Source organism: Xenopus laevis, chromosome 5S (genome assembly GCF_017654675.1).
Source record: "Xenopus laevis strain J_2021 chromosome 5S, Xenopus_laevis_v10.1, whole genome shotgun sequence".
Classification (NCBI taxonomy): domain Eukaryota; kingdom Metazoa; phylum Chordata; class Amphibia; order Anura; family Pipidae; genus Xenopus; species Xenopus laevis.
Window position 1 is genome coordinate 131,074,124 of NC_054380.1, and position 144,179 is coordinate 131,218,302.

General features: G+C 40.4%; 1 pseudogene; it reads right to left on the reverse strand.

The window, feature by feature from the left end:
* Positions 1-23,712: 23,712 nt before the first annotated feature.
* LOC121394131 lies at positions 23,713-112,417 on the reverse strand (annotated as a pseudogene).
* Positions 112,418-144,179: the final 31,762 nt, after the last annotated feature.

The following is a 144,179-nucleotide window of genomic DNA, read 5'->3' on the forward strand; positions in this document are numbered from 1 at the left end:
TAAGAGGAAGTAATAAATTGCTCCATAAAATTTTGATTAACCTTAAAGTTGAAACATCTGATAATCATAAGAAGGTATTCAGCAGAAAGCAGGGAGATTTACTGGTCTCTTATTTAAAATACCACCAGTAAGAGATGTTGCAATGGAACACGAGGGCAGGGAGCGAGTAAATTATCCTCATGTCTCCTGCTGCAGGGCCCGCGGAAAGGCAGCTCCAGCCTTCCATTACACTTTCAAGAGAAAGACATATTGAAATGGCCTTGACAACCTCAACTATGAGCCAGATTCAATTTCATAAGGTAATACATATCTCCTGATACAATTTAGAATTTCCCCACAGACTTTTAGTGGGTTTTCATTTGATAAACCATTGACGTACTTGAAGCCCCTTATTTGTTATATGATAAAACCCAAAACAAATCTGGACTAATGTGCAGAACTTAATGGTGTAATCGGAGGAGGGTCAAGTAGTATTAGCTCCAAAGTCAATACTACTTGGCCCAGTGCACCCCAGGATGCTCCATTCCCTGCTCGCTACCTCCAGCTTTTACCACCACCACTCACACCACCCTAACCTCTCCTCCCTGACAGTTAGTCACTTGCTCGCACCCACCTTCTTCACTTCTCCCAGCTTGTTTACAACTGACCTCCCTCCCCCAGCTGGACCTTAGGATCTTGTTTCTTCTTACCCTGAGTGCAAGGGAGATCTATACAAAATGGCTAACTTTTTTTTACAGCAATTTAGTGTAGAGGTCTCTGGAGGAGCTATCACTCCAAATTCACTGCCAGTCTTTTGTGATTTAAAACTCCCACATAAATCCTCAACACACATATGCCATATAGTATTGGTAATTGTTAAACATAATTATTTGTTTTACAGATGAGTTGTTGCATCATTGCTTAAAATCTTTTTTACAGCTATTTAGTGTACAGGTCTCTGGAGGAGTCATCAGTGTGAGCCACACTTAAAGGAGAACCAAACCCTTGCTAATGAAAACCCCTATCCCCCTCACTTACATAAACCCCCCTCCCTGCTCCCCCAGCCTAGGTGGTACCTTTGGTAAATGCCCCTAACTCTTTCCTTACCCCTCGGTGCAGATTTGGGGTATCGGAGTTCACCGGTGCCATCTTCTTCTCTTCTGTAATCTGTTATATGATAAAACCCAAAACAAATCTGGAGTAATGTGCAGAACTTAATGGTGTAATCGGAGGAGGGTCAAGTAGTATTAGCTCCAAAGTCAATACTACTTGGCCCAGTGCACCCCAGGATTCTCCCTTCCCGGCTCGCTACCTCCAGCTTTTACCACCACCACTCACACCACCCTAACCTCACCTCCCTCACAGTCAGTCGCTTGCTTGCACCTACCTTCTTCACTTCTCCCAGCTCGTTGACAACTGATCTCCCTCCCCCAGCTGGACCCTAGTAACTTGTTTCTTCCTACCCTGAGTGCAAGGGAGATCTATACTTAAAACTTTTTTACAGCAATTTAGTGTAGAGGTCTCTGGAGGAGCTATCACTCCAAATTCACTGCCAGTCTTTTGTGATTTAAAACCCCCACATAAATCCTCAACACACATATGCCATATAGTATTGGTAATTGTTAAACAGAATTATTTGTTTTACAGATAAGGAGTTGTTCCATCATTGCTTAAAATCTACTAAAACACATTCAGGGCAGAGACACCCGTGGAGATTCAGGGAGATTAGTCGCCCGGCAACAAATCGCCTCTTCTTCGGGCGACTAAACTCTCCAAATTTCCTTCCCGCCGGCTCAAATCTAAATCTCTAGCAGGATGGTATTCAGAGAGCTTGGTTTTCCGAAGTTGACCAAAGTCTCCTCGTGAGACAACTTCTGAAAACAAAGTGCTCCGTGTGCCATCCTGCCCGTGGGAATGCAGTTCGGGGAAATTAGTCGCCTGAAGAAGACACGATTTGTCGCCAGGCAACTAAATCTCCCTGAATACCCACGTGCGTCTCTGCCCTCATGGTCACTTAATATAGTAGAACCTCAATATTATGTACCCTGAATTTACATTTTCCCAGATTATTTCTTGTTTATTTGTGGTCCTGTGCTCGTAGACTCCGCTCATTTTTTTTCGCAGATTTAACAGTTTCACCCATTATATAATACTTTCCCTCATCCCATGAGAAATGTAAAACCAGGGGTTCCACTGTAGAGAAAAACCTGAAAAACCTGAAACTAAGCAAGAGTTTGGGGCAAACTCTTATTTGCTGATCTTGGAAGTACAGGTATTGGATCCGTTATACGGAAACCCATTATCCAGAAAGCTCTGAATTATGGAATGACCATCTCTTATAGACTCCATTATAATGAAATAATCCAAATTTTTAAAAATGATTTCCTTTTTCACTGTAATAATAAAACAGTAGCTTGTACTCGATCCAAACTAAGATATAAATAATCCTTATTGGAGGCAAAACAAAACTATTGGGTTTATTTAATGTTTACATGATTTTTTAGTAGACTGAAGGTATGAAGATCCAAATTATGGAAACATTTACTATTCAGAAAATTCCAGGTCCCAAGCATTCTGGATAATAGGTCCAATACATAAGCATAATAACTGGTATAGTTCATTAATATAACATTGCTATTGGTTAATTGGGGTTCCTGAGCACATGTTGGACTGCAAAGGATGGAGGTCTTGGATCCAACAACACAGTGAGGAATGGGTCTGACATTGTTAGAGGGTTCTATAAAAAGGCATTTAACACAGTGGCTCAGTGGTTAGCCCTTCTGTCTTGTAGGGGTCTTGAGTTCAATTGGGCCTGGGTGTTTTCTGCAAGGAGTACTCTAAATGCTTCAGAACTATATAGACAGGACAATAATATAGCTGACCAAACTTGTATTTTCTCTTGCAATCAGACGGATACCCAAGTGTTCATGAGAAGCAGCAAAATGCATGGCAGGTTCAGGAAAAGAATGCCAATGTTCCTAAACCCTTAAAGGTGCTCTTGTTTCAGTTTTAAGAAAAGTCTCTTAGAAAAAAGAAAACAAAAACCTATCTGATTCCAAGTTGGACGTCAGAAAAAATGTTATTACGCTTTGTTAAACAGAAATACCGTAGAGCCTTTCCCTAAAGTCTTGAAGTTTGGAGTACATTAGTGACCCACTGTGTGTGAGAATCAACAGCTGGAACTATTGGCAGAAATTTATGAAATAAAAAAAGTATTTGGTGATTGGATCTTGCTGCGTGTGATAAAACAGTCCAATAACCTTAGTCTGGCCTCCCCACTTACAGTAAATACGCCAGCGAAACCAACCTGTGCAATCTTTAATTATAAATGGAAATACTACACTCTTTGCAAATAACATCAGCCACACAGATCATATCCCTCCATATGACAATGGTGTTCTCTCTCTAATATTGATGTTCAACATCCTTCCCACCCTGAGTGATAGAGATAAGTCCAAGGAACCATCTTTATTACCTTAAAATAAGGCCTACCATGCTCTGCAGCGTTCTCTCTCTCTCTCTCTGCATTTTCTGTTTCCTTTAGAACTCATTCTAACTTCCATGTTCCAAGTTAATAAAAGTAAAATTGATTGGTTGCAATTGGTTTGTTAAAAAAGTTACAAATCTGTTTTAAACCCCACCCCCACCCCTTTTAATGCAATAAAGAAATGATCATGTGTTCTTCCTGAATTCCATTCTGCTCTGTCCTCAACCTAGGAGGTTAACACGTATACAGGGGGAGGGGGCAGTGTCAGACTGGGGCCCCAGGGGCCCACCGAAAAACCTTGGACCAAGGGCCCACTCTAAGTATTATTTTTTCCTTTCCTCACTCAACCTCTTTTCTCCTAGTCTCTTTTCTTTACATACTATAATCTATAATTCTATTTAGCCTCTTTTTTCTCATAGAAATAGGGAATGGCCTTGAAATAGGCAGCATGAGGGCCCACTGACACCTGGGCCCACCGGAAGTTTTCCTGGTATCCAGGTGGGCCAGTCCGACACTGGGAGGGGGTCAGATATGTAATAAAAGTCCAACCATCTCCAACCTTCTGCTAAACCACAGAGTTAGTTATTAAAGAGTTACTTCATTCTATGTGAATAAACAAGGACTAGTTAAAGCCATACAGCTTTGAAGAGGGAAAGGATATTCTCATAAGAATGTACCAAATCCAGGATTTGGCTGAACCCCAACAGTCAGAGCCGGGCCAACCCAGCCAGGCGCTCTAGGCAACCTGGCTAGCACGGCGCTGGCTCAGTGTGCGCGAAACTGCGCATGCGCGGAATTACGCTCCAGCGCGCATGTGCAAAATGGTGTTTGCGCATGCGCAGAGGCGCATTTTCGTTAAAGTTACACTAGGCAGTCTGGGAGAGACGGGACCGGACACAGGGTAGGCGACAGAGCAAGTACGTGCCTGGGGCCCTAGGCACATGCCTACTCTGCCTACCCCTAGTTCCGGCCCTGCCAACAGTCGTGACTTTAAACTGAGCTTTTTAGTTTTCTTAAATTCAAAAATGCTAATTTAGGGGTTTCACTTGGTTTTGGATTCAGTAGAATTCTGTATTTGGTTAATTCAAAAAGTTACGGACTTGGTACATTTTTAAATTGCCCTTTCATAATTTTAGCTATGAGTTACTGCCGTGGAGATACATTCAAAAAAGAAAAAAAGTTTAAGCTCAACCTCTGATTTTTATGAGGTATTTAGCATATTTAAAGTTTTTTGGGGGTAACACAGTCTCACTCTTCTGATAATAATTCTATATGTTATTTAATATGTTTTAGAAGCAACTAAATGCCTTCAACTGCCGTGCTCACCCTTTTCAGCCGATGACCTGGGTGTATATACCCCAGGTCCCACGCTCCTGGGTTTGCATCGTCATACAATTTGTAAACATTTAGAAAAAGCCGCACTCACCAAGGTAGACGATTGGCCTGGGTGCATTGCCCCGAACCCGTAGCTTTGGGTGGTGTGCAATCGAAATCATAAATGTTGGCAAGCACTCCACAGTCCACTCGGTTAAAACTTCAAGTTTATTTCAGTAGATTAAAAACATCTTAATCCTGATGCATTTCAAAATGCGTCAGGATTAAGATGTTTTTAATCTACTGAAATAAACTTGAAGTTTTTACTCAACGAGTGGACTGCGGAGTGCTTGCCAACATTTATGATTTCGACTGCAGTGGAGATACAATTAACTGATTTCAATAAGACCAAATCCTTGTCCAACTTGAGAATAAGTGCTTCTGATTGGAAATATCTGCCTTCTGTAGCAATATACCAGTATCTATAGTTGTCAGTGTAGAGGAGAAAGAATGGTCAGAACCTAAGGTGAATTATTAGACACAGGCCCTCTAACCACTCAACTCCATGGTCTTCCCCCCTTTTATACCTTTCCTCTCCTCCTCATGCTATCATTGCTAATATTCTTCTGTATCTTTCTCTCTGATTCTCCTCTCCTCCACTTTTCTGCTTCCACTCTCCCTATCTTTGCCAACTTGTGTTATACTATCTATCCCATGTTTCCCCCTTTCCTGTACAGCCCCCTCAAGAGCAAAGAAGTTAAAAGGGAGGTTATATTGAGTTTTACTATAATCTACGGTCAAGCATTCCTAGTGTCCTTAAAACTAGTGATGGGCCTATAAATTTGAAAGGCGCAAATTGGCGGCGAATAAATTCACGAAAATTCTCTGGCGGCAAACATTTTTGAACACGTGCCAGAAAAGTCACTCTTATCAAAACCGTTGTGTGTGGACATTATTTAGACGCCTATTGACTTTAAATCCAGCGTCAAAATTGACGCAAAATTTTTCAGGGTAACAAATTTGCCCATCATCACTACTTAAAACGTATGATTTTAAACCATCTGACTTGTCATGTCCTAACTGTACAGGAAACAAGAGAGTTTTTGTCTGGAACACACCACATTGTCATGACATAGGAGGCCAAGCAATAAAGCTTCAGCAGTGGATGTGGTATGAAGAAGACTTGGGACCAAAAGGCACGCTGAAGCTTTGGATCAGGGAGAAGCCATTTAGTTCAGTCCACACTTTCATCTCCTTTGGGAGAAATTTAATCAGACTGTCCTGCTGCCCTGTGTCCAATTACTCTGTGGATGATCTTGTGTGGGAAAACAAGAAACGACTCTCTCGTAATTACTCTCTTTGAGGAGAAAAGCTGCCTTATTAGGTATCACTGTGCAACATTCAGAACAAGATGATCGAACAAAGTCAGATACATGTAGACCTGCTGTTTCAACACACACCATCCATCATGTGATAAGCATTCAATTTGAAGATATAAGAAACAGACCAGGAACAGGCAGTACTTTAGTCTGCAAACACCCTTTATTGGTGTATTTTCACTCACAACATGTTTCGGGAGCCAGTCCCTTTTTCACTGTGCAACCTCACATACGGAAGGTGAATTAGTGGGCTCATTATTCAACTTTCCCATATTCTTCCTGCCTATTACTGCTACTCTCTGGTACCCAGGGCAGAAAGTCTTACTTGGACCCCCACCTCTGAATGCTACATGTTCCTTATACTGTACAATAAAGTCTTCTGCTCAAAATTAAAATAGCTGTCTACTTTCTGTTTGCAACATTAATCTCCATTTTCCTGGTTTTGTCATTTTTTTTTTCAAGCTAGATTCACCTTCCCAAAACTCCCCACCCAATGTAGATTTGCACATTTCCCGAGTGACACTTTTGGTCCTCATGCACAGCCAACATTTCAATGGCAGGAAATCAAGTGCGTTCAAGTTTAGAGCCGTAGGCTGTAATTCATCCTCAACTATATCTAAACTACATAAAAACCCTGTCATTGTATGATCTACAGGACTGGAGACACATAAAATTGAGTTACAGCTTGAAAAATCATTGTAGAAGTCTAAAAAAAAAAAAAAAAATTCACAGCCACATTCAACAAAGTGATTGGTTTTTTAACCAGTCAATGATCATAGAGGCGACTTCTTTACTGGAGTCGAGGACGAACACGTGTCTGATGCCTTTCTCACAAAGCAAGATGCTGCCTTCAGGAAACTCCTCTTCATCTCTTCATAATACTGAACAGGACACCAGTTGGCTCTGGCTCCATAGTAGAAAATGAGCTAAGAAAAGAAGAAAGCCATAAATCCCATGATCTTTAAGAAAAGGTTTAGTTCAATTAAATATTTAATTTGGAAGAGTAGTGAAATAAAGGGCCACAGAAACCAAAACTGTCTGGCTCTAGTCTTCCTAGCCATTTCTAACGATCCTTCTCTCTTGACTACATGTGGGCATCCACAATGTCTGACTTCCAGGAGTTGGCTCACCATCCAGTGGGTAACCCCAGCAGATCTCAGCAGAACTGAGAAATGAGTCAAATCATGATCACATGGAAAGTTCATTGTTGAACTCCTTCTGCCCAATGAGGGCAAGGGAGCATGCCAATATTTTCATATTATATATATATATATATATATATATATATATATATATATATATATATATATATATATATATATATATATATATATATATATAAAATATGGTTGTGTGTATCATAATGGTATGGAACACAGTTGGAAAAGTAACGACAAAATTCAATAAGGCAAAAGGGTGTCAATATTACATGGAGGTGACCTTCCTCTATACCAGGAGTCCCCAACATTTTTTACCCATGAGTCACTTTCAATTGTAAAAACAGTTTGGGAGCAACACTAGCATGAAAAAAGTTCCTGGGTTGCCAAATAAGGACTGTGATTAGCTATTTGGTAGCCTCTGTATTGACTAGCAGTCTGCAGGAGACTTTGTTTGGCAGTAGATCTGGTTTTATACAACCAAAACTTGCCTCCAAGCCTGGAATTCAAAAATAAGAACCTGCTTTGAGGCCACTGCGGCAAAAGCCATAGGGTTGGGGAGTAACAAGCCACCGGTTGGGGATCACTGATCGCTGCATTTAATGAATATAAACACTGTAATAAATGTTGTAAATCAGCAATCCGGAAGGCTAAGAAAAGAAATGAAGAGTTAATTGCGGTGGAGGTGAAAACTAACCCTAAAAAGTTTTTTAAATATATTAATAGTAAAAAGATGCAGGTTGAGAGTGTTGCTCCATTAAATAATGGTACCAGTATGGTTGTAACAGATACAGATAAGGCAAATGTGTTAAATCAGTTCTTTTCTTCAGTGTATACAATAGAGGAGTCTGGGTTCCCAGGCTCACTTAATAACTGCACGAATGGTTCAGCTCAGTCTAGTCAGTGGCTGACTCAGGATATGATTCAAAAAGCTTTAATACAAATTAATGTAAACAAGGCTACAGGTCCTGATGGCATACACCTCCGGGTTCTAAGAGAGCTTAGTTCAGTTTTAGACCAGCCCTTATTTCTGATTTTCTCAGATTCACTGTCATCTGGTATGGTGCCTTTGGATTGGAGAAAAGCTGATGTTATTCCAATATTTAAAAAGGGATTACGATCTCAGCCTGGCAATTATAGGCCAGTAAGCTTGACATCTGTGGTGGGCAAATTATTTGAAGGCTTGTTAAGGGATCACATTCAAAATTTTGTCCTAATGAATGGCATTATGAGCAGCAATCAGCATGGCTTTATGAAGGATAGGTCATGTCAGACGAATTTGATTGCATTTTATGATGTGGTAAGTAAGATTCTGGATAGTGGGGGGGGCAGTAGATGTGATCTATTTGGATTTTGCCAAAGCGTTTGATACTGTGCCCCACAAACGACTGCTTTCTAAACTAAGGTCTGTTGGGCTTAATGAAGTCGTTTGCAAGTGGATAGGAAACTGGCTACAGGATCGGGTACAGAGGGTGGTTGTTAATGGGACATTCTCTACTTGGAGTAAGGTTCTTAGTGGGGTCCCCCAGGGCTCAGTATTGGGTCCACTTTTATTTAACTTGTTCATTAATGACTTAGGGGAGGGTGTTGAAAGTAATGTATCAGTGTTTGCAGATGACACAAAATTATCCAGCCCAATTAATACCATCCAGGATGTGACATCCTTGCAACATGATCTTGACAAACTGGCAATCTGGGCAGCTAAGTGGCAAATGAGATTCAATGTTGATAAATGTAAAGTCATGCACCTGGGATGTAAAAATATCCAAGCCACTTATACCCTTAATGGGACTGCACTAGGCAAATCCATTATGGAAAAGGACCTTGGAGTCCTTGTAGATGATAAACTTGGCTGTAGCAAGCAATGCCAGTCAGCAGCATCAAGGGCGAATAAGGTCTTGAGCTGTATTAAAAGGGGCATAGAGTCAAGGGAGGAGGGGGTCATTCTTCCACTGTATAGAGCACTTGTAAGGCCCCATCTAGAATATGCCGTACAGTTTTGGTCTCCATCACTCAAACAGGACATTATTGTATTAGAGAGGGTACAGAGAAGGGCAACGAAGCTGGTAAAAGGTATTGAAAATCTTAGCTATAAGGAAAGACTGGCCAAATTGGGGATGTTCACACTGGAGAAGAGGCGCTTAAGGGGTGATATGATAACTATGTATAAATATATAAGGGGATCATATAACAATCTCTCTAATGCTTTATTTACCAGTAGGTCTTTCCAGCTGACACGAGGTCACCCATTCCGATTAGAAGAAAAGAGGTTCCGCCTAAATATTCGGAAGGGGTTTTTTACAGTGAGAGCTGTGAAGATGTGGAATTCTCTCCCTGAATCAGTTGTACAGGCTGATACATTAGATAGGTATAAGAAGGGGTTGGATGGTGTTTAGCAAGTGAGGGAATACAGGGTTATGGGAAATAGCTCATAGTCCAAGTTGATCCAGGGACTAGTCCGATTGCCATTTTGGAGTCAGGAAGGAATTTTTCCCCCTCTAAGGCAAATTGGAGAGGCTTCAGATGGGTTTTTTGCCTTCCTCTGGATCAACTGGCAGATAGGTAGTTAATAAAAAAAAAAAAAAAAAAAAAAGGTTGAACTCGATGGACATGTGTCTTTTTTCAACTTTACTTACTATGTTACTATGTTACTATGTTACACAGGTGTGGCATCTGGACCTAAAAGTGGACCCTCTATCATTTATGCTTAAGGTCAAGGAATAGCTGAATTGACTGTGATGGCACATATGAAACGCCTCATCTCATTATTTCCACTTTGGCATTTCATTTCATTGCCTTGGTCACTGTCTGTACCAACTGTATAGAAGATGGGGTATTCAACCAACATATTTTAACTCTCTATATAAAATAACAATTGTTTTTCTAAATAATTGGAAAAAAAAGAACCACAGCAACATGCATCTGGTCCCTGAGCAATTTCAGTCTCCTTTTCAATGCAAACTACTTCCAGGTTATCAAATAAGCAACTCCAACAAACTGCCAAAATATCTGCCCCAGGCATAACTTGGTGAATGAGCCCCATTAGTTCCCATTAAAAAAGAATCCATGTATTTCTTTTGTGACCCTCTCGACTCCCGCACTAGTTACCACAGACCACAGACATCAATCTGTAGAAATGTTCAGGCTAAGGTTTCACATTGTGATTATTTAATAGAGTGTTTATTGCAGAACCACATCATCAATATATAATTAGTGTTTTAGTAAATGTTCTCTTAAAAATATGGGTTTGTAGACATACTAAACCTTCATATGCCAAGTGCTGGACTTTTTTTTTACTACTGAAGAGCATTTTAAAGGGCCTCCATATCCTAACATTGAACTGGAGAATGGTGCTTAAAGGGACCTCATGCACAGGTCCCCCTCCTCAACCTTATCAAGCACTCCCTTGCCCACTCCCCTGTTGTGGTCTGCCATGAATGTTTGCCTGTACAGAGATACATAAGACTACAGACTATCTACACTACAATCCAGGTACCACAGAAGGAGGAACCTCTAGGGGAGTACCTGATGCAGTTGGCTGGGGACCTTGTCCTTTAATAAAAGTAAATACTTGCATAGTTTTACCGGATCTCTCTGAGCAAACAATGATGGCAAAACCCCAGCAGTATATAGATATTACACAATAGGAGAGCTACTGGATAAATAGAACTATGGCCAAGCCATTGGGAAATAATGTTTTTAGGTCAAATCAGAAAAGTTATAGCTGCACCTAAAAAAATTGTATTGCAGCTATAAGAGGTGTCCGATGTTCCCTGACAGGAATTGGGTTAATAAACACAAACCATTTAAAAAAATAATTTAGAGCATACACGAAATTGTAGCAGATGTTGGGAGAGATGGTGCCCATTGTTTTTATGATACATAAGTCAGATATTAGCAGTTGTTTACATGTATAATATGTTTGAATGCAACAGTTTCAGTACAATGTTTAATTTAGCCTGGCCTTCAATTCAGAATACAGGAATATTTAAAAAAAAATCACAAAACAGATCGGTTTTCGATTATTTATTAGTATTAAATAGTGATGGGCGAATAAATTCGGCAGGGAGGATTTGCAACTAATTTCCACACTTTGCCACCAGTGACTAAATATGCGAAACTGCAGTGAAAATTCTCCAAAAAATGTATCAGAATTGCCGCACGCATAAAATTGTTGCGCATTAAAATTATTCGGATTGACTTCAATGCATTTCGCAAATTTTTTGCCGTTTCTCTAATTTTGTGGTCATTTCGCAAATTTTTTGGTGTAGCGAAATGCCACAGGTTCACCCATCACTGGTATTAAACAATACATTTTTAATAAAAATATAAAAAAAAGTTTTTGTTTATTGCAGGGGCGCAAATGCAATTTAATGGGCCAAACTGTACTGAAGGTTTGGCACGAGCAGCTGTATAAGTAAGATAAGGAAATGTGAGCATGTTGTACTCATATTCATAGGAGTCACTGGAAAACAGGACGACTTCCTTGTCTTGATAAAATACCGGCCTTCTACAAGTGTAATGTTTCTTGCCTATTTTTACTGGTCAGGTTCAACCCTACTTGTCAGCCCAATACATACAGTGTGTGGGAAAATATACATCAACCCCATATATTTAATCCAATCTATAACTTATGACACTATGTTTTGTACTCTTCCACTAGGTGGCGCACATAATAGAAACTAATGGCAAAAAAAAAAACGTTCGGCTAAAATCCTTGTATAACGGCCTTGCTGCAAAACTTTAAAACATCACTGAAAGCACTTCCTTAGCTTTCTTATTACTCTCTTCTAGAAAATCAAAACTACCTCGACTCCACAGACTTCTAACAGGGATGCTGATAGGAATTCAAACCCATTTTAATTTTTCTGCAGTGCCAAACCCCAGGACCTGATATCCCAGTACTGGCACATTTCATTCATATTTTCTTACTGTTCTTATTGAATGTGGCTCTGCTAATCTTTCCACTTGGACCAATATAAAGCTCTGACTAGCTACAGATTGTTCTAGCCATATGAACATTGTATTCCCTTGTTCTCCACAAGCTGCCCTAGCCAGATTTGAATGCTGTTATTGGCTATAAATTGGTCTAACTATATGACCCATCTAATGCTTTGCTTGGCTAAATGTTTTTCTAGCCATATCAAAAAATTCTATTCTATTCTGTCATTGACTACAGGTTGTGCTAGCTACATGAACATTCTGTTAGGCTAAATATTATTCTAGCCATATAAAAAAGGGTAACACTCTTACTTGCTACAGACAAACATTCCAATAGTCTGACTGGCTACAGGTTATTCAGTTGAATATTCTAATACTTCAATTTTCTGCAGGTTGTTTGGGCCGTATGAAGATCTCAATGCTCTTGGCTACAGGTTGTAGCCCATCACTACTGAAAATGCTTTAATTAGTAGAAGGAGGCACTTTTTGTACTGGTTCTTTGCAACCTGGAAATGCTCCTGGGAGTAAAGATAGAACTTTTGATACTGGTTCTTTTTAACCTGAAAATGCATTAATGACTAGAAGGTAGCACTTTTGGTACTGGCTCATTTGAACACGAACATGCTTTAATGAGTAGAGGGTGGCACCTTTGGTACTGGTTCCTTTCAGCCTGAAAATGATCTAATGAATAGAAGGTGGCACTTTTGGTACCAGTTCTTTTAAACTTTAAAATGCTCTAATGCAGGGGTGTCCAAAAGGTACATTGGGATCTACCAGTAGACCTTTAGCTGGTGATCTCAAGACACTTTCAACAAACATCGTGTCTAAATCATCCTCCTGAAGCACATGCTTTTCATTCAGATATTTATTCTGTTACATAAGAAATAGTTGTTTGTTAAATATAGTAATATACATTTTCTCATAAATCAATATTTAATTAATATTTTCCATCCTAACAATGTTTTTATAGATGTAGACCATAATGGGACAACATCACTAAAAGCAGACTTCTCATCAGTAAAGTATGGGCCCTCCTGCTCTAATGTGTAGAAAGTGGCACTTTTGGTTCCAGTTTTTATCAACCCAAAAATGCTCTAATGCTCTAATGCTCTAATGCAGGGGTCCCCAACCTTTTGTACCCGTGAGCCACATTCAAATCTAAAAACGAATGGGCAGCAATACAAGCATGAAAAAGTTCCTGGGGTGCCAAATAAGGGCTCTGATTGGATCTGGCTGCCCATATGTGGACTAGCAGAACACCTGGTTTTTATGAAACCAAAACTTACCTCCAAGCCAGAAATTCAAAAATAAGCACCTGCTTTGAGGTCACCGGGCAGCAACATCAAAGGGGTTGGTGAGGAAAATGTTGCTCACGAGCCATTGGTTGGGGATCACTGCTCTAATGAGTAGAAGGTGGCACTTTGGTACCTGAAAATGCTGTAGTGAGTACAGGTGGCACCTTTGGCACCTTTTTGACTTGAAATTGTTCTATTGAGTACAAGGTACAGCACTTTGGCACTGGTTCTTTTAAACCTGAAAATGCTCTGATGAGTATAAGGTGGCACTTTGGTTATTCTTCTTCTCAGCCTGAAAATTCTCTAATGAGTAAAGAATGCTCTGATGAGTAAAAGGCTTTTTTGGGTAATGATTTGTTTCATCCTGAAAATGCTCTAATGAGTAGAAGGTGACATTTTCGTCTCTGGTTCCTGAAAATGCTTTTTGGGACTAGCACTGTCACTTTTCCCATTCAACGGCTGTGCCAAGAATATGTCCCATGTGGCATCAAGTTTAAGGGTGTGGCCACAATCCCTAATCTTAATATAAAAATGGTGAACCCCATTAACCCCCACATAACCAGTCAAAGGGACACCTTTTGTGCTTAATTTCAATACAACTGGGATGAAATATTAAACTCTGGTGATGAAGTTAACTAAGTAGAGCCTTAATGCAAAAAAATGTGCAACAACTAAAACAGGACATTAATTAGGACTAAAACTCAATGGAAAATAAAGTCACTCCCTGGCCAGCAAGAAGATTCCTTAAACCACACTCAGTATGAGGCTGGAATAATTCAGTGCCTCATCTTCCATCAGCTGTAGAAAACAAGATGCAAACAAGATCCAGCAAAAACTTTTCTCTTTCACAGGCGTTGGCACGGCCAGGTGTTAAGATTGGCTTTTAGCTTATGATCACTATAACGACTAAACACTATAAATTTCTCAGAGTGGTAACTTGCCAACTGTAAAGAAACTTGGGTTTTACTGTGTGTTTTTATAAACTTCCAACCCCTATAATTTCAGTCCACTTGCCCTGTCTTTAAGCTGCAAATTAAACACTACGCCAAAAGCAGTTTTTAAAAAAACGTTCTGGTTAGTAAAAAAAAGTTATATTTTTATATTAACCACCCTCGACCTCTACTCCAGTTTAGCATTGTTTATAGGAATACAATACATAGCATTTTTATTTATTTGTTACATGGCAATTACTAATAACTGGAAATATATTGTGCGTGGTTTAGTAAATGTTGGGAAAAACGAATGTTCTTTATGAGCTTTATGAGCATGTTCTTAATGTTCTTTTATGCTTGCTCAATTTCTTGTATCACCGTGTGATTCTAACTCTGTAGGACAAATATTGGCTGCTTGCAGCTTATTGGTATGAAGCCGAAGTCCACTGATATCTGATTGGGTCAATTGGGAAGGCTTGAAAATCCTGTTGGGTGCTGCATTGGGATGGGATAGGCCCACTATCAAGTTGGGATTGAAAGAATCCTGGTCCTGTTGGGGAGCACCAGTAAGAAACAGAGTTCCTTTGTAATTACCTGAATTACATTCCTGCTGCAAGTGTCATCCTTTAAAGGGATCCTGTCATTGGAAAACATGTTTTTTTCAAAACACATCAGTTAATAGTGCTACTCCAGCAGAATTCTGCACTGAATCCATTTCTCAAAAGAATATACAGATTTTTTTATATTCAATTGAAATCTGACATGGGGCTAGACATTTTGTCAATTTCCCAGCTGCCCCCAGTCATGTGACTTGTGCCTGCACTTGTGCCTGCACTTTAGGAGAGAAATGCTTTCTGGCAGGCTGCTGTTTTTCCTTCTCAATGTAACTGAATGTGTCTCAGTGGGACATGGGTTTTTACTATTGAGTATATCTAGTATAGGTCAATCTAAAAACAACTGGACTTGTTTTTACATTGACCTATACTAGATATACCATGACCTGGATGAATGAAAATCTTCATAGTCATTTCACTATTGAGTGTTATTCTTAGATCTACCAGGCAGCTGTTATCTTGTGTTAGGGAGCTGCTATCTGGTTACCTTCCCATTGTTCTTTTGTTTGGCTGCTGGGGGGGAAAAGGGAGGGGGTGATATCACTCCAACTTGCAGTACAGCAGTAAAGAGTGATTGAAGTTTATCAGAGCACAAGTCACATGACCAGGGGCAGCTGGGAAATTTACAATATGTCTAGCCCCATGTCAGATTACAAAATTAAATATAAAAAAATCTGTTTGCTCTTTTGAGAAATGGATTTCAGCGCAGAATTCTTCTGGAGCAGCACTATTAAAGCTGGCCATAGACGCAAAGATCCTCAATCAAGGATTCATACGATTTTCGGAACGTGTGTGGAGAGTCCCGACATTTTTCATCCGGCGGAGATCGGTCGTTTGGTTGATTGGACAGGTTAGAAAATTTCTTTAGGCTGCCGATAATATCTCTGCGTGTATTGCCGATCATATGATTTTCAGAGGGTGACTGTCACTAGCTTTGTCAGACATAACTTTCGTACGAGTGCTGTCAGGGGCAGAACATCGGCTGATCTGTTCTTTTACTACTTTATTTGGTCGGAATGGTAAGACTTTGATCTCAATGGTTAGTGGCAGGTCGGGAGATGGTAAAATCCAATTGTACATTGATTCGTACGATCGGATCTCTGCGTCTGTGGCCAGCTTTACTGATGTGTTTTGGAAAAAACATGTTTTTCCAAGACAGTATCCCTTTAATGTTAGAGGCCTTTCACTATAAGTCACCCAGGGTCCTCCATTGAAAACAGTGGCTCAAAGATCCCAATCAGTTGGCACATGTATTCACAGACAGTGCTGATCTGTTTGGTATTTGGCCGAATCCCCAAATGCTTTGTGAAAGATTTGGCCAAATACCGAACCGAAACCGAATCTTAATTTCCATATGCAAATTAGGGGCAATAAAGGAAAAAGTGGAAAAAACATTTTTCACTTCCTTGTTTTGTGACGAAAAGTCAAGTGATTTCCCTTCCCACCCCTAATTTGCATATGCAAAATAAGGATTCAGATTTGGTTCGGCCAGGCACAAGGATTTCGCCGAATCCTGCTGAAAAAGGCAGAATCCTGGCCAAATCCCGAACTGAATCCCAGATTCGGGGCATCCCTATTAATCAGTTCCTAAGAATTTGAAACACGATTTTTGTACATATTCTCTATTTCCAATATTTGCAGCAAATGCCATGTATTTAGGGAGTCAAGATATGATAAAGGTATTGGAGAGAGACAATGACACAATTTACAGAGGGTACATACATTTTTTGCATTATTGTTGTTTTTCCTTCCTTTTATAGCATTGAATTCATAAAAAATATTTAATTTTTAACTGATTACTTAATTTCATAATTACTATATCTTTATGCAATGTTTCCAGCATGCTTTTCAGTCATTCTTACTTTACTACAAGGTCTGATTTTACAGGGAAATGTAAAATGATCTATTTAATTGGCTAATTTAGTAGTTATAAAATGTGAGATTTTGGGATAACTTCGGTCCCTGCTTCCATGTATTTTTAGTATTAGTAGTATTAGATTCTGCCACTAGGTGGAGCTGAGAGTAAAAACTACAGCAGAGCAAATATTCTGAGAAAATCCTTGGAGAGTGGCATTGCTGCAAAGACTCAAGATATCATTGAACCCATCCCTCTCATTATTATCTCATTATTATTATCAGTTTCAATTTCAAACCTCAGATCTGCAGAAAATGCCATCAATTATTGAAAAAAAGCAAAAAATATAAAAATGAATAAGAATAATTGCAAATTGTCTTATACTATTACTAATAATATTTTCTGTATTATACTACAGGTAAAGCTGGACCATTTAGGTTGGGCACAGCAATGTCATAAAGTTGTTTCTGGCAGTACAGCAGTAAAGAGTGATTGAAGTTTATCAGAGCACAAGTCACATGACTGGGGGCAGCTAGGAAATTGACAAAATGTCTAGCCCCATGTCAGATTTCAAAATTGAATATAAAAAAATCTGTTTGCTCTTTTGAGAAATGGATTTCAGTGCAGAATTCTGCTGGAGCAGCACTATTAACTGATGTGTTTTGAAAAAAACATGTTTTCCGATGACAGGATCCCTTTAACTTAGTTTGCACTTTTGAAAATCTGCACCACATGTAGAAAGCAAGATAACCTGCCTTCCAAATATTTCAGGATCTTTGTGTTAAATTCCACTGGGCACAGAAGGGCTTTGTTTGGAGAACAGATAAAGGATGGATGAATGTGACAGAACTGAGAGCAATCTCTGCATTAAAACAGGACTTCTAATCATTTGCATTGTTGCTGTTATTGGTCACCTGGTTAGTACAAGAGGTCTCTGCAACAAGAGCATTTCATATAAATACCAAGTTAGGAAGAAGGAAACCAAGTCTCATGGGAGGAGAAGAATCAACTCCTCTAGACAGATACTGGGCTATTTTGGTCTCATGTGTTTGGCCTTCTGAAAGTGCAAAGGACTGTCCTGTATGCCATTGTTCTAACATATAATTAGCCAGTGATCCCTATATAAAGCATTAAAGCTATTAACAGACATAAGCAATGGAAAGACATGGGGGCAAATTTACTCAAGGGCGAAGTGACTAACGCTGGCGAAAATTTGCCAGCGTGACGTCATTTCGGTACTTCGAGGGTGCAGTCGTAACTTTGCTAGCGAAGGAGATGGACTCTAGCGGTACTTCGCACTCTAACGCCAGACATAGTTGCTCTCTGGTGAAGGGACGTAACTGCGGAAATTCACCTAGATGCGGTGTTTACTGAACGTTACCTCTTGCGCCAGACTTGCCTTTGCCACCTCAGACCAGGCGAGGTGCAATAGAGTAGATAGGACTTCATCCCAAAAAAACACTGGCGTCTCTTCCTTTTTTCAGGGTGATAGGCTGCAAAAGAGTGTAAATTTTTTTCGGGATAACCAGCTTCTCCCCTACATTTCCTAACATATGGCGCATAAACTATACACTGGGCTCATGTGTAGGGCATTTTCTTTTATTAAGGTTCCCTGGACTTGTGTAATGTAATGTATTGGCTACAACATATACGTCCATTCAACCCGCCGTATGCAAATTAGCCAACGCTAGCGCAACTTCGCTCTGCTTGCCAAATTAACACTAGCACAACTTCGTCAGCCTTTGGCGCCCTGGAGGCAAATTCGCACGTTAGTGAATTAGCGTTGTCTGAGCGAATTTTCACCTGGCCAAGTGTTGCGCTGCCTGTGAAGCCGTCGCTGGTGAATTTCTACCGCTTAGTAAATTTGCCCCATGGGCTCATGCGCTGGTAAAGGAGCTTTTCCAAAGGTTACAGAACACGCCATGGGTGAGATAAACCTTATCTAACATGGGATAGTGTATGAAATCACCCATGTCACCTCCTATACACCTAAAAGCAGAACTTGTGGCTAAAAAGACCCAATACCAGTGACATCACACTTTTTTCAGGCAGCAGCAATATTTGTTTCAGGCACTTCTGACCCACAACTTTTTCCATTAAAATGATTTGATTGTTGCCACAAGCAGAAGCTATCAAAACGGCATGGGCACCATAGTTGGCTATATCCAGCTGGTATTAACGTCTCTCTTGGCAACTGCTGAGTGAGTCCGCAGACTGCTGGTTTTTTCATAGGGCCATAATGATGGCTCATTTAATTGATATCGGTGCTCTGTATTGCTGAGGAAAGTTGGAAAATCCTTTTGGGAAAGGACCATAGTTGGCCATGGATAAGTGGTGCGTCTTCAGAGCCCTCCATGAAATCTGATTATTGGACCAGAGCAAAGCAAGTTAATCAATCCAATGTGACCCAGCTCATCTGAGGCCCTTGTCATGGAAACAAATTTACCTTTATGCTTTTTTCATGCAAAGCCAGAATGAAAGGGCTGGGCGACCAGCTCCAAATCAAATGGTCGAAATTCAATATTTTTTTCTCGTGTTATCCTCGTTGATTAAACCACGTACATATTTCTACAAACAAAAACATATTATTTCAATGATTGCATGGCTTACTCAGAGGCATGGACCTTTCATACCAACCTTTCATTCTGTTCTTTTTTAGAATTCTAATTGTTAAATTGTGGTGACATCATGGTTGGCACAAACGAGAAGCACTGGGAATCGAGAAATGGTCGGAAAGAGAGCTGCCTGGCCGTGCCACATATCCTTCTAAATTGAGTCTCGCTCCGAAACTGATAAATAACGATGAAATTGTCACTTCGACTAAACAGGGACTTTGTATCTGAAAACAATATTGCAAAAGTTGGGGGTTATTTTCTCCAAACGACAGCTCTGATGTGAGCGAATCTGGAGAGGCTTTGCTGGTGCACAATAAATATGAAACAGATGCAATATGACTGTTTCTACCCTGCATGTTTCGGGGAGTTCACAGCGAGAGAACTACATCCCATTTGCCTTGGAACATTGTGGTTCTTCAAACAGCTGATTTTTGTTTCTTAATAAAAAAAAAATGGAAATAGTTTGCTTGGGTTTTATAGCACCTTTGAGCACACATTGAAGTAGCAGTTAATCCTGGACTCTTTAATTACAGAGAAGTGTTTATTCTTCCGTTGACTCGCTTTATAAATGCAGAAGATTGCTGCACCCACTGGGGATAAATATGGTTTCTGAAGTTTTAACGCTTCATTATTCTGCACCATATCTGTCAGGATTTGGGTACAGATTGGAGAGACTGGACATAAGTGGGCCAGCTAGTTTAGTTTTATCTGAATCCAAATTTGAAATAAAAATAGCCCACGAGAGGAAACAGAAGTGGTTGACACATAAACAATAGATTTTCCAATAATTTTCCTATAAATTCAGTACAGGTATGGGATCTATTATCCAGAATGCTCGGAACTTGAGGTTTTCCGGATAATGGATCTTTCCGTAATTTGGATCTTTATACCTTAAGTCTACCAGAAAACCATTGAAACGTTAAATAAACCCAATAGGCTGGTTTTGCCTCCAATAAAAAAATAATTAGATCTTAGTTGGGATCAAGTACAAGCCACTGTTTTATTATTACACAGAAAAAGGAAATAATTTGTACAAATTTTCATTATTTGGATAAAATGCAGTCTATGGGAGATGGCCTTTCCGTAATTAGGAGCTTTCTGGATAATGTGTTTTCGGATGACGAATACAATACCTGTATCTGTTTTATTTATTGTTTACAAGGAATAAAAATAAGTAGCAACACGTTTATCAAGTAAGAAAGAAGCAATTGTGGGTCATAATGTTATGTTAAGGGAACATTTCACTGGTTTCCATGTGAAAAATAATGATGGGCGAATTTGCGCCTTTTCGCTTCGCCGAAAAATTCGTGAATTTCCAGCGAGATTCGTGAAAGGGCAAAAAATTCACGAAACAGCGCCAGCGTCTCGTTTTTGACCCCCGTGTCCGTTTTTGGATGCAGGCGTCTGTTTTGTTTCCATTTTTTTTTTTACGCCAACGAATTTTCGCTTCTGTTTTGCGAATTTATTCACTGGCGGCGCAAATTCGCCGCGAAATAAGTAGCAACACAATTATCAAGTAAGAAAGAAGCAATTGTGGGTCATAATGTTACCTAAACAGGGAACATTTCATTGGTTTCCATGTGAAAAATAGTGATGGGCGAATTTGCGCCGTTTCGCTGAAACTTTCATGAATTTGTGCCCGTTTCATGAATTTAATCGTGCAAATTCACCACAAATTTGCGCCTGGCGAATAAATCCGCCCATCACTAGTGAAAAATATTGCGCAATCTGGTGTTTGCCACGATGACTACGACCCATAGAAGACTGTTTACTAAAGAAGCCGCACAAGAAATAAGGACCTTGTTTATAAACCTTTGAGAACTTTCCCTGCCTCGTCGCATTTTTACAGTTTTTGGCTTATTCATGAAAATGTCAGAACCTTTCGCATTTAAAGTGAAATACACAGAAAAGATTTCTGCTTAAAGGTGTTGTTCACCTTTAAATTATATTAACTTGTAGAATGATGTATCCTGCGAGAGTTTGGGTTTCATTTTTTGCAATTTGTGGTTTTTAGAGTTATTTAGCTTTTTATTCAGCAGCTCTCCAGTTTGCAATTTCAGCAATCTGGTTGCCAGGGTTCAAATTCCCCTAGCAACCATGCATTGATTTGAATAAGAGACTGGAATATGAATAGGAGAGACCCGAATAGAAAGATTAATAATTACAAGTAGCAAGAACAATACATTTGTAGCCTTACAGAGCATTTGGTTTTAGATGGGGTCAGTGACCCCCATTTGAAAGCTGGAAAGTGTCAGAAGAAAAAGGCAAATAATTGAAAAAACGATACAAAAGAATAGAATTAGCCATTCTATAACATACTAAAAATTAGCTCAAAGGTGAACCACCCTTTTAAGTTGAAAGAACAGACTCATAGAGGGTACAGGTATGGGATCTGTTATCTGGAATGCTTGGGACCTGAAGTTTTCTGGATAGCAAATATTTCTGTTAATTGGATCACCAATCTTTAAGTCGGCTAAGTCATTTAAATATTAATTAAACCCGATAACATTGTTATGCTTCCGATTGCAGCATAGTTGGGATCAACCATTGTTACAGGGAAAAAGGAAATCGATTTTTAATTATTTGCTTAAAATGAAGTCTTTAGAACATTTTGTATAACGGGTTTCTGGATAACAGATCCTGTGCCTGTATAAAGACATATTATTTTCAAGTTGACGGTTACAGAGCAGCGACACTTGAATTAACTGTGTACCTCGTACTTCAATGGAACAGCATCTTGTACATGTTTGCCCAGGTCTGTGTCACTTTTATTGAGATGTTCTTTGGCTCGGGGCCTGTAGCAGTATTTACCCAATGGAATTTAGGAGGTTGTCTGAGAAAAGCGTTTGGCTTGGGTCCCTATCCCTCAGCTTGTCACTAGAAACGGATAATAAACAAGCCGCAGGAAGGGAAGAAAAGTCGCCTACAAACAGTCAGAGACCTCTTGCCGAGACCAAAAGCACTTTAATAGTCAGGGCTATGTACCTAGTAAAAATGACCACGGACTAAACTTGAACTGGAAAATGGTGCCGCCCCTTGGAAACAGTTTTAGCTCAGGGCAGAGCAAAGATTTGCCAAATGATAGCCATGAAAAGCAGATCTTGGATGAAAACAGACCCTACAAGTAACAGGACCAATGTGGACTGGAGGCTTCTCTCTCTCTCTTTTTTTTTTTTCTGGAAGCCCAAGGACAACATTCCGCAGGTGCCTGTGACTCACTCGGAATTACAGGCTAGGAGCCAGGGCTTTTCCAGCAACAGGTTAGAAACGCCTCGTTCTGTCACATAATGCAATAAAGGCGCACGTTTGATAAAACCTTGTGCCCTTACACGACCCTAACACCATCTCGCACAGTATTTGTAGTGTCCAGGCTTCTATAGCTCAACAAACCCTGGTGAACTGGGCCCTCCGATCCTATTTTATTCTATAACCCTTTTTTTATAGAATAAAAAAAAAACATGGACCTATTTCGGTCCAGACCCAGGGACTGTACTGCCAACTGATCCCCTGTCCTTTGCTGATCGGCACAGGCAGGGATCATGGAAGAAGCAGGTATCCCACCACTGGCCAAAGATGAGTCAGAAAATTTTGCTCAAAACCAGTGTTTACTGCAGAATCATAAGGTGCAGGTAGAATTCTATTGTTTCTACCTGTATATCAGATGATTCAGCTCTAAGGAGCATATTTATCAAAGGTCGATAGAATTTTTTTTTACCTCTAATGAACTCGAATGACCTCGAAACTTGAAAGGTATCTTATTTAAGAAAAAACTTGAATGTCTAAAATTTAATAGAATGTTACTGACCCGAAAACATGAATCGAATTGGAACGCAATTTGAATCAAGCGCCAGGAAGGCTATTAACTTCTTCGAATAGGTCAGCCGACCTCTGCTTTTGACTTTTACATGAACTTGCCAGGTTTTAGGTGGCGACCTATCGAATTCGATTCACTTCCATTGTAGGGGAATGATAAATCTCGTATTCGTATTCGAGTTGGTGGTTTTAAACGCGAAATTGGGGGTTTTGACCAAAAAAACAACTTTGGAGCTTTATCTTTTATAGTCATTAGTGAGTCTTTGGCCAGGCCAAATATCCAGCCTACCAGCCCCTCACTCAGTTCCCCCTATTAAGTCAACCTTCCAAGCTATAACATCAAAGACTCACTTGCACAATCAATCCAAAATAAGTTGAGACAAGCTTCTAAGGAGGCTTCATCCACAGATTTAATTTCATGCAGGTGAATCTCACCAGCGACATCTTGATGTTCTCTGGAAGGATGGAGAGCAGATAGAGAGTCATGTAGAACATACCGCGCAAGCTGCACAGAAGGGTTGTCATTAGGGATGTAGCGAACCACCGATAATGTGTTCGCGAACGCCGTTCGCGAACACCGGCAAAAAATGCGAACAGTTCGCGAACTTCGAACATCCGAAAATCGTTCGATTCGAACGATCGAAGGATTTTAATCGTTCGAACGAACGATTTTCGTTCGAATCGAACGAACGAAGCCATTCGATCGAATGATTTCATTCAATCCAATGGCTTCGATCGTTCGATTCGAACGAAAATCCTTCGATTTTAGAGATCGAATGGTCGAATGGTCGAACGATTTTGACGCGAACGCCTATTGGCGAACGTCGCGCGACGTTCGCGAACTTGCGGCGGACGCGAACAGCCGATGTTCGCGCGAACAAGTTCGCCGGCGAACAGTCCGCGACATCCCTAGTTGTCATTATTTTCGCCTTGTCGGTACTGGGCCATCCACTTGAAATGTGTCAGGGAAAATATTATTCAATTGGTACATTCTATATTTATGCCACATGATGGTAACATGAGAAAGGCCACTGGAATTCATTATGACTATCATCTAATAGAGCACAGCTTTATGTATATCAAACGGCTTCCCTCTACAGGCACAGTGCAACTGCACTAAACTTTCTAAAATTTCGAAACTTTCCCTCTGAATCATTGTCACTTTAGAAGTGGCAGTGTTTTCTTTTCCGCAGGGGTCCTCAAACTTTTTAAACAGGGGGCCAGTGCATGGTCCCTCAGACTGTTGGGGGCCGGACTATAGTTTGAAAAAACCAAAACCATGAATGAATTTCCATGCACACTGCACATATCTTATTTGCAGTACAAAGGAACATGAAAGAACAATACAATATACAACTACTCCGGCGCAACTCGGCTCCTTCTTTGGCGCAACTCAGCTCCTACTTCAGCACAACTCGGCTCCTACTTCAGCACAACTCGGCTCCTACTTCAGAGAAACTCTGCTCCTACTTTGGCAGTTCAAGGGGGCCCCGGCTAATCCAGGAAACTCAGCACGGCTGGGCTCTCCTTAACATATAGAAGCCATTGGGCCCGGGACAATTGTCCCCCCAGTGTCCCCTGATAGCGGCCCTGCGCACCTAACTACATATCTGTCTCTTCCTGAGAGCGGGGATTTGGTTGATGGTTCCCCTGTAACCATATCTTAGACTGCAACATGTGCAGAAAGTGCGTGCAAGAGGAGTACCTGGACCAGGTGAGTGGCACACTTCTACTAAGCTGCTGCTCACAGATCTTCTCTTTTCTTCTGCCCCAGAGCATCACATCACCACATCCCTTCAGCTGACACTGACGCTGGGCGCGGCTGCATCGGAGGGTGGGGGCCGGGTAAATAACTTTGGAGAGTTGCATCCGGCCCACGGGCCATAGTTGGAGGACAACTGCTTTACAGATTTGCAGCAGAGAGCACAACATACTGTTATAACCACAGTCAGGGGCTCATGCTGGTCATAATACAAATATGCTGCCACGCCACGCAAAGTGTAGAAACTACAATGTATGTGACCCCTTTCCATACCTGTGACATTTTATTAGATATCCCCCTCTCTAGGCCAAAGCATCATCCTGAACTGGAGCAGGACAGCGTCCAAATTCTAGCATTTAGGTTCATTCAACAGTAAAGACACAGACACAGATAAAAAAGTCAAGGTACCACTAGAGGGCAAAAAACTGATTTTACTGGTATTTTATGCACTGCACCTGGAATAACCAGCAGAAGCTGTAACTCTACATACAGCTCGGGCATTTTGCTCTTCTCATAGGAGACAATACTGACAAAGCAAGCACCAGATCTCTGAAGCCTGACACCAATAATAAAAGGAACAAGCCAATATCCAGTATGTCTCGCAAAGAGAATTTTCATTGGAGAAGGACTTAAATATCAAAATGCAGTTTTGGATTTGAAACCTATTTCCTCTTTATTGGAATAGTAGATCAAATTGAATCCACAAACACATGGTGCAAAGTGGAAGAACCTAGTGCAAATCACCGTGCTTTTCACACTTATGCCCTTTGAGCATTCACAGACACAGTTCTTTCTGTATTTGGCAGCTCTGTATTCATGATGGGCAAGCTGGAGAAGTCACTCAGATGTCCCCTGTTCTGTCCCCTCACTTCGCACAAGTTTACTCTCAATCCTCAATGGAGAAGGCAATCAAAATTCACATGGGTCTACCATGTTGTACCCTAGTTATTCTAGTCCCTTACCTCCTACCTGGGCTGGCGAGTTTAAACCTTCACAGGGTAATCAGCTGAGCACTTTTCTGACTTTTCTGTCATCCCCTGCCCTCAATCTAGAAGGAATCTGAGCAAATGGTTTGTACTGCGTATGCACTCACCCAAAGCAGCCAGGGGACACAAGGGAGGCCAGAAAACATCACTCAGAATTGTTTGGTCTGGTGATGGAGATGCAAAGGCCTGGAGTTGAAGATGAGCAAATCGGGTCACTTGAGTGAACCTACAACTTAACACCCCTGCTTCTTTAACTAGACATACTTTGACATTTGCATGCAGTCGGGATATGACAGCCCCCCTTTATGGATTAAGGTTCTTAACTGTACAAAAAGTACTTGCATTTGGCTGTAGGCTCACATTTTTGTATTTTAGTCCAATCGGGTGGGAAATTTTCCTAGAGACAGAGATGTATATAACGTAGTCAGGGCTCCCCCTTAGTTCTTAACAAGGTCACAGACAGGCCTTGATTTGTGGAAAGACCACCAAGGCCCGGGCCTAGGGCGGCAGGATTTTAGGGGGCGGCATGCTTCCCAACCACACCCACATTGGTTCAAAAACATTGGGGATGCTCTGGAGATACAATCATTTTTTTAATTTCCCATGCGCCAATCCACATTGCTCTGGTCTCGATGATGAAAATTTGCACGAATAAAGGGGAGGGGACAGGGTCAACGAACGGCAGTGGGCCTAGGGGCACGCACCACGTAAATCCTGCCCTAATCACAGATATAGGAAAACAGCTTTTCAGCCATAGGTCCAAGAATATCTAGGACAGCAAATATGTTTTTAAGTTGTGCTTTCAGGTGAGCAAAATAGGAGAGCAAATAAAGATTCTAACCCTAATTGGCCTTCAGGCTGAGTGTCCCCACCACTACTCCAAGCCCTCCCAAGGGAACCAGCCCCACAGCTTTAGAACCACTAATACAGGCTAAAGTTACTTGGCTTGAAGATACGTCTTGTTTCAAAATACATCTGTACATTTTATACATAAATAATTATTCTGCAAATCAGATTGCTCAAAGATTTACTAAGCCAAGTGCCGTTTGTCTGTCAGGAACAACACTTACTTTGAAATATATCCATAACTCCTTTCCATTACTCTTTCCCTGGTGTTCTGTTGGAGGAAGAAAAAAAGCTATTATCTGTCAGGTGAAACCTACTACATTTTTCGTAGATAACATAACGAGGCACTTTATAGTAATCTAACGTCCAAATTTGACATTGTGTCACGTTAATCAAATTTTCTTCTGCTCAGCTCATAAGAGCCGTTAGTCAAATTGTCCAAGGGCAAGTAAATACTGGTCTGCCTTATTGACACAGATGTGCGGTGAAGGGGTCCAAGTTAGTGATGGGCGAATTTGCGCCGTTTCGCTTCACCAAAAAAATTCTAGAATTTAGTGCGAAATTCACGAAACGGCGAAAAATTCTTGAAACGACGCCGGCGTCTCGTTTTTGACGCCAGCGTCCATTTTTTTGGCGAAAATGCATCGTTTGTTCATAAAACGGACGCCGGCTTCCATTTTTTTTGACACCAGCGAACTTTCGCCAGCAAATTTTCACGGCCGTTTTGCGAATGTATTCGCCGGCAGCGAATCACGCAAATTCGCCGCAAATTCGCATCTAGAATAACGCACTCGCCCTGCTTTAAGGCAATTTTATAACACTTTCCACATTGGCCCTTGAAATCTATACACTAACAAAGTTGACATTTTTTGGATAAAAACATATTTGTTAAACATTCCAGTATATTTCCCTGCAGGCAAAAAATTAGAATCGTCTAACCTTAACGGTTGAAAATTAATTTTCCATGTTCCATGTTCGTGCCAGCTTCCGACTTTCGGCTTCATAGACACCCTCCTCTTTAGTGACATCATTGGTGGGTAGGGATGTCGCGGACTGTTCTGCGGCGAACTTGTTCGCGCGAACATCGGCTGTTCGCGTCCGCCGCAAGTTCGCGAACGTCGCGCGACGTTCGCCAATAGGCGTTCGTGTCAAAATCGTTCGACCATTCGACCATTCGGTCGCTAAAATCGAACGATTAAAATCCTTCGATCGTTCGAATCGAACGATTTTCGGATGTTCGAAGTTCGCGAACTGTTCGCGAACTGTTCGCGAACTGTTCGCATTTTTTGCCGGTGTTCGCGAACGGCGTTCGCGAACACATTATCGGCGGTTCGCTACATCCCTATTGGTGGGGCGGCACAGGTCTATAAAAGGATGGGGGAAGCCGGATTGACATCTGGGGTTAGAGATTAAGACTGGGGATGTTATACTTGATCCTTCTCCCAGTGATTAATGCTTTCCTTGTAATTTTATACAAATAACTCAAATAAAATGGCTGATACTGGCCTTCAGGACTAATAAATAGTCAAGACCTGACCATTTATAAATAAGGAAAGTTGGAAAATCCCCTAAGGGGCCGTCACACACTCCTCCATGTGAGCTGATTGCTAGTTCCGAGGCCACACTGGGCAAAATTCTGCTCATTTAGCAACGCACCCGGGATCTCCTACCAGTCTTTGTAAATGAGCCAAAAGCCCCAACCACATTGTCTATGAATAAATGTCAAAAACTGTTGAAGAGCACCAGGTACGATGAAATGAGTGTCCCACTTATACACAATATCCCAGTGCAAAGAATTTTCGACATAAAAATAACAAAACATTATTTCTTCTACGTCCCTCCATGTCAGTACACATGGGCATTGCCCCTCCCAGACTTGGAGGTAGGACCTATAAAATAGCCAATCAAAATGAATCATGACCTATAAGACCACATGACTTCTTCCTCACCACAGTTTTTTTTTTTGTTCTTCTGGACAGGGAGGTAGGATCTCCCTCCTCACTCTTTTTATTACTTGGTGAATTTTGAGAGAAATCAAACACAGTTTTTGTTTTTTCTTTTGTATTTTCTTTTATATTTTTTACCTCGGTGTGGACACAGAGGGATGATTCCCAGGTAATGGAGAAGAATTTACCTGATGCCTCAAAATGCATTATCTGTAAATTATCGCTTATTGGGAAGAAGTGCAGGTGTGGGCATAACCATGGTCCTAGCCCTGTGCTAAAATAGCCCCCTGCTATATGCCCAGCGAGGCACAAGATTCAATCTAGTGCTTTTTGGGAAGAGACACAGGTGTGGGCTTCCCACATTGTTACCTGTGAGCTTTTTGGACTCCCCTTTTTTTTGAGTTACGTGAGGATTTACAGAACTTTACAGAACTTCTGCAAAAGGGCCATGGGTATGCATATGGGCTACTTATAACAGCCTGAAGCTGGTGAGTATGATTCTTCTGTATCCACTGTGTGTTTAAAATGCTCAGTACACTGGGAAGTCTGCATGCTATTTAGTTAATTATGTCCCTCAGCTGAGAGCTATCAGGGCTTTGGATGGAGTTTCCATCCAACTAATTAGTCACTATCTGAGAAGGTGCAGGTGTTCCTTTCAGCCACGTTGCTATTGCTATTTAATATTTTAAGCTTTGTATGGGTGAACCTGCATCTTCTGTGCAGACACAGAAGTTATATTGGCTCATGTTACTAAGGCATCTCCAGGAAGGGCTAGAGGTTGCACTGCTCAAGCAGTATGGCATCTCCTTCCTTTATTATGAGTCTGCTCTTAACAAGCAGTGTTCCACCTGACTGGATATTCCTGCTGACAAACCTGAGCTATCTGGTAAGGTGCCTGTGTTCCTCTTGTATTATCTGAAGTCTTATGTTGTGAGCTGGAGTCCTCTGTGCAAAATGCAGTATTGGCTCTTGTTACACAAGGTACCTTCAGTACTGGCTGGTGAATCTCTCAGCTGAAGCAGGGTGGTACCTGAATTTGGTGAGTTTCATTTATCAGTATCCATGGTGTATTTGAATTCATTACACTGGGAAGTCTGCATGTTAATAAGCTAATTATGTCCATTAGCTGAAAGATATCAGGGTTCTAGCTGAAGTTTCCATCCTGCGGACTAGTCATTGCTGTCAGGTAAGGTGCAGATACTACTCTTGGCCTTTTTGCTACTGTTGTTTCTATTGTCCTCTGTGCAGACACAGAGGTTATATTTTCCTTTTATTACACAGGGTGCTTGCAGGGTTGGCTTGAGGCTTGCAGTGCTGATGTAGTATGGTAGCCCCTTCCCTCCTTACAATGAGTCTGCTCAGTGCCATAACCTGATGTCATTGGGCCTCACAGAAAATTCATTTTAGGGCCCCTAACATATCCAGAGGTTGTGCTGTTTTACCAATATATATTGAAATTGTTCTTTATTTGGGCCTCATGGGGTCCCTATACCTTTTGGGCCCACCTGCAGGCGCAGGGTCTGTTTCCTCTGTGGTTACGCCCCCTGAGTCTGCTTCTAAGAAGCAGCCTGCCTCCAAGGATATGACTGGATTATTCCTTCTGTCTGGCGCATATTTTCTGGTTGTGTGTCGGTGTTCCTCTGACTTCTTGTATTGTATTCTTGTCATCTGAGGTCTTAGGTTTGTGAGCCCGAGTTCTCTGTGCAGACACAGTAGGTAAGTGTGCTCTTATTACACCTGGTATTTCCAGGACTGGCTAGGGGTTTGTTCTGCTGTAGCAGCATTGTACCCCATTTTTTCCTATGATGTTTCCACACTTAACAGGCAGTGTTCTGATTTATATGGTGTCTTTTTGTGTGATGTAGGCCTTCTCTTAGATATTCTATTCCCATCTGGTGTTTTTTGTTGGGAACTCAGTTGTAGTTCTACTACATCTACTGTTATGTCTGCTGGCACCTTAACAGGCCTGAACCCAGCTTGTCAGGCTTGAAGCTTGTGCCAGGGAGCTGGGTTTGTGTGGCCTCTGGCTTTCATTATGGCCCTTGGCTTGGGTTAGAGGCCTTGTTTTGGTCCATGGCTAATGGGTCTGCTGGCCTTTTTCATGGCCCTCGACTCATGATTCTGCTCTCCTTTTATAAGGGCCCTTGTTCTGCTGGCTTGTTGCATGAGCCTTTGGCTCATGTGGTCTTTGGCCATGGCACATTTGTTTTTGTGGCTGCAGGCCTGTTTCCATGGCCCTTAACTTGGGTACAGGCTTGCCTTTTACCAGGGTTCTTGGGCTTTTGGACTTTTTCCGTGGCCATTGGCTAAGGTGGCTTCTAGTTTTTATTATAGTCCTTGGGGGCTTGCGGCTGTCAGCCTTTGCTGTGATCTATGGTGCATAGGCCACCGGCTAGACAGTGGCAGCTGATAGGCGTGGCTACTGTTCTTGCTGTGGCCCTTGGTGGGCATGTCTGTTTGCTTTGCGGCAATCCTTGGTAGGACAACAGCCATTGGTTTTGTCTACAATTCTTGCAGGCATGGTTCTGGTTATACCAGCAGTAGGCATGATTGGCTATTTGGTTGGATCTAACATGGGTTGTACCATCAGCTGGTGTTTGCTCTGAGTTTCACAGCCCATAGCTAATTTTGCTTCTGATTGGTATTCAGCAGCTGCAGTTGGTCATATGTTGTCGGCTTACAGCAAACCTTTGCTTCTGCCTTACATGCATTGTTTTTGGTCTATCGCTTTAAGGGGTAGACACAAAGAGCTACTAATAGCAGCTATTCGTCATGGCTACAAAATAGACAATAGTGATAATTGGTTTTATTAAGACACTAAGGGGGTTATTTATTAACAAACGAATGATAAAAACTAAAAAAAATATTAATTTTCAATATAAAATCTTAATTTTAAGGGGGTTATTTATCAAAGTCCGAATTTATCCCAATATTTTCTGAAGAAAACTCTGAACAAATCCACACAGGTTTTTTCGGCTTATTTATTAATACACTTTCCCAAAAATTTTGTTTGTTGGGTTTTCATATTGCACAAAACCCAGCGCACATCAAGAAATCATTGGGACTTCTTGACTTATTTGCAACCTTGACAGGTCTGAGATGCCGGATTTTCTGATTCTGACTTTTCCATCCTCGGGGGTTAAATAAATTCCAAAAAAATTAGAAACTTTTTAAAAGTCCGATTTTATATAAAAAAAATTGCTAATCTTCTACTTTCTCAGACCGGAAAATCTATGGTTTTGGTAATTAAAGGAAAAGTAACATAAAAAAAAATGTAAAAAAAAATTCGTTAGAATACAACGAAAAAAAAACCACAAGACAAATTAAAATTTAAAATTGCAAAACCTTTATTAAGAAATAACTTACCGAAACTCCACTTCCGCTCCTCTTCAGAAAAGGCGACATGGCGACCATCCATAGTGCGGCGCTGGATTTCTCCTCCCTTTCTCTCTCCTATTGTACTGACAGCAGGAAAATGTCGGACGGTGCTGGAAAGCGGCCCAGCTGGATGAAGAGCTGAAGTGCCGGTGTGCGGCTCCTTCTACAGGGAGTCCATTATCCTCCCCTGCTCCCAAAGCCTGGAAGTCGTTTAAGCAGTGAACCGGCCAAATCCTCTTGCTGACAACCAGAAACGGAACTAGAGGGGGGCGGGCCCTGGTGCAGGATGCGCAGCCGGGCCCCCCTCCGTACACTGGAACTGGCCCGGGAATATGCGCCGCATAGCGGCGTGCGGACTGCCGGGGGGCCCTGAGGGGGTGCAGGCCCTGGCCCGCTCGCACCCCCTGCTCCTCCGGTAGTTCCGCCCCTGCTGACAACCAGGGCAAAGCCTTATTACTCCTTCTCGTCAGTTCGAAGTGACCTTGGCAGGACAGAGCATTACCCTGTGGGTCCGTGTATCCTGTTGGTGATCCAATAGTAACTCCAGCACTTGTGAATCGGTGCTGCAACTGCCGCCTCCCGTGACAGGGGAAAGAGCAGGACTGTGCGACATTTTCCCACTGGGCAACATTTTCCTGCTGTCAGTACAATAGGAGAGATAGCCAGGGAGGAGAAATCCAGTGCCGCACTATGGATAGTCGCCATGTCGCCTTTTCTGAAGAGGAGCGGAAGTGGAGTTTCGGTAAGTTATTTCTTAATAATAAAGGCTTTGCAATTTTAAATTTTAATTTGTCTTGGTGTTTTTTTTTCGTTGTATTCTAACAATTTTTTTACATTTTTTTTTGATGTTACTGTTCCTTTAAGTTGCTAGTAGAATCCAGGTTTTTGTCAGGCATCTCAAGGCAGGCCCGGACTGGCAATCTGTGGGTTCTGGCAAATGCCAGAGGGGCTGCTATAAGCAGGGGTGCTTCGCCAATGAGGCGGGTTGAGGCTGTCGCCTCAGGCGGCAGCGCCCCACTAGGTACCAGGGGCAGCAAAAATGCTGCTCCTGGTACTTTAAGAGTGAATTTCTGGGGGGGGGCAGCAGCAACTGCTGCTGCCTCAGGCGGCGGAGGGGCCAGGATAGCCCTTGGCTATAAGGTGCCATAGAAAATCACTATTTAGTGGGCTGGTGGGGACTGTTTGGGCCTCCGTGTTCCTGAAATGCCAGGGCCTATTTTAATTCTCAGTCTGGACCTTTCTCAAGGTTAACTAGGTGGGGAAACTGGTTGGCTCTCAATGGGTTACTTGTCCCATAGTTATGTAGCAAGTGTTTAGGGGCCGCACACCTGTCACTAATTAAAACCTGCTATAAAGTTGATGCCAGAGAAGGCACAGTTCATGTAGTACACGTGCCTATTAATAAAGGCCTGACCTTTCCACTGAATAAAACCTCTCTTTTCTGGGATGAAACGCCTGTTCTGTAAAAAAAAATTTTTTCATATAAATTGTCCTTTATGTCTATTCATATTGTTGTTGAACTTTTATCTGGAATTGCTCTCTATAGGACTGTTTCAGATTCTCATACCGGATCATATAGACATAGGCACAGACAAAGCTCTTGCTAAGGGACCATGAAGTTCAGAGCTAGGAGACCCGGTCATAGAAGCATAAGTTTAGGGACCTTGTTATTTGTGGTATGGCCCAGGGACAAAGACATCAGTGGTGGGCGAATAAATTCACCAGGCGCGATTTCACGGCAAATGTCAGAATTCTCAAAACTAAGGCGAAAATTTGCTGGCGAAAAAAAAATCCGGACACTTGCGTTAAAACTGTCGCGCGTCAACATTATCGGGACACCCATTGACTTTAATGCGGGCGTCAAAATTGACACGAGCATAAAAATTAACACAACTTCATGCGGGCGTCAGAATTTTTCAACATTTTGCAAATTCCGCAAATTTTTTTTGGTGAAATGAAACGGTATAAATGCGCCCATCACTGAAAGACATACTGACCTTTAGCTGAAAGATGCAATACTAATATAAAGTGTTACTTTCACCATCTTGTGGGTACAGTGACAGTTTATAAAAAGAAACAAATTGTGATACCATTTATTGGCTAACTGATATGTGTAATCATGCAAGTAGAGACCTGCATGGATCTGTTTTTTAACCGTACTTGCTTTCCCCAAGCCTTATCCGTCTTGGCTCCCCGCTCCCCGCAATGTTTGTCTCGCTGGCCGAAAGTGACGTCACATTGACCAGAAGTGACGTCACATTGAACGTTTTAAGCCATTGGGACACAAAGGTTTTTAGCTGTTTCCCCTGCATTGGCCACCTGTAGCCCCCCAATGCAAAGGATCGGGTACCCTCGGTGGCACCTGCACACTAAGCAAATGAAGAATAATCTACCGAGTCCCAATCATATTGCGAGTGTTCCGCGGGCGCCTGCAGGTATCTGACCCGATGAGAACTCTACATGCAAGCTTTTGAGAATAATAGAAAATTAAAAATGACATCTTTTCATTTTGAAAATCACCATCAATATCTACCACGGGTCCTTCCAACAACTGCCAATCCTACTGCCCATGTATTTTATAATATAATGTATTTTATGAACCTCATATAGACTTTCTATGAACACTAATATCAAGTCTGATGCATCAATGTTAGGCAAGACTGTAAACTTTTAACATCCTTTAGCCCCATTTACTACTATATAACTAATAACATTCCCAATGGGAAAATCTAGATATTTTTTAGCTCATACCCTAATAAACCAGATGAGCATAATTACCCTAAAACCTAATTTTTATGCTTGATAATTAGTGACGAGCCCTAAGCTTAGCTTCTCAACAGCTGCTCAGAGCCCATTGAGCATGTGAGTGTCACAGACACTTTCCAAGATGGTAAACCCCCTGTGACAAGTTTGAAGTCCTGGATCATTGCTGCTATTGACAAGCTCAAACTTTAGCCTTGTGCAATAAGTTCACTATATAAAATATGCCATTTTTAACTATATTCATTTTTAGGGTTTAGCTTTCCGTTAAGAAAACATAATTTCTGTGGTGTTAATACAAATGGCCTGTAGATGTCACTGTGCTCAAGACTTATACTGTACTTTCTATACAGCTTGTGGTGTTAGAGTTGCTTATTGTTGTGTAATGGCTGCATGAACCTGCTAATAAAGACTGTTATACTCTACTCATCCTCGGCTACCAAAACATAACAAATTGGCGACAAGATGCTCTTCTACCTCTGCAGCGGCCTGCACCTTTCCTCCCAAACCCTGGTGAGCCTACCATACCTTTTCCTGCTTGGATCCGTATGTTTGAAAATTACATGCTGCTGACCAAGGGGAGATTTCTGCTGCTAGAAAGCGTGTTTTACTTATTCACTGCCTGGGAGCAGAGGGACAGCGTATATTCTATACATTACAATTAGCTGATGAGACTTATGAAACTGCTCTTACTGCTATAAAGAACTTTTTCGTGCCAAGAGTAAATGTGCTGGCTGAAAGATATAAATTCCGCCAACGTGAACAATGTCTTTCTTCTTTCAGATCTTTGCACCTGAGACTGTCCCATCTAACTGGGGACATTTAGGAGGTGTGAATATAACAGAAAAGAACAAGGGACAGAAGAAAACAGCTGAATGTAACACAAAATAGCAAATTGCAGTTCTTTAAATAGCAATAAAAATGCTATGCAAAATAGCAGGGACCTCCTTCCTCTTGTATCTCTTAGTGCTTAATCCTGAATATAATTGTTGACATAGTATAATGTTAATTGTGCTATTTTATTGCATTGCTCCGTCTGTTCTATTAATGCATTGTTTGAATGTAAATAAGTTTATGAAGTAGCTCCAACCGGTGCAGAAAAGCAGTGAATGAATCCCACGTTTTGCTGCCTGCCTTCTAAAATAGGAGATTATTAGACTGAAAATGAAATATGTGCAAAATAAAGTCATCGCCGGTAAGATCTTAGCGCCGTTCCATATACTGATGTAAAGAACGGAAGGCGACATTTCGAGTCTAAAGTTTGATAAACAGCTCTCTGGAGTCCCATTTATCCATTCATTACACTGTAACACCATGCACAGTTTGCAAGATAACATGGAGGGATTGAACTCTCTAATGAACACTTGGCACTGTCTCTGAGCTTTGCTTTACCTCTCAACTCGTGAATCAGGTTGTTACTCGCAAGTGATTCTGTAGCACACTTATGCCTTGTCTTTTAAAGGAGAACTAAAGCTTAACTAAAGAAGTAGCTAGAAATGTTGTACATGATGTTTTGTGCTTCTGTACCAGCCCAAGGCAACCACAGCCCTTTAGCAGTAAAGATCTGTGTCTCCAAAGATGCCCCAGTAGCTCCCCATCTTCTTTTCTGCTGATTCACTGCACATGCTCTGTGTTGCTGTCACTTACTGAGCTTAAGGACCCACTCACAATATACAGTACACATAGAATAGAAATGTCACAATATAAGGCTGATTAGTAATTGATACAGATAATTACTACATGGCAGTACAGAAACCAGTGCAATTAGCATCAGAATTTAATAATCAGCAAACCTGTAGCATCAGCTTATATTACAGGGGAAGCTCATTTTCTGCTGGATAATTAGTGACGAGCCCTAAGCTTAGCTTCTCAACAGCCAATCAGAGCCCACTGAGCATGTGAGTGTCACAGACACTTTCCAAGATGGTGACCCCCTGTGACAAGTTTGAAGTCCTGGATCATTGCTGCTATTGACAAGCTGAAACTTTAGGCTGGTGCAATAAGTTCATTATATAAAATATGCAATTTTTAGCCACATTCATTTTTAGGGTTTAGTTCTCCTTTAAGAATACATCATTTCCAATATAAATGCTGACCAAGCACTAGCCATTTTAACCATTTCACACGCATTCCACAATGTGCTCATAGACCTCACAGTTGTTTAAAAGAACACTCTTAAAAAAACCCAAATCCCTATGTCATTATCCCCCTTTGCATCTGGTCCAAATCAAACAACTGGGAAGAGTATTAGTTTTTACAGAGCAGTCAGTGGGTGGATGTGCAAAGTTGAATTTTAATACACTTGCAATATGGAAGATAATCAGTAAAAATCCACTGGCAGGTTTTACATTTGGTGTGATCTGAGCCTTTAAGGGCCAAAACAGGGTAAATAAGTCAGATTTTGCAGATAGTGAGGCAGTATTGAGGGCCAGCCCCAGACTTGTGGGACGCGTTGGGATGTGCATTGTGGGCAACTTGTGTGCTCATGGCCTTCCCTGGAGTTCACCATGCTCCTGCCTCCTCCTCCTCTTGCCATTTGCCTCTTTCATTTATATACTTGCCGGCCCTGCCCGTTGTATAGTAGAGTAAAACAGGGACAGTAAATGAAGATGGAGACAATAGAGCAAGATGGTCAACCCGTGGCCATTCAGAATAAAAACTATTTGTCCGAAAATCGTGTGTAATATTGTGCAAAGTAGAATTTGTGGGGCAAACAATTTTTACTTTACTATTTGAAAGTTATTGTTACTTTTCACTATGAATCCATTTCATAGACACGTGACCATTTGTGGCTCATAGAAGACCTGTCTTGTTTTATAGAAGGAATACTAGAGGCCACCTTTGCCTCATCAGCATTGGATATATGAATACACAAGAACATCAGCCATGCTTCTGTAGTTCCATACTATGTCAGACAGCCAATAAAAGTTAAGCAGAAAGCTCACCCTCAGAGCTGGTTTTCCAAGTATACCTAGGACAGCAATCTAGGGGCACATTTACAAAGCTCGAGTGAAGGATTCGAATTAAAAAAACTTCGAATTTCGAAGTGTTTTTTGGGCTACTTCGACCATCGAATGGGCTACTTCGACCTTCGACTACGACTACGAATCAAACGATTCGAACTAAAAATCGTTCGACTATTCGACCATTCGATAGTCGAAGTACTGTCTCTTTATGAAAAACTTAAGAAAAACTTCGACCCCCTACTTCGGCAGCTAAAAGCTACCGAAGTCAATGTTAGCCTATGGGGAAGGTCCCCATAGGCTTGCCTGTGATTTTTTGATCGAAGGATATTCCTTCGTTCGTTGTATTAAAATCCTTCGAATCGTTCAAATCGAAGGATTTAATCGTTCGATCGAACGAATAATCCTTCGATCGTTCGATCGTAGGATTAGCGCTAAATCGTTCGACTTCGATATTTGAAGTCGAACGATTTTAGTTCCTAGTCAAATATCGAGGGTTAATTAACCCTCGATATTCGACCCTTAGTAAATCTGCCCCTAAATGTTCAAAGCAATTACCATCAGGCTCAGCTGCCTCTGCTTTCAACCATCTGTTCCCTAAGAACAGAGACAGACAAGAAGATTTCGGTAGATTAGTCGCCCGGCGACAAAGCAACTCTTCTTCGGACGACTTATCTCCCTGAACTGCCTCCCCAGCGGCTAGAATCTAAATTGCTAGCAGGATAGCACCCGGAGCGCTTTGTTTTCCGATGTCGCCCAAAGATGCCTCACAGGGAAACTTCAGGCGACTTCAGAAAATGAAGCTCTCCAAGTGCCAGCGATTTAGATTCTAGCCACAAGGTGATTTATTTTAGACTACCAAACACAAAATGTTTCGGGCCACACTTGATAAAGGGCATGTGTGGCCCGAAACATGTTGTGTTTGGTAGTCTAAAATAAATCAGCTTGTAGCAGTTACTCTGCTTTCGGATTGCTCTCCTCACTCTTTTGTATGTACATTTAAAAGAAAATAAAGTTTTGCATCTCAATGAAGCTGAACTTACTATAACACTTTCCTTGTCCTTGAAAGTCTGTGAGCAAAGAATATTTTTAACAACATAAGTGAAATAAAAAAAGAAGTGTCTGGTGAAGTGGCTTTTTAAGGGCTTTTATAAGATAGAAAGTATTGCTTATCTCATTATGGGGCTGATTCACTAAGGGTCGAATATCGAGGGTTAATTAACCCTCGATATTCGACTAGGAATTTAAATCCTTCTACTTCGAATATCGAAGTCGAAGGATTTAGCGCAGATAGTACGATCGACGATCGAAGGATTATTCCTTCGATCGAACGATTAAATCCTTCGAATCGAATGATTCGAAGGATTTAAATCCAACGATCGAAGGAATATCCTTCGATCAAAAAAAGTTGCCAAGCCTATGGGGACCTTCCCCATAGGCTAACATTGACTTCGGTAGCTTTTAGATGGCGAACTAGGGGGTCGAAGTTTTTTTTTAAAGAGACAGTACTTCGACTATCGAATGGTCGAATAGTTGAACGATTTTTAGTTCGAATCCTTCGATTCAAAGTCGTAGTCGAAGGTCGAAGTAGCCCATTCGATGGTCGAAGTAGCCCAAAAAAACTTTGAATCCTTCATTTGAAGTTAGTGAATCGGCCCCTTAGTGTCTGAAGTAAGCCTGGTGTCACTGAGCCTTTGTAATCCAAGGAGCATAACACAAAACAAGGGGGTTTCCTTGCTGCTACAAAACTACTTTACTGTACCATATTTGCTAATTATGCAATTTCACACAGAGGAACAATGCTAAAATCCACACCACAAGTCATAACCAACGAGGCCACATAATAAAAGAAATAGAGAGACCCTAAGACTCTTATGAAAAGAGGGGGTTACAATTATATCATGTGGTCCTTGAGGCATTGCTAAAGCCCTGGATCTCACACAAGAAAGGAAACATATTGTAGGATCATGATTATAAAATATTATTGCCAGTGGACTGCACAATTGGGCCAATATGGTCCTTAGCTGGTGGAACTTATAGCCAAATTCACATGCAAGCTTATCACTTACACCTTCATGATTAGCTTTGACTTTGGTCTGTGTTGTCATCAGCTGCTGGAACTTTAAACCTTGTTCTTCACAGACTGTGCTCACACCTTCATTACCAGTAGGGATGGGTGAATTGTTTCGCCTTGTTTTGCAGCAGAAATTACGCTTATAGAATTGTATGGCATTGCACGTCAAAAAAAAATGATGCACCCAAAAAAAATAATTTTTTTTGAATTTTGCCAAAACTAAATGGGTCAAATTAGCCCAAGCCTAATTATCAGCATTGACTTCGGCCAATGTAGCCCTTAGCTAGTGGAACTATAAGTCCTGCTTTTCACGGAGTGCACTCATACTGTACCTTCATTACTATCATTGGTTTGGACCTGTGTCATCCTCAGCTGGTGGAACTTTAAAGGAATTATTCCGAATAAAAATAAAAACTGGGTAAATAGATAGGATGTGCAAAATAAAAAATGTTTCAAATATAGTAAGTTAGGCAAAAATGTAATGTATAAATAGTGATGGGCGAATGTATGGTTCACCGCTGGCGAATAAATTTGCAAATTTGCAGTGCAAATTCGATGACGTCGAAAAAATTTTGACGCCGCGATGGTTCCGATGCCCGTTGGGGCAAATTTACTGAAGCGCGAAGTGACTAACGCCCGGTCGAAAATTATTTAATTTCGGGACTTCGCCGATTTACTAACGGGTGCTGGCGTAAATTCGCTAGTGAAGGAGATAAACTAGCGCTACTTTACACTCTAACGCAGACAAAGTTTTGCTCTGGCGAATGGACGTAACTACACAAATTCCCTAAGATGCAGATTTTAATGAATGTTACGTCTTGCGCCAGACTTGCCTTCGCCACCTCAGACCAGGCGAAGTGCAATAGAGTAGATAGGACTTCCTCAAAAAAAATTGGAAAAAAGTCCCAAAAAGCGCTGATGACTTATCAGTTTTTCAGGGTGATAGGTTGCAAAAGATCGTAATTTTTTTTTAGGGTACCCGGCTTCCCCTCTACATTTCCTAACATATGTCAACTATACACTGGGCTCATGTGTAGGGCATTATAACAAATCTATTTTGTTTTATTAAAGTTTCCCGGGCTTGTGTAGTGTAATGTATTTGCTGCAACAAATACGTCCATTTTACTTTAACTTCCCGCCGTATGCAAATTAAACTACGCTAACGCAACTTCGCTTTGCTTGCCGAATTAATGCTAGCGAAACGTCACCATCGCTGGGCGCCCTGGACGCAACTTTGCATTTTAGTGAATTAGTGTTGTCCTGCCGAATTTTCACCTCACAAAGTGTGGAGATGTAAGCAAAGCCATCGCTGGCGAATTTCTGGAGGTTAGTGAATTTGCCCCATTGACCTTAACTTCAACTTTGAATTGGCGAATTGACGCCGACCTCAAAATCTGCATTTGGCAAATTTTGCTCCAGTTTTGCTGGAAATATCGCGGCGAAGCAAAATTCGCCCATCACTATGTATAAAGGCTCGAGTGACTGGATGTCTAACATAATAGCCAGACCACTTCCTGCTTTTTAGCTCTCTTGGTTTCCACTGATTGGTTCCCAGTCAGTAACCAATCAGTGACTTGAGGGCGGGTCACTGTTGATTTTGAATCTGAGCTGAATGCTGAGGATCAATTACAAAGTCACTGAACAGTTATGTCCCATGTGGCCCCCCTTCAAGTGGCTGACTAACACAGAGTTAGAGAGCTGCAAACAGGAAGTTGTGTTCTGGTTATGATATTAGACATCCAGTCACTCCAGCCTTATATATATATTTACATTTTTTGGCTAACTAACTATATTAGATACATTTTTTATTTTGCACAGCCTATCTATTTACCCAGTTTTTATTTTTACACTGAACTGTTCTTTTAAGCCCTGTTCTTCTTATCAGACTGTGCTTACACCTTTATTACTAGCACTGGTTTCTCCACAATTATGCCTTAGGCTGAAGGTCCCTCACCCTCTGCTCCAACTCCTATCATACCAATTTCTCCACAGGCCATTCTTCTATATAATTTAAAATGCCTTTATTGCACGTGGTCGAATAGGGAACAACATTAAGGGGCAGATTTATCAAGGGTCGAATTTCGAGTTCCTGGAAGTTTTTAAAAATGACCATAAACTCCCATGAAAAAACCAACCAATCGAAATTTTTTTAAAAATTAAAATTTTTCAAACTTGGGTGAATGGGATTCACCCACAAACTTGAATTGAATTTGAATTCAAATCGAATTTGATTCAAGTTTTTTCTCTAAAAAAATGTGATTTTTAGGAAGGCTGCAAACAACTCCAAATTGATCCCAGGATGTTCCCCATAAGCTAAAACAGCGATTCAGCAGGTTTAAGGTGGCAAATAGGAATTCTTTAAGGGCCAGTACATGATAAATTTTGAAAATTGAATTCAAATCTTTTGAAAAACTCAAATTGAATTTTAACTATTCCCTAGTCAGATTCCACTAAAAAAATTCAAATTTTCACTAAAAAGTTAAAAAAAATCTGCCCCTTAAAGTTATATACATTATATTCTCGGCCATTCAAAGGCTGTAAACTATGCCCCCCAGCATTCATAAGCTGGTACTGAAAGATGCTGGGAGCTTTAGTTTACCTCCCTTCCTTAAATTAGTACATTTATGTTAAAAAAAAGAAATTTACGGCAACAATCAATTACATGAGATTTACAGACAGAATGGAATGTTCCCGATCAAATAATTCCATTAACGTCGGACTGAGCTGAGCATCTAAATACGCAATAAAAAAATATAGCCCAAAATAATATTTCAAATGATGCTCTTGATCTGAAAAACACAACATCAATTAAGTTAATTTCATATAAATACCGAGGGATTTAATGTTTCTACAGGTTTGCAATATGGAACGAGAGCCAAGACAAACAGGCTTCACAGCTGAACCCTTCATGTACCTCAGTCAGAACTCTGAGGGGCACTTTGGGGATAGTGATAAAACTGAAGGGGAGATACTTTTACTGGAAATACAGTATCTAGCAGAATTAAGTGGAAACTGGACTTTTCTGAGTTTTCTTGAAAATGTTTCATCACTCACCTGAGTGGCTTCTTTAGTTCACCAAAACATGAGTTTGTTGAGACTTGGTAACGAGAGAAATAACAAGCTAAAAAAAGACAGTTACCCTTAAGGCTTTCTGCATTAACAAACATTTAAGGGGGTTTATTTTTTAAGGTCAGCATGGTAAATTACTATAAAATCCATTTTTTTTTTTAGATTGATTATACCCGAGGATGGAAAAAGTCCAAATCTGAAAATCAGGTGTCTCAGACATACCGAAGTTGCATATATGTCAATGGGAGAGGTCCCTTTACTATTTGGAAGTTTCTTTTGTCTCCGCTGGAATTAGCTCGAAAATCCAACTATTTCAGACTTTTCAGGCAAAAAAACAAAAAATATAAACATTTCAGCAAAAATCCGAAAAATTCTAGCGATTCGGGAAAAAACTCGTACGATTCGGATTTTTGCTCAGTTTTTTCTAGCTTGTCCCGATCCAATTAAATTAGGGTATGCACCGAATCCAGGATTTGGTTCGGAATTCGTCCAGGATTTGGCCTTTTTCAGCAGGATTCATATTCGGCTGAATCCTTCTGCCCAGCTGAACCGAATCCGAATCCTAATTTGCATATGCAAACTAGCGGCAGGGAGGGAAATCACGTGACTTTTTGTCACAAAACAAGGAAGCAAAAAATGTTTTCCCCTTTCCACCCCTAATTTGCATATGCAATAGTGGATTCGGTGCATCTCTAGATTAAATAGTGATTTTTTAATATTAAATAAAGTCCAATCGTGGATTCTAGTTTGGTCTGACTTTTTTACTGACAATAATCAGAAATATTCCGATTTTGACAAATAAGGCCCCTAATGTGAGACTTCTTTCGTAGGCTTGTGGGTATCTAAGTTTAGTTCTTTGGCCCCACTGCATCTATACTCCAGCAACCAATGAAGGTTGGTCAACACTGGTAATGATTTGCCACAACCCAAAGGTTGTAGGTTACAAAAACCCTGGACTGCTAAATCTTGCCCACTTCTGCCTTCTTATAAAGAAGATGAATGAGTTAAAGGAGAATTAAAGCTGAAAAAATGAAAATGAACAGAAATGCTGCATTCTACATACTGAACTTAATGTACCAGCAGAAAACATCAGCAACAGTATTGATCTTCTAGGCCAGTGATACCCAACCAGTAGCTCATGAGCAACATGTTGCTCACCAACCCCTTGGATGTTGCTCCCAGTGGTGCTTGTTTTGGAATTCCAGGCTTGGAGGCAAGTTTTTGTTGCATAAAAAAACAGAGACAGAGTCTCCTGTAGGCTGCCAGTCCACATAGGGGCTACCAAATAGCCAATCACAGCCCTTAATGGGCACCATCAGGGACTATTTCATGCTTGTGTTGCTCCCCAACTCTTTTTACATTTGAATGTGTCTCATCGGTAAAAAAAAGTTGGGGAGCCCTGTTCTAGGTCTTCAAAGTTGCCCACAGGATCTCCCCATCTTAGATCTTGTTAAATGAGAACTAAACCCTAAAAATAAATATGGTTAAAAATGACATATTTTATATAGTGAACTTATTGCACGAGGCTAAAGTTTGAGCTTGTCAATATCAGCAATGATCCAGGACTTCAAACTTGTCACAGGGGGTCACCATCTTGGAAAGTGTCTGTGACACTCACATGCTCAGTGGGCTCTGATTGGCTGTTGAGAAGCTAAGCTTAGGGCTCGTCACTAATTATCCAGCAGAAAATGAGCTTCCCTGGCTGTAATATAAGCTGATGCTACAGGTTTGCTGATTATTAAATTCTGATGCTAATTGCACTGGTTTCTGTGCTGCCATGTATTAATTATCTGTATTAATTACTAATCAGCCTTATATTGTGACATTTCTATTCTATGTGTATTGTATATTGTGAGTGGGTCCCTAAGCTCAGTAAGTGACAGCAGCACAGAGCATGTGCAGTGAATCAGCAGAAAAGAAGATGGGGAGCTACTGGGGCATCTAGTTTATTTAGTTTTTTAAGCTGTAGTTCTCCTTGAATATAGAAGCTTCTTGTCAGTCAGTCTGGGACACAATAGCAGCACAATCAGGGATCACTTACTTTACCGAAAGCGGTCTGCTAAGTGCAAAAAAAAAAAAGACCACAATCTCAAATAGTTTCGTTCTTTGCACACTACGTTTTGATGTGTAGAAATTGCTGTAGGTTTCTGCATTGTGTTTCAGAGCACATTAGCGATGTATTGCTGAGGGTTGGGTGGAGGCACATAGGCATCTGACCTCCCATCCAATGGTGGAGGAGGAGGATTTGGTCTAGAGGTTAAGCGATCAGACTTTAATGTGGTATCTCAAGCTAGAGACCCTGGTTCGATTCCCTGTGACAACTCTTTGTGACCCTGGACAAGTCACTTAATGTCCAGGCTACTAACTGTGCCTGTAACAGCTGCATTGCTTGCTGTAAGGGTGGTGACACACGAGGCTACTAGGGGAGATTAGTTGCTCAGTGACAAATTACCTTTTTTTCGGGTGACTTACCTCCCCTAAATGCTTTCCGACCGACTAGAATGTAAATCACTGGCGGGATGGCACTCGTGACACTTCATTTCCCAAAGTTTCCTCGTGATGCAACTTTGGATGGCTTCGGAAAACGAATCGTTCCAAGTGCCATCCCGCCATCAATTTACATTCTAGTCATTTAGGGAAGATTAGTCGCCCGAAGAAGAGGCAATTTGATGCTGGGCAACTAATCTCCCCCAGTAGCCTCGTGTGTCACCACCCTAAAAGTGCTTTCAGTCCTATGGGAGAAAACCTCTATAAAAATTATTCCCTTCCCCCCATAACTATCAGGCCTGATGCACCTACACCCCCCTTGGGGCCTGAAAAGCAGGTGTCAGGTTGGAATTTTTTGGGCAGGATTCTGAAGGGCGGGGTATATTTGCACATCTGGGTGACGCCACAACTAGCTAAGCCACTGCTCCCACCCCCTGCCAAAGGTAAAGGGATTGTTCACCTTTAAATTAACTTTTAGTATGACGGAGACGGGTGCAAATTCCCCTAGCAACCATGCATTGATTTGAATAAGGGGCAAGAATATGAATAGGAGAGGGACTGATTACAAAGATGAGTAATAAAAAGTAGCAATAACAATACATTTGTAGCCTTATAGAGAATTTGTTTTTTACATGGGGTCATTGAAAAAAAGCAAACACATAATTCAAAAACTATAAAAGGTAAAAAATGAAGGCCGCTTGAAAAGTTTCTTAGAATTAGCCATTTTATAACATATTAAAAGTAACCTTGAAGGTGAACCATCCCTTTATGGATTGGCGACCTGTCTTTAGTGCCTGCCTTGTGACAAGTGTCCAGGACAGGGCTTTTCTGCACCTCCTGATGCTGCTGTTTGCTTCTTGCACCCCTTAGTGTTCTTTAACTTTTGCTCTGGATAAAGTTTAATGACCCTGCAAACCTGAGAACATCTACAGTGGTGTGAAAAACTATTTGCCCCCTTCCTGATTTCTTATTCTTTTGCATGTTTGTCACACTTAAATGTTTCTGCTCATCAAAAACCGTTAACTATTAGTCAAAGATAACATAATTGAACACAAAATGCAGTTTTTAAATGAAGGTTTACGTTATTAGGGAGAAAAAAAACTCCAAATCTACATGGGCCTGTGTGAAAAAGTGATTGCCCCCTTGTTAAAAAATAACTTAACTGTGGTTTATCACACCTGAGTTCAATTTCAAAGGTTATAAAGCCATTTCTAAAGCTTTGGGACTCCAGCGAACCACAGTGAGAGCCATTATCCACAAATGGCAAAAACATGGAACAGTGGTGAACCTTCCCAGGAGTGGCCGGCCGACCAAAATTACCCCAAGAGTGCAGAGACAACTCATCCGAGAGGCCACAAAAGACCCCAGGACAACATCTAAAGAACTGCAGGACTCACTTGCCTCAATTAAGGTCAGTGTTCACGACTCCACCATAAGAAAGAGACTGGGCAAAAACGGCCTCTGCATGGCACATTTCCAAGGCGCAAACCACTTTTAAGCAAAAAGAACATTAAGGCTCGTCTCAATTTTGCTAAAAAAACATCTCAATGATTGCCAAGACTTTTGGGAAAATACCTTGTGGACCGACGAGACAAAAGTTGAACTTTTTGGAAGGTGCGCGTCCCGTTACATCTGGTGTAAAAATAACACAGCATTTCAGAAAAAGAACATCATACCAACAGTAAAATATGGTGGTGGTAGTGTGATGGTCTGGGGTTGTTTTTCTGCTTCAGGACCTGGAAGACTTGCTGTGATAGATGGAACCATGAATTCTACTGTCTACCAAAAAATCCTGAAGGAGAATGTCCGGCCATCTGTTCGTCAACTCAAGCTGAAGCGATCTTGGGTGCTGCAGCAGGACAATGACCCAAAACACACCAGCAAATCCACCTCTGAATGGCTGAAGAAAAACAAAATGAAGACTTTGGAGTGGCCTAGTCAAAGTCCTGACCTGAATCCTATTGAGATGTTGTGGCATGACCTTAGAAAGGCGGTTCATGCTAGAAAACCCTCAAATAAAGCTGAATTACAACAATTCTGCAAGGATGAGTGGGCCAAAATTCCTCCAGAGCGCTGTAAAAGACTCGTTGCAAGTTATCGCAAACGCTTGATTGCAGTTATTGCTGCTAAGGGTGGCCCAACCAGTTATTAGGTTCAGGGGGCAATTACTTTTTCACACAGGTTTGGATTTCTTTTCTCCCTAAATAATAAAAACCCTCATTTAAAAACTGCATTTTGTGTTTACTTGTGTTGTCTTTGACTAATAGTTAAATGTGTTTGATGATCAGAAACATTTTGTGTGACAAACATGCAAAAGAATAAGAAATCAGGAAGGGGGCAAATAGTTTTTCACACCACTGTACCTGGATAAGTCAGCAATACCCTACACTTGCCTTTCAAAAAACAGTATTGAAATTGACTATTGCTACAGTGCCATCTTTTTTTCCTCCACTTATACAGTATATATATATATTTGATATTTGACATTTCTTGATCTCCAGCCCAGTACTGATAATTCCCCTTGCGTTTTAGTAATTTACAAGTCACGAAGCAAGAGCTGTGTCAATATCTACATTCTGCAACCTCTCTCCGTGCCAACATAAAGATACAAGTAGCCCTACTGATTGGCCAATAACAGAGCTAAGACTTTTCTGGTGCACATCAAATAAACAGTTACACTTGTATAGAAGGTCAGTCCCAGGTAAAGGGGGTAAATGTTTTCAGAGCTCTCACGTTCAATCTCCTGTCACTTATGTTTTTAAAGAAAAACTCGTTAAACAGCTTGTCACTTGTAAGGAAGTCCTGGGCCCCCCTGTGCTATCAACTTTTCCAGGAACCAATTAACCTTCCTGTATGTTTGGAGGTGGGAGGAATATGTATTTGCTGAATTTTTGCGAATTTATTCCACCCTATGGGCATAAATCAGGCCCCTCTGTCTTCTGCACGTGCTCCCCATGAGCAGGACTACCTTGATCACTGTATGGGTACAGGTGTGAACAAAAAGGTGAATGCAGGAATTTTCCTCCCAAAATCCACCAACGGCAACAAGAAGACGAGCGTATGAGCTGCCGGCCAATCAGACACGGCTGACATATATTTAGCTGCTGTTGCTTTTACAGGTGGCTCCTGATTTTTGAGATGCGAATGCTCCAACGTGCTGATTCTGCTGGTTACCCACGGACATTAATCAGTTTCAATATGTTCTCATGTCATTGACTGTAGTTTGCTCAACCTGCGTGACGTAAGTAATGTAGCTACAGATAGACTACATTCTCAAGTTCTTAGTTCTGTAAGTGGAACTGCCCCACCACCTGAACCAGCCACTAAACTAGCAGGTAGAGCTAGGCTAGAGTTGCTGTGATTCCCTGTGTCCACAATGGAGGTTACAGCTATATTAACACATCAATGTCATCATTAGTGATGGGCGAATTTATTCGCCAGCGTCAAAGAAAACAGATCCTGCGTCAAAAACGAGAAGCCGACACCGTTTCACTAAAGTTTTGCTGTTTCCCGAATTTCGCTAATTTTTCAGCAAAGCAAAACGCCCCAAATTCACCCATCACTAGTCAGCATTGCTCAATGGCTTTAAAATAATCCTCATAATTTACAGTAGGGGATATATATACATCCAAAATGAATGATACTCAGAGTTCCCTGTATAACTCAGCCTGCAGCCTTGTGCCTTTATATGGTCACAGAACAACCCCTCAGTGACTTCTAATATCCTTATCATTTACAGTAGGGGGTACTTTATCCCTTATAATACATGAGTGATACTCAGAGTTCCCTGTATAACTCAGCCTGCAGCCTTGTGCCTTTATATGGTCACAGAACCCCTCAGTGACTTCTAATATCCTTATCAGTTACAGTAGGGGGCACATTATCCCTTATAATACATGAGTGATACTCAGAGTTCCTTGTATAACTCAGCCTTCAGCCTTGTGCCTTTATATGGTCACAGAACAACCCCTCAGTGTCTTCTAATATCCTTATCAGTTATAGTAGGGGGTACATAATCCCTTATAATACATGAGTGATACTCAGAGTTCCATGTATAACTCAGCCTGCAGCCTTGTGCCTTTATATGGTCACAGAACAACCCCTCAGTTACTTCTAATATCCTTATCAGTTACAGTAGGGGGTACATTATCCCTTATAATACACGAGTGATACTCAGAGTTCCCTGTATAACTCAGCCTGCAGCCTTGTGCCTTTATATGGTCACAGAACAACCCCTCAGTGACTTCTAATATCCTTATCATTTACAGTTGGAGGTACATTATCCCTTATAATACATGAGTGATACTCAGAGTTCCCTGTATAACTCAGCCTGCAGCCTTGTGCCTTTATATGGTCACAGGACCCCTCAGTGACTTCTAATATCCTTATCATTTACAGTAGGGGGTAAATTATCCCTTATAATACATGAGTGATACTCAGAGTTCCCTGTATAACAGCCTGCAGCCTTGAGTCTTTATATGGTCAGGTAACCCCTCAGTGACTTCTAATATCCTTATCATTTACAGTAGGGGGTACATTATCCCTTATAATACATGAGTGATACTCAGAGTTCCCTGTATAACTCAGCCTGCAGCCTTGTGCCTTTATATGGTCACAGGACCCCTCAGTGACTTCTATTATCCTAATATTTTACAATTGGGTATATTATTCCCTACATAACAGCAAACAATACATTTGTAATGCAATATATTTTGGTACATTTTTTTTGTGTGATGACAGAACAGGAAAAAGGTTGGGTTTCAGAATGATTTTTTTTTCCTCCAAAAATGTGTAAACCAGCCAATCAAAGTTAATGGTAAGGTGAAGTTGAAACCTCCGGGGGCACAGATTGGAGGCACTTGGAGTTGTCAAACTTTGGTGTTACTAGAGGATCCAGAGAAAGAGAAGCAGAGTCCTTCCCAGAGCAAAGTATGGGATTTTGCCCCAGGCTCCCAAACCAGGCGCTTTCACTATGTCCCTCTTGACCCTACTCATCGGCATCATAAAAAGGTCGAGGAGGTTAAACAAAACCTTCCCTTCACAGTGCCAAGTTAAGCATTTCTCTGAGTTATTGTTCCCTGTAATCTCTTAATTTGTCTCACATTTTCTGTTTTATATTGATTTAAATATAGTGTTACCTTTCACCCCCGCACATTCAGTCTCTGTCTCTTCTGAGCACAGAGTGATTAATTGCGGGCGGATTTGCACAGCGCTATATCCTATTCTTTATCACTTACTTTCAGGCTGGAGAGCAACCTGTGTCTTTTAAACCCACTCGCCTTGAACGTTGAACAATAAATCCCTTTAAGAATTAACAGAAAAAGCAGAAGAATCCCAGATTAAATTTTAGAGTCTATTGAATATATTGTATTGTGTCAGTTCTGCAGTATATCACAGTCTCCCAAGTCTACCTTATTACCCTCTAAAATTGTCTGGCACATCTTCCATAGCCTCCTCCCCATGGAGAGAACTTTCACTGTTCCCAAATGAAATTTCCAAAACCTGCCTACCCTGGAGGAACTCGAAGTAGAGAACTTACATTGCTTTAGAAAAAGCTGGTTCTACCACATGGTCACCCCTTGATCCATAGTGTGTTATCCTTGGAAGGACCACAGCCAGAAGACGGCCAAACTTCGGGCAAATATAATCTAATGGCTCAAGCCAAGGTCTGCCCCACCAACATAGTTTGGGACCGAAATCTTGTGAAAGAAAATATATCACTATGCACCAATTATAAATGATAACTAAGCACCGGCTATAAGGATACATTTTATAGATACCCAGAATATTCGTGGGTCTTGTGTATTATATATTAGTGCTCAGCGTAGAGGAAATAGCATTTATCATGGTAAATTGGTCACCTGAGGCCCTGGTTTAATCAACTCTACATTCACATTGCCAAATTTGTAAATAAATAAAATTAGCCAGACAAAGAACTCTGTGCTGAAAATCAAACCTGCCCAATCAACATCTGGCTGATTTTTGGCAAGATATCGGTCAGATGGGCTGGTCGAAGGGCCTTATACATGGGCAGATAAGCTGTCAAATTGGTTTAAAGGACTTAAATCTGCCTCTGTACGGCCACCAAACTGTGCCCTCCATAAAAAGCTCATTGTCCTTTAACCATTTTTAAATGAACTCAAATGTAGTATGTTATGTAAATAGTATAAACAACAGGCAGCCAACATTACTATGGAACCAGGCTTCTTTGGTCACTTGCCCTTATATGTAGTACAGGTGTTTTATTCCTATTTCTCCGCAAACAGAAATCACCCTTAGGAACATAAAACACCAAACTTTCCACCATGAAGTCATTCCAATAAGTGGAGAAGTAGAGACTCGATGATGTTTATCTGATGGAATCCAAGGAGTTGCTAAGACTCAAAGTCCAGTATCTGGGGTTGAACAGATCTTCCAGTGTTGTGGTTATAGTAGTAATTGCTACTAGTCATAAAAAGTGGGGTTTTTCCCTCGAGACCAGAATACCAGATGAACTATTCAGACTTGAGGCTGATTTGTTTTTTTAAAAAAATAAATGGGTATGACGTCTTTTTCCAGCCACACTGACCAGTATAAAAAAAGGGTCTAATTGTTTTCTCCTCAACCACAAATTGTTACTCCCAGTTTTGGTCCTTTCTCGGAAAACTCATGGATTCCACCTAACGTGTGAAAAACAAGCAACACAAGTTACAGTACCACCCGCAACCTAGTAAATCGACAGTTTAAATGGGAAACAGGGTGTCAAGAATAAGTGCTGCATTGCATTACACGCCCCTAGGCATTTTAGGAATGTGTTACATTTAGTTCTCTTATATTTAGAATTACCCCAAATACCGTACTATTACCAGGCTGCCCTTGAGAGCTGGTGGCACTCAGTCTTTTGAATTGTAGGAGGTCAGCCACTTCCCATATAAGGCAGTTGGGCAGCTTGGTAAAAATATACTGCAATTCCTTAGGGCAGAGCTCTGATTGGATACTCACATCCAATTGTGCTTCTGGAGAATGAAGCAAGCTCTACTTAATCAGCCAATGTCTATCGGACAAGATGAACACAAGATCAATATCCTGCTAAAGGGTTCTTGTTGTGTTTATAATTCCACTGCAACATGCCAAAATGGGCTGTGGCCTAGCAATCCAGAGAGGCTTTTGGAACTGACTCCTGCTGGTGATAGGGTTATAGTTATAACTATATTTTTTTATTGCTGCTTTCAGTCTCCATCTCAAGTCTTGTTAAGCCCAACTGCCAACAATTCTGTTATTACGAGCTATTCAAGCAACTCCCTTCCTGTCCCCTTTTGCTGGATCATTAAACCATTCTGTGTTCTAGCCCCTTGTGTTTGAGTTACGGGTAAACCTTGTTCCTGCTTTACCCTTGTCAGTCCTTCCCACTACCTATCCTTAATATTAGTAAAGGGTGAATAAATCCGCCAGACACAAATTTGCGGTGAATTTCCGCATTTCACCACAAGCGAATTAATTAGTGAAACTGGTGCATAAGAACTGGCATAAAAATTGTCACACGTCAAAATTATTGGTCATATGGTTTTAATGCATTTTGATCAAATAGTCGCACATATAAAAATGGACGCTTGCGTCAAAATTGGCACACTTCAAAACAATTTTGGAGCCCATTGACGTCAATGCGTTTTGTGAATTTTTTGCCTTTTCGTGAATTTCATTGTAAGTTCACACATTTTTTGGCAAAGTGAAACTGCACAGATTCGCTCATCACTACGTAATATCTGATCTCTTGGTTTTGACCCCTGGCCTGAGATTTTGTTGCCTTCTGTCTGCCCAGACTTCAGTTCGTCTAGTGGACTCTGTCTGCCTTCTGCCAGCCCTGACCCCCAGCCTGTTACTGGACTTTGCCTCAGCCTGTTGCTTTTCTCCACCACAGGCCTGTTTCACAGTTTTGCACCTTATGCTGATTCTGCTTTCTTTCTTCATTATTAAACCGCTTATTATGCACTGTTATGTATTCCAGGTTTCTATATAAGCACCTAACATGGGAAAACCACATTGCAAAGCACATAGGATCTTGTCTACCATTCTCACACCTATGGTTATACCTGACAAATCTGTAATGAGATAAACCATAAATTTATACTAGCATAGGCATTCCCCTGTAGTTTGCACAACTGTGCCGCAGCAATAGTTGAGTTTATAAATGAGTACGTTCCTTCATAAACAGGAGGACAGAGAGAGCAGAGAATGTAGGTGAAACCCCTAGCCAATAAGTCCAGAAGACTCCAAGCCAACTGCAAACATATTCAGAATTCTTCTTTGTATGTGAACATGACTAACCAGACTTTGCACATCAACTCAACTCAATTTTTTCATTAAAACATCCATACCTGTTATAAAGGTGTTTAATTATCTGAGCTATCAATCAGATATTACCTGCCCCGTCTCCATGTCTGAAGCATTTAATTACTTTCACTTTCCATTTAGCAATTCATAGATGTCATGGCGTTCCTCATATGTTGCTCAACTGACATGATACAAAAGAATTTGTAATTATTTCTTAAGGTGAAAGGTCCCCTTAAGCTAATGGTGAAGGAGAAGAATGGCACTTGCTGGTGGGTCTGTGACCCTCAAAACCAAAGAAGACTGCAGTTTATTTCTATAAATATATTTCAATATTTATTTCCTGAGGAGTTGCGTTTATCCAATATAAACTAGTAAACATTTGTGGAACGCAACATAGGTTAAAAAAAGCAATATCTGAACACCCGTTTCTAATTATTCCATTTCATATGTTATCCAAGGCAGAAGTTAACATTTATTGGCAGTAATAAAGAGGTTGCACAACACTCTGGTTTAATGAAACATTATCTATTGTCAGACTAAGACACAGACCTTGTTCTAAAAACACATTAGCCACACAAGAACTGCGTTATTTTTCCTGAGGTTTTTTTTAAAATGCTGATATTTTGGTGGGTTTAGGGGGTGGGAGGGATCTCTACAACAACTGATTTCAATTTGTCAAGTCAGGTGTAAACTGATTAAATACAACTTGGTTGGTTTATAAACAATTATACTAAACTGGAAAAAGTACAAGGCTGCGCTCTGAATGCAGAAATGATGCTGGATAAAAAAAGAATAGTCGTCGAATGGCTAAAAGTTCCCCAAAAGGGGGCCAATTTTATTTGACAAAAATGCCACTGATTTTTGTTTTAATTTTACTTATAAACTAGACATAGTAAAATTAAATTATACATAATTCACCCTAAACAGTATAGTAACTATGGTTGCTATCTTATGCCAAGTATTTTATCAGTTTATATGCAAGGACGTAAGTGATGTCCCAGGCGCAGGCCTAGTTAGTGATGGCTAGATGGTTGGCTTTAGACTAAGGTAGGTGAAAGGCAAAAGAGGATAGATTGACATCAGCAACTTACTTAGAAGAAGTTACTGCAGTCCACTGTATAATCACTCTAGTTCAGGGGTTCCCAACCTTTTTTAGCCATGAGCCATATTCAAATGTAAAAAAAGTTGAGGAGCAACACAAGCACGCAAAAAATATCTGGGGTGCCAAATATGAGCTGTGATTGTTAGCCCCTATTTAGACTGGCAGCCTACAGGAGGCTCTGTTTGTCAGTACAATGTTTTTTATACAACCAAAATTTGCCGCCAAGCCAGGAATTCAAAAATAATCACCTGCTTTGAGGCCACTGGAAGCAACATCCAAAGGTTGGTGAGCAACATGTAGCTCAGGAGCCACTGGTTGGGGTCACTGCTCTAGTTCATACTGTCCATCACCTTTATCAATATCTCACTGTAACAAACATACCTTAAGGTCTGCAGCTCTCTTCATCATCTCCAGTATTATGTAACATCCAATGGAATGACCAATCAAAATCAATTTAATGTGGCACTTCTACCTTCAGGAACGAGAGTTTGCATAATGTGTCCATTGAGCCCGAACACATCCCCCATTTGGTGAAAATCTAAACCAGCAAAAGAGACCTAGAGGAATCAGATAAACACTAACATGAGGCCACCATAGATGTGGATGTCCTCTCGATATTAGTAATGAAAAAACATCAAGTTTTAGGGGCATGAGAATTTATTAGGTTCCTTACTAAGGTTGTGTATTTGTTATTATCCTATATTATTTTCATTATTATTATTATCATGCTGACACACTACTACTGATTCTTCATCATTCACACCTGTCCCTGCCCTAGTGGAGCTTACTAGCTATAGTAAGCTCCCTATCACTGAAGGGATATTTTATTGAGAGGCCAATGAACCTGCCTGTATATTTTTGGAGTGCCTGGGGAAATCCCACAGACTGTTGTGAACATCAAAATGATGCACCTACTAATATAACTACTCACATACTGAGGGCACAAGGATACAATTTACTCCTGCCATTGCCCAGGCAGTTAGAATAGGACTCTCTTTGTGCAAAGCACCTATTCTGCATTTCTGTAGTTCTATACCTTACCTGAGCCACAGTGACAAGAAAGCAATACCCCAAAACTGCAATGAAGCAATGCTACCAACTGTGCCATTGTGCCCTAGAAGTGCTTGGCTCCCAGCCTTCCACCTGCCTTGGGGAAATAGATGGTACTCTCTCCCAATGGTAGGGAAAATAAACTTTAAGCTCCACTGGGGCAAGGACTGTTGCAAAAACTTTTTCTATAAATGTGCTAAGTAATATGTTGACATTTTTGAAATAAAGGACATAAATATTCTAAAATTTGGATATTCTTGAAAGGCTGCATGCAGTTCTCTTACTGCCTGAACTGATCCATCTGTTACCAATTCTGGCACGGACAATGCCAATCCATGCAATCGTTAGAACAGCCAGTCTCACTTGAGCATTCCATGAGGCTGTTCGTGGCACAACCAAAGCCAAATGGAATCAGGATTTATAACATCTCTCCTGATGTGTCATCGAGGTTGCTAAATTAGAACGATAAACTGCACATTAGGCTGCCCATTTTGTTGAAATGAGGAGTAATCTGATCTTCCTCCCAATACGGGAAAGTGACACATTCAAAAAAATGCAGTGCAAGTTGCTATTGTCAACAAAATGAGTTCATAATGTCAAGTTTATGATGTAGCATTTGTCAGGCTCTGCATAGTCAAAGTAGACTGGGTTTTTGATACCGGCACGCTAAAGTAATTTGATTATAACGGCAAGACTTGACAATGGTGTGGTGTGGGGCTAAGGCAGATCACTAAACTACAAATGTAAAAGGTTAAAATACTACTGGGGTGTTTAAAAAAAACAGAGAAGTTGACACTTTGTTGGGCTTGCAAGGATCTGTAAAAACAATCACATGTAAAAGATGGCTTCTGATCAGGAGCTCAGTGTAAAATACAGGCCAGTCTAATATTTATACGGATTTTGCAACCAACATCTATCAAGCTGTTGAACTAAGATATCCAGTAACCCCCACCCAGAAAGCTGCACTTGCTATTAAAGTCTAATTCATTGCACCCAGGCCAAGCAAATGCTTGTAGATGTGGCTACAATCAGCTGGAGGCCATTGAATGGGCGTCACTAACACGCTAAATACCAACTCTAAATAACAAATATCAAACCAAACTAAATCCAACGAGAAAATGTACCAGCTAATTCAATGCCATATCCCCTCCATAGTTTCCATCTATCATAAGAGGGGTTTTCAATAAACAATCTGGACTATTGTTTGGGTTTGTCCAAAACTGCGTTTTCATTTATCATAAGAGAAGCTTTCTTGGAATAATCCAGACTATTGTGTGGGTTTATCCAAAACTGCCAGTCCTTTGTTTTCATAAGGAAGAAAGCAATTGGCTCTAGGCATTCAGTGGGCTGTATATTTGGTCTTGGAAATGCTTGGTTACATTTGATATAAATTGTAGTAATAGACGGCACCAGTCATTGGTTTGTTGTCTTTAAAATGCCTTTATTGGGACATAGGCTCTGACCCCAAACACCCGGCAACGTTTCAGACCTCTCACGGTCTTTTCTCAAGCCACATTTGATATACTCACACTACACTGTATATGGAACATTAAAGTGATTTAAATGTGCTTGGTACTTAAATACTCAAAATGAGTTAAAGGAGAAGGAAAGCTACAGAAGCAGTTTATTGCCAATAGATTAGCCACAATAGTGCAAGCTACAACACTATATTTATTCTGCAGAATGCTTTACCATACCTGAGTAAACAGCTCTAGAAGCACTCTTTGTTTGTTTATGATATCAGCTACCATATTGGCTTGTTGTGACATCACTTCCTGCCTCACTCATAGCTCAGATTAGAGCAGGGAGGGGAGAGAGTAGCAAACTGAGCATGCTCAAGCCCTAGCCCTGGAGGTTTAAGATGAAAACAGGAAGTCTGATACAGAAGCCCATGAGTACACAATAGAAGGAAAGAAATGCTGTGTCTCTTTTGACAGAGGTTTACTGGTGTATTTATACTTTATATCTGATAAAGCTTACTTAATTTTAGCCTTTTCTTTCTCCTATAAGTAGATCTCTACAGGAGGAAACATAGGAATGCTTAATGGAACCTACAATGGAATCTATATATTGTCCCATATTGAAAAGGTTATAGAATTGCAGGATAAGAGTGCAAGTCTTCTGCTTTATGAAGCTTCTTAGAACACAGGCTTTTGAAGTCCAGAGAAAGGGAACAAAGTTAAGACACTTGATTGAATGATGGATCTAAAATCAGCATAGGATTAATTGCAGAAGATGGTGTTTCTGTTGCTTTTTTTTGTGTGTGTGATTTGTTTTAGTACTACTTACTGATATTTGTTTGGGTATATTTAGAAACTATAAGTAAACACTACTAAGGGGGAGATTTATCAAGGGTCGAATTGAAAAATTAAATTTTTAAATTTGAATTTTGGGCTTATTTTAGGGGCAGATTTATTAAAGGTCGAGGTGAATTTTCAAATTAAACTAATTTGAATTTCAAGCTTTTTTTTGTACTTCGACTAGGGAATAGTCCAAATTCTATTTAAATTTGAAACTCGACTTCGACCATTCGCCATCCAAAACCTGCCAGATTGCTGTTTTAGCCTATGGGGGACCTCCGAAAACCCATTTGGAGTCAATTGGTGGACTTTGAAAAATCAAAGCTGTTTTGGGGAAAAACTTTGAACCGAATTTGATCTAATGCAATATTCCTTTGATTCCTATGATTCGAATTCGGCCAAATACGGACCTATTCGATCAATAATGGACCTATTTGACCAAAAAAAACTTTGACTTAATTTTGGTTGGTCTTTTTGAATTCTAATTTCGAAGTTTTTTCAATTCCAAATTCGACCCTTGATAAATATGCCCCTTAGTGTACTTCGACTAGGGAACAGTTCAAATTCAATTTGAATTTGAAAAAAATTTGAATATCAAAATTTATCATGTATTGTCTATTTAAAAATTGGACTGCAACTATTCGCCATCTAAAACCTCCTGAATTGCTGTTTAAGCCTATGGGGGACCGCCTAGAACAAATTTTGGAGTCATTTGGTGTGATTAAGGGGCAGATTTATCAAGGGTTGAAGTGAATTTTTGAAGTAAAAAAAATCGAAATTCAAAGTAATTTTTTGGATACTTCGACCATCAAATAGGATACTATGACTTCGAATTCGATTCAAAGTAAAATCATTCTAATATTTGACCATTCGATAATCGAAGTACTGTCTCTTTAAAAAAAACTTCTACTTCAATAAATCGAATTAAATTAAACCTGCCGAAGTGCTATGTGAGCCTATGGGGATCTTTTAGAGCAGTTTCTACGTTTTTTGAAGTCAAAGAAAAATCTTTGATCGATGGATGAAATCGATTTTACTTTGACCGCAAAACGGTCAAATTTGGCGAAAAAAACTTTAAATATTGAAGTCAAAGTAAAGGCATTCGATGGTCGAATTTCAAAGTATTTATCACTTCAAAGTTCGACCCTTGATAAATCTGCCCCTAAGTGTATGCTGAGGGTAGACATTATGACTAAAACAGCTTGTGTGTTTAGCACCAATATAGGATTTTACCTTGCAATAAAAGGTTCTCAGCCAGGTATGGCCAAGGGTTGGTCCTTGCTTTTTTGAGAACCTCAGTGACAGGTCATATATTATAGCTAGCTGTGTTTATTCATCTGCGCTACATCTCGACATCACTTTCTAAAAATTAAATTATACTCAATGTAAACAGAACTAATATGTTTAACACTGAGGGGCATATTTACTTAGCCCGAGTGAAGGAATAGAATAAAAAATACTTTGAATTTCAAAGTATTTTTTTTGCTACTGCGACCATCGAATCGGCTATGTTGACCTTCGACTACGTCTTTGAATCGAACTATTCGAACTAAAAATCGTTTGACTATTCGACCATTCGATAGTCGAAGTACTGTCTCTTTAAAAAAAACTTCGACCCCCTACTTCGCCACGTAAAACCTACCGAACCTCAATGTTAGCCTATGGGGAAGGTCCCCATAGGCTTTCTAGCCAATTTGTGATCGAAGGAAAAACGTTCGATCGATGGATTAAAATCCTTCGAATCGTTTGATTCGAAGGATTTAATCGTTCGATCGAACGATTATTCCTTCGATCGTTCGATGGAACGAATAGCGCTAAATCCTTCGACTTCGATATTCGAAGTCAAAGGATTTAACTTCGACAGTCGAATATCGAGGGTTAATTAACCCTCGATATTCAACCCTACGTAAATGTGCCCCTGAGTGTCTTATTTTATGTCTACTGTTAACGTGTTTTCAATTACCTTTGTTATTCAACACATCGTACTTAATAAATCTGCAGGCTTTCCACTATTCTGAAATAATGGATAAAAAAGGCACAATTCCAGTATGAGATGAAATCCATAATAAAATATTTATAGATCACATTTTTAAAGGGGAAATATCAGCTTTTTAACCAGATCAGTTATGTTGGAAAACTCTTCCTCTGATTAAAAAGCAACTGCTGAAGGGATGTTGACCTTGGTTTGAGGTGTACGTCTGTATGTAAGGGTGTGCCTACAGTTTTCAGTCTTCTATTCTTGCACAGGTCCAATAATACAACACAAAAAGGGATGGTGCACAAGGCCAATACTACCAAACTAAATACAATTGGAAGGTTGCAAAAAAAAGTGATATAAGCAGGAGGACATACTCGCAGTTCACCCCAGTCCAAGGGTGCATGCACATTGTAACACAACCATAGATTAGAGTTCCTCCAAAAAATAAGGCAGCAAATAAAAAAATACAAAATATTTATTGGGACATATTAAATATCCAATAATGCAACACCAACATGTCCAGCAAAAAATAGACCAAGACTACCAAAAAGCACTCATAGTGCAAAACTTTGAGTGTATTTGCCATGTCCCAGAACCAGAGATTAAACATGAACAGAACTGTGAAGGTTATTGATGAGGAACATCTGTTTGACAAGCTCGACACACTTGGAACGGACTCTACAATTTGTGTATTTGATGGCACCATGTTCCTTACCATGTTATATGGAACTTATGCTGCAGAAGTCATTAAGAATGCATTTGCATGCTTTGATAAGGAAGGAACAGTATTCTGAGGATATCCTTCTCCTTGCTAACGCCAATGACCAACCAGTTTAAGACATTCATAGGGGCAAATTTACTAAAGGGCGAAGTGACTAATGCTGGTGAAAATTCGCTAGCGAAGGAGATAGACTCTAGCACTACTTCACACTCTCACGCCAGGCGAAGTTTCGCTCTGGCGAAAGAGCGTTACTTCGCAAATTCACTAAGATGCGCATTTTAGTGAACATTACCTGTTCCGCCAGACTTGCCTTCACCAGCTCAGACCAGGCGAAGTGCAATGGAATGTATAGGGCTTCTTCAATTTTTCTTCAAGTCCCAAAAAACACTGGCGACTTTTCAGTTTTTCAGGGTGATAGGCTGCAAAAGATTGTAATTTTTTTTTAGGGTACCCGGCTTCCCCCCTACATTTCCTAACATATGGCACATAAACTATACACTGGGCTCATGTGTAGAGCAATATAACAACTTTATTTTATTTAATTAAGGTTCCCTGGGCTTGTGTAGTGTAATGTATTGGCTAAAACATATACGTTAGTGGGGTTCGGGTTGACCTTGCAGTGCTCCTCGCGGGTTGTGGGCTGGTGCGGGTTGAGCTCTTCTCAGGCTCTCCCTGCCCGCCACCTTCAAATGCTGGCATCCGACTTCCGGGTTCCGGTTTTATAGTCTTGCGTCTGCTTGCCCCGCCCCTTTTGTGACGCCATTGTGACGTCATCGGTGGAGAGGGTCGGCGCGGGTCTATAAAAGGACCCCGGAAGCGCGGGTGCAGGTGGGAGCGGGTTGTAGCATGGCGGGTTAGGGTCGCCGCGGGCCTATAAAAGGACCCCGGAAGCGCGGGTGCAGGTGGGAGCGGGTTGTAGCATGGCGGGTTAGGGTCGGGTGCGGGTCACGGAAACCCTGACTCGCACATCAGTAATATACGTCCATTCGCCCTTAACTTCCCTCTGTATGCAAATTAGTCAACGCTAGCGCAACTTCGTCAGAGTTCGGCGCCCTGGACGCAACTTTGGATTTTAGTGAATTAGCGTTGTCCTAGTGTTGCGATGTGAGCAAAGCCGTCAATGGCGAATTTTTGGAGGTTAGTGAATTTGCCCCATAGACTTTGAACCACACATTGGGTCATTTGGATCATCAATGTGCTGATTTGAGCCCTACCTGATGGGTCTCACTAGGACCATAGTATGATTCATGAAAATCTGCCTTATTTTTAGGCAGATATTAGTCAGGCAGGTCCTCATTAGTCCCATGCATAGCTCAATGTATGAACATTAAAACAGACGAGGAAGAACATGAGCTCTTCAGAGCAATTTGAATTGTGATTGCGATCTTGATGCGCGTCTTGCTCTGGTTTAGAAGGGATATGTCAGCAACACTGTTGTAAAAAAGTATTGCAAGTCACTTTTGTACTAAACATTTCCCAAAAATGTAGGGATTTTTTTTGTTTTTACCAGATGCACAATTTCCGTACTTTGGACAATATTAAATAAGTGGACCAGCGCTTAGAGCTTGAGGATAGACAAAAAGGACAGATTGACTGATATAGTGTAGTCATTTTTGACCTTTAATTATGCACCTTTGGGTGGTCACACACTCTATAAGGGAGGTGCTCCTTCTCCTTCGCCCCTTGGGTTATTGCCTCCAATACTTACAAACGTTTAGTACTTTTATAGACCTTCAAATAAAGTATTGTCTTACACCGCCTGGCTGTTTTTTCTCTCCAGTTCTCCAATAGCTTTATAGGAGCTCTATTCTTTAATTATATTTTCATAATGTATTAGCACATAGAATAATGTCCCTGTAGTGCCAAAATCCGGACCTTTCAAATGCGGTCAGTTGTAATTCGCCGGCCTTCGACCTCAGCGTGTAGTTCTAGGTGCACACGGGTGACGCGTTTCGTCTCGCGACTTCCTCAAAGGCTTTACCTTTACCTACGTACTTTGGAGTAACAGACTCTACCCCTTTAAATCCCAGACTGATTGCTTTCTGAATTCTGTCAGACCATATAAAAAATTATTACTGGAGCACATTTGGAAACGAAAATAAAACACATGCAATAAAAAAGATAAGATGTTGTTTAGCCAAGGGGTTCTTCCTTCGCTATTTTAAATCAAGGAAGCTGTGTTTTTTGTTCCAAAACCTCGAAAACGCCCTGTGGCCAAAACATTGTTATTCATATTACTATTTTCAGAACACGTAGTATTGAGAACACTTTGGTATTGATTGGACACGGCACAGAGCAAAACACACACGGACAATATGCTTCCTGCTCTAGTATCCAGTCCAGTAAATGGGATGCACAACACACTAAAAGGGATAATAACACATAATAGAAATCAGAACGGTTTTATGTAACCCTTTATAGGTTGAGAGTCTTTAACCTTAAGGCTTGAAAACTTCCTCAGCTCTTTCCCTGATCTAAGGAAGGGTCTTTAATGAACATGATATACAGGTATTGGGATTTGTTATCCGAAAAAACCCATTATCCAGAAAGCTCAAAATTACGGAAAGGCCGGCTCCCATAGACTCCATTCAATCAAATAATCCAAATTTTTACAAATTATTTTCTTTTTCTCTGTAGTAATAAAATAGTACTATGTACTTGATCCCAACTAAGATATAATTAATCCTTATTGGAAGCAAAACCAGTCCATTATTTAATGTTTACATGATTTTCTAGTAGACATAGGGGCAGATTTATCAAGGGTCAGATTTCGAATAAAAAAAGACCACTTCGGGTGAATATGCCGTTTTCGTTCAAATTCGAACCGTACGGATCGAAGTAACATCGTATTGGATCAAATTCGATTCAAAGTTTTTGAGTCCACCAATTGACTCCAAATAGGTTCTAGGAGCTCCCCCATAGGCTAAAACAGCAAGTCGGCAGGTTTTAGATGGTGAATGGTCGAAGTCGAATTTTTAATGAGAAATTACATGATAAATTTTGATATTCAAATCTTTTTCAAATTTGGACTGCTCCCTAGTCGAAGTACACAAAAAATAGCTTGAGATTCAAATTTCTTTAATTCGAATTTTCAGTTCGACTCTTGATAAATCTGCCGCTTAAGGTATGAAGATCCAAATTACAGAAAGATCTGTTATACAGAAAACCTTAGATCCTGAGCATTCTGGATAACAGGTCCTATACCTGCACTATGGTTTTCTAATACTCCCTGAAACAATTATTAAAGGGACAATGTCATGGGAAAACATGTTTTTTTCAAAACACATCAGTCAATAGTGCTGCTCCAGCAGAATTCTGCACTGAAATCCATTTTTCAAAAGAGAAAACTGATTTTTTTATATTCAATTTTGAAATCTGACATGGGGCTAAACATATTGTTTCCCAGCTGCCCCATGTCATGTGACTTGTGCTCTGATAAACTTCAGTCACTCTTTACTGCTGTACTGCAAGTTGGAGTGATATCACCCCCCTCCCAGCAGCCTAACAAAAGAACAATGGGAAGGTAAACAGATAGCAGCTCCCTAACACAGGATAACAGCTCCCTGGTAGATCGAAGAACAGCACTCAATAATAAAATCCAGGTCCCACTGAGACTGATTCAGTTGCATTAAGTTGGAGAAATAACAGCCTGACAGAAAGTAGTTGCATCCTAAAGTGCAGGCACAAGTCACATGACTGGGACAACTTGGAAACTGACAATATGTCTAGCCCCATGTCAGATTTCAAAATTGAATATAAAACAAATCTGTTTTCTCTTTTGAGAAATGGATTTCAGTTCAGAATTCTGCTGGAGTAGCACTAATAACTGATGCATTTTGAAAAAACGTGTTTTCCCATGACAGTATCTCTTTAAGGGCCAAGTGTGAAATACAAAATGACAATGGCTCTCTATTAGTCAAGGGATACTGAATACTGACATATTCCAGGCTTTCATAGGAAATGTTTCTGAATGGCTTGAAAAAAAAAAGGAAAGGTTAAAGGAAAACTAAACCCTAAGAATGAATATGGCTAAAAATGACATATTTTATGTACTGAACTTATTGCACCAGCCTAAAGTACCAGCTTGTCAATAGCAGCAATGATCCAGGACTTTAAACCTGTCACAGGGGGTCACCATCTTGGAAAGTGTCTGTGACACTCACATGCTCAGTGGGCTCTGAGCTATGTTTAGTGGTTGTCGTAAATCATCAAGCAAAAAATTAAGTTGGCCTGTAAGGGCCACAATTGGTGTAGGAGCATGTTGACATCACAAGAGGCGGGAACCTACCCAGGAACTGTTGCCACATAAAGAGGCGCTGAGAGGAAAGTTTGGTAGAGACCTGGAACCCACAGGAGAGCTGTTTTTAACAACTCTGTGGACTCTCTGGGGCAGATTTATCAAGGGTCGAAGTGAAAATTCAATAAAAAAATTCGAATTTCAAGCTATTTTTGTGTACTTCCACTATCACATAGGCCAAAATTTAATTTGAATTTGAAAAAAATTAGACTATTCGAATATCGAAATTTATCATGTACCGTCTCTTTAAAACTTCGACTTCGACCATTCGCCATCTAAAACCTGCCGAATTGCTGTTTTAGCCTATGGGGGACCTCCTACAACCAATTTGGTGTCATTGAGTGGACTTTGAAAAAATCAAAGTTTTTTTGGGAAAAAAACTTTGAATCAAATTCGATCGAATACAGCCTATTCACAATAAGATTTTTTAAATAAATTTCAGTAAGTCTTTTTTTATTCGAATTTCGAGTTGATGGGAGTTTAAAATAACTCCCATCAACTCGAAATTTGACCCTTAATAAATCTGCCCCATAGACACTGAACTGTTACTAATTTGTACCGACATTTTTTTAATGAATGAAATAAAGAGAGAACATTTAATCACTATTTGTTGAGAGATTGCGGTTGATCCTGGGCTGCGAGTATTTTTGCACCAGTTTCTATTCTCTACTATTTTAGTCATTAATCTCTGCCTCTATCTGACCTCTGCGAGTATGAACACAGTTCTTATACTGTCAAACTAACGCAATGTAGAGAATGAAAACAAGAAGTTGAACCAAAAAAACTGAACCGAACATTATTTTGTTACTGGGCCGTGTCCAGTTGCAGCTGAATTTGGATGTGACCAAACCAATGATAAAAAATAAATACACTCCCAACTAAAACATCAACTTTAAGAGCCAAATATTATGCTTTAAAGGGCATGTACAGTCTAAAATAGAATAAGGCTAGAAATGCTGTATTTTGCACATTAAAAATAAACATGAACTTACTGCCACAAGCCTAATCAAACAAATAATTTATGCTTTCAAAGTTGGCTACAGGGGGTCACCATCTTGTAACTTTGTTCAACATCTTTGCAAGACTAAGACTGTGCACATGCTCAGTGTGCTCTGGGCTCTGAGTTCTTCATGGCTGGTAAGTAAGGCGGGGGCTCCCCCTGCTGTTCGTAAGTATGATTGTTTCCCTGCAGAGCAGTTAGGGACCGTCTGACAATTCCTATCCACAGCAGTAAATGAAGGGAGAATTTCACTGCATACAGTCAGGTTTCTTATAAAAACGGTACACGTTTTTTAATTAAAGTATATTGGAGATAGGTTTCTTTTTCATTAAAGAAAGTATAAATGGGATTTTATTTATTTATTTTTGCCTTGACATGCCCTTTAAATTAACCTCATGTCATGTCTGTAACATTCTCCAAGAAAAATAGTTCCATAGTGCTTAAGGTAAACAGATCATTTATTACTGTAGGTTTGACTAATTGTTTTGGGTAAGATTATGCGCCCAGATGCACTTGCAAGTAACATGTTTGCAAAAAGATTTGACTCTAAATCCATTTGAACTTTTAGGGGCAGATTTATCAAGGGTCGAAGTGAAAACTCGAATTAAAAAAATCTAATTTCAAGCTATTTTTTTGTGTACTTCGACTAGGGAGTAGTCCAAATTCGATTCGAATTTTAAAAAAATCGAAAATGCAAATATCGAAATTTATAATGTACTCCCTTTAAAAATTCTACTTCAACCATTCGCCATCTAATACCTGTGGAATTGCTGTTTTAACCTATGGGGGACCTCCTAGAACCTATTTGGAGTCAATTGGTGGACTTTGAAAAAAACTTTGAATCGAATACGATTGAATACTTTCATTCGTATGATTCGAATTTGAACGAAAATGGCCTATTCACCCAAATAAAGTACGGTTGGTGTTTTTTTATTTGAATTTCGATTTTTTTTTTTATTTAAAATTGAAAATTCAAAGTAAAAAAATTCGAATTTTGATCTATTTTTGTGTACTTCAACTAGGGAATAGTCCAAATTCTATTCGAATTACAGAAAAAAATAGAAAATTCGAATATCGAAATTTATCATGCACTGTCTTCTTAAAACTTCGACTTCGACCATGTGCCATATAAAACCTGCCGAATTGCAGTTTTAGCCTATGAGCCCTCCTAGAACCTATTTGGAGTCAATTGGTGGACTTTGAAAAATCGTAGTTTTTTTTTTTTAAATACTTCTAATCAAATTCGATCTTACTTCGATTCGAATGATCAAATACAGCCTATTCACCTGAAAAAAACTTCATTTTTTTTAAAAGAAATTTCGGTTGGTCTTTTTTAATTCGAATCTCAAAGTTATTACTTTGAAATTCGACCCTTGATAAATATGCCCCTTAATGAATTTGTCAATATCTGCAAACAAAGCACATTGAAGGCCATTGCAGATGGTTCAGAAAGCATTATTTCTATTATTTCAATTTCTTAAAGGACAAGTAAAGGATTGAAATCGCAACCTTTACAGCAGATAGTCCTCTTGTGGAGGTTTCTACATTCATTTAGAAATTCTACGTATCTCATTCTTCGTATGGTTTCTCATTGGCCAACTTGTTTCTATAAGGGTTAGTGATTTGGTGGGTGCAGGAGATTACACATAGGGGCAGAGGGAAATTTGGTTCCAAGGATGGAATACAATGACGTCACCCTAGTCTGAGGTATTGAGTTGAAGGTTTTGCTGAGCACAGTAAGTTTAAATACAGGTATGGGACCTGTTATGCTCAGGACCTGGAGTTTCCGTATAAGAGATCTTTCCAGAACTTAGTTCACAATACCTAAGTCTACTTATTATTACAGATAAAAAAAAAAACAAATCAATCAAAAATAAGAATTTTTTTTTCTAAATTAGCATTGCTGTATTTCAGAGCTTTCTGGATAACTCATTTCTGTATAATAGATCTCATACCTGTAATTAAAGGATTGGGCTTAATCATTAAACAGAATATAGTTAGAGATAGGGTTGCCACCCATGTGGTTTTGAACTGGGCACAAATCTCCTCTTCTTCGGGTGACTAATCTCCCTGAACTGCTTCCCATCGTCTAGTAAATCACCGACGGGATGGCACTCAGAGTGCTTCATTTTCCAAAGTCGCCCGAAGTTTCCTCGTAAGGCAACTTTGGAAAACAAAGTGCTCCGAGTGCCATCCTGCCGACGATTTACATTCTAGCCGGCAGAGGCAGATCGGGAGATGAGTCACCCCGAAGAAGAGGAGATTTGTCGCCGGGCAACTAATCACCCCGAATCTGAGCATGTGCCCTGACCCTAAAACATTGAGAATACTGGATAGAAATCCTGCCAGTTGCATCTAAGTAATGCAATAACCTTGCCCTGTTGTTATCACTCCACCAACATTATTGTGCCACCTCTGATGTCATCATGCCTGTTCTTAAATCACTGCCCCACCCCCCCATGTTATCTGCCCCGCCCCCCCGTGTTCGGGTTTAGCCATCAACAAAGGTGGCAACTCTGATCTAGAGTGAAACTAACAATTGTAAGGCTACAATCTGCCCCTACAAGGGTCAGCAACTTATTTTAATGATAACTAAGCAGCTCCAACACTGTTTCCCATGGAAGTACCAATGGTGGATTCAGATAGAAGCTGAAAAACACTAATGAAGAATATGCCCATGTGTCACGAGCATGAGGGTCAATGCAACAATGATAAGATCTGCATAGCATTATGCACGAGTCATATATAGTGAATTGATTGATTATAAAGGGTGTAGTCAAAAGCATTAACAGAGTTTATCTCCCTTGACCTAAGTGTGATTTAATCTACCTTATTTGTCAAGTTTCTGTGTTACAAATGAGTAAAAAATGTCCTTCAAGTACACAGAATTCAGTTATATGGTGATAATAAAATGGAAAAGGAAAAAGACAATAAAACTCCACTTAAAAACAACAATAAAAATGTGCGACTATTGAACAGTGTGGAGCTCAGAGGTAATAAAGTTAAAGCAAACAAAACAAGGAAAAAGAAGGAATACAGATCATAAACCGAAACGGAAATAACAAAAGCTGCCACACAGCTCCGATAATTCTAATTTACATCGGAAAAAAGACCATTTTAATAATGACAGATCCTGGCAGCAGCCTGTGTAGGAATACAGGGAACACAAGAGACATTCAGGGGCACATTTACCTAGGGTCGAATATCGAGGGTTAATTAACCCTCGATATTCGTCTGCCGAATTGAAATCCTTCGACTTCGAATATCGGAGTCGAAGGATTTAGCGCAATTTGTTCGATCGAACGATCGAAGGAATAATCGTTCGATCGAAGGATTTTAATCCATCGATCGAAGGATTATCCTTCGATCAGAAAAACCTTGGAAAGCCTATGGGAACCTTCCCCATAGGCTAACATTGGCCTCGGTAGGTTTTAGATGGCGAACTAGGGGGTTGAAGTTTTTTTAACGAGACAGTGCTTCGATTATCGAATGGTCGAATATTCGAACGATTTTTAGTTCGAATTGTTCGATTTCGAAGTCGAAGGTCGACGTAGCCAATTCGATGGTTGAAGCAGCCAAAAAAAACGTTCAAAATTCAAAGTTTTTTCCTCTATTTTCCTCTATTCCTTCACTCGAGCTTAGTGAATGGGCCCCTCAGTGTAAGAGATACATAACTGTGTGACCACTTGCAGGACTTTCTTTACTCTTAAGTTGCCTTTTTTGTCAATGCAGCAAGTCACAATATGGAGCAGACTCCACAAATGACTTGCTGTGTAAACTAATCCAATATCCTTTATAGCAGGCAATAGTTCTTACTTCATAATTAGTGATGGGCGAATTTATTTGCCAGGCGAGAATTCGCTGCGAATTCCCGCGATTCCCACGATTCGCCACAGGCTAATAATTCGCAAAACCGACGGTGTCCATTTATTTTATTTTATTTTCGCCAGCAAATGTGCGCCGGCATAGAAAACAAACGGACGCCGGCGTAAAAAACAGACACCGGTGTCAAAAATGAGACGCTGGGGCTGTTTCGCAAATTTTCCGCCATTTTGTGTATTTTGTGGGAAATTTGCGAATTTTCTGGCGAGGCCCAAATTCGCCGCTCACTATTCATGGTACAGAGATGAAACATGGAGCAAAGTTAAGCAAAATTGAACACATGCAACCCCCCTCCCAAAAAATATCCACAAAATTTTAAAGCAAAACTTTGGGTAAATGAAAGCACATACACCCCACGGGGTTTTTTTTAAAAAAAAATCACAAATTAAAATATTCAGTAACCCTCCCGCAACTAAAAGATAAAGCGCATAGACCAACAAAATCTTCTTTTGGCTGTTGGATTAATGCCAAAGACATTGGGGGGGAGGGGATATGAAATAACAAATGATAAAAGGAGGAAAATTACCAGTCTTATGTAAGTAGAGCAAGATATATTATTTCATTAAAGTTATAACTGGACACAAAGGGGTAATTGATTAAAGGTCGAAATTTTAGAGTAATGTGAATTTTTTTTAAACTCTAATAAATTAGATTTTATTTACAATTCGAATGTCTTAAATTAGTTCGAACAGTCCTGACCCGAAAATTCAGATATCGAGTTTTCCTCCGGAAAAAGAATGGACTTTCGCGTCAAATATTTTTGCCGCATGTCAAATTTTTTGGATGTGCCACATTGGGGCGTCATTTAGAAGCGAAACTTGGCAAAAATTTGACTATTAACATCTTCCAATTGTTCAAGGGAGCTGTCATTGACTTCTACATGAACTCGCAAACTTTAGGTGGAGAATAGTCGAATTAGAACTGTTTCCAGTGTCGAGGTGTGATAAATCTCACATTCGAATACAAATTTGAGTTGGTGGTTTTAAATTTGAATTTGTGAATTTTGACCAAAAAAATTAAATGAAAAATGAGGTTTGAATTTACCATTCAAACCTTAGTAAATCTGTCCCAAAGTCATTTTAATGCATTTGTACTTAGAAAGGGCACATTTATGGTTTATAGATCCCTTCGGATTTAATTAAAAGCACAAATAAATAATTTACAAATAAATTGATTACAATTTATAAAAATGAATACATTTAGGAATACATTTTGGAAGCAATGGGTGTTTGCCTCTAGCTAGAAGATTATTTGAATATATTGCATAAGTGATAAAATGAGCAATGAACACATAAAAACACAGGTTTTTGCATTTTCATTAGTATATGATGCTAGCTCAACTGCCAGAAAAAACAAAACAGTTTCTTTGAATGGTTTCCTAACAATCCAAAACTGTTACTACAGATTGTGAAAGAAAACACCAGTGGACAAAGAAGAAAATTTGAATTTGTCATCATTAATTAAGCAATTGCCGGAGGGGACAGCTGTACATAAAGGGAGGAACGTGAGATGCCCAGGAGAAGAAGCTAAAATTGATGAGACTTTTTGTATAACCTAGGATGTCAAACTTGGTAGCTCAAAGGCAACAATCCATTCTCTTCGTAGGCCACACGGGAAAGGGCAGCGCCTGATGGAAGAGAGTTCTTTTTAGCCTGGTAGATTCAGCAAACAGTGTTTATTATTATCCTCGACAGTCGACACATAACACAACTGTGTTCAGAATATTGCGCTTTCTAGCTGGTTTATTATAGCTCTAGAAATGAAGTTTGTGTTCATTAGGATGGATTTTTTGGATTCATTAAAAGAAGACCCACAATGTTAGGTAATGATGTAGAAAGATCTACTCTTCATTGTTAAAATGACAATGCAGAAAAGTCAGGGTTCACATACTGCAAAAAACCCCAAAAACATTGGTGCGACCTGGTCTATTGTATTCAAAGAAGCCTTAGATAACACACAATCATGACCTTGCCCATAAAACCCTCAGGCTAATGGCGCAAGTTAAACAAAAATACCTTTCACAATCTGTGCCATTGACTTCCCTGGCAACTGTCTGTCACCTGTCATGGCAGCTAGATTTTGTCAGGGCCCGAGGGCACAATTTGGAGTGCGGACCAAGGAGGAAGCCAATAGGCAAACACAGTTGGCGGTACAATGGATTAGGCAGAAGAATCGTCAGTTCAGGCAAAGGTCGGTCCAGGCAGCAAGGTTTCGTGGTCGAGGTTTCAGGCAAAGGTCAGTCCAGGCAGCGAAGAATCAAGGTCGAGGTTTCAGGCAAAGGTCGAGAATCAAGAATCAATCATACGAAAACACCCAGGAACTCTAGATAGAAGAACCTATACTCGGGCACTGAGAGAACCTTCTGGCGACCTTAAATAGGTGGATTTTCGTGCCAAAACGCGCTAGATGACGTCACAGGATGTGCGTCAGTATATGCGCCAGAATATGCGCCAGCGTCTAAGGATGCGCCAGCGTTAATACGCTGCGCGAAAACGCCAGCATTACGCTGGCGTCTAGCGGCCACATGGCCTCTTCTGGGCGCCGCCATCTTGGACGTGCCGAGGACGCCTTACAGATTTCTCCTGAAAGACACTTTATCATTCGGGTCAATGGTGGGCAGCGAAGGCATGGTAAAGGTAGGTTGTAACATTTTGAATAATAAATAAAACAGATAATAATTAGTTTGGAGACAGGCCACAGCTTTATTAAATCCAATAACCAGAATTAATCACATAACCATATAATCATTTCCTAACCCCTTAGCCAGTCCCTGCTTTTTACCCAGCATACTGCCTATATACTGTAGTTCTATAACTATCCCTGCCTTTTATTCCCTAGCCATGGGATAACTGCTTAAATGTAGCAATGGGCGACTTTGTCCCGTTTCGATTCGCAGAAAAATAAAAATTTTTTTGAAATTCTCAAAACATAGAAAAATTTGCGAAACAGGTTGAAGTCAATGGGCGTCAAAATAATTTTCATAAAATAATTTTGATGCCCGTATAATTTTTATACACGCGGCTATTTTTTTCAAACGCATTAATGTCGATGGATGTACGAATAATTTTGACACGCAAAATTTTTATGCCCAGTTTATTTTTTGACGTGGTAGATTTTCCTCTAGAGAATTTTCCCCTCAGTTTCGCAAATGTATTTGCTAGTGGTGAAATGCGGAAATTTGCTGCCGATTCGCGCCTGTCGAATTTATTCGCCTTCACTACTTAAATTTTCTCTTCACTTTTCTTCAGTAGTGATGGGCGAATTTCTCCTTTTTTGCTCCCACAAAAAACTTGCGAAACGCAAAAATTGAAGCCCACGCCAATTTTGGGCTGTTTGCACTGGTTTTCGTGTGATAATGAGAATTATTCAAGTTTTTGGGCGACAACTTGAAAAGAGTTTTCAGAGAATCAAAAAAGTTGCATGATTCTGATTTTTTTCTAGGGATGATTCGGGGGTTCGGCTGAATCCAAAATATTGGATTCCGTGCATCCCTAGTTTTTTCACACTATTTTTTCAAAAAAAATTATTGATAAATAAAGGGGATTTGGATTCGGGAGTTTGGTTGGATTTTTTTTAAAAATAAAGCGGGAAAATTCCAAATTTTAGTTGTGTTGTAGGCTTATTATCAAATATTTTGAAACAAATAAAAATTCTATCTTATGAAAAGTATTTTAATATTTTGCAGCTAATTAATATAAAAATGCATGAACAATACTTTAAAGGGAAAATATGTTGAGCTGGAGGAAAGATGATTTCAGTCTTGTACACTGTCAGCCTTGTAGATCACACAGTAAGAGGACAGAGAGATCAGGGAAAAAACCTAAAATATGTTTCTTCGGGAAGACTGCACTCTTTGCTAATTGCATAATAAAATGTTGCGGGCAGATGTCCTCATTTAACAGACAGTACCCTTGTTTAAGTGCACTGTGAATGTAATATTAGCTTTGATGTAAGGTGCTAGATGCAGGGCAATCTTACTTTCTAGCAAATCAAAGCTGAAGGGTAAATTACAGTGGGAGTTTATTCCTAGACTGCAAGTCGGTTGCCGTAAATCAGTGTTGACAGGTCAGTATTTTAAACAATGTTTACAGCAGGAAACAATGACAAGTCCTGGAGGTACAATGAGACAATGGACTTTTACGGTCAAAAAAAACAAGCGCGCATAACTGCCGGCCATTCCTTAAAGGAGAACTAAACCCTAAAAATGAATGTCGCTTAAAATTCTTATTTTATATAGTGAACTTATTGCACGAGGCTAAAGTTTCAGCTTGTCAATAGCAGCAATGATCCAGGACTTCAAACTTGTCACAGGGGGTCACCATCTTGGAAAGTGTCTGTGACACTCACATGCTCAGTGGGCTCTGATTGGCTGTTGAGAAGCTAAGCTTAGGGCTCGTCACTAATTATCCAGCAGAAAATGAGCTTCCCTGGCTGTAATATAAGCTGATGCTACAGGTTTGCTGATTATTAAATTTTGATGCTAATTGCACTGGTTTCTGTGCTGCCATGTAGTAATTATTAGGGATGTAGCGAACCGCCGATAATGTGTTCGCGAACGCCGTTCGCGAACACCGGCAAAAAATGCGGACAGTTCGCGAACAGTTCGCGAACTTCGAACATCCGAAAATCGTTCGATTCGAACGATCGAAGGATTTTAATCGTTCGATCGAACGATTTTCGTTCGAATCGAACGATCGAAGCCATTCGATCGAATGATTTCATTCAATCCAATGGCTTCGATCGTTCGATTCGAACGAAAATCCTTCGATTTTAGCGATCGAATGGTCGAATGGTCGAACGATTTTGACGCGAACGTCGCGCGACGTTCGCGAACTTGCGGCGGACGCGAACAGCCGATGTTCGCGCGAACAAGTTCGCCGGCGAACAGTCCGCGACATCCCTAGTAATTATGTGTATTAATTACTAATCAGCCTTATATTGTGACATTTCTATTCTATGTGTACTGTATATTGTGAGTGGGTCCCTAAGCTCAGTAAGTGACAGCAGTACAGAGCATGTGCAGTGAATCAGCAGAAAAGAAGATGGGGAGCTACTGGGGCATCTTTGGAGACACAGATCTTTAATGCTAAAGGGTTGTGGTTGCCTCGGGCTGGTACAGAAGACAAAAACATAATGTACAACATTTCTAGCTACTTCTTTAGTTAAGCCTTAGTTCTCCTTTAAAGAGAAAATATGATGAGGCAGCTGCACATTATTGAATATATTAGAAGGGGTGAGATGCCGGTGCAGTAAATTCCTTTCCCAGAAAGCCAGGAAGCCAACAAGGCTGAGACTGCACTGGGAAAAATGTGGCTGCACTTTCCCATTTGGAATGTATGACTGGGGATCTATCAACACTTCCCTTTTCTAGCTGGGTCATTCTCAGCTTGGATCATTTTTATCTTATTTACTTTCCAAGCCAGTGGGAGAGGGCATTGGGTATTGGCACATTTGGTTGCCTTGTCCTTTAATTCTGGTGAATCAATATAGTACATGCTTGAACAATTTCTTAATTTCTCCTCCGGCACATTAATAATTAATTAACACCAGTACAACTGTATGTGCAATATACTGCCTAATTACAGAAACTAAGTCAAACTTCAGGTATCCAGAAAACTCCAAATTACGGGAAGGCCATTTCCCACAGACTCCAATTTAATGAAATAATTTAAATCTTTAAAATTGATGTTTTCTTTTTTCTGTAATAATAAAACTATACCTTGTACTTGATCTTGACTGAGATATAATTAATTGAAGGCAAAACAATTCTGTTCAGTTTAATTAATATTTAAATGTTTTTTGATAGCCATCATATGGAGAGCCAAAAAATGGAAAGATCCCTTATCTGGAAAACCCTAGGTCCTGAGCATTCTGGATAACAGGTCCCATACCTGTAATAGATTCCACATGGATATATATATATAGTGCATTATTGGGAGGTCAGCCACTTAGGGGGTTATTTATTATAGTCCGAATGCCAAAAACTCAAAACATTTGAATTGTTTTTACTATAGAATCTGAACTTTTTGTGGAAAAAAAAAACCTCCAAATTTTTCAAGATTTATTATAATCCAGCATTTCAGACTTGCCAAGGTTGTATATAAATCAATGGGAGTCGTCCCTATCCTACTTTAAAGTTTCTGTGGTTTGCGCTGAAATTAGCTCAAAAATCCAACTCTCTGGATTTTCAAGCAAAAATCCCAAAAATTTAGAAAACTGTAGCAATTTGGGAAAAAACTCCAAATACATTGTATGATTTGGATTATTGTAAATTTTATTGAGTTTGTCCCCAATCCGATTAAATTGTGCTTTTTTAATAATAAATAAGGTCCAATCCTGGATTCCAGTTTGGTCAGACTTTTTAAATTTAAATACTCAGAAAAATACTCAGAAAAATTTGGATTTTAATAAGCAAGGCCCGAAATGTCGTGCTGCACAGAGGTTTCTAGAAAAACTTGTTTCCTTGCGATCCTTTCCCTTTAAGCAATGAGCTGAGACAACGTGTGGGAATGACATGCAGACTAATGAGTTGTCGCTCCCGCTTTTGTGAAATGTTCTTTTTCCACTACATCCCATGGAGAGGCGGCACAGCTAGCAGGTTAGGCAGATGAAACTTCCATAGTATGAAGACGGGGGAGGAAAATGGCACAGAAAGGTGCTTAATTGATATTTGGCTTGTGAATGTGATCTGAAAAGAAATTCCTGTTGACATTCCAGACCACAACAGTTCATTTTGGGCACCCTGGAAAGTCCAGACAAAAAGACTCACAAAGGTCTACAACATCATGCTGGTTATCTACAACACCTCTTTTATAATGAAGAAAAAGAGAAAAGAAAAGTGGAGATTAATATAGTGCTGGGTCTCTGTATAAGATGGCATGTTGGCAATAAAAAGGAATTTGTGCACAAGGGTTGGTGGTTGGTTGGACAGCTGAAACTTAGCAACACAAATGTCCTCTAACCTTTCCGCCTGTGAGAGAGTGGCCACACAATAGAACTCCCTCGCTTCCATACCTCTTACCTTCAGGGATACTCCAGACTCAAGCTTTGCTGTGTAATTTTATGTTCTTTTAGCATCAGACTTGGACTTAGGGGACTGCAATGGGCCCCAAACAGTTGTGGCAATCCCTAGCTTCTTTATATTATTATTTATTATTAAACTGACAGCCAGTGGCTGGTAGAGGTGTGTATGCTTTTGTATTTTTATTTTGTAGATGTCCACAAATATACTGGCATTCTTGAAAAAAAATTTCCATAGAGGGTAAAAAACATGATATATATTTATAATATATATCTAGATAGCTAAGTAGGCAGATAGATTTAGAGTCTGCCAGAACATTTGAAGTCATGTGACATTAAAGCTCTGGACAACGGATTACGTGACAATTTTTACAATTTTTTGTTCAAATTTTTATAAATTTTTAAAATGTAGTTTAAAATCTGAATATGAAACTTAAAGTTCAGATGAGGTTCCTTTGTGGAGTATCTGGTATTCATCTGAATCCAAAAACGATAGCTGCAGTACTTCCTAATATTCTGTATGTATATATTTAAAATTATTCATAGTGATTTAAGCTTTATGCATTTGGACACACATACACAACTACAGAAGAACTTCTTATGGACCATTCACTCATCCAGAAGGAGGTAAACTACTACTTTTTGTTTACAAAACATCAGTCTAAGAACCCACAACCACTTGGCCAATAAGATTTTGTCATTCTATGACCAAACCAAATTCTATGAAACCCCCCATCCATGTAACTAGGCATTTTAAAATATGTGTCTACCCCATTCTCACAATCATGCCTGTAATATATACATTAGGGATGCTGAACCTGCAAACAATCATCTGTGGTGGAACGACCTCTCCCAGCAGAAAGCAGAGGATGCTGGGAGTTGTAGTATTATTTATTTTTACTTTTTCATGTCCTTAGAAGTTCCAGGGTCTCCTCTAGTGTCCAACTACTGCTCTGTCTTTAGAATACAGTCCCACAAGATGATTCTGTTTCTTAAATTGTACTTTCCCCTGAACGTTTTCATTTGTTTGGCCACAATTCAGTTAACAATCCCACAGTTTATAACAGGGAAATTTAGTTTGTTTTTTCCCTGCCGCAAATGAACAATTTGGATAGAATTCCCAGAATGAGACGGCTGCACATGAGGAATGACTTGTTTTAAATGGAAGTGATTGTGCTACCATAACATGTCAGAGGTTAGATCCTAGAGGCAATAGCTAGGCCTTGTAGGCTACGGACTTGACTTTCGTTACTCCAAATGACATTCTTGAAATAATCATTAGCTCATAAACAGTCATTTATCAGAAGCCTGGGGTCTGAAAGCAGAACTCGTTTTAACTGATATTAGCTGTGCGCTTACCACTTAACAGAGATCATCACTTCTGACCCCTTCTCACATAGATATGTAAATACATCCACACACACACAGTGGGACCATAATTCAGGCCTTCTGAGGTTTTCGTTTGGAGGTCTAATCTATCATTGCAATTTGCACCCCATTAATCCCAGGCTAAAAAAAAATAGTATCAATAGCATTATGAGCTACTGAGTGGAGAGATGATGTGTGATCCTCCAGACCAGTGATCCCCAACCAGTAGCTCGTGAGCAACATGTTGCTGCCCAACCCCTTGGATGTTGCTTTCAGTGGCCTCAGAGCAGGAGCTTATTTTTGAATTCCAGGCTTGGAGGCAAATTTTGGTTGCATAAAAAACAGGTGTTCTACCAAACAGAGGCTCCTGTAGGCGGCCAGTCCACATAGGAGCTACCAATAGTCAATCACAACCCTTACTTGGCACTAACTAGGAACATTGTTCATGCTTGTGTTGCTCCCCAACTCTTTTTACATCTGAATGTTGCTCACGGGTGGAAAAAGGTTGGGGACCCCTGCTCCAGACTGTAATATAAAGAATTTGTCTGCCTTACAAGGATACCAATGTGTTTTCAAAAAGAACTGTGATATCATTGCCTGGACCTGATTTCCTGGGAATGACGCTACAATGGGCAAGAGAATTCCTGGCCCAACTTATCAAAGACCGCTTAGGAAATTGGGTTGCTGCATGCTTTCAAAGGGAGTAGACTTTTCCTTTTTAATTGTCATAGCCTTTTTGAAATTTGTAGAAGTCCCCTTAAGGAAATATAAAAATATTAAATGAATGCAATATTAAAGGTTATATTCTATTACTTATGCAATTGTTTTTGTCTTATCGCTGTAAAAATCATCTTTCCCTTTCTTTTTGCCGTCTATCTCCACACAATTGGACAAATTCAATAAAGGGCGAATTTCCTCCTGCGAAGGCTCCGCCACACTTTGGTCCACTTTGTCAGACGTAAATAAATGTAGCATGAACTTCAAATGGTAAAAAAAGGTTAAAACAAACATTTTTAATAGTTACAACTTTAAAGGCAATCCCGCTTAAAATATGAAAAAACGCCAGCATTTTTTTAATAGTTTTTATGACTTTTCAGCATACAGGTTGTCAATAGTGATGGGCGAATTTTATTATAAATTCGCGAAACCGCCTCGAAAATTCACCAGCTACAATTCGCCGGTGTAAAAAAATGGACAACAGCGTCAAAAACGGACGCCGACATCAAGAATGAGACGCCGGCGCCATTTTGCCAATTTCGTGGGAAATTCACGAATTTTTCGGCAAAGCGCCCCAAATTCACCCATCACTAGATGTCAATGACATAAGATTGAGGAGGATGTAGCTTCTTCTTATCAGTTTGCCAGGTCTAAGCTGGTGCAGCAGACTCTGGTGAAGGAGGTAACGTTCTGTAAAAATCCCACTAGTGAATTGGCAGAGTAACGATTGTTTATCTGATCGAAAATGCTCCTGGCAAAATGGTGGGAAACTGCCCTAGTGATGGTCTATTTCAGTAGTAAATTGTCCTTAATGCCTGTTATTAAATTGGTGATGTCCCTGCGGATGGGATTTCTGGGGAATTTTCACTAGCGACGGCCACTTCGCCCTCTAGTAAATCTGCCCCAGAGTCACACAGGAATGGTTTCAATGACCTAACTGCTATTCATGCAGGTTGTCCAATTAGAGGGCTGTATTCTTTCCATGCTCTAATGCAGTGATCCCCAACCAGTGGCTCACGAGCAACTTGTTCCTCATCGACCCCTTGGATGTTGCTCCCAGTGGCCTCAAAGCAGATGCTCATTTTTTAATTCCTGGCTAAAAAATGTGGTAGTAGGGTGTGATTAAAAACAAAGTAGGACGATATGTGCAGTTACACGTTGGTGTGTATGCGTGTATTTGTGGAGTGTGGGAGTGTGTATAGTGGTGAAAGGGGAACGTGTGTGTGTTTGTGGAATCAATATAGGTTATATATAGTGTGGATGTATGTGAAAGGGAAACTAAATGAGGAATGTGATGGGTGTAATGTGTGTATGTGCAGGAGTGTCTCATGGGACGTTGGTTTTTTCATGGCTAGAGAAAACCCACTTATCAACTTCTGAATGTTTTCTTACAGAAAACCATTCAGTATTTCTCTATCTCTGTTTACACGGTTCAGAACTAAGCGTTTCATATGTACCCCCACCAATATCACTTCATCTACAGATATGTGAGTGGATATAGGGGTTACATCAGTACAGCACTACTGAATTTACTTGTGTACCTCCACTGTGTTTCCTACTCAGTTTTTATTTTAACTACAAAGAGAGATCATCTGCCATCTATTGGTGTCTATATAAAACTGCCTTAAATGCATATATCTATATCCCTTTCTCACTTAAACATCAGCCGCTCATGTTTGTGCAGTACAGACAACTACAAGAAATATTCTCAAAAGTGCCTTAAAGTGAAACCAAAGGAACATGGAGAGAGTAGAGGCAAAATAGGAATGGTCTATAAAAAGGACTAAGAATAATTTAACAATTTGAATGCCCCTAAAAAAAGTTTATTTTATCTTCCTTGTATTGTAGTAAGGGGCCCGAATGAGGAAGCACCAGTCCAATAGTTTGAAGTACAGGCAAGGGTTTAGAAGAAGAGTAGTCAAAGTCCAGGCAATATGGTTGGTTCAGGCAGAAAAGGTTCAGTACATCGAACAGGCAAGGGTCAATACACAGGATCAAGAATAATAATCACAAGAAGTGCACCCAGGAACTTACAAGGAAGAACCTATAGTAGGGCAAAGTTTGCAGTGCTTCAGTGTCTCTTATAGGCCTCCTTTGGCACCAAAAACGGACACAGTGATGTCATGATGCTGGCGTCCTCACGCAGACGTTTTTGACGCTGGCGTCCACACCGTCGACCAATCCAACGCCGGCGAAACCAATGACACAGAACTGCGACCAGGAGGAACCACATGGGAGACGCCGCCATCTTGGATGCTGCCATCTTGGGACACTGCCATCTTGGGACGCCACGTAAGATCTCCTTTCAGTTGTAAAGAGAGCACAAGGCCCAGACTAAGATTCATACCTCCACATTTAAACCCATACCCAGAAATAATACCTTTCATTTTTACCTTCTCTGACCTACTAACCAAATAGAAGCAGCTTTATCCCTCAAGATGACCTGCTGCCCACTGCCCTTAAATAATGTCCAAACCTACAGACATACAAAACCACAACCATATACACATGTTCATTTACATACCCATAACCCACTCTATACTGGCATTCAATGTGACTACCATACACACCATTATTTCCTGTAAAAGACATTCAATATTTGCATTCTATATGGATACTCTGCTCTTTCAAGGGATACTGTATATGCACTTAAACAAGTAGCTGCCCTAGGTTACAGAAGACCACCGGAATCTGGTCCAGCGTAGAGTTTGATGTTTATGAATAACCTTACTCATGCAAAAGCAATTCTAAGGAAAGCAAAAGAGCAGCATCTGATTATACAAGCGAAGGAGACATTTTCCCAGGGTAAACCACTAAAAGGTCTCGCTAAAGGTGGCCATAGACATTACAATTACGATCTTCCCTGGAAAAGATCTTTCCAAGAAAGATCATCTGTTTCAATACACACGTGTAGAGCTGAATTGTCAGATTCAGGTAGAAACAATAGAATTCTACTTGTATCTAACGATTCAGCATTAACAATGGCCGATGTTCGGGTGCCTTCAAAGGCGCTCAATCAAAAATTTCTGGCCAGCCGGATCGACGAGTCGACCTATATCCAAGTCTTTTGCACATATCGGTTGGCTCAGCTCCCACCATAGATGCATCGAATATTGCACAATAATTAGTTTTGTACAATCATATCGTTGCCTCTATAGCCACCTTAAGTCCAACTGATCCTTTAACAGATATCTGTAGCTGACACTGCCATAGTTAAAATGGTAATTATGGTAATTAAAAATGGTAATTAAACCTTATTACCTAACATGGCAGTGTATGGTCAGAGGGATCTCAACACCTTCATGTCTCCATTCTTACAGTAAGGCTTGAGTCTGACAAGCCCCAACCTATTCTACCTATTCCTTAGGGCAGAGACACAAGATGCTATTTTGGGAGATTAGTTGCCGAGCAAAAAATCACTTCTTCTTTGGGTGGCTAATCTCCCCAAACTGCCTTCCCACCGTCTAGAATGTAAATCGCCAACAGGATGACACTTGGAATGCTTTATTTTCCGAAGTCACCCAAGTTGCCTCACGAGGAAAATTTGGAAAGTTGAAGAGATCCGAGTTTACATTCTAGCCAACAGGAAGGCAATTCGGGGAGATTAGACGACTGAAGAAGAAGAGATTTGTCGCTGGGCGACTAATCTCCCAAAATAGCAGAGTGTGTCTCTGCTCTTATTGTAGGATTTATGGTTTAGCCTGCTCAAATCTTCTCGTTATCTGTGTTGGATTGGGTCAGTTGTTCCACCTTATCTGATGCACCAAAACCTATTCATGTCAGTTAAGCCTTTTTTGTATAGAGAATGACAGATGACTTTGCAACACAATGCAACTCTGCTGTTCTTGACTAGTTGCGCATACATGTCCCTAATCATTTCACATTGAAGTCATTTGTGAGTCATTGTTTAGAAGCTAACAAGTAGATGTTTGACTGAGAATAAATCAAATTCATATGATACCTTGAGTCATGTCCATTCCTTTAGCGGGGAGCAATGACCTGTATAGCTATGGCCCACACTGGATACTACTGATCCAGACCACAGTAGAGCGACTGCATAAAGGTTCTATAAAAGCCTTCTTCTCCTGGATTACCTGCAAAAAAAACCCTCCAGAAATAAATGTGTAGACAACAGGAATGATGCATGAACACAAACATACGAGAAAGTAATACTGCCTATTATATTGCACCACTAACATCTGTTGGGCAGTGTAGGAATAAACAATCATTCAGCTCCAAATCCAAGTTGCCAATGTTGGTTTGGCTTCCTTTAATATGTGTGTTGAATAATAAATCAGTAATGTTTCACTCAGCGTGTGATGGGTTGTTATTTGTTACGGTAAGGCAATACCGCTTTGCATAGGATGTTTACACAATCAAGTGACACATTTACACACTTCCTGTTCCTGTGTTCTCAATCCAAAACAGAAATTACTGGCAAATTCTCTGAGCAAACACAAAATACGGCATCACAATTGGTAACAGCTCATTAATAGTGACAAAAACCGTGAACTTCATAAATGTTTTTCCCTTAAAGAGACACCACCACTCAAGTTTTATTCTTTATTAAACATTAAGAGGTATATGCATACATATATATAGGTAGGTAAGTTGCAGGTAAAATTAGTCCCTGTTTAAAATGTATAATGAAGCAATAGAATTCTTAATGAATCAGATGAAAATTGAGTGTAGGACTGGCCAGATATGGGATGACTTTGTCGTAGTTGTCCATCTTAAATATATTGCAATATATGGACAAACAATCCCTGTTTTGTTTTTTAGGGTAAGGCATTTTTCAGTTGCAGTATGCACAAAATGTCTCAATGTCTTAATATTGATAATGGGTTGAGTGCAGAGGACTCTTGTATTTGTCTATATGTATTTTGTGGTCACAGCCTCATTGCACCCCCACCTAATGGTTTTAAAAATTAGTGGTGAGTTAAGGACCAGCACTCTCTTGTAGTCAATTTAAAACGAAAAACTCTTTATTTCAAATACCGTGTGTGTCCATCGTTTCCGTCCACATTAGGACCTTTATCAAGGACACTTGATGTGAACTGAAACAATGAGCACAAGTGGTACAGATATGGGATCCATTATCCGAAAACCCGTTTTCCAGAATGCTCCAAATTACTGGAAAGGTTATCTCCCATTGACTTCATTTTATCCAAATAATCTAATTTTTTTTTTTTTATAAATTATTCCCTTTTTCTCTGTAATAATAAAACAGAAGCTTGTACTTGATCCCAACTAAGATATAATTAAGCCTAATTGGAAACAAAATAATCTTATGGTGTTTAATTAATGTTTAAAGGATGTTTTAGTAGACTTAAAGCATGGAGATCCAAATTACGGAAAGATCCATTATCCGGATAACCTTTGGTCACAGACATTCTGGTCCTTAACAAACATATGCATTCTTAACCAACTGTGTACCTCATACGACTAGACCAGTGTGGACACGTTGACTTTGACTGTATATATATATATATATATATATATATATATATTTATACAAACGTAAGTGTAAGGGCGGTGTGCATTTTTAAGTTATAAATAAGCCCTTATGGAGGCAATCTGCTCCAAGGTATTGTATTTTTTTTTTTTAAATAGTTGACTGACGTAATACAAATCAGGACCATACAGTCCCCCATACAGTGTCTTTAAAGGACAATGTAATAAAAATAATAATGTAATACAATTAAGTCTGTGTAGACTTTGAGAGGACTATGGGGGCCATAAAAATCCTTTGGTGGGCCACCTCCCGTTAGAAAAGTCTGATCTAGAGATAAGGAATAAGAATGCTGAACACGCTGGTTTCATTGATGTCTGGAATCCTTCCATCATTTCTGATTTCCAATGAGTCTATATTGTGTGTACCACATAGTGGCAGAAAATACTGGTGAAGAAAAAATAACCATCATGGAGTGCCCAATTAACATATGGACAGTATATAGGGGTCATGCTGCAAATCTGCTCTCCTCATTGTTAACCTTTAACATATAAGTGCATTTGTACTGCCAGTAGAATAAGTAATATTGACACCATGTGCTTTGATGGACTGAAAACCAACAGAGGTACTGCCCCTAAAAAACTCAGGTTCAAACAGGCTTAATGTAAACAATGTTTCCACTGAGGGTCTGTATAAAGTAGGTGAAGAGAAATGGAATGGAAAATCTCCATAGATATAAACGCTGCTTTTTAAGAAAAAGGTGAAGTTGGAAAAATTGCATTAATGTCAAGAATTCATAAATGAACATAAACTAATTCTGAAAAAGCGCAGTGGTGGTAAGTGCAAATTGGAACACTCGCTCACTTTTCTGGGCTCATTTACTAATCCTACAGATGCACGGGTATGAGCCCTAAGGGGTACACATTTCTACTCATTAGTACCCATCCATGAAGCATGTGTGAGATTTTGTTGGCCCGTAGGCCCCCAAAGACTTTCATGCTCGTTGGTGCTTCCTAGCTTGTACGTCTGCATGATACTCAAGCTAGGTGGCATCTAAGGCAACGTCCATGTGATGTTTCCCCCATGAAAACAGTACGGTGAGTCCTTCCCATTGTTATGGAACACAAAAACCTGTACCTAAGGATGAAATCCATTGAGCAGAGTGCAAAGTGCTAAAAACATTGCGCTAAGCACCCATTGTTTGCACTTTGCACCCCACCCTGCTATTAATGCCCTTAAATTCCTGCTTGTTTTTAACTCTTTTTCCTGCCTTGCTGTTATCAACTTATATAGTGTACTCTGAATAAAGATGCATTGATACTACCAAACTCCGAATTTATCTCATATTTTATTAAAGAAAAAAACCACAACCAAACTCTCATGACCTATTTGACCTTATTTAATCATTAGAAAACTCAAATTAATTGGTTTGGGGGGGAAAACCCAAATCTTCAGATTTTTGTTCTGACTTTTTTCCCAAAATGTACCCTCAAATAGAATCCAACTTCTTAAAATGTCCAGCCAAACAGGTGAGGAAATGTATCATCATCTACAAGTTGATGAAACTCCAGTCAGGATCTCCATTGCTCAGTAGACTACTAGTCAAGAGAGTCAAGAGTGAGTTTATTGTCATTTCATCCATATACGTCTGTACAATACACAGTGAAACGAAACAACGTTCCTCTAGGACCATGGTGCTGCACACAACATAGATGTACCGGAGACAGACAAAAAGTGCAAGTGCAAAAATATATGCAACTCCTATGGGACAGGTCAGCATAGTGCATGGACAAGACAAGACAGTGCCCACTCAGCAGATGTAATATGTTAAGTAAATAATGCTTAACATCAGACATGAGGGGTGTATCATTGTGATATAACAGTAGTAAGAACATGATAAAGAACATGATAAAGTGCAGATGTGCTCATAGAGAACAATTCTATCCAATAGCTATTTATTTATACAATGGCGTACAGTGGCAGTGTACTATGTTGAGTATCTCCAAGTTCTTTTTCGTTAAGGACTTACTCCAAGCCAAAACTCCAAAAGAGAGCAGCACCCTGCTCAAAAATCCTGCCAGAGTTTCATTTGTTAAATGAAATATATTTGTGCGCTATCCCAACAGTAGGAGATAAGAATTACACTATTATTTGGGTTGTATTATCCACAAGCTCACTCCCCCCGTGTTGCTTAAATTTAGTGCACTTTGTGGATTTGTTTTGGCTACGTGCTATTTTTCTTAAAGGCCAGATGAGTACTTCTAAATCTTTTCAAGCATTTTGTAGGAAATGTTAGGCATTAAATTCTCATCATATGTATTTCAGGGAACAGCTGTTAAATGTCGTTGAATAGAAGCAAATGTTTAACAAGCTGGCGGCGTGTCGAGGTGCACAGGCGATCTCCTTTCTGCAGCGACACCTCCATGCGGCCACACAATGCATCAAGTTGTTGACTGTCAACAGGTAGGGATGACCTCTAAACAGAAGTGAAGCCAATTACAATATCCACTTTCATTCAGCTTCCAGAAACAAAAAATGGTATTAACCTTCTCAGTGCACAGGCCTCTCTAATTTCTTGGGATGAGTAACATACCCTAAGGATCTAGGAATTAGGTGTGTTCTCAAGCACTGGCCATCAGCTGGCCACCAAGTGAAAGTGTCTGCCACCCATCTGACCGGAGTTGGTGTTGAAACATGCTTGCACCTGGGACTAATGAATTCTCCAGGACAAATCAGTTCCCCTCTCTGTACTAAAAGAAAATTTACCCTGTTTCCTTACCCCGGCTAAGCTCATTTATGAACCAAGATTGCTGGCCAAAGTGGTAAATGGAATGTACTGTACTGATTCCATTGGTTCTACAGGGCAAGGACATATTAGGCCTAGCAATGAACAAAGTGCAGGAAGAAGGACAATCTCCCATGTTGTTTGTATTCAAAATTCTTCCAGGATTCCTGCTCCACATAGCTTGACACATGGGAAAGGGGGCAAGCAATGTGTAAGTACAGGTAAGGGATCCATTATATGGAAATCCATTATCCAGAAAACTTAGAATTAAGGAAAGACCATCTCCCATATACAAACAAGGGAAAGTTGTGCTCACCACTAATTTTTAAAACCATAAGGTGGGGGTGCAATGAGGGTGTGACCACAAAATACATATAGACAAATACAAGATTCCTCTGCACTCAACCCATTATCAATATATTTAAGATAGAGACATTTTGTGCTACTGCTACTGAAAAATGCCTTGACCAGCTTAAATATATTGCAATATATGGACAAACAATCCCTGTTTTGTTTAAAGGGTAAGGCATTTTTCAGTAGCAGTATGCACAAATGTCTCTGTCTTAAATATATTGATAATGGGTTGAGTGCAGAGGACCTCTTGTATTCATCTCCCATAAACCCCACTTCAATCAATAAAAATAAAAAATAAAATGATTTTCTTTTTTCTCTGTACCTTGTACTTGATCCCAACTAAGATATCAAGAATCTTTACTGGTGGCAAAAAAAAAGAAATTTGTGTAAGATTTCTAATGTTTACATTATTTTTTAGAAGACAGGGGTTAGAAAGTTATGGTGTGGGAGTTCCCAGCACATTAGTAAGTTGGTGTAAAGAAATGACCGTGCAGACAGGCACAGATCACAAAGGTGGCAGTGGGCTTTAAGGAAAGTCACACCAAAATGAAAGTTCTGAAGAATCCTATTGTATATTACGGCACATATCTGTTATCTACTCTTTATCCTGTGCCTTTTCTCCTTTTATAACTTTAAACGGCTGCCCCCATGGCTGCACAGCACCTTGTTTATATAAACTATAGTAGTACTTATCTGTTATCTACTGTGTATCCTGTGCTTGAATGGCTGCCCCCATGGCTACACAGCAGCTTGTTTATATAAACTATAGTAGTACTTATCTGTTATCTACTGTGTATCCTGTGCTTGAATGACTGCCCCCATGGCTACACAGCAGCTTGTTTATATAAACTATAGTAGTACTTATCTGTTATCTACTGTGTATCCTGTGCTTGAATGGCTGCCCCCATGGCTACACAGCAGCTTGTTTATATAAACTATAGTAGTACTTATCTGTTATCTACTGTATATCCTGTGCTTGAATGGCTGCCCCCATGGCTACACAGCAGCTTGTTTATATAAACTATAGTAGTAATTATCTTTTATCTACTGTGTATCCTGTGCTTGAATGGCTGTCCCCATGGCTACACAGCAGCTTGTTTATATAAACTATAGTAGTACTTATCTGTTATCTACTGTGTATCCTGTGCTTGAATGGCTGCCCCCATGGCTACACAGCAGCTTGTTTATATAAACTATAGTAGAGTTTCGGAAGCAAACACACCAGTTCTAGCAGTTCATGGCAACAGTACATTATATTTTCATTATTTCAAAACACTTTCATTTTTTAGGGTTACTGTTTCTTTAAAGGATTGTAAAAGTCAGATGTTAAATACAGGATTCACCTGTACGAATATACTGACTCTGCATTGGCATGGCGCAACTGCTTTCGGTATAGCAAGTTCATGGCGGTAAATTTACACCTGTTTTTGCTGCTTGCATCACAAGGCAGCATGATAAATGAATTCTATCCTGTATATACAATTTTAGTGCTTTAAAAATAGAAATCAGCAGCGCTGACATAAGTACGAGGTAATGGGTAAAGGAAATGGCATGACATCATTCTGTCTGATGACTTCATACTTTAGCCACGGGAGCCCCTCAGAGATAAACAAGTGAGCAGGACACTGAGCTTTGGGGTTGGTCTGAATTCTTGGGTGACTTTCCCCATACATTCTATGTTATCCATCAGAAAAATCACTTTATATTATTTTGTCTCAGGCAATTTATAAGGTGCACTGGGCTCAGACTACGTGTGCAACAGCATACATGTATACTAACTGGACATGTAAAAGTTTCCATTATTAATTTGCATTTCAATATCAGATATTGGATATTTAATATGGCACAGGGTACGGCAATGGATACAGCCTCTTGATTTGCATGCAAGCAGTCCAACAAATCAGGGTTCTGTTGTACCAGGCCAGGAAAGATAGTAGCAACAACAAAGAGAAATCAGATGGCACTCACCAAGCAAAATGTGCTGAATTTTAATGATTTATTCAGATCTCTGCACAACGTTTCAGGGGATCAACCCCCCTTTCTCAAGTGCTCTTACAAAACAGGAAACAGGTATAAATAGTTAAAACATGCAAAAGGTAACACCCTCCAAGTACCAGTGACTGCCAAATGGAACCCTTAATACAAATAGTGCATACCTGTCTATGACAATCGTGTATAAATAAATTAAGAAATGTTCTGACAGTGTCATTTAGTGCTTTCCTCTGTATCGATATATTATCTGTGAATATAAAAAGTACAATAAAAATGTATTACTTAAAATTCTATCAACCTAAAACGAGTCATTTCCATATTACAATTGAAAAGCATATCACATCCTTAAAAGAAACATGAATAGTTCTGAACTTCATTCAACCCCATAGGGGACACTGTATTTAGTTTATCTATCCACATTGTTTCTTTTTCTAACAAAAGTTTATTATAGTTCCCACCTCTAGAGGGAGTATCAACTACCTGTAATACCAACCATCTTAATTGTTTACTGTTATGGCCATATTCCTTAAAGTGCTTGCTCACTGGTGTTACATACTTCTGTTTATCCAAGTGACAATTATCAATTGTCCTCTTGTGCTCCCCAATTCTTACTTTGATTTCTCTCTTGGTCTTCCCAACATACGCCTTCCCGCAGGGGCATTTTAGCATATAAATTACTCCTTTTGTGAGGAAAGATAGGAGCACATTGACATTCTGGACCAGCCATAGCCAATCAGAATTGAAATGTTCCAGTTACAGGCTAGGGACCTGCACAAGTCTAAAGCTGGCCACACATGGGGAGATTTTGTCACTTCCCTGTGAACCATCTAAACAATTGTCTGAGCAAAAGATTCACTCTTCCATGGTAAACTATGTCATATCTTTGTTGTGTAGGCTACATGATTGCTCAACAATTACTATCCAATTGTCCCATCCATTGACTGATTTCATGATGAAGGCATTCAAACCTGTCTGATTGACTGCTGGGTAACAATAAGTAGATAATCTTATTGGTTTGCACTAAATCGGTTGTCTCGCAACTAAATCTGCCCAGTGTCAGACTGGGATGCCAGGGGCCCACCAGAAAACTTTAGACCATGGGCCCACTTTCCAAATTATTATTTTTATTCCTCCACTCCTCACTCAACCTTTTTAGATACTCTACTTTACTCTATACTACACTCTTTCATTATTAAGCCCCATAAAGAAACAGGGAATGACCATGAAATTGGCTAAATGGTTAGAAGCAAGAGGCCCACTTTCCTGCTTTCCCAGTGGGCCAGTCTGGCACTGAATCTGCCTGTCTATGGCACCTTAATAAGGCAGACCCACTCCTGACTAACAGAACTACAATTTGCCTTTTTACAGACTTGATCCATTAACACAATACAACACACAACTGTATTATTCTCAACCTCGCCTGCTGGCTACCTTGAACCCGGAAGTGATCAGATGGCAGGGAAATGTTAAAAAGAAAGTAAAGGTCTAGAACCATATTTTTCTGCAAATTCTAGACCAGTATCCATACCTACTTTAGCAAGTGGCCATACATGGGTAGATTTAAGCTGCCAATTCGGCCCCTTCAGACCAAGTTGGCAAGTCAAAAAATTCCTTTGGGGAAAGTGCCACATCTAAGCAAGGTAGGTATATTGGGTATATTGGGGAAAGAGCTGCTCATTTGGCAACCTTGCTAAACAAGTCAATCTTTAAATCTATGGTCAGTTTACTTCGGGAAAACTGTTTTCCAGAGGTACAAGGTCTCTGAGCACCATTTTTGTCACTGACTTGCCCCAGGGACTAGAACTCGCAAAACTATTCCCATCATGCATGGGGATTTTTCTGTGGATTTACAGCACATTGCTCTGATGAATCTGCCAGAAAACTACCTTCCAATTCTCCTGTGAGTGCCCTTGTGCTTAATACTGTGCCTATGCCTTGTTGTCGCACATGACACCTAAAGGCCCTTGCTGTGCCTTTATAGAAGTCTATTTACGGGTAATCGTGCCTGTAATCATTAATCATCAGTGATGGAAGAGCAATATGCTGAGTCTGGAGCATCTCAATCATGTAAGGACATTCTTACAATTCCTTTCACTGACGTTGCGAATGTAATTAATAAAGAAAAAACACTTCAGTGTGAGAGCAGCGCTTGCCTTAGCATGGCTTTGTTTAGAATGTGCAGTTGAAACTACTCCCTTTGTGGTGCACTGACCCAGCATCTGTTGGAAAACGTCCTAAATCTATTAGGCTTTACAGCATCTGGAGAGACAGAAGTCTACTTAGCACATTAGGCCTACATCTGTTCTACCCAAACTCAAGCTCTTTCCCTAAATAACACCTTATATCTTTAAAGCAAGACTCTTCCGAGAGTATCACTTAACAAGGCTCAAGGAGATCACTTGCTGGAGTCACTTCTCCCTAATTGTAGAGATGAGAAAGCTTTTATTAGCCATTTGTGTACAATAAACAAGGGCTAAAGTCAGACCTCCCAGGGTGCTGCCTTGAAGCATTGGGTTCTGCCGGGCTGTTCTGAGTAGGTGGACATACACGGGCCGATAAAAGCTGCCGGCAGACCGAGTCGGCAGCTTATTGGCCCGTGTATAGGGGCCCCCGACGGGCTTCCCCAATCGAGATCTGGCCGAAAGTCTCCCAGATCTCGAACGGATGGGACTAAAAATCCCGTCGGATCGCGGCCGCATCTGTTCGTTGATGCGGCCTGTGATCCGACCGCCCGTTGGTGTTCACTAGGATCCGATCGTTGGGCCCTAGGGCCCACGATCGGATCAGCCGATATTGCCCACCTCAAGGTGGGCATATCGGAGGGAGATCCGCTCGTTTGGCGACATCGCCAAACGAGCGGATCTCTCCATGTATGGCCACCTTATGGGTATTGTTATTGGTAACTGTCTTACTTTTCTGCACAATATTCCTTGCTTAAAGGAATCCAGTCTTCAAAAACAATAGGGGTCATTTACAAAAGCTAGCTCAGTTGCGGTGGCGCAAAATTTCCTGCAACCATTTGCACAACTAATTCCCATTTATTAAAGGTACCAGTATGGAACCTGGTATCCAGAATGCTCAGTGCCTGGGTTTTGCTGATAAGGGATTGCTTCATGATTTGGAAGTTCATACCTTAAGTCTGCTAAAAAAACATTTAATTAAATAAACCCAATAGGATTAATTTGCCACCAATAAGGATGAATTATATCTTAGTTTCTATCAAACACAAAGTACTGTTTTATTATTGTACAGAGAAAAATTAAATATTTTTTAAAATGTTTAATTGGAGTCTATGGGAGAAAACTTCCCATAAATCAAAGCTTACTGGATAACGAGGATCCTATATTGTACTTGTGTCACAAGGTGCTCCTTGCACTTCTGCATAGATGCGATTGCTCAGTCCTTCCTGCCTTCTGATTGTGAATACAGCCCAATTGTGCCTACTCATGATGGGGAACCCTGGAGCTATCTCCACCACATACCAGGCAGTAGGGTTCACACAGTAACTTCAATTGCTGTAGTGCAGTTGTGATGAAACAATAAGGCACACACATCATTAACTGAATGCCATTGGTTGCAGGAAAGATTTTCTCAAGAAACTTTAAGAGCTGAATTGCCAGATACACAGTTAGAGACAATAGAATTCTACCTCTATGTGACAATTCAGCAGTAACCCTGATGTTGGGACCCTTCAAATGCGCCCGCTAAAAAATTTCCGTCTTGTCCGATCAATGAGACGACTGATATCCAAGACTTTTGCCAATAGCCCCTCGTCTCCCACCATACCTGCCCCGAATATCATAAGATAATACCTGTGCATGTATGGCCACCTTAAAGGAGAATGAAAACCCTTTACCTAAGTTAAGACCCCAGGAGAAGACTCACTGCCCCTTTCAGAACTGCTCCGTGCGTGATTTCAAATAGAACCCTGTTGGCCTGGGATAAATAAGTCACAGGGCTCACAGAGCTGTATGAAAAGTTATGACAAAGGGGTTGAGATATATTGTCATTTGTCATTAGTGATGGGCGAATTTGCGCAGTTTCGAATAAATTAGCGAATTTCGTGAAACTACGCCAGCTTCCATTTTTTCGACGCTGACGCCCGTTTTTCGACGCCGACTCTCGTTTTTAACGCCGTCGTCCGTTTTTTGGGATGCCGGCGATAATCTATTTTTTGATGCGGCGAATCGCGCAAATTCACTGCGAATTCGCGCCTGGCGAATAAATTCGCCCATCACTATTTGTCATATGATGGGAGCAAACTAGGGTGGGTGTATCGACGTCTCAGACGGGTTCAAACCGTCCTTGCTGCCCCATTCGCGGGTCTCGAGCGGGTTCAGATTAAGCTCTTCTGCTGGCTCTCCCCACAAGCAACCTCACTCTGCCGGCTTCTGACTTCTGGCCTCCGGTTTTATAGCCGCGAGCCTGAATGCCCCTTTTGTGATGTCATTGGTGGAGCGGGTCGCTGCGTCTCTATAAAAGGAAGCCAGAAGCTGGGTGGGGGCAGGTGCCTATTAGGCACAGGTCTAGTTTTTCTCAGCACATCACTAGACAAAACGGCTCAATAAAGCACTCATTCGACCAACAGGCAGCACTGTATTTCACTGGATGGCACCAGACCTCTGCCCGCACTGATGTCCTCCATTGGTTCATGCACAGAAAAAACTGTGATAATGTATATGCTAATGTCAGAAGCAGGTACACCACCTAAACCTCAACTCCAACACCAAATTTGGAGAGTATCTGAGACTGGATGAGGAGAATTTTTTTTATGCACAATTTTTTTTTACCATTTAGATACCCAAGAGTTTCTCTCTGAATCTGCTGTCATAGGCACAGTCCCTCAAGTGCCAAGGCCAAGTGCTAAGTGCCACCTGAACCTAATGTCTTGATAACATTTGCTCCATTAGTACAGGTATAGGATCAGTTATCCGAAAACCCATTATCCAGGAAGCTCTGAATTACTGAAAGGCTGTCTTCCATAGACTCCATTATAAAAATATAATCCTTTATGGGTTGGGAGTCTTTGACCTAACGGCTTGAATACTTTCTCAGCTGGTTACCTGATCTAGGGAAGGGTCTTTAATGAACAAGATGTACAGGTATCCAGAAACCCAAGCTCCAAATTATAGACTTCATTATAATCAAAATAATCCAAATTTTTTAAAATGATTTCCTTTTTCTGTGTAATAATAAAACAGTAACTTGTACTTGATCCCAACTAAGATATAATTAATCCTTATTGGAAGCAAAACCAGCCTATTGGGTTTATTTAATGTTTACATGATATTCTTAAGGTAGACTTAAGGTATGAAGATGCGTTATCCGGAAAGCCCCATGTCTCAATCATTCTGGATAACAGGTCCCATACCTGTACAATAGACGTAGAAGGAAACTATTTCATGATAACAATCTTGCATTTTCCCCCTTGAAATAATAATTCTGCGACATTTATATTAGTCTTTTTATCGTCTGCAAAGCGAGTCCATTGGAAAAACAATAAATCATTACAAAATATACGGTATGTAATGTATCAGCACAAAAGGTGTAACTTGTAATTATTTGTTGTACAGATGCGAGCGACGTTGCTCAGGCTGGATGGTAAATATATCCTGCAAGAAGACTTGCTTATTGATTCAGGGACCTGCAAAATATATTGCAGCAAAGGTTTCAGCGAATGATACAGATATCATTTTGTAACATCTGTAAGCGATATAAGGAATCTGCGTCACTGTCAGGGGCCGCTACACATTTCGCCTGAGAAGGCCTCTAATTAGATCGTATTGATGTGATCTAAATCCTCTCAAAAGCCTTGTGTGGGGACTTTGGGAAACCCCAATTTAATGTGAGAACGAGGAAGGTTTTTTGGTGTGTGTGCTGAGAAACCTCTGCACCCTTCAGTGCTCCACAATATAAATAGGTGCAAGGCTGAGAAACTGAAGTTCGGAACATGTTACAGCAACACTTTCTAGAACTTAAACACATAAATATGGTGGAGGTGTAAAGGAGGTATGAACTCTGCAGAACTCAATATAGAGATTACAGTCTGGGCATATCTGTGTGTACAGGGAGATGACAAACAATGGTAATGTATATTATTATTACCTTTCTTCATTTATATAGTGCAGACATATTCCATAACGCTGTACAGAGATCATACTTCATTCACATCAGTCCCTGCCCCAGGGGAGCTTACACTATACGATCTCTATAAAATTCACTGTGGTCGATTTAATGAGGGAGACAAATAACCTGATTGTAAGTTTTTGGAGAGTGAAAGTATCGTGAGGAAACCAATATAGTCAAGGTGAGATCATCCAAACACCTTGCAGGTAGTGGTCTGGCTGGAATAGAACCCCAGGACTACACTGTTGCATCTACACCTTCCCATTTCTCCACCATGTTGGCCAAGACTTGATCTCAGGTGCCCCGCCATTCAGAACAATCAAGAGATTCGCAATATAGTTTTCAGGCCTAAGGAAAATTCCACCCAACAGTCCATCAGCACCTCAAAGGTACAGTACCTTAGGCAAGATTGCCAGTTTCAGTTGTAGTAATGCGACGTTAAAGCATTCATATTGGTTCTGCTGAACACGGAGAGGCTAGTTTTGCAATTTTTACATTTGAGTTTGTTGGAAATACGATCACTGGAAAAAACTTGATCACTATGGAATTCAATTTTACAAATTTTACAGTTTAAAAAAAACTTGAACTAGTAAATGGTTAATGTGCAAAACGGGGTTGTTTGATTCAGAAACACTACTATAGTTTATATAAATAAGCTGCTGTGTAGCCATGGGGGCAGCCATTCAAGCACAGGATACACAGTAGATAACAGATAAGTACTACTATAGTTTATATAAACAAGCTGCTGTGTAGCCATGGGGGCAGCCATTCAAGCACAGGATACACAGTAGATAACAGATAAGTACTACTATAGTTTATATAAACAAGCTGCTGTGTAGCCATGGGGCAGCCATTCAAGCACAGGATACACAGTAGATAACAGATAAGTACTACTATAGTTTATATAAACAAGCTGCTGTGTAGCCATGGGGGCAGCCATTCAAGCACAGGATACACAGTAGATAACAGATAAGTACTACTATAGTTTATATAAACAAGCTGCTGTGTAGCCATGGGGGCAGTCATTCAAGCACAGGATACACAGTAGATAACAGATAAGTACTACTATAGTTTATATAAACAAGCTGCTGTGTAGCCATGGGGCAGCCATTCAAGCACAGGATACACAGTAGATAACAGATAAGTACTACTATAGTTTATATAAACAAGCTGCTGTGTAGCCATGGGGGCAGTCATTCAAGCACAGGATACACAGTAGATAACAGATAAGTACTACTATAGTTTCTATAAACAAGCTGCTGTGTAGCCATGGGGGCAGCCATTCAAGCACAGGATACACAGTAGATAACAGATAAGTACTACTATAGTTTATATAAACAAGCTGCTGTGTAGCCATGGGGGCAGCCATTCAAGCACAGGATACACAGTAGATAACAGATAAGTACTACTATAGTTTATATAAACAAGCTGCTGTGTAGCCATGGGGGCAGCCATTCAAGCACAGGATACACAGTAGATAACAGATAAGTACTACTATAGTTTATATAAACAAGCTGCTGTGTAGCCATGGGGGCAGTCATTCAAGCACAGGATACACAAGTAGATAACAGATAAGTACTACTATAGTTTATATAAACAAGCTGCTGTGTAGCCATGGGGCAGCCATTCAAGCACAGGATACACAGTAGATAACAGATAAGTACTACTATAGTTTATATAAACAAGCTGCTGTGTAGCCATGGGGGCAGCCATTCAAGCACAGGATACACAGTAGATAACAGATAAGTACTACTATAGTTTATATAAACAAGCTGCTGTGTAGCCATGGGGGCAGCCATTCAAGCACAGGATACACAGTAGATAACAGATAAGTACTACTATAGTTTATATAAACAAGCTGCTGTGTAGCCACGGGGGCAGCCATTCAAGCACAGGATACACAGTAGATAACAGATAAGTACTACTATAGTTTATATAAACAAGCTGCTGTGTAGCCATGGGGGCAGTCATTCAAGCACAGGATACACAGTAGATAACAGATAAGTACTACTATAGTTTATATAAACAAGCTGCTGTGTAGCCATGGGGGCAGCCATTCAAGCACAGGATACACAGTAGATAAAAGATAATTACTACTATAGTTTATAGAAAAAAGCTGCTGTGTAGCCATGGGGGCAGCCATTCAAGCACAGGATACACAGTAGATAACAGATAATTACTACTATAGTTTATAGAAAAAAGCTGCTGTGTAGCCATGGGGGCAGCCATTCAAGCACAGGATACACAGTAGATAACAGATAAGTACTACTATAGTTTGTATAAACAAGCTGTTGTATAGCCACCAAGTCCACCAATTGACTCCAAATTGGTTATAGGAGGTCCCCCATAGGCTAAAACAGCAATTCACAGGTTTTAGATGACAGTACATGATAAATTTTGATATTCGAATTTTGAAATTTTTATCAAATTCAATCTAATTTGGACTATTGCCTAGTCGAAGTACAAAAAAATAGCTCGAAATTCGAATTTTTTCATTCGAAAATTCATCTCGACCTTTGATAAATCTGCCCCTAACTGATAATCTTTTGAATGTTTTTATTTCCTTTCTGAAAAAATATGTCATCCCTGTTTTGCTTTATTCAATGGATTCTAAATATACAGTACTCAAAGTACCCACAGTGTCCACAAGAAAAAGCAGGGCCAGTTGCCCTTTAAATTTGAGTTGGTGGCGCTTTTAAATTTAAATTTTTTCACCAAAAAAAAAAAAAAGTAAATACTAATTTATCATTCGATCCTTAGTAAATCTGCCCCTAAACGGTTAGACTTTAACTTCTGCAGTGAACTGCTCTGTCAGAAGATGGTGCCATTTCAAAGAGTTGCAGAATAGAGTAAAAAAGTGCAGCTCACCATTTGAAGATGTTAATACAGTAATAGCAATGAGCGAAATATTTTGCAAAGTTTTGCTGTGAAAACGATACCTATAGACTCCAATGGGAGAAAAAAAAAAAAGAGCTTGAATTTGATTTGAATTTTTGGGTCGGGACTATTCGATCGAATTTTAGACGTTCACATTTTTTTGGAAATTATATACCATTCTAATTTTGAATAAAATGTAATTTATTAGGGGCTGATTCATTATGGGTCGAATATCGAGGGTTAATTAACCCTCGATATTCGACTAGGAATTGAAATCCTTCGACTTCGAATATCGAAGTCGAAGGATTTAGCGCAAATTCTGCGATCGTACGATCGAAGGATTATTCCTTCCATCGAACGATTAAATCCTTCAAATCGAACGATTCGAAGGATTTTAATCCAACGATCGAAGGAATATCCTTCGATCAAAAAAACTTAGCCAAGCCTATGGGGACCTTACTCATAGGCTAACATTGGGTTCGGTAGCTTTTATCTGCCGAACTAGGGGGTCGAAGTTTTTTTTAAAGAGACAGTACTTCGACTATCGAATGGTCGAATAGTCGAACGATTTTTACTTCGAATCCTTCGATTCGAAGTCGTAGTCGAAGGTCGAAGTAGCCCATTCGATGGTCGAAGTAGCCCAAAAAATACTTCGAAATTCGAAGTTTTTTTTACTTCGAATCCTTCACTCGAATTTAGTGAATCGGCCCCTTAGTGTTTTAAAAAATTCACATTATTCTAAAATTCAACTTTTGATAAATAATTCACTTAGGGGAAGATTTATCAAAGGTCGAGGTGAATTTTCGAATGAAAAAAATTTGAATTTCGAGCTATATCTAAATTTATCATGTACTGTCTCTTTAAAAATTCAAATTCGAATCGTACGAATCGAAGTAATAGCGCATTCGATCGAATTCGAATCGAAGTTTTTCCCCAAAAAACTTTAATTTTTCAAAGTCCACCAATTGACTCCAAATAGGTTCTAGGAGGTCCCCCATAGGCTTAAACAGCAATTCGGCAGGTTTTAGATGGCAAATGGTTGAAGTCGACTTTTTAAAGAGACAGTACATGATAAATTTCGATATTCAAATTTTTTCAAATTCAAACTGAATTTGAACTAATCCTTAGTCGAAGTACACAAAAAATAGCTCAAATTCGATTTTTTTTTTTTCATTCGAAAATACACCTTGGCCATTGATAGATCTGCCCCCTAAATAAACTCATAATTTGAGTTAAAAAATTCTTATTTTCAACTCAACCCTTGATAAATCTGCCCCCTAAAGTGAGTTGTTGTTTCGCGAAAAAATTTGCAAAACGGTGAAATTTTTTTTTGACTCCACCATCCGTTTTTGACGCCGGACATTTCGCGAATTTATTCGGTGGCGGCAAATCACGCAAATTCGCGCCTGCCGAATAAATTCAGCCAATCTAGGAGAACCAGCCCAACCCTGCATCTTACAGGTGTTCAGCTGAGGTTAGGGCTCTGTGCAGGCCAATCAAGTTCTGCTGTTTATTCGAAAAGTCAAAAATTCCTGCTCACGAGGGGGGCTGTTCAGTGAGTTAGCATAACGCAAGAAAAACAGAAATAGAAGTAATGGCTTCGGACATATCGCTCCTCAGAAGATCAGGAAACTCAAGCCTTCAATAACATGAAAAACACCGGGAATTTTCTCTTGAGAATGTGTCGCTGGGTTCCAATTAGCCGGAAGCAATCCAAGTACCATCAGAGGAAGAAAAAGAACCCCAAACGGGCTCCAGCTGACTGAAGGACGTAAATGTATGGAAACAAAGAAAGGGGCGAGCCTTGAATTGTTCTAATGAAAATCTTGGGAAGCCGCAGAAATTGTTATACTTTACATCACACATTATCAAATATAAACTAAACATTCTGAGGGAAAACCACAATACGAGGGGCTTGTTTACACCGTAGGAGGAAAAAGCTAAAATTCCAGCCATTAGGATACTCCGCTACATTCCTTTGCTTAAATGTAAGAAGTACGTAGAGCGAGGCACTTTACATATCAAAGTCAGGGTGCAAAGTCAGACCACTTTCTCTTGGGACTTAATAGCAACAAGCGCTGGAGATATACAGAACATATAGGAAATGTGCCGTGGTAATTATACGCATTTGGTTTCCCTGCAAAGCTGACCACTTGTTAGGCTGAATATATTAATGTTTAAGCTTCGGTTGTGTGCCCAAACCAGGGGGCAAGATCATTAGTAGTGATGGGCGAATTTACCCCGTTTCGCTTCGCCAGAAAATTTGCAAAACGGCGAAAAATTTGTGAAACTTGAAAATTTGATGCCGTGTTAAAATCAGTAGGCATCCAGACAGTGTTGTTGATCGGTGATTTTGACGCAAAGGACTTTTTGGATGCATGTGGCAAAACGCGCAAATTCGGAACGAATTCGGCACAGGCGAATTTATTTGCCCATTACTAATCATTAGGGCAGTACAGATGGATGTATATATTATAACACCTGCCCAGCTGGCTGTGCCACATGAAATCTGTAGCACCATCAGAGGGGAAGAATAAAGCAAAGGTTCAGATACGGCAGAGTATTGGACAAGGAGTTGCGAAAGGTACTGAATTAATTACAGGTCAGTGGTGTAATGTCCACCTTTTGGCTATTCCATAATGATGTCACTTCTGCGTGTCACACAGGCAGTGGATAATTGTAAAAAGGCTGCAGGAGGGGACAAGTGGGTAAATATTCAGGTTACGGTTGGGCGCAGGTCTGAATGAGACCGGCAGAAGTTTTTACCTTGAAGCCATTTTCCCTAGTGTTAACCACTATATTGACATTAATATATTTTAATCCTTTCAACTTGCCAGGCTAAATGAGGTCCAAGACTTTTAGTAAGTGTTGAATTTTTCCCAAATAGTTTCCACGCTTCACTTAGGAATTTGCTGTCCATGGTTCCAGCAGTCATAGGAAAAGCACAACGCCCCACTAAACTCACTTTGTGCTGCACATTTTTGAAGGGTTTTTTCTTTTTAATTTTTGGGTGCTCCGACCTTCGTGTGATTATTAATTATTAATCAAATAAAGGGTAAAATTGATGTCGAATCTTTCTCCTGAAATATGAACCAAACAGGAGTAAAATCTCTGTATTGTCCAGAAATATTACAGGGGTTCTCCAGAGCGAAAAGTCACCTGGTGATAAAGGGCAAATAAACGCGACGGTCCCGTTCGCTAGCAAATTGGTGATGTCCCTGCGAATGGCAACACTGGCAAAAGTCGCTAGCGTTAGCCACTTCGCCCTTTAGTAAATCTGCCCCTTGGACCTGTGGGAGCACTTGCTGGTCAGGCCACTGTCATTTAAAAATGATGATTTCCACATTTCTGAACTTTAAAGGAGAATTCAACCCGTAGTTTAAAAAAACCTCTTCCCCCTCGGGGGTTCACGGCAGCCATCTTCTTTATTCAGTCTTTTTCGGAGGTTTCGTGCATGCGCAGTTGGAGTAAATTTCCGAACGCATGCGTCGAAAATTCCGTCAACACACGAAGATTACCAGAGAAGAAGAAGAAGGCTTCCGTGAACTCCAAACCACAATCTGCACGGAGCGGTGAGTATAAAATTAGGGGCATTTGCCAGGGGGGGGCAGGTAGGCTGGGGGGAGGAAGGAGGGGGGTCTACCCAGGGTAGGGGGGAGGGTTTTTTTAAACTACGGGTTGAATTCTCCTTTAATCATCTCATCCAAAAATGCATCTACTGGTCTAGGCAACAGTTATTGAGTTCAATGAGGAACAATTCTGGGCTTTTTGTTGCCAGTCTGCAAACAATTAAACACTTGCGAAGCAAACTTGGTTGTGTGGAGGGCATCTTCAAACAGGAATCGGAGAAGCAAAACTTGTTAAAATGAAGAATCTTTATTATTCCATGTTAAAACACACACCATGCGAGCAGGCAGGGGAACAGCTTAACGCGTTTCGTGACCTACAGTCACTTCATCAGAAGCTATTGCGCCCCCTGTGGTTGTCTTGCATATAAAACCACTACAATTAAAAATGCAAATTAAATTAAGACCATAGGTCACTTCGCATACATCAATGAGTAAATCTACATTGAATACATTCAATTTGTATTAAAAAGATACTCATAATAATAATAATGATATAGTAATGTAAATAATATAGCAGCTAGGCAAGGTAAGATATGTCCGAATCACCAAAAGGAGAGAAAAAGAGAGAAAGATCAAAAAATTAACAAAATCAAAAAAAATCACAAAAAATCCAAAAAAACAAACAAAAAAAAACACACCCTATGCCATCAGTCTACAAGAACTTGTTAATCAAGCAACAAACTATGATAAACTGACAGCAACATGTTTCCAAATAGAAGTAAAAAGAATGACCTTACTAATGGGACATTCCTGGGTTACTCGATTGGTGATCAATAGTACATTAAAGGCAACCACTAAGGAATTATAGAAGAAGAGGGGACCATTGGTAATTACAGGCTCCTCCTGGCAACTTGGTTCCTGAGAATGAGCATTTGACTGACTAGTGGGCTGTTTCTGTTTACTTGAAATTGGTATCTTTTGCAACTTATTTGTAGGGGCACATTTATTATTGGTCGAATATCGAGGGTTAATTAACCCTCGATATTCGACCCTTGAAGTTAAATCCTTTGACTTCGAATATCGAAGTCGAAGGATTAAACGCAATTCCTTCGATCGAACGATCGAAGGTAAAAACTATAGAATTATTCGAATGATTTTAATCCATCGATCAAACGATTTTCCTTCGATCCCAAATTGCCTAGAAAGCCTATGTGGACCTTCCCCATAGGCTAACATTGGTGCTCGGTAGGTTTTGGTGGCGAAGTAGGTGGTCAAAGTTTTTTTTTAAAGAGACAGTACTTTGACTATCAAATGGTCGAATAGTCGAACGATTTTTAGTTAGAATCGTTCAATTCGAAGTCGAAGGTCGAAGTAGCCAATTCAATGGTCGAAGTAGCCAAAAAAATACTTCGAAATTCGAAGTAATTTGTTATTCTATTTCTTCACTCAAGCTAATTAAATGTGCCCCTTAATGTTTTTTTTTTAGGTCAAAGATTGCATATTTTATACACATCCAAAATTTAGCAAGTTTACAAAATGGATTCTAACAGCTTTTAACATTTCATGTAAAGTTAATACTTAATATCCTCTGTTTAATATTCTGTTAAAATATTCTATAGACTGAATTCTTTTGCTATAAGAATAAGCAAATTCAGCATGCTTCAAAATTCAAAAAGTTCCTGGAAGAATTGTATCTTTCTGCATAAACTGACAGTTTCAATGGTGTCTTGAAGCAAAACCCTTGCAAAATACACACTCTCATGTGCTCCTTCAGTTACTGAGCAGTTGTAAAGATTTACTGCTCGAATTTTCTAAGATGTTTTTTAATTTGCAAAGTGTGATTTTGTGCGTCCAGTAACATCAAGCAGGTCCAAAACAAAATTCAGCAAGTTGGGGGGGGGGGTCCAGCTGTGTAACTGTCAGAAACAATATTTTTTGTTCATTCACTTGAAAAAGATAATTAACATAAATCTAGAAATATATATCAATAATACTCTTAGCCAAATAATACAGATACAGGAACAGATTCACTTCTAAAATTAGGGCCAAATTTATTATAACAGTATAACAGTTAATTATAACAGTTTCCTTTAGTGTCTTAAATTTAAAAAAATTGGAAACTGTAAAAAGTAGCATTTATGTACTAACAGCAAATTGATGGGGAAAGGTGCAAATATTTACAGACAATGCAGCTTTCTCCTATTTGCACTTATTTTTACTTTATTAGGAAATAATGACCAAACGCCTCTTGTGAATCATAAACGAAGGTATCTGCCAATAACTTGGAGCTAGAGAAGGTTATAATGAAAGAAGAAGAGCCACAAATATCTCAAAAATAAATGTATCATCTCAGGGTTTGTCTTTTGTCAATATCTTTGACATCATAATTAGTGAAAATAATTAGTGTTGGGCGAATAAATTCACCAGGCGCGAATTTGTGACGAATTTCCACGTTTTGGCGCTGGTGAATAAATTTGCGAAACTGCAGAGAAAATTTGTAGGTGAAAAATTCGACGTGTGAAAAAAATTTGGGCGGATGTCAGAATAGTCATTCGCATAAAAATTGATGGGCGTCAAAATTATTTGGACGCACATTGACTTTAATACATTTGGACAAAATAGGCACGCATATAAAAATTGTCGCTGTCACATTCGGCACCCTATATCCAGAACCCAAGCTAAGCTCCCTGGTCTCGGCTCTCGCCTTTAACCACTGCCTTTCACCTCTGGAGGAGCCTTCGACTAATTGGATGCCACTATTGAGGTTATGTAATTAAAGGCACTAAGTTTGCCCAGGGGCAGTAACCTATAGCAACCAATCAGCAGGTAGAATTTCCTGGTCACATGTTTAAAAGCAAACATATTATTGGTTGCTACTGGTTACTGTTGCTGGGCAAACTTAGTGCCTTGTATTACATGTGGGGGTAGGTCTTATTTGTGAGAGGAGCAAAGCTAATGGACGAGCAAAGGGGCACTATCGTCTCACCAGGATACTGAAAGGAAGAACACCACCAGGAACAGGCAGGCTGGGCCAGCACAAGCAGAGAATCGTCAGAAGGGCCAGATTCAGGGTTAGAGAGCGTAGAATAGTCAGTGTACAGGCAAAAGGTCGGATTAGAGAAGTCAGCGTAGTCACAAACAGGCAGGATCAGGATTGGAGAAGTCAGAGTAATCAGGCAGGCAAAGGTCAGGATTGGAGGCAAAGCAAGGGTCAATACACAGTAGATCACATAGAAAACACAATGGCAAGGCACGTAGGAACTTTTCTAAATAGAACCTAACAACGGGCAATTTGAAATTTGCAAAAGCCCCCTTAAATACTATTTGAATTTCGCGCCATTGTGCGTGACATCATCACGCAGGTGCATAAATCAAGAAGCGCGCCATAAGGGAACAGGTCACTGAAGAGAAAGGAGCTGCGCAGTGGGCGTCCACAATGAAGGAGCGGCGGTAGACCCCGCTGCCCACAAGACCACCAGGGTAAGGTTTCCTAACAGTCGCTCATTGACTTCAATGCATTTCGCTAATTTTTCGTTATTTCGCGGGACACATTCGCCCATCACTAAAAATAATCTTTCAACTAATCATGGTCGATAATTAGTCGGCCCACACTAACATGTCTCAGTTGTATAGGTGATTCATCCATTTCAATTCAGGATTTTGGCATTAGGGCTAATCTCTTTAGGTTGCCACCAAAACCAAATTTACTTTTAATTATTCATAATTACTGTACCTTCTGTTTCTTTCTGTTTTTAAGCTCTGGTTTCATTGGTGCTATATAAATACATATGATAAAAATGTGATTTTACTTAGGTGGCCTAATATGGAAATATATAGCTACAACTTTTTGTTTTGAACTGAAGGATAGTGGGCAGCTCCATGTTGTAGCTGTCCTCCTTCCCAACATCCATCAGGTGATTCCTGGAGAGCAAAATAAACAAATCTATTGCTTGGGGACTATGTTACCTTGGTCAAGAAAGGTGAAAGTAAAGATCTTCAGGGCTGGTTCGGAAAATGGACAGATTAGGGTTGGCCACCAGATCTATAGTTTTTTATTACTAATAATAAACTGTTTATAAGAAATAAATGCCCATTGGTGTATTTTATAATTTTATGTGGAATTTATTTTGCAATAATTGTGCCATCATCTCATGAAGTCCCCTATCTTTCAACACCATTAACTGCCATATCTTATCTTATCTACAGTTTAGCATTTATTCTGGCTTCTAGCTTTCCCTTGCAGTTGATCCAATGTTTTTCTTCCAAAGTTCATAGAGAAGAGTTTATCAGCCATTACCTGCCAAACTACATTTTAGCACCTTGAGATGTTTTTAACACCTTGGACCCAAATGGTTTCAAATGATTTTCTTCACCTAAGCAAAGTTGCTTTTGGGAACCCTAATGAGCCTTGAGCAGTTGGCTTATCCATCAATCAAGCACTTCTCACTCCATGTTCAATGGCAAGATTGTTTATGGAAGTTTTTATTAGTCCCTTGCACAGTATTGTAATGCTGGTATGCCGCATGAATATATCCAAGTTACTGTGTCGTAAGGAGATTGGTGTAGCCTAGAGCAAGTAATGATGTGACCGGTTTTATAAAAATGTGATTTATTAACCCTCTTTTTTTCTGCTGTTTATGTAACAAAGCACTTACATCAACTATAAATCAAGTGGTACCTTTTGAAAAGTAATCCTTTAATGTGCCACATGTTTATCCAAATGACTCAATAATGACAAATACTTCTTTTTAGTTATATAAAGGCAATGTAAAGGTTTAAAGTTGGTTGCTCCTAAATCTTTTTAGATATATAAAATCTATTATTTAGAAACCCATTACCTTGAAAGCTCCCAAATATGGAATGGCCACTTGCTATAGTGTCATACTTAACTGAAAATATATTCTAATTTACAAGTGGTTAACATTTAGGGGCAGATTTATCCAGGGTCAAATTTCGAGGTGATGGGAGTTTTTCCCATCAACTCGAAATTCAAATAAAAAAAAGAGCAACGGAAATTTGTTATAAAAAGTAGATTTTTTCAAATTCGAGTGAATAGGCTGTATTAGATCGTTGAATAGAATTCGGATCGTACCAAATAAAAGTTTATTCCTAAACCAAGAAACATTTTATTTAAGATGCAGTATTATATAGGCAGCCATCTCATCATTGATCCTGTGCTTTCAGAAAACACTTCACAATGTAAAGTGAAGTGCTTTTAGATAAGCTATCTGCTTCTCCTACTTAACGTAACTGGACCACAGTGGGACTTGTTTTTTTAATATTGGGTATTGTATACCTAGCAGCAGCAGAAAAGAGTGACTGAAGCTTATCAGAGCACAAGTCACATGACTGAGGGCACCTGGAAAACTGACAACATGTTTAGCCCCATGTCACAGTTCAAAATTAAATATTTTGAAAAACGGATTTCAATACAGAATTCTGCTGGACCAGTTCTATTAACTGATGAGTTGATATGTTTTCCTGTGATAGAATCCCTTTAAAGATGTTAAAACTACAGTTGCAACACCAACATTTTTAATATGCCACATGCTTAATGGGGGAGTAGGGCACATTAAACATCAACTAGAGAGTCATGACAGCTAGGCCTGTGACCACTGAATGTTTATGTAATAAATGGGACTCTTTGTTCAGCATCACACAAGATATTTTACCAGCACTGCTATCAGACCAAAGCAGTAGGAATGCCAATCACCAAGTCATTATTTTCATAGTTCTCTTTGGAAATATGGTCTGAAATACACATAATGGTTATAGGTGGAGAAGATTTCTGATTGATGGCAGTGGCAGTCAAAGTGCCCTCATGTGATATGAGTCAAAAGGCAAATACTTGTTTATCCATCACACAACACTGATATGGCTAAGACAAGCCTTGTTATCTTATTTGAAGCATTCTTATTAAATTGAGAAAACATTACAAAAAAAAATAGGAAGGTATAATATAGAGTTAAAGGAAGCATAAAGGGTCTAGGCATAAAACACATAATATAATTATGTATCCATGATACAAAGATTTACATCTGACTTACAGTATATACAGTTAGGCCCATAAATCTTTGGACAGAGAAATTTTTTTTCTAATTTTGGTTCTGTACATGACCACAATGAATTTTAAATGAAACAACTCAGATGCAGTTGAACTGCAGACTTTCAGCTTTAATTCAGTGGGTTGAACAAAAAGATTGCATAAAAATGTGAGGAACTAAAGCCTTTTTTTATATACTTTTTTTTAAATGTTTTTATTTATGAAAATTTTCAAAAATTCAACTTTCATAGAAAATGACATTGCTTGACTTATTGCATTGTTGATAGTTATACAATATTTTGAGAATAATAAACAGTTACACAGTTCAACCATACTTGAGTAATTGATTTGCACTTGATTACACAGTATTTTCAACATAGGTATGACCCAATAGAGAGTCATCAATAATTAACGGCACTGGGTATTCATTTGAGGTTACCTGTTAGCTTTGGAGACAGTTCCATGTGGAATCCAAACAGTTTGTAACAGGATGGCAGTTAGGTTCAACATTGTTAGTTATTTAAACTTGGATTAAACATCAAAAATGTGCATACAATTATTAACGCTAGGTATCCTAGGAAAACAGAGAAGGAAAAACCTATAGAGAAGAGTAAATATAAAGGGAAAAATTAAATAAAACCTAAAGGGACAAAGAACAGCAATTAACTTCACCTTCTATGTCTCGTTAATGGTAGATGTAGAATTATATATGCAATATTTCCAATTTTATCGAACAGGCTTTATAAAGATGTTATTCTAAGAGGGAGGGAGCCGCTAAACCTATACCAAATCCAAGGCTGCCAAATCTTCATTACTTTTGGAAGATTTTCAGAGGCTATGCCGGAAAGTCTCTCATTAATGAAGATCCAGTCCAGTTTGTTTTTAAACATTGCAAAATTGATGTTAGGAGATTTCCACGATTTAGCAATGGTTTGCCTAGTGGCTAGGAAAAAATGGTTCAATAACTTTAGCTTCATTTTAGGAACTCTATTAGGGGGAACTCCCAAGAGGGCTTCAGATGGGGTCTTTACTAGTTTAAGTTGCAAAATAGAGAAAATCATATTGTACACCCGAGTCCAAAATCTTGTCACTCTTGGGCATCTTGTCACTCATGTGTGCCATGATACCTGAGGATGAGCAACCCCGGAAGCAGTTATCTTGTGGAACATGATGTATCCTAGCTAATCTCACAGGCGTCAGGTTCCATCTGAAGAGGACTTTATACCTTGCTTCAGAGATAATGGTGTTCATTGAGCTATGTTTTAAGTTGTCCCATGCCTTTACCCAGTCTTCCTCTGTAAAGAGATCCCCAAATCTTTTTGCCAAGCTTTGAAATAGTTAAGATCCGTGAGATTAGCTGGAGAGATCATATTACAATATAGTAAAGAGACGGCTTTTGGGGTGGCAGAATTGTTCGTACACCATCTCTCAAAGTAAGTTTTAGTAGGGGCTTTGGGGTTCCTCATAGACCAACATTGCTTAACCCAGTGTAGGAGTTGAGTGGCCATAAAGATTTCAGAGTCAGGGATGTCGAAATTCTCTTTCAGATAAGACATTGAGAGGGGGCCTCTTACTGTGAGAAGATTACATACTCTGGATAACTGATTTGCAGATCACCAGCTGAAAGAAAGGGCCAGTAACCCAGGGAGGAAAGATGGGTTTCGAGTAATTGGAGAAACCGGATTATGAAGGGAGACCAGTTTATATAATGTGGCATTCTGGTCCCATAACCCTAGAGTATGCTGTAAGCAAGGGCTTGATATGAGTGGGCGATTGGTTGGAGGCATCCAGATCAGTGCTTCAGCTGAGTAAGGAAGTGCTAGTGTATTCTCTAGTTTGACCCAAAGGGGCGGCAAGTGTTGCAAATGCAGTAAGGGGATTTGAGCTAGCTGGGAAGCTAGATAATATTTTCTCAGATTAGGAAGGCCTAGTCCACCCTCCTGGGGTCTCCTTTCTAATGTTTTCATGTTTACCCTTGGGGGGTTTAGCATTCCAGATAAACGATATGATGTCTAAAGCCTTTTTTTAACACACACTCCAACTCATACAAACCACCAACTACCTTTTGGAACAATTTCCTGTGGAACCACCGAAAGCTTTTGGTGCTTCATGCTGATAATAGTCTAAGTAACCATACCCTCAGTCTCCACTTCTAATCTTGTTAAGGCCAGGTGCTAACAATCTTACCATCAAGACCCTATATAAGCAAGTGCCTGCATCCTACCTTTTGCTGGATCATTGACTCATGTCTGTGTTCTAGCCCCCTTGTGCCCGAGTTCTTGATTTGCCTTATTCCTTGTTACGGATTTGCCTCCTTGTTCCTCTGTCCTGTAAGTCCCTTGTTCCTGCTACCCAGCCTTTATTCTGATCTCCTGGTTTTGACCCCTGGCCTGTTCCACAGACTTCTATTGCTTGCCGCCAACCAAAGACCTCTTGTCTGTTTACATGGACTTTCTTCAGCTTGCAGCCTGCCCCCAACTTCTGGCTTGTTTTACGGACTTATCTTCAGGTTATATTTTCTCATCTTTGTCATCTGTTTAAGTTCCTTATTAAATCAAGTTCTTTGTGCATTGCATATTTCTGGTTCTTCTAAACACCTAACATAAGGACATCATGTTACCAATCACTTAGGCTCCTACCTGCCAGCCACTCACCTGTAGCCCTGCCTGACAAGAAAGCATCCACCTTCAGTTGCAATGACTGCACATAAATGGTTCTCGTAGCTGTTGACCAGGGTCTCCCATCAATCAGGAGGAATTTTGCACCACTTCTCTACCCAAAACTGCTTTTTTTCCTAGAAATACTTGAAGGTTTTTGAACAAGACAAACTCTTTTCAGGTCATAACTTTATGTTTTTTCAGTGACTCTATTCATTATTCATTATATTTGGGATTGCAAGGCTGTCCAACGCAGCTGAGCTTCAGTTTCAGGTTGTGGATTTGTGACTTGACATTATCCTACAAAATACATTCTACAGACAAAATACATTCTACAGACAAAATACATTCTACAGACAAAATACAGTTCTACAGACTTTCCATGTATTATTCACAAGCCTTTTCCCTTTATGAGCAGCAAATTAATTCCACCATGGGGGGTTTTCAACCCTGCAGTTTGGTAATCAAGGTAAATGTCACACAGATAAGCGAATGACAAATCTTCCTTCTAACAGAATCTTTCGTCGAGGTTTCAAATGGTAACAGGTGTCTTCATGACATCACTAAATTTATTAAAAAAAGCTTTATCCTAGCTTAAAAGTCATGCTGATCACATCATCAGTTGTAATTATAAAAGGGTTGTCATGTCTTCAGCCCACATATTGGAAGAGAATATTCAGGCATCCCACCGTACAATCACTAAAAATTGTTATTTTAACCCTAGATTCACTCCATGAGAGCAACTGTATTAAAGGGTTTCATATGGGGCCTATCAATTAATTTAGCTCGCTCAGAGGAACACTGCCATTTTTAAGGATCAGGGATGTATTAGTAAAGGAAATCTCATAAATCTAGATTTTTTTGTAGGAAAAAAAAGAATAAGGTTCAGGGTGAAAGAACAGTCTTCACATTTATTTGTTCCTCCATTTATTTGTGATTTTTGGCAGTAGGTTTCGTCTGATTTACCCCAAATAGTCAATAGCACACATTACAGCACAAGTACCATCTGCTAAGTAAGGGGCACTATGGAGGGAGAGCAAATTTACTTAACATCTGCTCAAAGCTAGTATTAAAGAAGGGTCTTTTAACTTGGGGGTGCCAGAAGTCAGGCACCCCCAAGTGATCGCATGTACTTACCTGAAAGAAGAAGCTGGAAGACGATCATTCCGTGGTGCTGGAAGAATCCCGGGCCGGTGCAGTTTTCTCCTAATACAAACCACAGAGCGGTAATTTTCTGGCTTCTTCTTTCATCAAATTTCCCGGGGCAGACACATGCGCAGTAGTAGTTTGGCTTTACGCTAATCCGCATGCACAGCTGCCAAGAAAAAAGAAGAAGCCAGAAGATGATCATTCCGTGGTGCTCGCTGGAAGAATCCTGGGCCAGTGCAGTTTTCTCCTAATAGGCGCACCAGTCCGGGATTTAAGGTATGTACATGTGATCACTTGGGGGTTCCTAACTTTTGGCACCCCCAAATTAAAAGACTTTTCCTTCTCCTTCAAAGTACAAGGAAAGGGATGTATATCACAGGGCCCTGTAGATGCCTTCTTGAACAACACCTACCATGCCTTTCCAATACAACCCTACTCAGGGTTGGATTGGGGGGACCAGGGCCCACCGGGACTAATGTCCAGGGCCCCCTCCGACCCTCGCCCCCCTACTATGATGCGCTGAGTGCTCGCGCCTGCATGAAGGTGCCGCAGTGCTCCTAAATCAATAGGTGCCACGTGCATGCGCAGATGGTGCTGCGCGGCACCTGAAAAAACTTTTTTTCCCCCGAATCTGATTGGGAGATGGAACTGGCCCAGCGGGGGCCCATTAAGGGTCGGGGCCCAGCGGGGGCCCATTAAGGGTCGGGGCCCACCGGGTCCCGCCGGGCCAGTCCAACACTAACCCTACTATCCTATTTCTGGTGATAAAAGGCAGTATAGCATAGTATGGTTGGCAGTCACCTTGTCTTGCCACAGACATGATACACAGTTGTGCAGGAAAGAGCAAGTGTCAGCTTCATAGAATTTTAATGGGCACAAAAATCCACCCAGAAGAAAGTAAATGCATTTAGGGCATTTTTTTGTGGCAAATGGCCCACTAACATGAATTCACTCCCAAGGTCTTATTGCTAAACAAAAGTAATTCAGTAATTGAAAGAAAAAGAAACAGGCAGATTTTTTTCTCCCAGCAGAAGCATGAACTTTTTGTGCTGCTTTTGCAAATATCGCATAAAAGATGAATTAAGAGACTAAAAGCAGCTCTGAAAACTGGAGAAGTCAAACATCCACAGCTAAAACAGCCACAACTGATACTGTTGCCTATTTTTGATCTATAAATCCCAAAACGAGTCCCCCGCAACCCGACTCTGTGTGACAGAAGTGGACTAATATATTGCAGGGACATCTGGGACTGAAGGATCTCATTAGCGCTTACTTTTAGGTCATTTCATTTCTGTCTTTTCTTTATTTTTTCTCTATATTGTGCGCGTTTTATAACAAGATCTGACAAGCTAGTTATGTTAACCTTTTTCCACCTGCACGGAAAAGGCTGGTCAGTTTTTCCATTTCTCATTACAAATCCGAAGCTCTGCCAAAAAAAAAAATCCCACTTCTTGCACCAGATTATCGAGAACTGTTTTCTAAAAAGCCTGTTGTGGTCGGCCCTTGTTGTTTTGTTTATATTACACAGTGTGCGTTATGTTCCAAGCTTAAAGCAAAGCCTATAGGCTTATAACAAGAATGTTCACATGGAATGAGGCTGTTAGTAAAGGTGAAGTTCATCATGTCTCATGATACATACAAAGAAATCACAGGTAGTGATGGACGAATAAATTCGCTAGGTGCAAATTCTCAATGAATTTCCACGTTTCGCCGCTGGCAAATAAATTAGTGAAACTGCTGCGAACATTCGCTGGCGTCAAAACATTTTAGACATGCGCCGGAAAAGTTGCTTGCGTCAAGACTGTCAAGCCTCAACACTATTTGGACGCCCATTGACTTAAATGCCGGTGTCAAAATTGATGTAGATTCACGTTTCGCTAATTTTTAGACATTTTGTGGGAAATTCACAATTTGCCCATCACTAATCACAGCATACATTTGTTGGTCTATATAAATTAAATACAATATAGTACAATAATCAAGAACAATAAATTGTCTTATTATTACAGAGTAAAAGCAAATAAGATTGTCTACAAGAGAAGGAAAGGGGAAATCACTGGGGGGGGGGTCAAAACTTAGGTACGACTCCCCAATGATTGTATTCACTTACCTAATATTCTGGGCTAGGGATGTAGCGAACATCGGAAAAAAAGTTCGCGAACATATTCGCGAACTTGCGCAAAAATGCGAGCGGTTCGCGAACGGTTCGCGAACCCCATAGACTTCAATGGGAAGGCGAACTTTAACATCTAGAAAAGACATTTCTGGCCAGAAAAATGATTTTAAAGTTGTTTAAAGGGTGCAACGACCTGGACAGTGGCATGCCAGAGGGGGATCAAGGGCAAAAATGTATCTGAAAAATCTGCCTGTGTGTGCTTGGAAGAGATAGTGTAGGGGGAGAGCTGTTAGTGATTTCAGGGACAGATGATAGTAAGTTTGCTGGCTAGTAATCTGCTTGATACTGCTCTGTATTGGAGGGACAGAAGTCTGCAGGGATTTGAGGGACATTTTAGCTTAGGTAGCTTTGCTGGCTAGTAATCTACTGTTCTCTTTAAACAACTGCCATACGTTGACCTTGTAGGCATTGTTTGCCCAGTTTTTTTGGACGCAGCCACTGAAGCACAGTTGCCAGAAAAAATATGCCATATAAATGCTGAAAATAGTCATTTTTCGCCATACGTTGACCTTGTAGACATTGTTTGCCCAGTTTTTTTGGACGCAGCCACTGAAGCACAGTTGCCAGAAAAAATATGCCATATAAATGCTGAAAATAGTAATTTTTCGCCATACGTTGACCTTGTAGACATTGTTTGCCCAGTTTTTTTGGTTGCAGCCACTGAAGCACAGTTGCCAGAAAAAATATGCCACATAAATGCTGAAAATAGTCATTTTTTGCCATATACGTTGAGTCAACGTATGGCAAAAAATGACTATTTTCAGCATTTATATGGCATATTTTTTCTGGCCTCTGTGCTTCAGTGGCTGTGGCCAAAAAAACTGGGCAAACAATGCCTACAAGGTCAACGTCGTTGACCTTGTAGGCATTGTTTGCCCAGTTTTTTTGGCCACAGCCACTGAAGCACAGAGGCCAGAAAAAATATGCCATATAAATGCTGAAAATAGTCATTTTTTTGGTCGCAGCCACTGAAGCACAGTTGCCAGAAAAATTATGCCATATAAATGCTGAAAATATAAATTTTTTTGGTTGCAGCCACTGAAGCACAGAGGCCAGAAAAATTATGCCATATAAATGCAGAAAATATGCATTTTTTTGGTCGCAGCCACTGAAGCACAGTTGACAGAAAAATTATGCCATATAAATGCTGAAAATATAAATTTTTTGGTTGCAGCCACTGAAGCACAGAGGCCAGAAAAATTATGCCATATAAATGCAGAAAATATGCATTTTTTTGGTCGCAGCCACTGAAGCACAGTTGCCAGAAAAATTATGCCATATAAATGCTGAAAATAGTAATTTTTTGGTTGCAGCCACTGAAGCACAGAGGCCAGAAAAATTATGCCATATAAATGCAGAAAATATGCATTTTTTTGGTCGCAGCCACTGAAGCACAGTTGACAGAAAAATTATGCCATATAAATGCTGAAAATATAAATTTTTTTGGTTGCAGCCACTGAAGCACAGAGGCCAGAAAAATTATGTCATATAAATGCAGAAAATAGGCATTTTTTTGGTCGCAGCCACTGAAGCACAGAGGCCAGAAAAAATTAAACCAGTAGGGTTTGCACCCTAGTTTGTAACGGTGGCGGAGGAGGAGGAGGACGCTAAAGGACAGCTGTGTGTGGAGTCATGAGGCTTGAAGAGAAGGACAGCTGCATAGAAGTCAGAACAAGTCTTCCGGCGTGCAGTAACCCTCCGAGATCCACCCCTCATTCATTTTAATAAAGGTCAGGTAATCGACACTTTTGTGACCTAGGCGAGTTCTCTTCTCAGTTACAATCCCTCCTGCTGCACTGAAGGTCCTTTCTGAGAGCACACTTGAGGCTGGGCAAGACAAGAGGTTCATGGCAAATTGTGACAGCTCTGGCCACAGATCAAGCCTGCGCACCCAGTAGTCCAGGGGTTCATCGCTCCTCAGAGTGTCGATATCTGCAGTTAATGCCAGGTAGTCCGCTACCTGCCGGTCGAGGCGTTCTTTGAGGGTGGATCCAGAAGGGTTGTGGCGCTGCCTTGGACAGAAAAACATTTGCATGTCTGACGTTACAGACTGGCCAAAGGGCTTTGTCCTTGCAGGTGTGCTCGTGGCAGGATTACTGGCACCTCTGCCCCTGGAATGTTGATGAGTTCCTGAAGTGACATCACCCTTAAAAGCATTGTACAACATGTTTTGCAGGCTGGTTTGTAAATGCCGCATCTTTTCGGACTTGTGGTATGTTGGTAACATTTCTGACACTTTATGCTTGTACCGAGGGTCTAGTAGCGTTGCGACCCAGTACAGGTCCTTCTCCTTAAGCCTCTTGATACGGGGGTCCTTCAACAGGCATGACAGCATGAAAGACCCCATTCTCACAAGGTTGGATGCAGAGCTATCCATCTCCGCTTCCTCATTATCAAGGACTGCATCATCCACGGTCTCCTCCCCCCAGCCACGTACAAGACCAGGGGTCCCCAAAAGGTCACCACTAGCCCCTGGGAAGCCTGCTCCTGTTGGTCCTCCTCCTCCTCCTCCACAAAGCACCTTCCTCCTCTGACTCCACTTCTGGCACCTCTCCCTGCGTTGCAGCAGGTGCCTGGGTTCGTTCTGGTGATTCCGACCAGAAATCGTGCGCTTCCAGCTCCTCGTCACGCTGGTCTACAGCCTCATCTGTCACTCGTCGCACGGCACGCTCCAGGAATAAAGCGAAGGGTATTAGGTCGCTGATGGTGCCTTCGGTGCGACTGACCATATTTGTCACCTCTTCAAAAGGTCGCATGAGCCTGCAGGCATCGTGCATAAGCACCCAGTAACGGGGGAAAAAAATCCCCAGCTGTGCAGATCCAGTCCTACCACCCAGTTCAAAAAGGTACTCGTTGACGGCCCTTTGTTGTTGCAGCAGACGTTCCAACATAAGGAGCGTTGAATTCCAGCGAGTCTGGCTGTCAGAAATCAAACGCCTGACTGGCATGTTGTAGCGCTGCTGAATGTCAGCAAGGCGTGCCATGGCTGTGTAGGAACGTCTGAAATGGGCCGACACCTTTCTGGACTGGGTGAGAACGTCCTGGAATCCTGGGTACTTGGAGACAAAACGTTGGACTATTAAATTTAACACATGTGCCATGCAGGGCACATGTGTTAAATTGCCTAGTCTCAACGCTGCCAACAGATTGCTTCCATTGTCACACACCACTTTTCCGATCTGCAGTTGGTGTGGGTCAGCCACCGATCGGCCTGTGACTGCAGAGATGACAGGAGTACAGATCCGGTATGGTTTTTGCTTTCCAGGCACGTCATCCCCAAGACAGCGTGACAACGGCGTACCTGGCACGTCGAATAGCCTAGGGGGAGCTGGGGGTGCACAGGTGTGGAGGAGGAGAAGGAGGACCCAGCAGCAGAGTAAGAAGAAGAAGAAGACGAGGTAGAGAGCGATGGAGGAGTAGAGGTGGTGGCAGAACCGCGTGCAATCCGTGGCGGTGACACCAACTCCACTGTTGTTGTTGAGCTACCCATTCCCTGCTTCCCAGCCATTACCAAGTTCACCCAGTGGGCAGTGTAGGTGACATACCTGCCCTGACCATGCTTGGAGGACCATGCGTCAGTAGTCATATGGACCTTTGGCCCAACACTAAGTGACAGAGATGCGGTAACTTGGCTCTGCACATGTTGGTACAGGTGTGGTATTCCCTTTTTAGAAAAAAAAATTGCGGCTGGGTACCTTCCACTGCGGTGTCCCAATTGCTACAAATTTGCGGAAGGCCTCAGAGTCCACCAGCTGGTATGGTAAAAGCTGGCGGGCTAAGAGTGCAGACAAGCCAGCTGTCAGACGCCGGGCAAGGGGTGACAGTCAGACATTCTTTCTTACGCTCAAACATGGCCTTCACAGAAACTTGGCTGGTGGCAGATGACTGGGAATGGGAACAGGTGGTCAAGGTGGAAGGCGGAGTGGAGGGTGGTTCAGACGGGTCAAGGAGAGCAGAGGTAGAGCAGTAAGATGCTGGACCAGAAGGAGTGTGGCTTTTAGTTTGCCTGTTGCCTTGAGGTGTTGCTCCCAAGTGCTTTGTGCTTGCCGCTCATGTGCCTTCGCATAGAAGTTGTACCTATGTGGCTGTTGGGCTTACCAAGGCTCAGTTTCTGACTGCACTCATTGCAAATTACAATGCTTTTGTCAGAGGCACACACATTAAAAAAATCCCACCTGCTGACTTTTTGGAAGTGTCGATCTGGCGTAACAGTAGAAGTTGGCGGAGTTGGCGGATTGGCGGCAATGGCGGTGCGTTGGCCGGCTGAACACAGGTGCCGATACATGTTGTTGCCCTACTGATCCTGCGGGCTGTCCTCCCTGCTTCTTCTAAGTCTTATTCTCCTACTGCCTCTCTGACTCTCCGTCTCTCCATCTGAACTACCCTCCTCTTGCTCTCTTCTACTAGGCACCCCACAAACATCAATCTCCTCATCATCATTCTCCTCAGATGCATCAATTTCTTCTGACACATCACAGAAGGAAGCAGCAGCGGGGACCTCCTCCTCATCACTCATTATGTCATCTCTATCGTGTTCTCTGCCAGAATTAAATCTGGTGTAAGGTCCTCATCTCCTTCATCTTCTTCTGGCAATAATGGTTGCGCATTACTCAGTTCAAGAAACTCATGGGAAAATAACTCCTCTGACCCCAGTGAAGAAGGGGCACCGCCGGTGGTGGAGGAAGTGTTACGTGGGGTGGCCATAGCAGTGGAGGATGAGGAGGATGTTGTGGTAAAGTTAGAAACGTAGAGGATGGGGGTGTGTGTAAGCCAGTCAACTACCTCTTCAGCATTTTGGGAGTTCAGGTCATTGGCTTTTAAAACTGGGCAATTTGCTAGGGCCACAGGATTGCATAGCAGCACGGCCCTTAGCACGGCCTCTGCGTGGCGGCCTGCCTTTGCTGGCATTATTTTTAAAAAAACAACAACAACAACAAAAACTCAGTTGGTTTTTTCTGGAAACGATAATATACACACAGCTAGATGGCGGGTTGAAGAAAACACTGTGCAAATAATGCCTACAAAGTCAACGTATACACTACTACAGCGGTGATACGGATTACGTAAAATATATGAATGCTGCTTGAAAAAAAGTAACTCAAGTGGTTTTTCTAGAGACGATAATATTATCAATATTTAGACAAAATGTGAACAAGCTCACACAGCTCGATGGCGGGTTGAAGAAAACAGTGTGCAAATAATGCCTACAAGGTCAACGTATACACTACTACAGCGGTGGATACGGATTACGTAAAATATATGAATGCTGCTTGAAAAAAAGTAACTCAAGTGGTTTTTCTAGAGACGATAATATTATCAATATTTAGACAAAATGTGAACAAGCTCACACAGCTCGATGGCGGGTTGAAGAAAACACTGTGCAAATAATGCCTACAAGGTCAACGTATACACTACTACAGCGGTGGATACGGATTACGTAAAATATATGAATGCTGCTTGAAAAAAAGTAACTCAAGTGGTTTTTCTAGAGACGATAATATTATCAATATTTAGACAAAATGTGAACAAGCTCACACAGCTCGATGGCGGGTTGAAGAAAACAGTGTGCAAATAATGCCTACAAGGTCAACGTATACACTACTACAGCGGTGGATACGGATTACGTAAAATATATGAATGCTGCTTGAAAAAAAGTAACTCAAGTGGTTTTTCTAGAGACGATAATATTATCAATATTTAGACAAAATGTGAACAAGCTCACACAGCTCGATGGCGGGTTGAAGAAAACACTGTGCAAATAATGCCTACAAGGTCAACGTATACACTACTACAGCGGTGGATACGGATTACGTAAAATATATGAATGCTGCTTGAAAAAAAAGTAACTCAAGTGGTTTTTCTAGAGACGATAATATTATCAATATTTAGACAAAATGTGAACAAGCTCACACAGCTCGATGGCGGGTTGAAGAAAACACTGTGCAAATAATGCCTACAAGGTCAACGTATACACTACTACAGCGGTGGATACGGATTACGTAAAATATATGAATGCTGCTTGAAAAAAAGTAACTCAAGTGGTTTTTCTAGAGACGATAATATTATCAATATTTAGACAAAATGTGAACAAGCTCACACAGCTCGATGGCGGGTTGAAGAAAACACTGTGCAAATAATGCCTACAAGGTCAACGTATACACTACTACAGCGGTGGATACGGATTACGTAAAATATATGAATGCTGCTTGAAAAAAGTAACTCAAGTGGTTTTTCTAGAGACGATAATATTATCAATATTTAGACAAAATGTGAACAAGCTCACACAGCTCGATGGCGGGTTGAAGAAAACACTGTGCAAATAATGCCTACAAGGTCAACGTATACACTACTACAGCGGTGGATACGGATTACGTAAAATATATGAATGCTGCTTGAAAAAAAGTAACTCAAGTGGTTTTTCTAGAGACGATAATATTATCAATATTTAGACAAAATGTGAACAAGGTCACACAGCTCGATGGCGGGTTGAAGAAAACAGTGTGCAAATAATGCCTACAAGGTCAACGTATACACTACTACAGCGGTGGATACGGATTACGTAAAATATATTATGGCTGCTTGAAAAAAGTGACTCCGGTGTTTTTTCTGGAGACGGTAATATTATGGATATTTAGACAGAATGTGAACAAGGTCACACAGCTCGATGGCGGGTTGAAGAAAACAGTGTGCAAATAATGCCTACAAGGCCAACGTATACACTACTACAGCGGTGGATACGGATTACGTAAAATATATGAATGCTGCTTGAAAAAAGTGACTCCGGTGTTTTTCTGGAGACGGTAATATTATGGATATTTAGACAGAATGTGAACAAGGTCACACAGCTCGATGGCGGGTTGAAGAAAACAGTGTGCAAATAATGCCTACAAGGCCAACGTATACACTACTACAGCGGTGGATACGGATTACGTAAAATATATGAATGCTGCTTGAAAAAAGTGACTCCGGTGTTTTTTCTGGAGACGGTAATATTATGGATATTTAGACAGAATGTGAACAAGGTCACACAGCTCGATGGCGGGTTGAAGAAAACAGTGTGCAAATAATGCCTACAAGGCCAACGTATACACTACTACAGCGGTGGATACGGATTACGTAAAATATATGAATGCTGCTTGAAAAAAGTGACTCCGGTGTTTTTTCTGGAGACGGTAATATTATGGATATTTAGACAGAATGTGAACAAGGTCACACAGCTCGATGGCGGGTTGAAGAAAACAGTGTGCAAATAATGCCTACAAGGCCAACGTATACACTACTACAGCGGTGGATACGGATTACGTAAAATATATGAATGCTGCTTGAAAAAAGTGACTCCGGTGTTTTTTCTGGAGACGGTAATATTATGGATATTTAGACAGAATGGGAACAAGGTCACACAGCTCGATGGCGGGTTGAAGAAAACAGTGTGCAAATAATGCCTACAAGGCCAACGTATACACTACTACAGCGGTGGATACGGATTACGTAAAATATATGAATGCTGCTTGAAAAAAGTGACTCCGGTGTTTTTTCTGGAGACGGTAATATTATGGATATTTAGACAGAATGGGAACAAGGTCACACAGCTCGATGGCGGGTTGAAGAAAACAGTGTGCAAATAATGCCTACAAGGCCAACGTATACACTACTACAGCGGTGGATACGGATTACGTAAAATATATTATGGCTGCTTGAAAAAAGTGACTCCGGTGTTTTTTCTGGAGACGGTAATATTATGGATATTTAGACAGAATGTGAACAAGGTCACACAGCTCGATGGCGGGTTGAAGAAAACAGTGTGCAAATAATGCCTACAAGGCCAACGTATACACTACTACAGCGGTGGATACGGATTACGTAAAATATATTATGGCTGCTTGAAAAAAGTGACTCCGGTGTTTTTTCTGGAGACGGTAATATTATGGATATTTAGACAGAATGTGAACAAGGTCACACAGCTCGATGGCGGGTTGAAGAAAACAGTGTGCAAATAATGCCTACAGGGCAAATAATGCCTAAAAGGTCAACTTATACACTACTACAGCGGTAGTAAAATAAAAAAAAGTAAAATAAAAAAAAAATGAATATTAAAAAAAAAAAATTAAAGTTGGTGCTGCTGAACTACTAGGAGCAGCAGATTAGCACACCAGTCCCACTCCCCAACACTGCTAGACTAATAGCACTGGGCTCTTATAGTAGTAGTAGTAGTAGTAGTAGTAAAACAACAAAAAAATAAATAAAAGCAGTCCTTACAAGGACTACTGTTATTGCAGCAGTCAGCAGATGAGATCAGAAGCAGGACAGCTGCCCACTGCAGCTACATACAGAGCACTGCAGTAGAAGGTAGATTACTAGCCAGCAAAGCTACCTAAGCTTAAATGTCCCTCAAACCCCTGCAGACTTCTGTCCCTCCAATAACAGAGCAGTATCAAAACGATTACTAGCCAGCAAACTTTCAACTGTCCCTGAAATCACTAACAGGCAGCAGCTCTCTCCCTACACTATCTCTTCAGCACACACAGGCAGAGTGAAAAAACGCTGCAGGGCTTCGGTTTTTATAGGGAAGGGGAGTGGTCCAGGGGAGAGCTTCCTGATTGGCTGCCATGTACAGATGCAGCCACTTTGGTTTGTCTGTTTGACACAGAATAACTAAACACAGATATCCCATTTATCTCATTTAACACAGAAAACTGCGTCACAACATCCCATCTAATTAAGGCATTCACCATTGTTCACAATGGTGCTTTGGTATGCTAATGGAAAGGTTAAATGCATTAAATGAGTTAAGATGACTTTAGATAACGCAGTTTCTTCAATTAACCATGAGTCATGACGCATTTATCTCACAAATCCAAGTGGCTTCATCTGTACCTGCTGGTCTGGGGTGAGAGGGCAAAAAAAAGCGCCAACAATGGCGAACCCAAAATGGCGAACGTCGCGCGACGTTCGCGAACTTCCGGCGAGCGCGAACACCCGATGTTCGCGCGAACAAGTTCGCCGGCGAACAGTTCGCGACATCTCTATTCTGGGCTAGAGTACTGATTCAGGTTGGGTACCCGTGGGTATCTGCGGAATACCCGCAAGGTGGTTGGGTTTTGGGCAGAAATTGGGCAGATTGTGCAGGCAGTCCGCAGGTAACCTGTCTGTTCACCTGGCTATGTTGCAGGACTGGTACCTCCTACCCTCTCCTGAGTTTGTGGTTAAAAGTGATGACATTTCTGGTTAAAAGTGACACCACTTCCGGTTTTCGTGGGCTTCTAGGTCGGGGGGTAAGCGAGCTACAGTATTTGCCTGCTGGGTCGGTTAGTGGGTCTGGGTGGCGGAGCATAGTGGGTGGCAGGTCTGGGTCGGGAACGGATCTGCCCAATTAGACCGACTCAGGATTCTACCCTGGACCAGTTTTTGTTTGCAGAAAACTGCACCAGCCCAGGGTTCTTCCCAGCTAGCATTATAAAGCAATCCTCTTCCTCATTCTTCTCTCTTCACTCTATTGCACATGTGTCTGCCCTAGGGTAGCGAAGACAAATTGATAGAAGATGATCACTCAGTGGTGCTCGCTGAGAAGAACCTCGGGCTGGAGCAGTTTTCTGCTAACAGGAGCACCAGCCACGGTCTCAGGTATCGGCACCTGTGGGTACAGGTTTGGAGCACAAGGACCTGAGCTTTCTGGACTAAAACAGCATTGCTTAAAGGAGAAGGAAAGGCTTGGTGCACATGTGGGTCCCAAATGTTAGGCACCCCCAAGTGAATGTATTTACTTACCTGAAAACCCGGGCCATGGGTTATTCCAGCGAGCACCACAGAGCGATCCTCTTCTTCTCTCTTCGTGCGCCTGTGCATGCGCATTAGAGTGAAAAGCCGAACTTTAATTAAAAAGTCGACTATTTCATTCTACTGCTCATGCGTCTGCCCCAGAAAATTTTAAGAAAGAAGAAACCGGAAGAGGATCAGTCTGTGGTGCTTACTGGTATAACCCCGGGCCAGTGCAGTTTTCTGCTGATAACGTATAACTTAAAGGGCAAGTAAAGTGTTATTCTCCGGGGGGGGGGGGAAGTGTCAGTGTGTTAGGCATCCCCTCACTGAAAATAACTGCTAACCTTAGACCCCAGACCAGAACTCCCATATGCTGAACATTGTATTGGCCCTGGACACATGATTCCCAATGCCCGGAAATCCTTTGTTCAATTCCAGCACATGTGCAGTAGAAAAAAAATCCCAACTCAAGTCCGATTTGACTCTACTGAATACAGACATTGTTCTAGACACCAGAAGATAAGCAAAGCATGGAGGAGCGCTGCATGAACTAGTACCCTGGGCCAGTGCATGTTTCAGCAAACAGGAGGGTTGGCCTGAAATCTAAGGTTAGCGGTTATATTCACTGTGGAGGCGCCTAACACATTGCCCCTCCTCGGTGACTTTACTTTACTTCTCAGATCAATAGGCACAGTCGGCCCAGCAATCTGCAAATATTGCAGTGTCCCTGATTGTTAAAGTAATTTAGTAAACAATATAATTTCAAATATATTACAAAACATTGTTATCGACTTGGATAAACCATGGCTCAGCTCTGGGTACACCTGCATAAGAGAGACTTATGGAAAGAGGCTTGAGAGATGCACCTCGCTATGAAGAAACGAATGCACTAAACTTGTTCCATTGCTAAGAGCAAAGTGAGTAATGAGTAAATGAGTAATACATGGTTACTCACGAGGTTAAGATCAAAAAGCATGAGAAAGATCAAAGCATTTCCTTCCGAAACCAGTCATCCTAGCTGAATCACAAATCACTAATATGTCATTTAATATAAAATTATAAAGCAACAAATCGTTGGGGGAAAAAAACCCCCACACATTTTGCAGATTTATCATATTTGTGTCGGTATCCTGGCTTTCCACTGCTGATGGTAAAATGTAAGGGCAATGGGGCATCAATCGTTGTGTAATAATCTCATTGAGAATCGAAGGGATAAACTGCCTAGAAGGTCTCATTACATTTTAACGAATAAATAATATATATATATATATATATATATATAATTGTCAATGTCGTCAAAATTGTCGCTCGTATCAAATCTTTTTTGACACCGGTTGACTTCAATGCGTTCCGCAAATTTTTCACAGTTTCGCTGTACATTTTCACATTTTTTGTCAAAACGAAACTGTACAGATTCGCCCATCACTGCTGCGTATTAATGGGTATTAGTGTAATTTGGCCACATTATGTGTAACCTTTCCAACTGCTTGATTTGGGATCATTAGGCTTAAAGGGGATTACTATCTACTATTATCATGGGCACCACCATTTTGGATGATGTGCCAGTGGGGAAAGGAGCATACCTCCCAACATTTTGGAAATAAAAAAAAATGCAGCAAGTAGCATGGGAATTTTTTTTGACCACGCCCATTTTTGTGGCATTTTACAAAATTTGGCAGGTTATGAAAGTTTGAACATATTTCTATGTTTTTTTCCAGTCATTTTAGTTTTGATAATGAAGGTCAATTTCCCTTTAAGCTGTGAGCTGTGAGGACCTCCTTATCTAAATTGTTACAATTACTTATTTACTTATCTCAACTTTGTTACAAAGTATCTTAGTTGCACTTGTAATCTGTTCTGGGCTCTCTGCCAAAAGCCAATTACATTAGAAACGTTGTTTCTTTTTCTAGCTGTTCAGTGCAGAGAAAGTCTGGACTTTCCAGTACAAACACGGGACTGCAGGTTTGCCGTGCTGAAAATGCGACAGTTGGGAGGTATGGAGGAGCACCATCGGCCCTAAGTTTGATATGACTTGAGAACAGAAAAGATTTTCACTGATTTTGCAAATAACAGTTTGGTTTCAGTTCAGATGGATCTGTTAATGGTCCTCGAATTCCGGATTTAGTGCATCCCTCATTTTACCTTTAAAGTAGACGTTAACCTGAGCCCACAGCACAATGAAGTTCAACCCTACCAAATCTCAGGATGGGGGTGGGGATATTCTGCTATTTCTTGACTGTTCGGTATGTACAGGTGGTTCCCTGGTTATCTAGGAAATCAGAAGCTTCAAGTGCTTTGAAAAACTGTGGTTTCCCAGTTTACCTTTAATACGGGATTGAAATTTACTTTAAAATACTTCCCTGCACTTTGCAGGGCAAAGTGTTTATCCTGGACACAGTCGCTTCCTATGCACATGAAATAATCAAGACTTTTAAGACCAAGCTAAAACAACAAATAATGGAAACATTTTTCTTCTTACAGTAAATGCGTTATCCGTTCATGCAGCGAAACTGCCAGTTTACTGAAAAAAAAAAGGATGAGCTCTATGTGACAGTGGGATTCCCAGCTATATGACATAGCCCAGAGTTGGCCAACTTTCTGCCCACAGCATTACAAGCCAACCCGCAATTGACCTCCATGCCTTTTTACTATGCGAGACCATTTTATACACAGTATCCGGCCAAAATCATGAGAATGAAAAACAAACAGGACCCACTCTTTCAAAATATTTGGACAGCACGAAATTCTCCGAATATGTTCTGTGGTCAAGGGCCTGGGCTGAACAGGTGCAGAGGAAGGGGAAAGCAATCAGAATTCTGTAAATATTATTGAAGGTAAAATCCCAAACAGAAATTTAGGAACTGAAAGCAGCAGAAACCCCCCCCCCTTCCCTACCCCTAAAAAGTGTCCAGTTTTATTCGAGCAAGAAGTGAAGCTTTTGGCACTGAGATAATCTGCTCTTCACTCCTCATCTCTGTATCTGGTACCTCGGCTCATGTCTCTAGAGACGTTACAAAAAGATGTACTTTAACTACAGGTATGGGATCCGTTATCCGAAAACCCGTCTCCAGAAACCTCCAAATAATGGGAAGTCCATCTCCCATAGACTCCACTTTAATCAAATAATTAAAAAAGAAATATTTCCTTTTTCTTTATAAAACAGTACCTTGTACTTGATCCAAACTAAGATATAGTTCATTCTTAATGGAGGCAGAACAATCCTATTGGGTTAAATTCAAGTTTAAATGCTTTTTTTTTTTGTAAACTCAAGGTATGGAGATTAAAATGACAGAAAGACCCCTTATCCAGAAAACCCCAAGTTCCTACGCATTCTGGATATCAGATCTCATACTTGTACCAAAAAGATATACCACGATTAACATATGTAGACAGTATTTATTTTGAATACCTGACCATGAAGGTCTGGGAGTTAAGGTGGCCATACATGAACAGATTTGACCTGACAATTCTGCACTTTCAGAGTCAGAAGCTTATCAGCCCCTGAATGGGACCCAATGATGGGCAAGTCCGAATCATATGTGGCCAAAAATGCCAAGTATCAATTGGGTAAGTTTGAAAATCCCTTCGGACAAGGAGCACATCAACATGTGAATGTGGTCCCCATCCAACAGGTCTTCTTAGCTCCCAATGAATGTTCCAGGCTACCACCAGACATTTGCAGCTTCGTCCAAGAGGGTCGGGACCAATAGCCCCCAGAAGTGGGTGGCGGATGGTACTGGCAACTGGCTCAGCTGCCCCCAGTCTGCACTGTCCCAGCCCCACTAAGCAGCAATAAACATCTTATACATTTAGGGAGTTATTTATCAAAGTCCGAATCTATCTCAACATGTTCTGCCAAAAACTCTGATTATATTTGCATGGGATTTTTCGGCTTATATTATTAGATGTTTCCTATAATGTGGTTTGTGTTTTTCCCGGATTTTCCACCTGAAAACCCCGGAGTCTTCGGGGTATTGCACGAAACCCAGCGCACATCAAACAATCATTGGGACTTCTCCCATTGACTTATATGCCACCTTGACAGGTCTGAGATGTCGGATTTTCTGATTCAGACTTTTATTGTCCTCGGGGTTTAATAAATTCTGAAAAAGTCTGATTTTATACTACAAAAAATCTAATTTTTTTGGGGATTTTTTAAATTTTTTATACCCCGAGGATGAAAAAAGTCCAAATTCGAAAATCTGGCATCTCAGACCTGCCGAGGTTGTATACAAGTGAATGGTAGAGGTCCCTATCCTGTTTGGAAGTTTCTGGTCTGAGCTGGAATTAGCCCTAAAATCCTACTATTTCGGGCAAAGATCTTAAAAATTCTGACTTTTTCGGGAAAAAGCCCGGAAAATCGAGCGATTCACATTTTCCCTCGATTTTATCGAGTTTTCCCCCGATCCGATTTAATCAAATTTTTTAAATAATAAGTAAGGTCAAATCGTGGATTCTAGTTTGGTTGGACTTTTTTTATTTTAAAAAAATCAGATCATTTCGGATTTTGATAAATAACCCCCATGGTGTTATAATAGTGAATCCAAACTAGGAGACTTTTTTCATTGTTAATTTGTTTTTAATTTTCGATGTCGGGAAAAAGCCCGGAAAAATTCGAACGATCATACATCTTACGATTTTTCGGCCGACATCTGTCAGAAAATTGATCGACCAGGTGTAAAAATCTTTATCGGTCCCAGTGCAATGTATCTATGTTTGCAGGGCCAAACAGGCAGCTCAGTTTTGCTGGTAATATCGCCTGAAATGGTCTTTTTAGTTGATGGACACATCGTACATTTAAACGATCATTTTGAAATAATCGTGGTCTCACGATAACGATTGGATCTTTTAAAAATCTTTACATCTATGGCCAGCTTTACAGTTGGAGATAAAGTTGTGGAGAGAAAAAATTCAATTGGAGGAGAAGGAAAGTTATGATTACTGGGGGTGCCAAATGATAGGCACGTTTGGCATTTGCTAACCTCAGACCTGGAGCGGAACTCCACCAGTCTGCAGGTGTCCCACCAACCGCCAGACCACCAGGTTGAGTTCTTACAATTCGGCTGATTAGTAATTAATACAGATAATTACTACATGGCAGCACAGAAACCAGTGCAATTAGCATCAGAATTGAATAATCAGCAAACCTGTAGCATCAGCTTATATTACAGCCAGGGAAGCTCATTTTCTGCTGGATAATTAGTGACGAGCCCTAAGCTTAGCTTCTCAACAGCCAATCAGAGCCCACTGAGCATGTGAGTGTCACAGACACTTTCCAAGATGGTGACCCCCTGTGACAAGTTTGAAGTCCTGGATCATTGCTGCTATTGACAAGCTCAAACTTTAGCCTCGTGCAATAAGTTCACTATATAAAATATGCCATTTTTAGCCATATTCATTTTTAGGGTTTAGTTCTCCTTTAAGGGATCAGTACACAATTCAATATCTAACAGCTGGAGAGCTGCAGGTTGCACATTCCTTATTTATGCTATTTCCAAACCCCTCACCTCTCTCTTATGTATATGCTGAAAATATCAATAATAACAGTCTTGCAATATATTGTGCTTTCTCTGTTTATAGCTGTTTCCTCCATCATGTGTTCCCTGTGATGCTGGCGACTTGGGACAAATCCTTCTCTGCTCAGCCCTGTTGGTCAGTAGCAAATTGATTCTCTGGAAATAATCACACCACTGATTTACTTGTGTGTTCTTTCTAAAGGTTATAAAACGGTACAGTCTTTAACAATGAAATATTGGCAAATTTCAAACACACATGCAGTGAATTCTCTGCTAGTATAATTAGGGTTTGTTGTGTTATGGGAACATTTTGTGGTACAAGTGAGTTTGCCAAGAGTTACAGAGAGGGTATACGGCTCTAGTGGGCCCTTCTAAGTGTGACATGAACTTTCCTGTTAGAAATAATAAAAGTGCATATACACGCAAACACAATGAATTCTGTATCTGCAGATTCCCCTGGGAATGGATTCTGTACTGAAACTAACTTGGTTATATCACCTTGACCTGAGGCAGAACCATCTCATTGGTTATTTGAGCAGTTCTTTGTTTTTCTGTGCTGTAAAGCGATATCTCTATGCTGCTGCAATGGTACCGCCCTTTTACGCCTGTAAGTTCTCATGTCATAGGATCCAAGTTTATAAAAAGTTTGTGATTTCTTTGTTCATGGTTCTTCTTATGCTTTTAGTAAAAAAAAGTCTGAATCCACGATTTACCCTTATTTATCATTACAAAACCACGTAAAAAACCGTGTTGGGAAAAAAACGCGATTTTGGATTTGATGCCCGAAAAGTCTGAATTTTTCACGAAAATTGCCAGAAAAGCCTGAAATGTTCGGATTATTGTACAAAACCCAGCACAGACCATAATATCTTCAAATTGCAAATAGGACCTTTGCCATTGACTTCTACAGGACCTCGAATTTGGACTTTTTGCATCCTTGGGGGATAATAAATCTAGAAAAATGTAAAGTTTTTTACCCACTAAAAATGTGGATTTTATAGAAAAAAAAAAGAATTTTTCAGTTTTTAATATTTGGACTTCAATAAATAACCCCCCTTTTTGAGTTCAGAATCTACAGAGTTTGTGCTAAATCAAAACATCAAAAATCGACGCTTGCATCAAAAATGTCACGCGATAAAAAAAATTTGATGCGTGACAAAACCGAAGCGTGCGGCAAACCAGTTTTGGCAATTTTTCGCCATTTCACAAATTTCACAAGTGCAACTAACAATCTGTTAGTGGTAAATTAAACTTGCTCTATTAGTCTGAAAGAACAACTGTACCCTAAAAATTAATATGGATAAAAATGCCATATTTTATATAGTGAACTTATTGCACGAGGCTAAAGTTTGAGCTTGTCAATAGCAGCAATGATCCAGGACTTCAAACTTGTCACAGGGGGTCACCATCTTGGAAAGTGTCTGTGACACTCACATGCTCAGTGGGCTCTGATTGGCTGTTGAGAAGCTAAGCTTAGGGCTCGTCACTAATTATCCAGCAGAAAATGAGCTTCCCTGGCTGTAATATAAGCTGATGCTACAGGTTTGCTGATTATTAAATTCTGATGCTAATTGCACTGGTTTCTGTGCTGCCATGTAGTAATTATCTGTATTAATTACTAATCAGCCTTATATTGTGACATTTCTATTCTATGTGTACTGTATATTGTGAGTGGGTCCCTAAGCTCAGTAAGTGACAGCAGCACAGAGCATGTGCAGTGAATCAGCAGAATCCCATTGATTTTCTAGAATTTGTTTAGATATGAAAAACCACAATTTTTTTATTCTAATCTAATAATCTTTATGATAGCTTTGCAACTGTGAGTTATAAGGCATAACTGATAATCTAGATATTAGGGATACACGTGAGAAATAAGCCTTGAGCAGCACACTCTGATGGCACAAGCAATGTTTGTCCTTCCAGTGTTTTCTATCAATGCCATAAGAATGTTTGCTGCATTTCAGAAGTCATGTTGGGGCAGAATAACGAAGGAACATAACTCGTATGCTTTTGCAGGTGCATTATGCACATCCCATTGGCAGCACTAATATGTATAAAGAGATTAACATGTTTTATATTCAGCTTAATGACATCATATCTCTATATAGTGATGGGCAGGCCTGGCATTACCTTCACGTTACAGGTCGTGGTGGTCCAAATGACTCACAAATGTTGGCAGCGATTCACAAAGTGGAATTTAAAAGGAGTTATTTTTAATATCATTTACATGGGTACAAAGATATATAAATCCAAAATTAAACACTTCTATCTGTACAAAATACATTTGATCAACAACAGATACAGTAAGTGGTGGATTACAAGTAGCTGAAGCCAAGGGTGAAACAAATACTTGCAGAAGGTTTATGGACGGTTATTCTTGAGCAACAGTTGCACCATAATCTCCCCTTTTGACCCCACGTGAATTTATAGCAACGCTGCAATGATCTGAATGTAACACACACATGGTGTCACCAGGAGGACATGTGTAGGACACTCATTTTAGTGCTTTTAGAGGTTTTTGACACCAGAAATCTACTCACTTGTTCTTAAAATACGTATGCCATGGATTTTACTAAAGGATACAAATATAAAAAGCACAAATGATAAGCACCAAATCTGGATAAAAATATGAATACCTCAAAAACTTCAAGTGTTTCCGACAATTCCTAGCAAAAAAAATCAGAAAACCCCTAAAAGCCAGAAGTGTTTGAGGGGGCGGTCCTTGGCCGTGATGCTGAGCAGTCGCACAGAGTAAGAGCTCCGTGACTCGGAACCTCTGAATTCCCGCATATCAGCATTCGCAAGCAAATATATACAGCACGGGATGCACGCATACTGAGCCGGATCATGGGGAAACGGCAAAACCGACAAAAACAGCGTACTACGATGTCGCCTTACCTGCAAAAGACACCAAGTCGCAGCCTGAGGCATACTCCCCAAGATGGCGCCGACTCTGATAGCGCGCCTCCAAGCTCACCGCATGCAGCTGCTTCTCCCAGCCACTCCGTGAGTACTTCTCCTTCACTGGCCTCTCAGTCGCCACAGCATTCCCCCTCTGATAGTCTCCCAGCCCAACAACAAGCTGAACTGCCCGTTACTGCCCAAATATTGGCGGACCAACTGGCGCATCTGCAATCTGCCCTGACGGCCACCATTACCCAGACTGTTGCGGCGGCAGTAAATGTGGCTTTGAAAGAAATCAGGAGAGATGTGACCGACTTGGGCGATCGGACTGATAAATTGGAGACGTTTACCGATGATATTGCACAGCGTTTAATAAATACGGAGGAGGAAAATGCCGCCCTTAAAGGGGAAGTGTACCTATTGCGGGACATGTGCGAGGATCTAGAAAATAGATCCCGCAGACAAAACCTGAGGTTCAGGGGCATCCCGGAAGATGTACCACCGACTGATATACCGGGCTACCTCACCGACCTATGTACCCACATCTGCCCAGACACTCCAACCGATATGTGGAGATTTGACAGGGCTCACCGCTCCCTAGGCCCGAAACCACTTCCACCTAAACCTCCGCGTGACATAGTCACATGCTTCCACTACTATCAAGCTAAGGAGCTTATTCTAACGAAAACGAGAGCGGCCAATACAGTGGAATTTCGCAATCATAAAGTACAGATTTTTACGGACCTCTCTCCCATCACTTTAACTAAACGAAGAGAAATGAGGCCTGTTACGCAAAAGCTCCGAGATCTTGGCATACCCTACAGATGGGGCTTCCCATTTAAGCTGGTGGTTAATCGGGCGGGTCACACCTACACTTTGCAGAATCCTCAAAATGGTGCTAGGTTCTTAAAGGCACTTGGTCTGCCACCTAAGGATATGCCCTCGCCAGCTCATCCCAGCCCAAGGGAGAAGCCGGTGGTTACTTTTGAACCCCAATGGCTTACGATTCAGCGTCAAAATGTTTTGCCACCACTGGCCTTGAGCCCATCGCCTCCGCAGATTCCTTGAGGATTTTTTGCTGGGTTTATTTTGTGTTACGTGGCCATCTTGACCCATGCTTGGCTCGATCCAACCCACGAGGTTTCCGTGAACACCATGGTTTGTCGACTACTCTCTTGTGTTCCATCGAGTGCGGCGATCCTTGGCATCACAGTTGTTTACCCACCCTCACCGGAGGTACCTGATTGTTCCTCCTTGGCCGTAGACTTTTCGTCACTGCCATTGTTACATCTGACCTTTTTTCACCACAGTTATCGTTATACCTGATAGAGCTCAGGAGAGTTTGGAATAACTATTTTTTTTCCTTTTGCTTTTGTTCTTTTATTACATGCTGTTCTTTTATCTATTATCTATTTTATGTTTATTGCTGCTATTTTACTGTTTTGGGTTCATTTTCCCTTTCCAGGTTCACCTCATATGTTCTCTTTGGGTCTATTTTGAATTGACATGTAGGGAGCTCAGTTTACCTAAGTATCTTGTGCCTTATATGTTGTTGTATGGATCGGTTGGGGACTCTGGTCGACCGCACCTGTCGATGGCCTTGACAACTAAGCCACACTTTATCTTAATATTCCTCAAATTGTTCTCCCATGGCTAAGTTCATTTCTATTAACGTTAAAGGCCTTAATAGCATACAAAAAAGATATTTGACTCTAAAGGAACTTAGAGATTCCCGGGCCGATATAGCGTTTATCCAGGAAACACACTTCCCTAAGGACAGTCCCTTTGGCCTTCGCTCTAAATATTACCCTACGGCCTACTATTCCTCAGGCCCTTTCAAAAAGGCCGGTGTAGCCATCCTTATTCACAAGGACTGTCCCTTCTCGGTCGACCAGGTCCTTCCTGATCCGAAAGGTCATTATTTGTTGCTAACAGGAACATATGCTGGTACTCAGGTCCTCCTTCTTAATGTCTATGCTCCTAACAAGCGCCAAATTCACTTTCTTAAACGGGTCATTGCTAAAGCACAACAACATACTCCCCAATATGTTATAGTGGGGGGGGACTTCAACCTAGCGTTCTCTCAGGTGCTGGATAGATCCCAACCAGCCACACTTCAGGCAACACACAATTTGTCCAAGTTGTTCCGTCAAACCATGAGACAAGCCCATTTGTATGACACCTGGCGCATTAAACATCCTAGAGATAGGCAATTTACCTTCTACTCCCCAGTACACAAGATTCACACACGCATTGATTATTTCTTTGTTTCGCATTTTTCTCTTAATTTGCGATTCACAGCGGAGATATTGCCTATCTCCTGGTCCGATCATGCGCCCATACTTTTGACCTTAGATCTTTCTAAACCCCCCCTCCGTGAGTCCCATTGGAGACTGAATGAGACGCTGTTACATGACTCCACGGCCTTTACACAAATTGAGGGACGACTGAAGGAATATTTTGAGATTAATGAGGGCTCTGTTGAATCCATCGCTACTCTTTGGGAGGCCCACAAGGCTACAATAAGAGGCCACCTCATTGCGTTAACTGCCCACAAAAAGAAATCTATGGCTAAAACTTACTTCGCCCTCCATAGGAAACTCAGAGATACAGAGACTCAATATAATATACTGGGTACTGACTCCTTATTACATCAACTTAGTTTATTGCGAAAAGAACTAGCCACCTTGAAACATAGACAGGCGGAAAAGGCCATTATATGGACTAGACAAATGTTTTATGACAAAGCTGACAAACAGCATACTCTGTTGGCTAGGAAATTGAGGGACCAACAAGCCAAAACTAGAATAACTTCTGTTAGGCTCTCTTCAGGATGTTTGACTTACGACCCCGAACAAATTGGCTCCGCATTCCATGATTTTTACTGCAAGCTTTATAATCTACCTCCACCGTTTTCACAAGTAGGCCACCATAGGGCATTAATAACTGACTTTCTGGCTTCCCTTGATCTTCCTAAGTTTTCGGTTGACGACCTGGCCGTGCTCAATGCCGCTATCACTGCGGAAGAATTATCCTATACTCTCAAACAAATGCCCACTGGGAAAACTCCTGGCCCCGACGGCCTCCCTTATAAATACTACAAACTGTTTCAGCATATATTGAATCCCTATTTGCTGAAACTTTTCAACTTGTACTTACAAGGGACTGCCATCCCCAACACTACCTTGACATCCCACCTCTCCCTCATACCTAAGGAGGGAAAGGATCCCGCACAATGCTCGAATTATAGGCCCATTGCTTTGTTAAATTCTGACCTGAAGCTATTTTCTAAAATATTGGCTAACCGTCTTGCACCCATCTTACCGCGACTTATTAATAGAGACCAAGTAGGCTTTATACTGGGTAGGCAGGCTGGTGACAATACCAGACGCACCATAGATTTGATTGAGATCCTCCAGAGGACTCAGGTCAAATCAGTAATTTTAAGCTTGGATGCCGAGAAGGCATTCGATAGGCTTAATTGGACATACCTGTTCTCTTTACTAGGACACCTTAACCTCTCTGGCCCTTATCTCAGTGCTCTTAATAATTTGTATAGCACCCCTCTCACTTTCCTCAAACTTCCTGGCCAGTCGCGAAAGCCAATACCCATTTTTAATGGAACGCGACAGGGTTGCCCCCTTTCCCCCCTTTTGTATGCCCTAAGTATTGAGCCTCTGGCGGCAGCCATACGGAACCACCCGGACGTTTCGGGGGTTACGGTTGGCTCCTCGCAGTATAAAATAGCTCTATTCGCGGACGATGTCCTACTCACGTTGTCAAATCCATTTGTTTCACTCCCTAACCTTCACAACTTATTAACGAGGTATAGTGCAATATCTGGCTACAAACTCAATTTGGACAAAACTGAAGCTTTACCCTTACACCTTACATCGGGTGAACTGGAGTCATTGCAGACTGCTTTTAATTATAGATGGAAGAGGGATTCCTTATTATACCTTGGTACCCACTTATCTGCGGCTTATTCTCACTTGCATGACCTTAATTTTAAGCCTCTTATACAGCAGACTAAAACTCAGTTGGTGAAATGGTCTCACTACTCTATATCTTGGTTGGGCAGGGTGGCCGCTATCAAAATGAGTGTGCTACCCAAATACCTTTATCTGTTTGAGACTCTCCCGGTTGCTGTTCCACCCTCAACACTTAAGGAAATACAGTCCCCTGTTTCATGATTTTGTCTGGGCGAATCGGAGCCATAGAGTGGCCTCATCGGTCCTGATGTCGACGCGTTGTCGAGGGGGTTTGGGGGCCCCTAACATACGGAAATATTACGAGGCCGCCCACCTTAGACAACTTTTGGCCTGGTCGCTTTGGGATTCTCCTACGACATGGGGCCACATTGAGAATGTGATGGCACGAGACTTTCATTTAAATGCACTTTTTTGGTGCCCCACTACCGTTCTCAGATGCCCTCCCACAGTGCTTTCGGCGACTAGGCACCTACATTCGATCTGGCTCGCCACCAGGCATAAACATAATCTGATTTCACCCAAGCCATTACTGACCACGTTCCTGAGGAACCCTGTTTTCCAGCCAGGCATGGACCCAGCGTTCTATTTACGGTGGTCGAAATTTTCCTGTTTCACTGTGCGGGACATTCTCCACCCACTTACTCACAAGATGCTTCCTTTACAAACTATTCAAGACAAAGATTCGTCTGTGAAAATCAGATTCTTTGAATACTTTCAACTCCGTCACTTTGTGGATTCCCTTGCACAGTCGACGGTTGGGACTCGGCCCACAGCTTTTGAGGTTCTGGCAGCCACTGGTCTACCACAAAGAGGTCTTATCTCTAGAATCTACTTGCTGCTCACTGCCCCCCAAACTCCATCGCAGCATCGTCATAAATATATGGATAGATGGGACCTAGTTCTTCCACGACCGCTCACTGATTCCGACTGGTCCAGAATCTGGGACAATGCGGCACATATGGTGTCATGTATACGGCAGAAGGAGCATATTTACAAGATCTTAACGTTCTGGTACTATACCCCAGAAAGACTTCACAAGCTTTTCCCTGATCACTCTCCTCTCTGCTGGAGAAATTGTGGTGTCCAAGGTTCCCAGTTACATATTTTTTGGGATTGTCCATTTATACTGCCCCTCTGGAAAGCAGTCCAAGACCTTCTCTGCTCGTTGCTCTCCCGACCAGTGCCGTTAGACCCGACAACGTTTTTGCTGGGCAAACCCTTGCCAGGGATTCAGAGAAGTGGGCAGGCCCTTGTAAACCAGATATTGACTGCCACTCGGTTAGCCATTGCGGCTAAATGGAAAAGCCAGACGATTCCCACACTGACTGAGATTATCAACAGGGTGAACTGCAACCGGTCTTTCGAGGCTAACATAGCCCATCTCCAGCATAAGATGGAACAATTTCTCAAAATTTGGTCCGTTTGGGACCTTCGGGGGATGGTGCCCGCCCTGCCCCACTAAGTTTTTCTGAGACCATTTCTGACCTTCCTTACATTTTCCCTCAGCTTCTCCCTACACCCTCTCCGCTACTATAGCTCGAACCTGAACCCACAGTGCTACCATTTGACTCATCACTGTTGTACTTTCTTTTAGATGTATATTTTCTTATTGCTGTTCTTCTTGTTTGTATAATTCCTATCTCGCCTGCCCTTCGGGACATGCGAGCGCTTTTTGCTTATTGACATAGCTTTGGTAGCTGGCCATAACGGCCCTAGCTCAAGGTTATTCCCTTTTCGATTCGCTGTATTAATCTGCAATCAATATCTATTGTGATGTTTTGAGCTTTGTAAAACTTTTAAAACTGTCAATAAAATATAAGTTACAAAAAAAAAAAAGCCAGAAGTGTTTAAACTTCAGCTCACGTTGACTTCTATAGGACCTCAGCAAATTTTACCAGGTGAATTTTTGTAAAATTTGAAAAATCCGTGGTTTTTTTTTTATATAAGATCAGACTTTTAAAAAAATCACAAATTTTTTTGGAATTTATTAATCCCCAAGGATGGAAAAGTCTGAATCAGAAAATCCGGCATCTCAGACCTGTCGAGGTTGCATATAAGTCAATGGGAGAAGTCTCAATGATTTTTTGATGTGCACTGGGTTTCGTGCAATACCCCCGAAGTTTTCGTAGTTTTTGGCCAGAAATCTGAGTTTTCGGATGAAAATCTGAAAAAATAGTTAAAATCTGAAAAAAACTTGAAAATCTTCTTCGGAAAATGTAATAATAACAAAACGCAAAAAGCCCGAGTGGATTTGATTAGAGTTTATAGCAGAAAATATTGAGATAAATTCGGACTAGCGATGCAGCCCCTCCTCGACCTGCTCCAATTTAGAAGTGCGGAGCAGCGCGGGGGGGGCAGCCTCAGGCAGCAGCAGCCCCCTGAATCGTGCCCGCCAAGTGTTAGTAACCCCAAAGTGATTGTATTGACTTACCTGAAACCTCTATACCAGTGAGCACCACAGATCGATCTTCTTCAGTCTTCCTCCTTCTTCGTGCGGCTGCGCATGCACAGTAGAACAAAAAGCCGCCCTTTAACTAAAAAGTCGGCTATTTCATTCAACTGCGCATGCGTGTGCCCCAGGAAATTTGAAGAGAGAAGAAGACGGAAGAGGATCGCTCCGTGGTGTTCACTGGTATAACCCCAACCTGGGGTTTCAGGTAAGTCAATACAATCACTTGGGGGTGCCTTACATTTGGCACCCCCAAGTGCACCAAGCCTTTCCTACTCCTTTGACAATTAGAACATGTTTTTTACCTTCAGGATTCTCAATAGTTTCGGGCTGTTTGTGCTGGTTTTCAGTTTTCAAAGTTTAAGTTTTTAATTCGATAAAGTCGAGTTTCAAATTGACACTGGATTAAAATTGACACTGGATTTTGTCGAGCCAATTTTTTTAGAGAAGTTTTATTGGTAAATTAAGGGGATTCGGGTTCGGGGGTTTGGTAAATTTTTGTTTTTTGAGAGAAAAAAAAACAAGTTTTATTAAATAACCTCCTTAATATATCTCGACTGTTTAGTGTTTTAAAGAAATGTATAAAACCACAAATTTTTAGATAAAGATTTATGAAAAAAAATAGTAATTCTATTGTTAGTAAATCAGCCCCAATGTGTTACACAGAAGAGCTTTTAAACGTGTGCAATGTGCAGCATATACATTTAAAATGATATAATAAGAAGTGGGATTCTTTAATGGGGCTGTTTTGGTTACAAATTCACATATTTGTTTTATTGCAGGGCACGTAGTAATCGTTAAACACACAAAACATCTTTCCTTGTCTTGGCTCTTGCTATTCTCCAGACTTTTTTGATTGATGTAATCCTTGAATTATTGTCCAAATACCAACTGAGACTTCGAATGCCACTGAGATTTAACTGCTGGGCCAAAACAAGCATTCAGTCACTTTCCTTGGACAGTTACACTTGTAAGGCCTTCCTCTGTACAGAATGTAAAAGTTCAGAAAGATTTATTTATTTTTTGGAATTGTTTATTTTTGTTAGAACTTGTTGAAGCTGCTGTGGGGACCTGTAGCCAGTGCCGTGCCTTGCCGCAAAAGATCAGGAAATGATTTCTCTTTGGCACGGTCATTAGAGACTTTGGTCAGCTTATAATTCTAAACCACATTTCTAGCTGAGCTCTTGGGGCACAAAATTTGGACTTTATAAGTGGACTTAATAACAGCAAATATAAGCAGGTTTTTAACACAGGTTCCAGGAAATTGTCTTAAAATAATGTAAAAAAATATAACACTATGGTGGCTATAAATTAGTAGTACAAACTATACATAGGGGGTTATTTATTAAAGGCCGAATGCTAAAAATTTAAAAATTTTAAATTTTTTTAACTATAATTTGGAATTTTTTATACCCCAAGTAAGGAAAAAGTCCAAATTCGAAAATCTGGCATCTCAGACCTGCCGAAGTTGTATACAAGTGAATGGTAGAGGTCCCTATCCTGTTTGGAAGTTTCTGGTCTGAGCTGGAATTAGCCCTAAAATCCTACTATTTCGGGCAAAGATCTTAAAAATTCTGACTTTCTCAGAAAAAAGCCGGGAAAAAACGAGCGATTCAGATTTTGCCTCGATTTTATTGAGTTTTCCCCCGATCCGATTTAATCGTGCTTTTTAAATAATAAGTAAGGTCAAATCGTGATTCTAGTTTGGTTGGATTTTTTTATTTAAAAAAATCAGATAATTTCAGATTTTGATAAATAACCCCCATGATGTAATAATAGTGAATCAAAACTAGGAGACTTTTTTCATTGTTAATTTCTTTTTAAATTTCAATGTTGGGAAAAAGCCCGGAAAAATCGAGCGATTCAGATTTTCCCTCGATTTTATCGAGTTTTCCTCCTATCCGATTTAATAGTGCTTTTTAAATAATAAGTAAGGTCAAATCGTGGATTCTAGTTTAGTTGGACTTTTTTATTTTAAAAAATTCAGATAAATTCGGATTTTGATAAATAACCCCCATGGTGTAACAATAATGAATTAAAACTAGGAGACTTTTTTCATTTTTAATTTCTTTTTAAATTTCGATGTCTTTCTTGATTGCATATTTGTTTAAATGTTATTGTTGTCATCCAGGGACTCTTCCTTTTTATAATTACTTTAGGGTCATCAAAATAGACTGAAATTCAATATTAACAAGATCTAAAGCAAAGAAAAATGAAGAAACAAACAAAACAGTATTATAATATTATAATATTATCAGGATGGAAGGTGCATCAAAATGATAGCTTGTTGGTGAATTTTCGAATACTTCAGAACATTTCGATGACTTCAACATATCTTTTTGTTGTGTTGATTGGTGAACAAATCTTATCTAAATTTTGAGTGTAAGGTCTGGGGAAACTCTTTCTTCAGAGACTCTTCTACGGGAATTGACTTTAGCTTTAAATACAGTTGTGCAACAGACATCTTTCTCTTTTTTATCAGCCAGTTGTTGGTATTTCTTGGGTGAGAAGGAGTGATCCCCTACTTGCCTCTCATCTCAAAGCCTTTCATATCGGAAAGACTAAGGGGCACATTTACAAAGCTCGAGTGAAGGATTCGAATTAAAAAAACTTCGAATTTCGAAGTGTTTTTTTGGCTACTTCGACCATCGAATGGGCTACTTCAACCTTCGACTACTACTTCGACTTCGAATCGAACGATTCGAACTAAAAATCGTTCGACTATTCGACCATTCGATAATCAAAGTACTGTCTCTTTAAGAAAAACTTCGACCCCCTACTTCGGCAGCTAAAAGCTACCGAAGTCAATGTTAGCCTATGGGGAAGGTCCCCATAGGCTTGCCAGCGTTTTTTTGATCGAAGGATATTCCTTCGATCGTTGTATTAAAATCCTTCGAATCGTTTGATTCGAAGGATTTAATCGTTCGATCGAACGAATAATCCTTCGATCGTTCGATCGTAGGATTAGCGCTAAATCGTTCGACTTCGATATTCGAAGTCGAACGATTTTAGTTCCTAGTCGAATATCGAGGGTTAATTAACCCTCGATATTCGACCCTTAGTAAATCTGCCCCTTACTCTACTTTTATAATTCCTAACTTATCAATTGTTCTCTCAATCAACTTCCTTCTCATGTCATTCTTCATCCATATTGGCCTCATCATTCTTTCTTTTTTTCCTCTGGCATTTATCCATCATCATTTAGACATCATTGCTTAAAAGGGGCCCATTCACTAAGTTCGAGTGAAGGAATAGAATAAAAAATACTTCGAATTTCGAAGTATTTTTTTGGCTACTTCGACCATTGAATTGGCTACTTCGACCTTCGACTACGACTTCGACATCGGATCGAACGATTCGAACTAAAAATCGTTCGACTATTCGACCATTCGACAGTCGAAGTACTGTCTCTTTAAGAAAAAACTTCGACCCCCTAGTTCGCCACCTAAAAGCTACCGAAGTCAATGTTAGATTATGGGGAAGGTCCCCATAGGCTTTCCAAGTTTTTTCTGATCGAAGGATAATCCTTCGATCGATGGATTAAAATCCTTCGAATCATTCGTTTCGAAAAGGATTTAAACGTTCGAACGAACGATTATTCCTTCGATCGTTCAATCGAATGAATTGCGCAAAATCCTTCGACTTCGATATTTGAAGTCGAAGGATTTTAATTCGCCAGTCGAATATCGAGGGTTAATTAACCCTCGTTATTCCACCCTTAATATATCTGCCCCTTAATGTAAAGGATTCATTTTTTTCATAATATACAGGTTTTGTTGAGTCATGTGACATGTGCCCTCATCAGTTACATCTGGAAATAATATATGCCCTATTGTAAAAAAGAAATCTATTAGAGGACTATGGCTATGCCTATGGTTGCATAAGGTCATTGTCTGAAGAACTTCCAAATAACATATGAGCAAGTTATGAAGTGAGAGTTACAATATTTCTTACAATACACCAGTTTCAGTGGGTTGTGTGAGAGATGTAACATCACTAATGTCCTTTCATAAATCGTCACCGTTTATATTAAAGGGTACCTATGGCAAAAATTCAATATAAGCTTCATCATACATCAATTAAATATTCTGTACAGTTTCTGAAACAATCAAGTTTATCTTCACTATTCCTCTCTCAGCATCTGTTTCTCTTCATTCAGATCCAATATATCTTATAGGGGACTTCCGTTCCTAGCAGATGTATTAGAGCTCACTCAACTGATTCCAGTACAAACAAAATCTAACAAAATAACTGCCTTTTGCACAAATTCTGCATGTAGAGAGACATGATGTCTGGTGATTTTAATAGAGTGAGCTCTAATACATCTTCTAGGCAAAAGGAGCCCTCCTATAAAATATATTGGATCCAACTGTCAATGAATATCTGACACCCAACTCCTGTAATTAGACAGAATGAAGAGAAACAGATGCTGAGAGAGGAATAGTGAAGATTAACGTGATTATTTCAGAAATTATACATAATCTTAATTGATTGCATTTAGAAAATTCATGATGATGAAGCATATATTAAAATTTCATTTTTGTGATAATTCTCCTCCTCTAAAATGTAAGGATACTATAAACCAAGGTTTTTCCATGATCATTTAAAGGAATGAGACCCAAGGCCATGTGCTATAGGTCATAACTTTAATGGAGTCATATGACATGAATGACATTGCTAAGAGCTTATTATATTCCGATGACATCACTAAGCATCATTTTTAACTGATGACATTCATGGCTTTTGTGCATTTTAAGAATATATTTTGCAGGATACACATGGCTCTTGCGTATAATCAGGACAATCAATTATGGATTTTCAGTTGACTTACTGGACACTGTTTGTGCCCTGATTTGATGCCCCGGCCCAGACGCTGACCCCAATGATGGTTTACAGATGTCATCACTCATGGCAGTCACACCACCAACAACTTACTAAAAGCAAAGGAAAACAGAGCCAAACGCATACAATTCTACTACAAAAAA